Genomic DNA, 144,179 nt, shown 5'->3' on the forward strand with positions numbered 1-144,179 from the left:
CACCAGCAACATATTATCAGTAGAAAAAACCCCAACTTTTCTGTTGCTTATGTTTTTTTGGTTTTTTTTGGTTTTTTTACTAAATTCCAGTCTCATCTTTTTTTTCATAACAGTGTTCAAGAAAACAGCAGTTGTTAATCCAAAATTCTGTCAATCATTCTACCAAATGGAGCAAAACTCACAGGATACCGAGTTGCAAAGCAAAAAAATACAGAACAAAAACATAGAAAATTTACAGATACAACTCTTCAAATAAATGTTTAAAAAATCCCACATAGATTATTGTCAAACAAGTCTTGCCTATAAAATGCCTTGTGAAATGCTGAGGCAAAGGTTATTATGATTTCTGGTATAAGTTATTTACCCTTAGGGCACTGGTTTACTCCTAACTAAAAAAAAAATCTGTAGTGCTAGCTCCCTGTGTTAATATGCTAGTAAGTTATTTCTCACTGCCTTTTTTTCTTGTGTCCTTGTAGTCAATAACTTTTGTCAAAGTCTTCTGTGAGAGGAGGGCTAGAAACAACATGAACAGAACTAAATCACAGAACTAAAAATAAGCAAATATTTTTGGGCATCACCAGGAGACAAATACCTATAAAGTCAGATGTACAAACTAGTGCATTAGTGAATCATCATCTGGAGGGCAGAGTACATATTGGGCTCACTTTCAGGGGAAAGGTAGAAATTGTGTACATTGGATGCTACTGCAGTAATTTAGTCAGCAAGAGCTATCATTTAACATTAATTCTGTTTCATAAAACAGCTGGGGAGAAAAGGAAAATTATAGAGAGGAATAACAAGGACTGTAATGCATTCATTAATCACTTGTGCAAGCAACATCCTTCCCCCTCCAGCCCCACTTCCAGCCTGGTCTAGCAGACCTGCCTGACTCCCATCTGAAGGGCAGGCACCACTTTAATTTCTGTATTTGTTTTGTCACGTATTGCTGGGCTGGAAACTTTCAAATCCAGTTGCTCCTAAATTGGAGTCTCCATGGCAACATTCACAGAGGTGCACATTGGAGCCAGCTGCCAGAAGAAGACAGTTACATAACACAAACAGGAGGCTTTCTGCTTTTCAGTTTACTGACCTGAGATACACAGACAGGCAAACAGATAGAATGTAAATAACAGTGTAAAATTGCAGTAGAAAAGTCAATGATACCACAAAACTATTTAAAATCATTTCAAGAGTTGAGAAGTTAGATTTCAAAAGGTGAAAATTTAGCTTCTATAAATTACTTATATCCATCATTTGTGTTGTTTTTAGTGCTTAAAAGTAGCGACTTGCACTAAAGATAGGAATCTAAGAAGGTAAAGTAGTGGCAACATCAGCTGTATGTCAGTTTACTGCCAGCTAAATCCAATCTCTGTGTCAGTCAGGTAATGCCAGAGGTAGATCAGGACTCTTGTGTCAGCTATGCAATGCAGAACACTCATAAAGAAGAGATTTTAAAGAATGGCATGTTGGTTTTCCCAGAGTAACTGCAAGAAAATTAGTCTGAAAGGTCAGAATGGAGACTGGGTGTGGAATTGAGGAGTAAATAAATACAGAGAGACTAGAGGGACCAGCTTACTGGCCATCATATTTGGAAAGGCAATATTATGTTCGCCATTAAAGCAATAAAATTATCAGTAAGACCATTTTAGCAGCAGAAAATGCTTAAGTCTCTTGTGAAGCTTTCCTTTCATGTACTATGATACACAAGATAAAGCATTTTTTCTGGACTTAAAGCAGATATTTGTATTGCAGTCATTGGCTATTTACTTCTCCAAAAATAATTTTAATGATTTTAATGACCAAAACTGTGTATTTCCATACAGAAATATCATTCATCTTGATGTCAGCAGCATGCCATAAAAACTTAAAAAGTCCTCCAGGCCTTTTCAGGAAAGAGTGACTGAGAATGTTTAGGTAATTTCATAATTAATATAAGGACAATTTTCTTTTCCTCCTCAGAAATTACTTACAAATGCAAAAGTTTACCTAGATATTATCTAAGATTTCAGACTTTATATTCTGCTTAGCTTCATGTACATAACATGTATATTTATTTTCACACAAAACCCCAGCCTCCAGAAAAGTTCTGATAGACAGCAGTATTTTTTGAGAAAACTGCACAAGCAGTTGTCCACTTTGGTATTTTGTCATTCACATAAATGCTAGTATACAACACCTGAATCTCAACAGTGATCCATTAGATGCATTTGTGGTTTCTCCTCATGTCAAAAGTAATGAGAAAATAGTTCAAGAGAAATATCTTTAAAAAAATTGAATATTCTTCCTTTAGCTAGCCCTGTTTCCTCTGTTAATTCTCAGAAGGAATGTCTACCTCTTGGTCCAACCTCGTGTTACACAAGAGTTGAAAGCTTAATTTCAAAAATAAAGAAAAGGTGGAAAAAATGAAGAAAAGGTGGAAAACTGTCAGTTTTTTCCACCTTAGTCTCTGCAGCTAAGCTCAAACACAGAGTTTGGGTAACATCAGCCCCAACAAAGCATGGCTAGTTAGGGGTTTGCCTGGCTGATAAAGTTTACCATGGGTATCCTCCTGTCACAACCTTGGAAAAAACCTGGTCTTTTAAATTTCTTCTGACAGGTTTTCTTTGACTTCATGTCGTGTCTTGTGCAGCAACAATATTTTGTAAAAACAATGAAAATGTAAAATTCAGAATTTACACTATGGAGAGTTACAACTTTTAACTACAACCCCACAGGCATTACTACTTCCTTTTTTTTTTTTTTTTTTTTTTTAAAGTAGAAGATATACAGGGGCAATGGTTGGCACTGGGCTTCTTAATCACCTGATTATGCACCACATTAAATTGAAAAATAATTCTGAGGGAGACAATTCAGACAGAAAATAAGGAGGGAAAAATACAGTCCTGAAATTCAGTTGGAATTTCTGACTCACTAAAATTCTGAAATTCTGACATTTCAGTTATCTTCTTTTTCAAATTCAGTCAATAAATGCGGGAAGCAGATGTAGCAGAAGTGGAGAGTAATGGAGAAAACATGAATTTGGAAAATCTTCAGAAATAAATCTAACCAATTTACAAATGAAATCAACATAAATAAGCATCTATATATAAAAACAGTGTTAATTAAATTCAAATTTGAAAGTATGTAAACATGTTGCACTCAATACTCTAGAGTAAAAAATGTTCACCATTTAATCATTTTGCAAATCTAGAAAAACAGGTATCCATAAGAACAATAGCATTCTTAGTTGAAACTGAATCTAGTCAATATCAGCAATCAAAAAGAGTAGAAAATTTTAGAATTATTTTTTCTAACATCTTTATTAATAAAATATTTTCACTTACTATATTTTTACCTTACTACATTTTTTACTTGCTTTTCACTTACTACATTTTTTCAGAGTGTTTAAAGAAAATTTTTAAAATATGGATAGGATCCAGAAAGATGGTCTCCCCTTTCCCTCCTTCCCCATTTTGAAAAGCAAAATCCTCAAAAGCAATCCTAAAAAACTGATATATCCAAAGCCTTCCTGCTGTCCCTAACCAACTTTTTCATATAACTTCTTACTTTTATCAGCTAAGCTGAAAGAATCCTCTATTCCATGTTTCCTCTGGCAGCATTTAAAAGTAAAAGACCAGAGAATAACTGTAGGCACTTCTCCACTGCCTGAATAGCTTTGCAATCCTTTGAGGCATTGCTCTGGAAAGGATTTCTCATCCAAGTTAGATTTTGACATTTGCGACCCGGAGCAGCAAATCCCATGGCTGGCCAGGAAGACAAAGGTACCTGAGGTGTTTCCCAGCTGTGTGCTGCCCACCCAGGCATTTCTTTTTTCTTTTTTTTTTTTTTTTTTTTTTAAAGTAGAAGATATACAGGGGCAATGGTTGGCACTGGGCTTCTTAATCACCTGATTATGCACCACATTAAATTGAAAAATAATTCTGAGGGAGACAATTCAGACAGAAAATAAGGAGGGAAAAATACAGTCCTGAAATTCAGTTGGAATTTCTGACTCACTAAAATTCTGAAATTCTGACATTTCAGTTATCTTCTTTTTCAAATTCAGTCAATAAATGCGGGAAGCAGATGTAGCAGAAGTGGAGAGTAATGGAGAAAACATGAATTTGGAAAATCTTCAGAAATAAATCTAACCAATTTACAAATGAAATCAACATAAATAAGCATCTATATATAAAAACAGTGTTAATTAAATTCAAATTTGAAAGTATGTAAACAAGTTGCACTCAATACTCTAGAGTAAAAAATGTTCACCATTTAATCATTTTGCAAATCTAGAAAAACAGGTATCCATAAGAACAATAGCATTCTTAGTTGAAACTGAATCTAGTCAATATCAGCAATCAAAAAGAGTAGAAAATTTTAGAATTATTTTTTCTAACATCTTTATTAATAAAATATTTTCACTTACTATATTTTTACCTTACTACATTTTTTACTTGCTTTTCACTTACTACATTTTTTCAGAGTGTTTAAAGAAAATTTTTAAAATATGGATAGGATCCAGAAAGATGGTCTCCCCTTTCCCTCCTTCCCCATTTTGAAAAGCAAAATCCTCAAAAGCAATCCTAAAAAACTGATATATCCAAAGCCTTCCTGCTGTCCCTAACCAACTTTTTCATATAACTTCTTACTTTTATCAGCTAAGCTGAAAGAATCCTCTATTCCATGTTTCCTCTGGCAGCATTTAAAAGTAAAAGACCAGAGAATAACTGTAGGCACTTCTCCACTGCCTGAATAGCTTTGCAATCCTTTGAGGCATTGTTCTGGAAAGGATTTCTCATCCAAGTTAGATTTTGACATTTGCGACCCGGAGCAGCAAATCCCATGGCTGGCCAGGAAGACAAAGGTACCTGAGGTGTTTCCCAGCTGTGTGCTGCCCACAGGCTGCACGATCAGCCACAGAGCCTTGTTCTTCCCACGGGCACCACACCCCAAGCAGAGGAACAGCCTCTGTCAGCCCTGCCACGTTCTAGTGCTTTGCCCAGTCCAAGCTCCTGCACCCCAAGTGGATACTGAAGCCATAGGCAAGTCTTTTTCTTTTTCTGCAGCTATGAGATCTTTTGTTACCACAGTGAACAAGGAGCAGAGAGGAGGGCAATGGGAGACTGAGAATGGCAAGATGAAGGACTCGCACTGGTGGTGTGAACTCACACATCTCCATGTGGCTTCAGGTAAGCTGGCTAGGAGCACGAGCACGAGCTCTTACTGCTTTTGTTTAGTGCTAATTCATACAGATTCTGCTGCTAGCTTTCATCTGCAATGAATTACAGCCTCTCCTGCCTGTATCAGCTCAGCTGACCAGTACAGCAAGTATGGAGCACACAGGGAAACTATCTGCCACAGACAACCCTTCAAGGAGCATTTCATTTTCACACCTTTATACTCTCATGTTCATTCAGTTGAACCCCAGCATAACTAAAATTGCATCAAATGGCAACATTTAAGCACCTTGCTGGAACTCAGAAAGTAAATTTATGGGCTCCGTGTTAATTTGGTGAAATCACAATAAATATCTCACTCTGGGTTAAAGATACTTAGTGTGACATCTCTCAAAGTCAGAACAGGATGCAGGGCTTCAGGCTACCATTTTTGCTTTTGGCTGTTTCCCTCACTGAATTTCAGCACATTAAAAATTCTTCACCTTGCGTCAAAAGCACTTGATCTTTCTGCAGATTTTTTTTCCAAAGGCTACAGCTTGTACCTTCCTAAGCACCAACCCTCAAAAAGTCTCAAGTGAAACCTTCCTTGTGAAAGCAATTTAATTTTATCTAACACAAACCAGGAACAATTTATTATGCCTTTAGCTCCTCAGTTGCCTCCCTGCCTCTCTGACTGTCAGTGTTTAAACCAAATTTAAGATTGACATACAGAGAGCAATTTTGCCAATAGCTAGTCCCAGAATTCTGCACACCAGCATCTGTGTACCTGCATTTTTATCTTACAGGATGGATTACCAATGCTACAGAAAGTGCAGATCCTTAATGAGCATTCTTTGTCATTCTTATAAAACCTAAACCTTTTATTTCTTATTCCTGTATCTTGCATGCAGACACCATTTACCACCTTCCCCTATGACTGTGTGTAGATTTTTCCAATATAATATTTCTGTATTTAGTTTATTTGAGCAGTTCCACTTTCTTGAAGTTGCAAGTAAAAAACAAAAAGCAGCATCTTGTATGGTAAGACCCCTATTCCAGTTCTGAATTGGAATTGATCTTCCTACTTTGTCTTGTTTGTAGTGAGCAAAGCACCTCTCTCTGGAGTATCCTGCTTCCACACACTACTTTAAACACAAACCACTCTGTTCAAGTGGAATAAACATTCTAGAAATTTTGAAAAAAATTCTGTCATACAAAGAAGAGTAAACATTAAAATCTCAATGTCTTTTCATCTATATATTTATTTATGTGTTTAACTTGCATTTGCTAGTATAACCATGGAACAATAAGCATGAAAAGAACTCCAGCAAATTCCTGAAATATCCTTGGTTTTGCTCTTGACACATATCCTTTCTCCAAATCCCTCTCCTGAGAAAACTTGAAGTTAATTTGAAGCATTCTGTTTGCTTCACCTCCAAACATAGTTTACTATAAGTCTTAAAGGAAATTTCTACTTTTAGGTAAACCTTTATGGATGACCTCCAGGGAGAGAAGGGGAAACATCCATACTACGTATAAAGAAATTGGCTTAATATTTTTCTATTTATATATTTTCATGATATTGGAAATTTTCAATATGCCAAGAAAATGTTCCTCATGAAAATGTCACTAAATAGACAAGTAAAAAATACCCAAGCATAAAAAATCTCCCTTTCAAAAATAAATAATACACCTTATGTTTATCAAGGAAATTCTCTCTAGATGTATTTCATGAAAATGTATCAGAGTAAACACAAATATGAACCACATAATGTCACACTGTTGTAAAAATAAAGTCCAACAATGTTGTTGCTTGCAGTTCAAACTATGAGATCAGGCATAGGGCTGGATGATTTTTTTTTTTCCTAAGGTTTATCCAAGAGGAAAAAGGTGCAAGTTTAAATTATTTACTAGTGTCTGAACTTTTCCCCATGAACAGGAACTAAGCAAATACATACTGGAGAAACAATGCAAGGATTTGAACAGACCTCTTCTAATTATCCAGACAGAATAGTAAGTCTCTTATTCTAATATATACCATCATGTATCGTAACTGCTCTAATTAATGTAATTTAGTTGTGTAATTCCATAGGACATGGCAAAAGTGTGTATTATAAAAAATTCCTTTATCAATTCCAAAGTCAATTCTTTTGAGTATTTAGCTGGCAATGTTATAGCCAGTTTTTCAGGAAAAAAAATCACTTTCCAGCTCATATTGGTGTTCTCTTATTTTCTTGAATTGTTTCCTGAAGAAAATGGTCCCCATTATATATTCTCAGTGTAGTCTTGAAAGTATTGTACATTTGAGGAAGGGTGAGCTGAACTGGATCATTTTTGAATTGCTGTTTGGGTTTGCTTTCACATGTCAGATGCCAGAAGAGTCACAGTGTACTTTGGGTAGTGGCAAAAAAAAACCTCAATTATATCTCAATTGTATGAGATATACAATTTGATGGCTACTAATATTTGCTATACTTTGGGGCTATAACAACATTAGTATCCAGTGACTGACACAAAGTGATTGCTATTGCTATAATTTATCAAATGTCATTCAGCAGTGAGAAGCACACATACAAAAGCACACAGGGAAATCCCTTACCCAAGAGGGTCACAAGTTCAGAAAAATGCTATTCATTTTTATTACTTTCTCCTTAATTTGCTGCAAATGCAAGGTTCCATCTGCCCTGAAAACAGTAGCATGACAGTGGCAAAATTTGCACTTTGGCCTCCATCAGCATTCCCGAATTCGAAATGTTTCCAGGGTCTTCAGCAATGCTGAGCTACAGCAACTGCCCAACCACATGGGGAATTTGGCAGCCAGATATTTTTTCAGCTTGATGTAATTATTGCAAACACAAGATCTGTGATAAGGTTTTATGCAAGAGTACAAACTGGTAGCTGGGCTAACAACTTCTGTTCAGTTAATATAGAGAATGCAAGTGAAAATTTCATGTAAGGTCAAATCACTAATATTCTAAGTATCAAAAGTAACATGAATTTATGAGTAATGTTAGGAAATTCTTCCTGTGTTTATTCACTTGTTTTCGAGGTTGTGGATGTGTGAAACTGGTACTGAAATGAAATGAATCTTTGGTTATTAGGAGAAGACTTTCGTGGCAACTGCAGAAAAGTCTTAACAATATTTGCTGATTTTCTTTCTACTTTTGCTAAATGTATGCTGTTTTTGCACTGGCTCTCTGCAGTCATTCAAGAGCTACCTGCAGTATTTGAAGACTATTTTAAATTATTTCTGGGTACTACTGGAACTGTTCCTATGCAGTGGAATAAAAAGTCCAAACAGGAGCATCTTAGATGTATTCAGGCACTAAAACCCATTCCATATGATAGATGGACACCCCTCAGTACTCTGATCCAAAAAGTCTTAAGATTCCCTCCATAAGTAAATTGTTGTTGTCCAGTCTGCAAAGGTCACAAAACTGATGCTGGCAGTAGGGGTCAGGTATACTGCAGAGACAGATATTTATACCAATTAATGCCATCAAGTTCAGCAGCCACCTCTGGGATTCTGTGAATGAACAGCTATAATCAGTGTGTAAGGCAGGCATGCCCTGACTGTGAATAGAAACAGTAAGATAACTACACATTTAAGTAATGATAATCACTTTCTCAGGTGGAAGGAACAAGCACACGTAAGAGAAGCAGAGCAGATGTCTTGGGAACAAGCAGCTTGCATCTGTGTGCCTTTCATTTAATCTTTGCAAGCCTTTGATGGCCAAGTCCAACTAATGCCTTCTTAGATGTATACCTATAATTTTTATTTCATCTGACGCTTGAAATACCAGTACCTTTTTTCAGGAGTTGGACTCTGATGATCCTTTGGGATCCCTTCCAACTCAGGGTATTCTGTGATTCTATGAGATGGGCCCTTTCCAAAACAGATCTACACAGCTGTGGAAAAAAATGCCTAGCCCTCCGAACAGCTCCATATTTTTTCTCTGGAAACGTCTTTTCTTCTTAGTGTCATTATCAGGTTAATTGCACTATCCCTTTGCAGAAAGTAAGCTCATATAAAAACTTCTGGGGCAGGCCAGAGCTGACCAGTTTGTATTTTGTTTGGTTTGTTTTTAATCATTGCCCTCAGCAAACATCTAATCTCAGTTTAATGTCAAACTGGCAAGAGCTCCTCTCTTTTCTTTCTCGGCCAAAAGCAAAAGAAACTAACATATTTTGTATAAAAATCCCCATCTGACACTATATAAATTATGCATTTTTCATTATTACAGATTTTGAAAGATTAGTATAAAGAATTAGACTCTGCTCTTCTCTTACATAACTAAGCACTTGCATAAAAAAACAAACTTTTTGAAGCATTACTTAGTAAATATTTTAAATTATTTAGTATTACATATCAGTAAATTGTTCCAGCTTATAAATTAGTTAAAAAATACATGGTAAGGGAAATGACATACAACGTATGCCACTCACTCTAGAGTGTCATTTTGACTCTGAGTACATTATTGTTTGAAGATGCTGTAAAACAGTGGAAGCCATTTCATTTTGTAAAACAGTGGAAGCCATTTCATTCTACCACTGGAATTCAATCTTTAATCCACCTAATACACTTGTAACATCTTAATTTCCCTATGCTGTCTGTGGTGAAAATGTTATCTGCAATACATGCTAACATTATATTCCTCCAGGGAGCATCTTCAGACGCAAGGCTTTAAAGTTGTTTTCCGTTCTTTCCATCTTTGTCAAGAGATGGAATTTAAAAAAATCATAGTTACAAGCATTTTTAATTTTTAGAGCAAATGGCAAATAGAGACGGGCAAAGAAGATACTTAAGGGCACTGTATATGTACATAGATACACGTAGCAATGACATTTAATATGAGTGCATCAGTTTTTGGGCACAGGAAATGTACTGCCAAACAGTTCTGTGTACGAGCACAATGTCCTCCAGGCATTTCATGTGCTGTGTTTTTTCATTACACATTTCAAATACAGTGTTTTCAAACTATCAGCTAAGTACTATAGCTCCCCAGTAAGCATGACCTATGAACTTGGGAATAGTGCACTTTTGCGCATGATTTTCTTTGAAATTATTAGAAATTGAGTCAATAACCTGCAATTATTTTTTTCTTTGCAATGGATCCAAAGCAAGGGTGTGCTAATCCATTCAGTCTTTCTAGTTACTGCACAGAGCATGAAGGAAAGACCATTCGAGTCAGTCTCCAAATTTTTATCTCACCCCCTTGTATTTTCTGACTTCGGCAGCAATTCAAAGCTAACCTCTGCCCAAAGACTCAATATTTGCTTATGATCTGTATTATTGAAAAGTCTTTTTTGTTGTTGTGATGGGACACAACCCCACTTCTGACTCACATGTTTATCTCTGGCTCTCACCAACCTGTTTCTTCACTGTCACTACAAGTATCCCACTGCAGAGATCTTGTGGGCATAGTCCCTCTCTCCCTGGAAGATTTCACCTGACCAGAAGCACAGAAACTAGAAAAAAAAAAGAAGACAGATAAACATCCTTAAACTCAGGCACCTCTCCTAAAAAGAACCCCAGAGTGCATTGAGAAAACTTACAGTAACATGTGGACAAACAACTAAAACAGGTGTTCTTTCTGTAACAGCATACCTATCTACCCTGTGTGATGGATAAAAACCAGGGTACATTCTTGAAGATCCCATGGCACATCTATTTATTTTGCAGGTCTGTGAATGGACGAGAATACATTAAAATATTGAACATGATATTAAATAATATGGAAGAACTGGATGATACCTAACATGTAGTCCTGGTTTGCTCAGACCCTGGGAGCTTACAGCTCATATATCTTCTATGGAAATTCATCATTCCATAGGCTTTGCTAAGTTATCCATCCATACTTTCATGCTCAGCAGGATTGTTATATTCATTGGCTAAATCAACCTTTACCAAGAGCATTGTGCCATAGGGGAAGAAACGTGGGAAGATTGGCACTGAGGACTTGATATTCATTCCCTCCACAGGTCTTTCAGCAGTTCTGTCTTACCATAAGGTAGCTCTAGCAGGCTTCTGTGGATGGTAGACTTGAAGGGGTTAAGTGCTGCTTTTGGTTTTTCTCTTGTCCAAATGGCAAGTGTCAATGGTTTGTGCTCTTGCAAACTGCTCCATGCCATGATTCAAAATTCTAAATGTGACAACCATGAAGACTGAGATTTGATTAAAGATCTCACTAATAAAATGTAACAGTATTCTAATTTAATCCACTATTTTCCTTCATGATGTTCAGTAGATCTGTATCTTGTTGTCAACTGACAGTGTTAATTTTCAGTAGCCACGAGGGCGCAGAACCTGGAGCCATGTGGGCATATATATGTGGTTGGTAAATACCATGCACATGGCTGCCAGGAGGCAGAAGTAAGGGATTCTCACTTCCATGAAGGAAATTGTCTGTGCTTGGGAAGAAAAGGTGGCAGTGGCACATGGAGGGTCCAAGGGGCCATTTTGTTCTTTCTCCCAGGGTCTGACTGGCGCTGGGTCCAGCTGGTCACACGTCGTATTTCTTCGCATATAAATCACCCTATCTTTGTATAATTTTTTTGCTATTTATACTGTTGCTGTTACTGTTCCTTTACTTACATCATTGCTGTTTCCAGTAAATTGTTCATATCTCAACTAGGATCTGTGCATTCTGCCCCTCTCACCAGGGGTGGGCAGAGGAGGGAGCAGCTCATGGTTTTTCTGTTTCATCTGAGCATCAGTACCATTCCTAAACCATCACATTTGTAATGAGACAGGTCTTCTACCTCTTCTAACTCTATTAAAAAGAAGGGTTTTTTTTTTTTCACTTTGCATATGAAAACCAAGGCATGAAGGATATACAGACACTCATGTTAACCATGATGTTTCTAAAATATTTATCTTATTTTTAAAATTAGAAATGTCAGATAAAATCCTTCCTTAGAAAGTACCCTCCTTCATTTCACATTTTATAGTATTGCAATATTTACAAATTAATTTTAGACGTTTCTTTAAATGTTTAGTTGGTACACTTGTATCTGTCTACCTAAGCAGTGAGAGACAGAGAGAGGGGGAGGATTGAGAGACAGGGAGATAGACAGGTAAGTGGGTAGATAAAGGGACAATTCCATCTTGATTACCACTGACATAAATGTGAATCACATTTACTGAAGTCAGCATATCTTGTCTGACACCTGGGGAAATGAGAGCAGAATATTACTCTTAATATTAAAAAAAAACCAAAAAAACATTATTGGAGTTATTGCATCAATTAACACTTTCAAATATAGTATTTTTCTCCACAGACCTATGAGTTCTGCCATCCAGTGAACTGTTCAACTGCCATTTTAAACACCAGCCACTCAATAACACTTTACATTAACAGAAGTGGAGGTGATAGGATTATCATTAAAATGTGAAATTCCCAAATAATTTTGTATTTATTAACAGACTTGGAGAAAACTTTATCATACTGCTAACAGTAAGACATATATGATTAGTCACAGCCTGAGAGACATATAGATTGTTTTTGATACTGTATTTAAACAAAATTATTTAAGAAAATTTTATATATACGTGCCCAAAGTGTGCACATATGAGTGCATATCCTCTTTTTCTGGTGCAGTAGTAGCTTATGAAGACATGGATTCTGCAAACACATTTATTCTTAATTTTATTTAGAAGACCATTGATACCACAAATACCATGGATGTACAAATATGCTGGTTTTGAACATGCTTGTATTTAATCTAGTGTTATACAGACAGGAGTGACTGAAATATCACTCAGCCTATTGTACTAGCTATAATAATAATATAAATATAGCCAATAATAGTTTGTACTTCCTTATATATGTGTATGCAGATATATATATCAAGTAATAAATTAGCACCAGAAAAACTATTGTAATCAACAATCTGCAATAAATTATGATATTTTTAATACTGTGTTCATACTGGGAAAATCCAGGGCAGGACATTATTTTCTTCTAATTGCATTCCCTAAGTGCAGGAGTTGTAACAAAACAACAGATGCTAGGCATCGCTAGAGATATGAATCTTTGATTTGTTTTTATAACTGCTCTGACATTTAGGCTGTGGGTTTCAAGTGGAGATTCCAAGGCAAATGTTTTCATCATCATCTGACTCATTTTTGCCTGGAGGAAATACCAATTAAAAAAAAAGAGATAAATAAGCAGCAGCAGGAGATTATTGTTAGGCAAAATTTCCTCTGGTGGTTCTGCTGTGTTTATCATGAAATGTCTGAACACTAACTTTTACTGAGCATTACACACTTTCTTACTCTCACACACCACATCTATCTTGATTGTGTTTGTGATTGTACACAAAGGTTCAAACAGTCCTTATAAATCATTTCACTTGTGTAATATTGTCCTTATGGGGAAATTACATGTTCACTGGAAGACAGTAGCAACTAATAGAAGAAGCCAGCAAAGAAAATGTGCAAAAAAAACCTCTCCAACAAATCACAAGCAAAATGTCATTGCATTTAATTACTCTCCCCAGCAATATAAGCACATGATGGTGCCTGCATGTAGTGATGAATATAGCATGTGATTAGCACTGAATGTAAAGGCACGCACTGCCAAGGGGAAAATGCTCATCTACTATAATAAAAATCTCTACTAGATTTTGAGAGATATTGGACACCCTATGCACACAGGGCCCCAGAGTAAGTTCAGGACCAGCCTTTCCTTCCAGCTTACAATTTGATTTTTTAAAATAACCATTGGTGCTGGATCTTCAATACTCTCCTATGTCTGTGCTTTTCAGATCACTTTACCAAAGAGTACGAAGTACAAAATTTTCTTTGAAGGTATTATGAATAGATAATTATTCCATATTCAGTGGTAGACATTTATTAAATATAGTAGTGTTTTGTAAATCAGTTTTGAATTGGAAAAATATTTGTAGTGCCTCACAAATATGTAAGGTGAAAGGCATTTTCCTCTGCTTAGAAGAAGAAAGATCTGAAATGGTCTTTCTATAGAAAGTGAAGTCTGTCCCAATCTAGCCCGTTGATTGGGCCCAACAATTTTGTGTATGAGAGGGTGCTCATACATTCCTCCCTAACTGTGGCAGGAGTCTTCATATCTCTGCAATGTGAACACAATTATTTAAGAGATACAAAAATGCAGTCTTTTAGATGAAGAAACTGCTTCATTTAGTGATCTGCAGGGAGTCTTTAAGGGGAGAAGTGGATGTGATAACTACTACATCAGCTGTGTTTAAATTCTGCATTAATGTTAGTGTTTTTTCAAGTGTTACAAAAAAGAAAACACAAAAAAGGGCGAGGAGTTGAGTTTTGTGTAAAAAGTCTACAGAATAGTCGCATAAGATGAAGAATGAGAATTGCGGTTAGCTTATTACCTGTTGTTTCTGTCAATCCTTCTTCCTCAGGAAAAGGAGCTTCTCATACCCTTCCTGTGCTCCAGCGTGGGGTCCTTCCTGTGGAACACAGTTCTCCATGGACTTCTCCAGTGTGAGTCCTTCAAATGAGCTGCAGGTCTTCATGAACTGCTCCAGTGTGGGGGGGGTCAGATGTCTGGGCTCCTCTAGCCACAAACCCTCCAGGTCCTGCCAGGAGTCTGCTCCAGTGCAGGTTTCCCACAGACATCTGCCTGCTCCAATGTGAAGTCCTGCACAGGCTCCAAGTGGACCTCTGCTTCCCCCACGGACCTCCACGGGCTGCAGGGACACCGCTGCCTCACCATGGGCTGCACCGTGGGCTGCAAAGCAATCTCTGCTCCAGCACACAGAGCACCTCTTTCCACTCCTTCTACCCTTACCTTGGTGTCTGCAGAGTGGCTCCCCTCAGCCTGATTCCACTGTCCTGGCTGCAGCTGCCATTGCAGAGGGAGTTTTTCCCTCCTTATTAAATATGTTATCCCAGAGAGGCTACCACCATCACTGGTGGGCTTGGCTGTGGCCAGTGGTGAGTCCCCCTTGGAGCTGGCTGGCACTGGGTCTGCCAGACATGGGGGAAGCTTCTGGAAGGTTCTGGTGGAAGCCACCCCTGTAGCTCCCAAAGCCTCACCATGCAAACCCAATTCACATGTATGTAAAATATTAGCCAATTTTGTCTCCTGCTCGCTTCCAGAGTGAAAAGCCAATAAGTGGTTTCTACAACTTTGAGAGCCCACATTGGTAAGAACACCTTGCAGTTAAGATTGCATGTACCAAAATGCCTATTTCACATCTTTGGGAATTTGCAGCAGCGGCGGCTGACCTTAAGGTGTGTCCCGGCTAGCTGCGGCCAGCACCTCCGGCAGCACAGGGGCACTCTCCCGATCCGGGGCTCGGTCAGGGGAGCGCCTAAGGCTTTCGCCTTAAGGGGCGAGGATCCACGGCTAAGAGAGAGAGGGCTGCTAACCCACAGGAGGCAAATGAAGAGATGGACTCCAGGGGTAGTGCAGCCTGAGTTTAACACCCAGGAGAGGCTACCAGCTGGAAACAAGTCAACTGGGCTCCGACCTGGGTTTTTAAAGTGGGGCGGATACAGAGAGGAAAGGTGGTCTCCAGCGAATCACAGTAAAGGTGGGAGTGGTGGGAAGATAACAGACACTCAGGGAAAACCAATGGGGGAAGAACAGGGGCGGAGTTCTGGCCCCTGATCCAATCACTCGATGCCCAGGATGGAAGATTCTAGACAGAAGGGTTGGGGCACCGAGTGACAGACAGGGAACCAGGGAGGGACTGAGGGAATGGATACATAGGTTACTAGGGGTAACAGGGAGGAGAGAAGTGACGGACGGGGCAATCAAGGAGAGAGAGAGCCAGGGCAGAACCATTACAACAGAAAGGGGTGTAAGGAACAAACCAAATCTGCATACAGCATAACAAAACGCAATACAACAGGAATTTTGACTGTACCTTTCTGCACAGCCATGCCTTCCTTCAGTCTCCTCTCTGCGGGCTCTAAGTGGAAGCCACAGAGGTCTGTAGACTCCTTGGGCCCTTTGTCTTGTGTGAGACCTGCAAGAATAGACCTCATAGGTATTTGTTTGGAGTTTAGACTAATTTTTTTTTTTTTTGTAAATGAGGATCTTCCAAAAGCAGAGTAAAAAATTAGTTCACTATCCACACTGTTGTTGAATAAACAGAAGCTAAATAAAGCAGACTTCAAACGTTATCCCTTTCTAAAAATGAAAGACACATCTGAGTGGTTTTCTACATATAAGGTAATAGATATTTTGGCTGATTCAGACAAAAAGTACTCTAGATATTAACAGGGGAAATGAGCTTTCATGTTGGTTTGTTAATGAGTTTTGTTTTCTTCACTCTTTTAACATGTTTTGTAAAGAATTTCACAATGTAACTCAGAATAAAATTCTGCATCGCTTAGGGATATGTAGAGCTCTTACCTGAAAATGACATGGATTAACTTGCAGAATGAAATCTGGCAGTATTTCAACTCTGCTGAATAGCTTCAAGAAGGAATTCTTGTTCCTAGTGTTTAAGATCTAACTTACAGGCTGGAAATAATAACTGATTTCTAGAAGTTTTTTTGAAATTGCTTTGAAAATAAAAAAAAATTCTGACATCCATTTGAAGTTTTTGTAAAATGAGTTTGAGCTCTGGTTCTTCAGAGTTGTACAAGATCTGTTGCTAAAAAAGAAATTAAAACCCTTCAGAAGCTTGTGATTTCTCTTTAAAATTTTTTTAGTTTAGGATTAAAATACTAATAATATGCACGTGCATCCTGTTTGCTGCCCTGGAACCTTGAACTGTGAAATTACATGCTTATGCAAATTTGAAAAGTAACCATATTTACGTAGATGAGAAATGTGCCCACATAGATAAAGGAGTGGCAAATACTGACAAAAAAAATACTTACCAAAAAAAATGCAGTCAGGTCTAATACTCTTTTGGAGAACCAGCAATAATAGAGGTTTTCTTATTCAAATTCTTTGAGTTTAGTGAGGTTCTACTTATGCTCTCCAGATTGTTTGAATATAAAGCCTCTTTCCTTGTTCATTTGCTATTTCAGTGGTTTACAGTTGTGAAAAAGAGCCACAAATTTTCCAGGATAATGCATATCTGAAATAGTGTGATGACAGCAGGGCAAACTATAGTCTATTTCATTTTCCATTGTTGAGCATTTTGTGGAGTCATTTACAAAGTGAGTTCAAATAGCATATAGACATTCTAATTTGGATTTGGTAATAATTTATACCTGTTTGCATAGCTGTAAGTAACTTCACAACATGCTAGCCAGTGAAAAAGCAAACTCAGTAACTTCAATAGAGACATTCATTTCTTGCTTTTGTACGCATATCTATTTTCTGTCCTTCAAACCAGTTTTTTCTCTTAATTTTTAAGGATATATTTTTGTCGCTATTTCCCAGGAAAATAATTGGAGGGGTGCAGGAGGTCAGACAAAGTTAATTCCTTGAAATGAATGGAGATTTAGAAGTTTCCAGGCTGTTGTGAGAGACAGCTAGCAGGCATATGTCTGTTAATGTTGAAATGATAGCTGCCAAAGCAAGTGACCTTTAGAGCAGTGAGAGGGGGCAAACCAGCACAATTACATCGAGGTGGATGGATATGCACAGACCAGAGTTGATGCTGCAGACATCTTATCCTCATGCACACTTTGAATGGATTTTGTTTCAGACTAGCCCTAGTTTAGTCCCTTAGGCAGAGTGACTGCAGCAGGAGAATCTTAGATACATTCCTGGTGCATGCTTAGGTTCACCTTAAAGAAATCCAATGCCTTGAGACCACTCCAGAATACAAACCGACCATCTTTGCCTTAAGTCGGAACATTTGGGAGATTCACTGCAAAAGCATGTGCTGACCACACTGAAGAGCCAACGTAGCTACAGCTACAGTACAGCACATACCCTGCAGAGCTTTGCTGCATAAAGTCACAGCCCCACTAGTTTTCAGTATAACTGCCCCCTCCCAAGCAATGTATAAGCAAAAATGTACATTGCCCATATGAGGCTATGAGTACCAGCAACACGCTCCAGAGACCATAAATCAGTTTCATCTCTTCTGTTTGTCCTGACATAATGACTGCACCCTTCAGCCTCCTCAAATTTGTCACTTTCCAAAAAATAGAGAGAATTTTCTTGGAAACTTAGTACTCAACACTTCTGCTTCTTTTCTTTTTTTTTTTTAGGTGTAATATTTTCTGTGAGGAAAGGATTGCAGTAATGAAAGTGTCAAATGTAATTCTGCATAGCTCAGCATTAAGACATCACAAGTTGTATCCCTAGAGACTATATTAAAATTCAGATGATTAAAAAATAATTTGGGAGGGAGGAATGAGAGAGATGTCACTGATCTTATTGTAATTAATTCTGCAGGGTTCATGTTATGAACTTTCCCTTATTGATCTCAGAGCTAAAAATATAAAAATCTGGAAATCTCATGTGGTAACAGGCTTTCAAGCAGATGGATATTTTTTTTGGAAAACACCAAATACCATTATTTTGATTATTAACTTGTGAAAAATTGACATTTGTGTTGCTGGTGGCTTATAATACTAAACTGATGAATTTTTTTTAACCTAATCCTTAGAATAATAGTGAAGACACTAAACAGTTAACACTGTACTTTCACATATGGCTCTTAAACTTTCAGCTGCTTGAAGTGATGAACTGTATAAGTAAAATTTCAGGAGAAAATCAGTAACTATTTTTATTTATATGAGAAAAAATTCACTTTTGTTGTAGAGCTGATATATGGTCTTGGAAGTTGTATAAAGAGGCAAAAAGAGGGCAGTCTGTTGTGTTTAAGGGATCTGAATTATTTGAAAAGCAATGCTTGGAGCACTGTAGTTACTGTTTCATGAGTCGAAAACAGAACATGGATGTCTATTTTCAAGTATTTAATAAGAATGCACGGTAAATAATTTATCACTTTCTCTTTTCAAATCCTTTGGAACTATATTTAGTAAAAATCTTTGCAGCTTGCATAATAACATTCAAAGGCTGAGCTATGTCTTCATGTAGACATCCATATTTCTCCATCATACATGTTGGTCTATCAAGTTGTTTTCTGTCATTATCTTTGTCTATTTGATTCCAGGGTAGCATAATATCATTGAGTCAGAAGAACAGCTGATCATTCCTGCAAATGACATGCCTCAGACAACCCATGTCACGCCATGAGGACTTACCCTGGAATTCCTTGTTAGCGTCTAGACAAATCAAGAATATCAATTCCTGCACAAGACTTTTTCTGTCAGATCAATTATTACTTTATTCTATTTCCTTTGATTTCTCAGCTGCAAATGACATGCCTCAGACAACCCATGTCATGCCATGAGGACTTACCCTGGAATTCCTTGTTAGCGTCTAGACAAATCAAGAACATCAATTCCTGCACAAGACTTCTTCTGTCAGATCAATTATTATTTTATTCTATTTCCTTTGATTTTCTCAGCTGCACTGGACATATAATTCTTATGACTGGCTGACAACTGGATATCCAATGTTTTGAATATAATCTTCCCAAATCCATGGGATAATAAAAACAATAGCAACAAAAGTAAATGTAACCAGCCTATATTATTATCTTTTTTCTGTTCCCCTCCACCCCAAGAAAAAAGTTTTACAACAGCTACTCTAGATCACCCAATCTTCTTGTTTAACCCCAGCTTTCTTGTTAGCTGACAGCTAAGCCCCACACAGCTGCTCACTCACTATAGTGGTGGGATGGCAGAGAGAATCATAAGGGTGAATGTGAGAAAACTCGTGTGTTGAGTTAAAAACAGTTTAATAGGAGAAGAAAAAGCCATGCATGCAAGCATGATAAAGCAAGGAGCTCATTCACCACTTCTCTTGGGCAGGCAGCTCTAGGAAAAGCCAAACTTCACCAAATGTAACAGTGGCTTGGGTAGACAAATACCAATTCTTTGAGTGTCCTCCCATTCCTTCTTTTTTAGCCAGCTCTATGTGCTGAGAACAAGACCATAGGGTATGGAATATCCTTTGGCCAGCTGAGGTCAGCTGCCTTGCCTGTGTCCCACCACTAACTTCTTGTGCACCCTCAGTCTCCTTGTTGATGCCGTAGGGTGAGGAGCAGAGAAGGTCTTCATTCTGTGTAAGCACTTCTCAGAAGGAATTAAAAACCCCATGTGTTATTAACACTAGTTGCAGGGAAAAAAAAAAAAAAACAAACCAAACAACAACAAAAAAAAAAAAAACCAAAAAGCAAAAATACCAAACCAAATCAAACCAAAACAACACCAAAACAAACAAAACAAAACCAAAAAAAATCACAAAAAAACCCCAACAATACCACCAAAAATCCCCAAATACCATGAAGAAAGTTAACTGTGTTCCAGCCAAAACTATTACATGCAGCACAGCTTTTAGAAACCTTGCTTCCTTTTTCAATTGCAAAACAAATTTTGGGATCTTATGCTAAATCAGCCTGCATAGTTTTTTTCCATCAAACAATTGTTTATTTTAGGATGCAGAACAATGGGATCCCTTCTTCCTGAGTCATCACCAGTAATAAATTACCAGTACATTACCTTTTATCTTTAGCACACCACAGGGGGCCAGCTCTGGGCGCATGGTGTGACTCTTGGGACTGTCCTATACAGCCAGGAGTTCAATGATCCTTGTTGGTCCCTTCCAACTCAGGATATTCTATGATTCTACGATTCTACTGCCTCTCTGTCCAAGAAGTTTAACCTCTTAATAATTTCCTCCAGTTTCTTTTGAAACACCCAGAAACACTGTCAATGTTCTTCATCAAAACTAAAAATTTTAAATCTTGAGTCAAACTATATGGCTACAAGAAATTGAGAATTAAATCACAATTTTCAGTAAACTCACTGGAGCTAGCCAGGATGTAAGTACCTGGATGCATGGTATCCTGACAATATCAGTCTTATGATCCCAGAAATTAAGTAGATTAGGCACTAATTATTTGCATATATGAACACTCAGTATGACCAGTGCTAGAGGGAAGCATAATATTTATTCTTAATTTTATTATTTTGCATACAAAATAATCAACATTAGTTTATCAAACTTCAGAATTGTTTTCATGTCCTTTAGTTTTTTAAATTTTTTTTCATGTCCAGGTTAGAAGAGAGATAGAGAAAGGAAAAATTATAAACTTGCTATGGGTTAGAACTCTCTGCCACATGTTTTTGTGGTTGTTGCAGTAGACATGTAACCTTAATATAACGAGATATCAATTTAAAGAATTAACATATACATTTTCAAACCTACCTATAGAAACACAGATAAATTCTGGAAGTATTTATAGCAATATTCCTGCCCACTGTTTAAAAGAATGTCATGGTTTAAGTCCAGCTGGAAATTAAACACTACACAGCTGCACAGTCAACCCTCCTCTGCACCCCACAACCACAAGGAATGGCTGGGAGAATCCAAGTAAAGCCTGAAACCAGGACAAAGTATTACAGTCTGGTGCCCAGTGCAAATATACTCAATTGCCATGGAGAAAGATGTATGAAATAAAAGTTTAAAATATAGTCCTTTAATAAATACGGTAACAAATAAAATGCTGCAATGTTAGTAAATACCCAGAAGGTCAGCAGTGTTAAGTGCAATATATCATCTCTATGCAAAAGCTTTTAAATTCAGTACTCTCTGATTTCTGCTTTAAAGAGAGTATTTATTGCTAATCCAGTGGGAATAAGTGGCTGGTTTAAGACAAGAAGTGGGATTCATTAGTAGGTGTTCATCTCCTTTTTTCAAAATTAAATTGGACATAATGAAAATTACGTTTTTCTGTTTTTATTGTGCAACTGTTTGCTCTAATTTTTAGGGCATTTTGAGAAAACATGGTAGCAAGGAAACTCAGCAAAAACACAAAGGTGGTTTGCTGCTTTGCTCTTCTAATCCATCCATGGATGCTAACAATTAGAGCATTATGAAAGCTGTTTTTTGGTATCTCTTCTGCTATTCTGAACATAACCTACCAAATATACAATATTTTATTTATTGCATGTCATTGTGTTGATGAAAATGAGTGTATCATAATCTACTGAAATCAAAACTTCCTGAAACTTTCGTTTAATTAATAAATTAGTCTGAGATGTAAGAGTTAGAAAAATTCCTCATTACTGTATTTTTGTAATCTAAAATGTAAGACCAGCCTCTTCAATTCTGTATCTATGTGCATACTTTTTGGCTTGTATTTGAGTGGTAACAAATTCAAAGGTTGATATTGCTATTTTCACCAACTCTTTTCTCCAGCAGGACAAATAGGAGAACAAGCAGAAAATCATATACATATTTCTACTTCACATTTGTTAGCATACTAATGATGTGAAGTTGTCACAGCTACAATCATCTCAACTTGCTAATGATTTCTTGTACCTTAGCCGGGACAAAAGGGATGAGCAGACAAGCTGAAACTCCAGTTTCCAGGGAGGCCATTCTGGAAACACGTAAGAAATATTTAAGTAGGCACAACATGTCTCCAAGAACTGGAGATTTTTTTTCCTCACACAGTGACATATATAAGCTATGTTGAAAAGGAATCTGCGCCCTCCAGACTCCATTCTGAAGCTGAGGTCTTGTGAGTTAGTGTGGCTTGCCATCCAAATGGCTTGCACAGAAGAATAATGAGTTCTCTGTATTCCTGTAATGTTTCAGATGGTTATCAGTCACAGGCACTGAGCAGAAGTGTGCTCTCTGCATACTTACCTATCTGTCTAGCTCTCTGTCTAGCTATCAGTGTGTTCATTTCGCTGTTTTATTTATGGCCACAAGAAAGCATGCCTTCTTCATTTAAATTTCAGTAAGACATTCTGTGCTAAGACACACTGTGCATGAAAATAGAACCAAACTGTAGAGGGATGCTGGAAAAATATTTTATGTTACTTGAGGAAAACAGCCCATAGGATTATCTTTCCTCAACTCAAAATGTTGTACATAAGGAGTGTTTTTTAGAGTACTAGATCCTGATTTTCCTTTCCCATGTCCCATGTCATGAACATCTGTTGGTTCCTTCTAGACTACTTTACAGCTGATGTTGCAAAACATGTAGCTCTGTAATAAAAACTTCCTCAACTATCCCATACAAATGCTTTTTCCAACTTTTCTGTGCTCAAGGGAGACATAAAGAGGGGGACAGAAAATTCCCTTCAAATTATTCAGTGAATATGGAAAAAATAAATGGTGAAGGAGTGATACACTTAATTCAGTTTTAAACAGCTGCATTGGCATCAGTGATTTAGGGACCTCTGCACATCAGAACCTTTTTCTCACATAGTTCATAGAAGCAATTTTACTGTATTTACTTTTCCAAAATATAAATATTAGAATAATTAAATAGATGAAGCCTGTCTCTACTAGACCCCTCCAGAATTTTTTTTCATTTGTGATCTTGGATACTGAAAACAACTGGGGTTAAACCACAGCAGCTGGCAACTAAGGACCGAAACAGCCATTCACTTACTGCTTCCTTGTGGGATGGGGAGAGAAACCGAAAAAAATGTAAAAGTTAATGGTCTGTGATAAAAAGGGTTTATTATTTGAAATGAAGTAAAATCTCTTACTACTGCTAATAGTAATAATAAATAATAATAATTAGTAATAGTAGCAGTAATGAAAACAAAGCAATTCCTCACCACCTGCCAACTGATGTCCAGCCTCTCCCTGGGAAGTGCCAGCCAATCTCCTCAGCCAACTGATGTCCAGCCAATCTCCTCCAAATGATATACTGAGTGTGATGTTGTGCGTTATGGAGTATCCCTCTGGCCTGTTTGTGTCAGCTGCCCTGGCCATTCTACCAATGGCTTCTTCTGCACCTGTTCACTGGCAGACCATGAGAAACTCAAATATCCTTGACTTAGACTGAGCACTATTTAGCAAAAATTAAAACATCTGTTTTATCATAACTATTCTCTTATTAAATCCATAACACCACCCTGTTCTGTTTACTAATAAGAAAATAAAATCTGTGTCAGCTGAGATCAGGGCAACAATGAAAAGGCTCTGACAACAGAAAAAAATCAACAACAAAAATCAAACACAGAAAATGCCACTGATCAAAGAAAATCTTGTTGAAGAAACAGGAAAAAAGACTGTGTACTGTTAAAGTCTATTCATTCCACAGAGCAAAATTCACAAAGCAAACTCCTACTTCCTAATTACCACCACTGTGTGAGAGGAAGTATGTCCTTTTTCAGTAGATACACTATTTGAAAGATTCATTATGTCAATTGAAACAGTTCTTGATTTTGATACATTTCAAGGGTAATGGTAGATAGGATAGCATTTAAAAATGATTGTGCTTAATAAGTGTAAGAGACTCAATTTTAGTAAAATGCAGTATTAAACAGGTCAACATTTGGCATTTCGTTGGATGTGTTTGTTAAGGTTTTCTGGGAAACAAAGATTAGCTCCACAAAGAAAGAAAATAAAAAAAGAGGATCTAAAAATTGGGAGTTGCTGGAGCTCAGCTACTCATGAATAAGAGTTGCAACAGTAAAATCATAGTTAAAGTATCTGTGATTTCTCATCACAGAAAAACATTAACTTATAATAACTTTCTTTGACTCACACAGGAATTATAAAAAATATTTATTAAGGTTTATAAGGAGGAAATGCTGCACAATATCTTATCCAGCTAACATAAATCTTTCTTAGCATTTTAAAGTATAATACATTAATATAGAAAGTACTTTCCTAATTATAGTGTCACTGATGATAAGATTCAGTTTGAAAATGAGTTGTGCAAACACAGGTGTCTATTTTTAGCCCTCCCTTTATGGGTTAGGTATCCTTTGCTGCGTTCCCTGTGGTCACTGGACATCAAAGGCTTAATTTAGCTGTTTGCCTACCTGCTTTTCACCACATTTGGAGAAGTCTTGCCCTTCAGCTGGGGCTCCAGAAGGGCAGATGTCTCCCAGAGATTGTGTCCTACCTGCCAGTGCCATAGAAATGTCTCATATACCCTTTAGATAACACCAGACCTTGACTGCGTGGAGTGTAGGGAGCTATCCAGCTGAGCAACCACTTTGGAACAGGATTCAGTTTCCTAAGCATAGGAAGCACTTGAAATGCCCATAATACATCAGAAGTTCGCACAGTGATGGCATTTGTGATATATGATGCATGATCTGTAGAAAAATAATTGCATCCTGGACTAGCCATGGGAGGCCAAAGTGGACAGTGTAAGATATCTAAAATGGTATCTGAACAGCTGAGTTCTTCTCCATGTTAGGTGAATAGCTCTCCTTGCTCTCCCAAACGTTTTGCTCATATGTAATTTTTCTATCACAAGAACTTGGACTTAAATGTAGTCTTGATTGAATCCCTCCTTCAATGCTGAATCTCACTTCAAGATATACAACAAGAGTTGCTGAGTTGCTAAATCTTCAGCTTGTATTACTTTCCAAGAAGACTTTGGAAAAGCAAAAAGGAAAAAAACCAGTTTTCTAAAGCTTAAAATAAGCATAAATGATTGGAAACATCATTTTAGTGTAGAAAAGTTCGAGGAAAAACTAGGGCTATGGACTCCAAAAACAAAATTCTGAAACACTAAGTTACTTTTGCTGAGTAGTAGTCCAAAGATTATATGAAAATAATAACAATAACAATAACAATTATAATGATAATAAAATAATAATAATAAGCACCAGTAAGGGAAGCTAAACGAGACAATTTGTTAAGTAGTGAATAGGGTAAAGGCTCTAAGCAATCCAAAACATGAATATTGAAGTCAGGGAGACAGCTACAGCTAAATGGTGATTAAATAAATTGCAAAAAGTGACTAAGTATGAAGGTTGGAGAGATAGTTGTCCATATTTAGAAGAATGTAGGAAGACACATTCACTCCAACTGATGCAGATGGAATTTACCAGTTTTGGTGAAGGAGAAATTGAGGGAAAGTATGTCAAAAATGAACATATTTCAGATCCTTGAGCTCACAGTTCTTCTAAATCATAACATTAAATAAATTAACTGCACTAGCAACACCAAGAATTGTGTTATTGTTTGGCAAACATTGGAAAAATACTAAAGGGCTGAAGGACTAAAATGGAAACAAAGAATGACACAAAAAGGAGTTATCTAAGAGTGCAAAAATAATTCCTCAAGTTGTACAAATAAAGCAGTGGACAAAAAGCTACAGGAAAGTTTTATGGAAGTAAGGCCCTGTCCAATACAATAGTTTTCTTCATTTAAATGAGATTACATATTTGAATAAAGATGTGCGTGCTGACAGAGCACTTAGATTTCTCCAAGATATTTGCTAAGTACACTGTATTTTATATGAGGAATTAACTGGTAATTTAAGCCTTTTCTTGTTAATCTTGCATATTTCAAAGGCTGATTTTTTATAAAGGCAAAGGCAAGAGATTATTATAAAATGATCAAAATTACCTTGCTAAATGGTCTCAATTCACTAAAAAGTGTTTTCATACATTCAGAGGCAAGGTAATAGTTCAGACTTTCAATGATAAAAATTATATCAGCAGGAGGCAAATTCTGTCTTTGAAAATAGAGATCTGAAGAAAACTTGATATCAGCATTTATGACTAGCAGAAGAAAAATTCTGTAATGGCAAAAATATTTCTGTGATAATTCAGTATAGATGAGAAAAACAGAGAAGGCAGGTCTTCACTTTACACAGAGTTAGCAAAATATACTTGTATGCCTATTTCAAACATGGATACAAGAGAAAAAAACTCAAGGAAAGGTAACAAATGAGCCAGGAGGCAGAAGTAAGTAAATAAATAAATAACATTAAAAGAGAAGGCTGGGACATTACTTGATCTCTGTGCTTTGAAAGGCACTTAAACATGGTAGAGACACATTACTAAAAGCCTTTTCAGTCTTATTTACAAATGCATAAAATAAAAAAAAAAAATGGCTAGAGAGTGAAGTTAAATAAGTGCAGTTTTAAAAACAAGTGCAGTTTCCTGACAGTGATGGCAATTACTACGGGGATAGGGAAAGAACTATTCACCCTGAAATGATTGATTTTAAAGTGAAGTATGATATTGGTAAAAAAAGTCTGTTTTAACAGTTTTAAAAAGAAACGGTAGTGCCCCTGTGCATGTGGTTTGAGCTGGATAAACATGCAGATGGTAGCAAACCTCAAAATTTGTGAGTTTTGGAAGTATTCTGATCAGTGTTTTCCTCCTTTGTCATGGGAAGAAGAAAATTCCTTGTATTGTCATCCCTGCAATAATGAAGCTCAAGACTCCTGATCAAGGTACTCACTGCAAGTGAACCTCATCTCTCAGGATCTCAGCTGATCAGATGCAATAATTAAGTAGACTTTTTTTTTTCCCTAGACACAGCTGGTCATAAATATTGCTGTTCCTTTGGGGTTTTTATTTCTATTGAACATCAAAAATAATGTAGCCATAGCTGGTGATGGTACATGGAAGAGTGAGGCCAGGTGTGTATCTTGTCCACATTGTTGAGGGTTTAAGAGCTGTCATATTCAGGCTTGGGACATTTTCCTGCTAAGTAGGTTGACCTTTTTTTTCCCTAAATTCACCTCTTGAATAGGACATAGCTCCTCTGCCAGTATTGTCAAAGCAGCTCTTTATCATTGCATGAATTAAGACAGTGACATCTTAGTAATTCCTCTTCCCTGCCAAATCACAGTTAGGTCACCTAAGGACTGGTACTGTTTGCTGTAAGTACAGTCATTTGTTATCCATGAGGGGATCACCATGAAATTTAATATCCTATGAAAAATCAGAACAAATGATCTCATCAACATTTGTGCCCTTCTCTTTCATTAGGAAAAAAAAAAGAAAAAAGAAAAAGAAAAAGAGATGGATACATAAAAATTGAAATATTTGATATAAGAAATATTTATGCGTAGGATGATTTCTACTTTTTCACTTTGCAACAGAGCTCCAACAACTGTGATAAATACTTTCCAGTCTTAATGTTTATGGGGTTTCCTATAAATAGAAGAGATATGCAGTACCAAAACATATTTAATTCTTGCTAATATAAAAGGCATAATGAGATTTAGTGACTGGAAGATGAAGTGTGTCACTTTCCATCTTGAAATTAAGATGCAGTTCCTAGTAGTGAGGTTAATTAATCATTGAACTAACTTTCAAAGATAGGTAGCAGAGTCATCAATGTTTGCTATTGCTCAAAAATGAGATTAGATAAATTCTTATTGGCACATTTTTTGAATTAAGTCTGCTGGGGAAAGCTATGGTCATGGTTTTTCTCCTCTGTCTGTGGTATCTGTGAGGTTTTTGCCTTGCCTCATCCATTCTCCACCTTCAAAAGCAGGGGAAAGCAGAGGTGGAGAGGGTGGAAGAACTGACAGTATTGTCAGTCCTTCTGTTTGTGAAGAGACAAAGGATACATTGCAAATGTGGTCATGACTGAGTACTGATGCAATATTGAGATCCCACTGTATCAGGTGTGTTTTAGCGGTGGAGTAGGATTTTCTCCTGCTGAGCTTGGAACTTAAATAGGCAAAAACTTGGGAGGGGTTACAGATTAGTGAAGTAAATATATGACCACACCATTTTGAAGCCACTGATTGAGTCTTGACATTTCATTTAAGAATTCTGTGGTGAGGGGATTTGCTAAGGCAGGAAAAGAAAATATCAGACTTGATCACAGAAACCAAAAAGAGGATGAAGATGTGAAGAGGAAGCTAGAGTAAAATATGGAAGACTTTTAAATTAATGATTCAGAAAGGGGTTTGAGGGCAAACTTGCCAGGTGTAGTGCCACTGGTTTTATTGATTTAAACTTTTGTTTTCCTGAATTAAATATGTTCCTGTCTGAGCTCATACATGTGGTGCTGATGAGGCCTTGAAGCCCTGAAGTGGATAAAATTCTCAAGTGTGAGGAAAGGTGGATGTGATTCTCCTCAGCTCTCTGTTTACTTTCTCCAGCCACAGGACAAGCTTGAGCGTCTTTCTAATAACTGTCCTCACTTCTTTGAATTGGAAAACTTGTTAAGTTCTGCAGGCATGTAGCTTGCAACAGAAAATGAATTCACTTATTGAATACTGTGAACTGTGTTCAAGACATTTTACCTTTGTTTGCAGCAGAGTTTCTGGAAACTGTGTTGCCATGGAAATGTGATTTGCTAGTCTCTTCTAAGAATGTGTGCTTGGGGAGAGCTAGTGAGCTGTGACTTCATTTCTGACTAACAAATAGGGTTGCAAACATAGTATAGTATATATAGTATAGATTAAGGGACCAGAAAAGTCCTTAATTGCTCTTCTGAAATCAATATGACTGAGGAAAGTGAATGGAGTCACAATGGCCGGTTTCCAGACTGGAATCCTCTACATCACTTGGGAATCAGGCAGGAACTGAAAGTCCCTATACCCTTTTGAAGATGATTACTCAGACACAGGAGTAGCACAAGCTCATCATTAAGACCCTGAGCCTCTTTTCACCACTGCAACAAACAAGCAATTTAGAGGAAACCTGTGCATACACAGACAGGCACCTTCAAGCATAAACTAAACGACAAACATCGTTAGATGATGTTTCCTTTGAGAGCCCATGTGGAAGCATCCTTTGGGGGTCTGTGAAAAAGGGAAAGGTTTGATCCTGTTAGTGTTTTGAAAAGCCAGACCTCTGTTCATAAACTATGTGGGAGTATTTTAATATGGGGCATGCAGGATTCTGCCACAAATAGTCTGCCTCCTTCCATTTACCCAGTTAACAAAATGCTAAGATGCTAAGGCAAAGCTATAAAATGGATCTAAATAATGTCTGCAAACTCTTCCAAAAATACTTCAGTCTTTTGCCAGGGATGCAAACTTTCATTTTGCAGAAGAATTATTTTCATTCTTTCAGATAACTACTCAGTGGATATTGTGAAATTTATATCGCAGAACGCAATATAGTTAGTTATCAGGGCTATTGGTGCCTTTAGACAGTTGAGCTTGTACTTGGAGCTTCCTTCCTCAGCTTTTGGTTCCTCTAAAATATCTCATTTTAAATCCTTGACCTTTCCAGTTTGCAAGAATTCATCTTTTATTTAGCTTCAAATCCTTTTTGCTGCAATGTGAGCAGAACATCATGGTATGCTTCCTTACTGGGAATCTATCAGGCCCTTTCTGAAAGGCTGAATTTAAATGGTGTTACTCTTGGGGCTATCCTGAGCAGGGCAGGGAGCTGGACTCAATGGTCCTTGTGGATCCATTCCATCTCAGCACATTCTGTGATTCTGTGAAATTACTATTTTTGTCTCCTTCACAGCATTTAGGAGTTCTCTTGGCAGACATAGAATGCAGCATGATGTGAAGCCGTGTAAAATAAAAAAATCCATATGTTTTCAGTAATTATTTTGCTGAAGTTTTTCTTCTGTCTTAAATTGATTTGTACTTCTTTTACAAAATTCAATTGTTACATGATTCATTCTGGTTTATGAATACCTTCATATAATAAAAGTCTTCAAAGATACAAAATAATTTTCTTCAGTTTGCAGTACTTCTCTTTCTTTTTAACAGAAGGACTACTTCTGTTTTTCAAACACCTTTATTAATGTCATTGTCCTTATCTCAGATATATCTCTAGGTCAAAACTACAGAGTTAATCAGCTGGTGAGTAGCTGATTTAGTAATTCAGAGATATAGGTCTCATGCATGAAGAAACTGAAATGCAGTGCGCTCAGCTGCCCATATATTCTGCAGATTGTAGACCTCAAGGTACAGTTTTACTTGGAAAAGTGAGAGTAAAAATTAGGGGGCAAATCTCCATGCTGGTTGTGTTTTTCTTCGACCAGTAACTCCTGCAGGCTGTACCAGATTTCTCCCTATTTCTGATCAATAGTGCATGCACCATATGGTGCTTGCAGTGATCAGGCAAAGCCCTCTCTGTTGTGTGAGGTATGTGCATTCACAGATGCTCCTCATTTCTTCCATCTTGATTGATGGCAGAACCAAAAGTTTATCTGAATTGGGTCATGCAAATGAGCCATTAATTTAACTTTAGGCACTGAGTCTACCTACAATAAAACATTCTGCTGTGCATCAGCAGAAAAATGAAACAATGGTGTGAATTTGGTAACCATTTTTTCTCTATCTTCTCTGAGAGAAAAGTGACATCTTGAACGTGCCTTATCTAAGATACAGAACATGGATTAGAAGTAGAGTTTATTCAGGAGCATTTCTATATTCTGTACCTAGATGCATAGACAAAACTGTTACTAAAACTGTAGCAGTTGCTTGAGTGAAAGGCTGCACTAGTTCTATGCCAACTGCAGAACAACTACAAAGATTCAGAGATTCAGAAATGTCAGCTTGCCCACTGAACACTGTCAGACAAGCTCATCTGCTCAAACACAGGCAGTGCCTTACGTGCATGGTTAATTAAATCAGAACACTGACCAGTGTTGTTTATTCTTTCCAATCTGATGCTTTTCCCCCAACTTTTTCTGGGGCCAGAACATCATGTTTCATCATTTCTGCTTCTTGAGGTGTCCTGGTTTTGGTTCACCAGAGGAATTTTCCATACCATATGATATAAGGCTCAGGGAGGACCTGAGCATAAAGTACCAGGGGGAACATTGGTGGGAGGCACACTGCCAAGAGACTGACTGGGCTTTTGTACATTGCTGTTGATCGATTCCTTTCATTTGCATCACTTGCCTTTCTTGTGTTTTATTTCTCCATCTTCTTTACCTTTTAATTACAAGTTAGATTTGCTGTTGTTGTTATTGTTATATTATTTTTATTTAATTTAACATTTTAAGCTTTTTATCTCAGTCCATGAGCTTTCTCCAACTCTCTTCCCCCAACCTTCTGGGGCAAGGAGTGACTGAGCGGTACTGTGGTGCTTAGCTGCTGACAGCAGGAGGGAAAAGATGAACTTAAAGAGAGCAGGGAAGTTCTTAAAGAAAATGCTTGAAGGTGACAGTTATAGCTTCCCAAGTGGAGTAGCTGATAATACATTATTTGATTATGGACCAGAGCTAATTCTGGCACTGGTCCTAGCATTCCTATACCCAAAGCTGCCAGCTTATGCCAATACATTATTTAGCAACCATATGAAATGACAGGGATGTAAAAGAGCACACCATGTTGACTCAAAATGATTGGGAGTGTGAGAAAATTCCTCAGTCACTCCTAAGGCACTCCAAAGGCAAACAGAAAGGATGCCAGAGGAAAGATGACTTGCATTCTAGGGCTTCCCCAGCACACAAAAAGTAGATTATAGGTGACATTTCTACACTTTTCTGCAAGTCCATTTACAATAAATATTTAAAACAAGAAAAAAGTATTCAAGAAACAAACCCTGAAGGAAAGAGATGGATTCATAATTTATCATAAGACTATATCTTGCACACACAATCTGTGTGCTCTGAATGTGAATTGACAGTAGGATCTTCCCAAATACAATTCACAGTTGAAGAAGGGTGATACTGAGAAACACTTTGTGTTGAGTTTAGGAGACAAGCATGGCTTCTTTTAATGGTCAGTAAAATTCACTCTTTCTTTACTTTTTTCCTTTTTTTTTCTTCCTGGGTACAGAAAAATGGTTTCCTCTCTCTTGTCAAAGACATCAGAATGTTCTAAGACTGAGTAGCCTGTCCTATTGAAAATCAACTCAAATAAAACGCTTTGCTAGTAAGTGAATTACTTATAAAACATGTGACCAAAATAATGCTTCTTCAAATATTTGCTAATTCACAAGGTAATTTCTCTTCTATTTCCTTTCAAAGAGGATTTTTGTTTTCTTACTGAAGAGATTGTGAATAAGAATAGAATAAGACAATGAGCATTCATTCCTTTGATTACAAGAATGCATAGTGAAAAGTTTTGGAAAACCTCGGGAATTTGAACCTCCTCTACCAAGAAGCCTAGTGTGAAGAACCTCCCTCTGACCCTGTTTCTACTTCTTTGTATCTCTCTGCCTCACATTTACTGTTAAATAAAATTTGTACTATTGATTTGGCATGTGGTCTCATTTGCACCTTAATTCGGTAAGAGGTATCTCTCACTAGTAGGAACTTTACACAAGGCAGTAAGTATGAGGGCTGACTGTGAAGAAATGCAGCCTGTTCTGAAAAAATAGACTGACTGGTAGATGAAATTTTGAAAAAGAGTTTGTTCTTTCTGTATGCAGGGTAAAACAAACCTAGCTTCACATATAAAATTATAGGGTCTGTGCTGTCTGTTGCCATTGGAGTAAGCCTTTGTGTTTGTGAGAGATGAAAATATCAGCTCAGTGCTTGCTAGGAGTGGAAAAATGAATCATATATTTGACTTCATGAGGAAATGAATAAAGAAATAAAAAAGACCATCATTATGCCACTGTACAAAATCACAGTTCATGCACACTCCCAGTTAATGTTCATGGTTCTCATCTCCTCAAAAATTACACAGAACAGTTGGCAAAGGCTCACGGAAGCACCCATAATATGGAATAATTTTCTTAGAAGGACTAAGAAATTATTTTGAAGGAAAAGATAAAAATCATGCATGATGTAGAGACTGTAGGTAAGGATTTACTGCTCACCATTTCTTCTTGTACAAAAAATAGGACCACCACATGAAGTCAACAGAGTTCAGTCTCAGAATGAGCAAAAGGTGTTTCACCCTGCTTGGGGGTGGGGAGCAGGGGGCAGACCTGTGGAATGGTTAACCAGCAGAATTTTGGAGGCAAAGGGTTTGCATATGTTCAGAGTATACTGGACAAACATTTTGATGATCTCAAACATTTGAAATCCAGCACATGTTGGTAGGGAAACGTACAGCTTCAGACTCAGAAAACCCTCTGAGCTGGAAATATGCAGAAGCTAGGGGAAAGTGTCATATATATTCTTAACCTGCCATCCATTTATAGGTATGCATTCACACATGCTTCTAATATGGAGCCATAAGAGATAATTTAGAGGGGGGCAAGTTTAGACACAGCCTGAAGCTATTATCATAACAATACCACAGGCTTTTTTTTCTCAACTCAAAAGCAAGCACTGACATACTTTAGATATGGTTTAGGTACCTGTAATAGCATTTGGTAGGAAACATCAGACATCTTTGTAAGACCTCATTGTTGTACAGTTTCATGGCTTCACTTTGCTGCATGCATTTAATTACGACAGGCTGAACTCATCTCACCTATCTGCAGCAATCTGGAAGTGTTTATTCTGAACTGACACCCAGATTCTCTGGGTGAGAAAATGGGAACTCCAGAGAATGAGTCATCCTGGCCTAAAATAGATGTTGAAGAACTCATAAGAAAGTGTAAGTCTTGTTAAGTTAAAAAAAAAAAAAAAAAAAAAACAAAAAAAACAAAAATGCAAAAAAAAAAAGGCCTTAAGCAACTACATTTCTATACTACTGTAGCTAATGATAGTTTTGGTTAGAGAATTCAAAGTTAGATATACTTCCTAGAGTCATGTAAACACCACAGATCACCTGAAAGAAACAATGAAATCAAAAGATTTTCTGGCTGCCAAGAATTTGTTCATCTGGCTTGAAAAGTCTGTCTCTGTGTATGTATACCAGGCATCTAAGTGACAGCCGCAGGAAAGCTGTTCTTGGTGTCTGTAGCTAACAATAGCTAGCCAAGAGTGAATGTCTATTTCTACAAGTGTTCACAATCATGACAAAGATCTTAAAATCAAAACTAGATTTTCAATACATTTGAAAATTATATTTAAGCAAATGAACCAGATATTTCAGCATACATTTAAGTCCCAGTGAACCTGAACTGAGTAAGAAAGCAAAGTGCATTACTGACATGTCAAGACTTCAGGGATACAACACAATGTGAGAATGTAAACTCAGCATTACCACTCATTTTATTGCACACAAATAGCGTGCAATAACACTGATAGTGCACTGCGTTTGTACTGGAATGTTAATGCCACTGTAGCTAAATACTTCTTTTACTTGGAAAGAATTCTTTTCAAGAGGTTACAGTCAATTTCTGAAATTTCATCTCTGTCTACAGCCTGGCACCCAAGGATTTGGAAGAGATGACTAGTATGCAAAGATATTGCTTATTTTTTCACTTATTTCTGAGCCTTAAGTATAGCATATCCAGTTGTATATCATTAAAATTTTTCTACAAGCTTAAATATCTAAAGGATGATTCAGATATCTAAGCATTGACATAAATCATTAGATGCCTTGCAGTATCCCACTTGGATTCCAAGAACAAATTTAGAATACCAATAACTCACCGATATGCTATTGCTGTGTAGATGTCTGCTCCAACACAAAAAATCTTACACACATTTGATGCCCAGGTGATGTTCCTGGTGTTTGTTGAAAGCTATTGTTCTGGCGTGAGGTACTCACACAAAACCTTCTGTTGAGCCAGTGAACAGCAATCAGTAGGCAAGTTACTGCTGTCTTGTTTCCAGGCAGGCCATCCAGAGCCAAAAGAAAGAAGAGCTTCCCTTGGTCAAGGAGGATTGGGTTAGAGAATACACAGGCAAGCTTGATATCCAGAAGCTCAAGGGACCCTGAAAAGATGCATCCACAAATGCTGAGAGAAACTGTCAGACACCACAGATAGGCTGCTCATAGTCATCTTTGAAAGGTCATGATGATCAGGAGAGGTGCCTGAGAACTGCAAGAAAGCAAATGTCACCTCAGTCTTCATAAGGGCAAGAAGGAGGACCCAGGGAACTCCTGACCCATCACCCTCACCTCAGTCCCTGGAAATGTGATAGAGTGTCTCATGCATCTCTATTCACATGGATGACAAGAAGGTGATCAGGCATAGTCAGCATGGATTCGCTAAAGATAAGTCATGCTTGACCAACATGATTGCTTTCTACTGTGAAACAACTACCTAGATGGATGAGGGGAGGGCAGTGGATATTGTCTACCTCAGTTTCAACAGGGCTTTCAACACTGTCTCTCACAACATTACCTTAGGCAAAGTCAGGAGGTGTGGATTGGATGAGTGGACAGAGAGGTGAATTGAGAACTGGCTGGATGGCAGGTCCCAGAAGGTTGTACTCAGTGACACAGGGTCTTGTTGGAAGCCTGTCACTAGTGGAGTCCCCCAAGGTTCAATACTGAGCACAGTATTGTTTAACTTCCCCATCAAGGACTTGGATGAAGGGGCAGGTGCCTCCTCAGTGAGTTCACTGATGGCACAAAGCTGGGAGGAGCAACCAATACCCCAGAGTGCTGTGCAGCCCTTCAGAAGAGCCTCGGCAGGCTGGAGAAATAGGCAGAGAAGAACTGTCTGAAATTTAACAAGGGCAAGTGAAGGGTCCTGCAGCTGGGGAGGAATAGCCCCAGGCACCAGCACAGGCTGGTGGACAAGCTGCTGGGGAACAGCTCTGTGGAGAGGGACCTGGGGGTCCTGGTGGACAACAGGCTGTCCATGGGCCAGCAGAGTGTCCTTGTGGCCAAGAAGGCCAATGAGATTCTGGGGGACATTAGGAACTGCACTGTCAGGAAGTCAAGGGAGGTGATCCTGCCCCTCTATTCAGCCCTGTGAAGCACATCTAGAGTGCTGTGCCCAGTTCCTCAGAACAAGGGAGACATGGAGCTCCCAGAGCAAGTCAAGTGGAGGGCAACAAAGATGATTGAGGGACTGAAGCATTTTTACATGGAAAGGCTGAGGGAACTGGGTTTCTTCAGCCTTGAGAAGAGATGACTGAGAGGGGACCTCATCAATGCCTGTAAGCATCTGAAGGGAGGGTGTCAGAGCATGGATCCAGGCTTTTTTCAGTGGTGGCAAACAGTCGGACAAGACGCAATGGGCAGAAACAGATGCACAGGAAGTTCCGTCTGGATACAAGGAAGAGCTTCTTTACTGGGCAGATGACTGAGCACAGGAACAGCTATCCCAGAGATGACACTTAGTCTCGTTCATTGGAGTGATTCAAGAACTATCTGGACACAACCCTGTGCAATGTGTTCCAGGATGACCCTGAGAAGGGAGCTTGGACCAGGTGACCCACTATACTCCCTTCAAACCTGAGCCATTCTGTGATTCTCTCAGTGAAAAAAGTGAAATTTTCACAGTACCTGCCTGACTTGTCTGCAAATCAATTCAAATAAATGTGTAGAAACTAACTTGGCTTTTTCTGTGAAGAAGTAAAATTTATAGCTAATACAGAAAATTAAATTCAGTGTTCGTCCCTCAAAAGTCCAATAGGCCAAGAAAAGTCTGAAAATATAATATTTTTGCATGCCAGTATCAAGGAGCAGCATCTTGAATTTGTGGATTTCTAGCCTCTTAGTAATCAGTGCTTGCACAGATTTTTATGAAGTATTGGTACAGCTATCACAGATAACAAAACAAATCAATTGAGGATAGAAAGCAATCATCAAAACACTAATGAAAAATTCTGTAGTCTGTAGTCCTGTTTATGTAAGATTTAATTCTGAATATTTATGCGAGCAACATCAAATAAAAATTGAAAAAGAGCAAGTCCCACAGATGCAAAGCTGACTGCAAAGGCCCATAGCATCCAGTGCTGCTGAACAGATACATTCTGCTTTTAAAAAGTCAGCAACAAAACCTGACACATGGAAAATCCATGTGACTCAACATTTGCTCAGAAAAGAGAAGAACCACACATGGCAGATAGTTTCCCAGGCAACTCTGAATCTCTGGGAATATATCCTAAAGAATTATGTTTCTCAAAACCTTTTACAAGAGAAACTATTGTTATGCAACAGTAAGTTATGGAATGCTTTTCTGTTTGAACTTAATTAGATAACTACCACAGTCTTGTCCCAAATGCTCTTCAGACTATTTAAGTGGGAATTATTTCCTTATGGGTTTCACAGGTTCTTCCAACTTTTCCAATTTTTTTAGTAGATTTTTTGTTTCATTTTGTCTACTTTTGGTAGGATGAGATTGCCCTCTTCCCATTCTCTCTCCTCTATATTTTTTTCACTTCCCTAGAAAACATGTATTGTAGAAATCTCTGATGGTGATGATACTGTATGAGTCATACTTCCGTTAGAACCTGGTTTAAAAGACCTATGAGAATATTTTGTCTCATAGCTCCAGTGTGACCATGCTTTTCCCCAAGGAAAAATATTAATAAGCACTATAAAAAATAAAATCACTAAAATAAACTGTCATTGCTGCTTAAGCAGAGGGAGGAGGGTGCTCTAGCAGATGAGACTATGTGCTTTTAAAGTTTACTTTTCTAGGCAAAATTTTGCTTGAAGGCTGTTCTGCCACTGGCAAACAACAATGCCTATAAGCCAGCTCTCGTTGAAAACTTAGATGTATGTACACACACACACACACAGAGAGTACTAGTCCAATATAGTCCAAGTGCCCTGAATCTGACTTGCGACCAGAAGATCTGATCAGCGACACCCTACATATATCAGGGAACACTTATTCTAGACAATAATGTCATCAGAAATTGAATGCATGTTGTTCATCCAGGATGAGAAAATGTTTCTGGTGAAAACACTGGTGTTGTAGCTCAACACAGATGGGCAGATAAACACCACACAGTCACTTGGTCACTTCCCTCACCACCTCCACTGGGACAGGGGAAAAAAAGTGCCTTGGTGCTGTGCAAACACTGGTCAGCAAAAGCTAGATCATTAGTAGTTACACCACTGTGTTGGTCAAAAACCTAAAAACACAGAACCGTGTAAGCTGCTACGAAAAAAAAGAAAGGGACAGGGGAAAAAAAGTGCCTTGGTGCTGTGCAAACACTGGTCAGCAAAAGCTAGATCATTAGTAGTTACACCACTGTCTTGGTCAAAAAACCTAAAAACACAGCACCGTGTAAGCTGCTATGAAAAAAACAAAATAGTAGTAAAAAACAAAAAACAAAAAAAAAAAAAAAAAAAAAAAAAACAAACCCACCAAAAAACCCCAGAAAGCTAAGGCGTAGCCAGGCCCACTATAATGAATGATGAATTGATCATTCATCAGTAGAAGCCTTATCTAACAAAAAAAGAGAAACATATATCCCACTCCCAGGATATCTGCATTTGAACAGTTCAGAATTAACTGGTTTGGGGAGGTTTTAACAGGTTGGCAGGATATCTATAAGTACTTTATATGAGCTTATTTTTGCTTACAAAAGACACCCTACTGTGATGATTGCAAAGAATGTTCATGGAAAATTTGATTAAGGATACATTGATTAGGTAAAAAACTAGGTTATTTTTCCATTGCAGAAAATAGCTCTTGTTTGTGAGATTTATCCAATAAAAGGCACAGAAGTAAATAAAATAGTTACAATTTTGAGTAGTCAAAATAAATCCTTGGAAACTAGCAGTGGAACAATAATCCCTCTCATGAACTACATGTAAACATTGCTGCAATGAACTCATAATTTGAAGAATGAAAGGGAACAGCAATCATTTGTATTTTGTGAGGGATAAATTAACATTTTTATGGTGGTATATATCTTCTACACAGAATTCTCTCAAGACCACCAATGCACATTTCTTAGCTTCTTTTCTTTCTCAGTGAAATTAAAGGCTAGTTGCTTTCTTTTCCATTAAAAGCAAACAAAATCAATGAAAAAAAGCATTTATTTTCTGCTTAAATGCATTCTCATTTTACCATAGCCTATCCAGAATGAATACTGCATAAACAGCATCATGTTTGTAAAGATTGAATCATGGCTACTTTCTCACCAGTATGTCTGATCTGATATTTCTCTGAGGCAATCTCTACCTTTAAATTGAATAAGTTAATGTTTGCTGTGTCAACAAAGATATGTCTGAGGAGTAGATACTTACATGCATTTTTAAATAAAATGCATTTTTTAAAGTACATCTATAAATTATGCACATCTTTTACCTCTACATCTTTTACCTCTGTGGTTTGTTGGTTTTTTTGAGGTTTGTTTTTTGGTTTTGTTTTTGTTTTTTTTTAATTTTTCACAATATATTGGTATTATTAAAATAGCAATTCTTCCTTTCAGGTTCCTATAGTGTCATGGTGCCCAGAAATCAAATATCGAGGAAGCAAACTGATCCTAGATCTTATCTAGCACCCATCTAACCTCACAGAAAAATTAAATTTTGAATGCTGTAAAATAAATTTTAAATTATGTGAGTGACTTTATCACTCTCTACAACTTCCTGAAAGGTGGTTGTAGTCAGGTCTCCAGGCAACAACTGACAGAACCAGAGGACACAGTCTTAAGCTGTGCCAAGGGAAATATGGTTGGATGCTAGGAAAAAGTTTTTTACAGAAACAGTGATAAAGCTCTGGAATGGTCTGCCTGGGGAGGTGGTGGAGTCACCATCCCTGGGTGTGTTTAAACAGAGAATGGATGTGGTACTCAGTGCCATGGTTTAGTTCAGGTGTTGGGGTTGGACTCGATGATCCAAAAGGTCTCTTCCAACCTAGTGATTCTGTGATTCTGTGTGATTCTCTGTGCTCTAATATCCCTGCTCTTTGATGTAGCCTCATGGAACTCACACCTTTTTTTGAGCACATGTGAGTAAGTGTTCAGCTGTTCTGTATGGGCTTATCCCTAGAACCTCTACAGGTTGAAAATCCATCAGAACATTAGTTTTCTTCATGTAGATATCTTAATATTCTTCTTTGTAAATGGAGAATAACTTCTCCATTTCTGATAACACTGTCATGGTCCTTTCCAGCATCTGAATGTAATTTGGACTCACTTTACCCAAATGTCAGTAAAAACAGAGGGCACTGCACACCATTTAAGGACTTCTGATTGTGCTATTCAGTTTAAGGAAGGAGTTTCTGTTCTTTCTAATATTGTATTTTGGAGGAGTTATCTGTATAAAATAGCTTAACTTTGAAAATTTAATTTACTAAATAACTGTGTGAGATTATCCATATTCCATAAAAACAGAGATATTGCATTCAAAGAAAAAATCATGGTGGGTGGTAAGCAAGGGTTTTTTATATTTCTTATTGGACTTCTCTGTTGAGCATATAAGTCTCATAGACTTCAAATATTAAATTTGGTGAGAATACAGAACAGCATTGCAAGTTATTATGCCCTGGTTGTCTGATATGTGAAACAAACAAACAAACAAACAAATATTTCAGTTTATGTTGAAAAAAATTGTATTAATTTATTCTTTTCAGGATATAAAGTCCTTTTTGACAAGCATTATTAAATTTCAACTATCCTCAGGGATAGTGTATTTTTTGCATAGATATATGCTGTGCTTGTCTTGTGGCAAAGGAGAAATATGTTTGGTAGGTAGATCTGAGATGCAAGAATAAAAGATGATATTTCAAAAATCCACTTGTTTTAAATGTTTATCATTATTAAATAAACATAAAATTATTAATTTCAGTCATGCTTTCCTGAAATGCAAATTATCACTGAACATTAATACAAACTGAATTTGATGGCAACAGAATAATTTTAAGATTATCAAACTTTATATCAATGATAAATAGTTCTTTGAAATTGTAAGAGAATGTCAAAAGCTGTCTATTTAAGCAGTTCATTATTAGAGTCAAAAAGATGAGTAGGTGGTTCTTAAGTGTTGCTTTCCAGCCACAGTCAGATTTCAAGCCACAGTAAGATTAGGGAGCACATGTATTTTCTGTAAAATCCATATAAGATTGGCTATAATAAATAATGGGTAAGTCATAAACAAATGCATAAAATAGCTTTTCACATATTGCGTAATCTGTTTATGTGCATTTATTTTTTAATTTAGTTGAATAAACCATCTAAACATAGTTTTCTGCAATAGACTCAGGTTACATATATTTTACAGGTACAGGGCACATATGCAATCATTGGAGGAAAAACATGTTTGAGGTAATTGCCTAATAGTACAGGAGTTTGAATTTCTTGCTTAAATAGATCAGATCTCGTCAGCACTGCTTTTCTTCACAGTAATGTTTCAGTATTACTAGCTTTTGGTATAGAAACAAATACACAAGGTGTCAATAGATTTATGTACTCCTAAGTTTGTTCTTTCAACATGTTAATACAAAGAAGCTCAAACAGAATAAAAAATTATGTGCCTGATAACCTGCCTTAAGCATGACACTGCTGCCTTATATTAGGTTGCTATTTCCAGTGGCAAAACTTATGCTGAGAAAAAGTCAGTACAGCAATTGTACTGGTGAGGCCCTGGCTACACTACTTGCAGAAACTTGCACAATTTCCATCAAGTGCAGAGGTTTTTAATAATCTCTAAGACATAATGATCACACATAGTCTTTCTGAGAGAACTGTCCTTCAGGCTATTTTGTTATGAGTAGAGAATCAAGGCTGTTCCAGTCAGATGGATGGCATAATGCTCTGCACTAAGAATTGCTAAAAGATGTACGGGTAGGCTTTTCCATACAAAATACTCCTTGATCTCACATCCAAGAAAAAAAAAAATGATTCCTAGCTCAACGACGATATTTTAAAGTACTAGGCAAAACTGATCATTACAATAGAGGTTTTTCTGTGCGTAGAATAAGCACAAGGAGAAGGAAACACACAAAACCTATTATCATTTTTATCTAACAGGCACCAGTTACATTTAAGTATTTAAGCCAGCATAAAGACTTATATGTATGTCCACAGTTAATGAAGGTTACGGGCTCAGCTTTCATTACGCATAATCATTTCCCCCTGAAGAAAATATCAGCTTTGTTATTTATCACTTACTAGTTACTGGTGAAATCATACTGCACCCATACTGCATTCTTGGAGGCATTTTCTTCAACTAGCTGGCATCAGGAATGGTTTAGAAGGACCCATAATAGAGGTATCATTGGCTGCATGTAAAGGAGCACATGCTAGAAAGAATCAAATAGTTCCCACTAAAAGGGCAGATGAGTTTGGAAATGAAAGAAAAGATGTGGATCTGTTGGACCTATACAGAAAAGGGCCATGAAGATTCTCAGAGGTTCAGAGCTATCCTCCTAGAGGATAGGCTGAGGGAACTGGGGCTGTTCAGGATGGGAAGAGAAGACTTCTGCGAGACCTTAAAGTAGTTTTCAGTAGCTAAACAGGTCCTATAGAAAACAGGAGAGGGATGCTTTAGTACCTGTTGTGATACAAGGGGTAAAGGTTTTTAACTAAAGAGGTTTGATTTAGGTAAGATATAGAAATAAGTTTTTTACAGTGAGAGTAGTGAGACCAACAGGATCAGGTTGCCCGGAGAGATCGTGGAACTCTTTCCTTTCCTGGAAGTGTTCAAGGTCAAGTTAAACAGCACTGAGACACCGGATCTAGCTGAAGATTTTCCTGCTCATTTTAGGGAGATTGGAGTAGATGACCTTTAAACATCCCTTCCAATCAAAATTATTCTAGGATTCTATTATTTTTCAGCTTATATTTACTAAATGCCAAAATTAGTTAAAGAAATACTGAGACCACTCCATCTTCCACCGTAAGAGAACTTTTATTTTAAAAATATGAAAGAGCTAGTGTTGAAAGCAAATCTGTCAGGCACTTCACGCACTAATCACAAAAGACCCCCACATTTTCTAGAATTAAAAATAAAATTCCAGAAAGATACTGCTCAGAGATGAATTTGCAAAATATGCCATTTATCCTGGAAAAGTTGTCACTTGTGACACATTAGAAACACACAAAGACTGTTGTGTGTTAAGGGAATGGTCCTCTAATTAGTTTTATCATTAAAATTTATTTAAAACCATTTTGTTCTTGGTATTTGTTAATTATTCCAATGACACATTCAGATGCCTCCAGATGGCTTGGAGCAGGATAAATAGTACTGAGAATCTTCCCTAATTACATTCTACTCCGATTGCTAATACCATTCATGCAATATCCAGCTTCTCTACATTAATTTCAACATAACTGAGTAACAAAAGTCAAGAAATTCCTTTGGTGATGTTTTGGGTGTGGGAGAAGTACCTGCAACTGCAAAGATGTGCAATCTGAAAAATCAGCAATATCAAAGTCTGAATAGAGATCAAAATTTCTACTGGGAGACTTAGAAAGAGGCTTCTAATACATACAGATGGCTTGATTACTTATTTCCATTCTACCATTGAAAATTTTAAAGTGATATGATGCTATTTTTCTTTCAAAAAAATTTTCAACCAACTTGCCCAATAAGAATCGCATTGAAATGTTGAACCAGATTCAGGCCCATTAGTTTCTCAGCACTTTCACTGGATTCTATCAGGCCCATTAGTTTCTCAGCACTTACCTTAAGAAAGTTGCATCTTCATTTCAATAAAATGAAAAACACAGATGAAAAATGTGAAGATCACATGGCTGAGACACTGTATCTATCCATAAGGGAAAAAACACTACTATTTTTATGAAACTGGAACCAAGTGTATCATCAGTTTTCTATACAAACAGTATTCCCTATTTCTGTCTTTAAATCTAAAAGTATTTTGGATTAACTATGACAGTATTTTAAAAACCTCTATATAATGGGGAATCTATCAAAAATCTAAGCCTCTGTTAGGCAGACAGACTGATTTGGTCACCAATCTTTCGTATGCACACAGGTACTTTGACTAAGACAACCAACATAAGGCAGATTTGAAATGGTACACGCATTGTTAACCAAACCACCTTTCTCTCAAATCCTTTCACATCTATCACTGTGTTTGTACTCGATCCCAAGATCTTCTGTGAGACAGGAAGCTTCTCAGAATATCGAGAAATGCAGTGATTTACTCATTCTTGAAAAATGCTAGAAGAGAGGATGAGCTGCAGTTTTCTTATCTGTTTCCCAGATGCTTCAAGAAATGAGTCATCTCTAAGAGGACCTGATTCTATGTCTTGCTAAAAGAAAGAAAACAGTGACCTCAAGTATCACTGTATTTGAAAGCTTTCTGTCTGAACAATTTCAATAATCCAGCATCATTTGTTGCCTGAGCACAGAAGAGGACTTGTGAAGAGGACTACAACTTCTATAAATCCTGCTCTAAGCATCCATAAAATGATGAATTTGGGAGGAGTTTCTGAGAAGTCACAACTTGAAGAAAAAGAGGCAATATAAGGAAATACACACCAAAGAAAGCAAATATATTGTCTGATCTCATTTCCAACCTAACACTTTGTCATTAAGACCTAATATGTTATAAAGATGATAGTGTTAATATTAGGAGACTAATTCTAAACTACACAAACATTTCATGTTCTAGATGATATTTAGCTGTTTAAGGCACAGACCCATTTTTTACTTTTTTTCAAGAATTCAATAAATAAAATAAAAATACAATTCAAATCTTCTGAAAAAAAATAGAAAAATAAAGATAGAAATGGCAGCTCTCAATAATTTTTATGACCAGATGAAATAAAACACCTGATGTGGAGCAAGAAGCATATCAAATAGAGAAAAAAAAAAAGTCTTTTTTATGAAATGGGGTTTTCTTACAGCCTGTGGGGCCACAGATACTTCTTCAGAGTTTCACAACAATAGCAAAATATGTCTCAGCTAAAAAGAAAAATGAAGAAGGAAATTAATCAGTGGTGGGAAGCACAGAGCATAGTGAACATACAGCTAACACCCATCTGATTGCCTACATATTTAAGGTCATCCTGATCAGCTCTAAAACCAAAGCAGAACTACGCTATGCTCTTCTCTGTTGGGTCAGGAAGCCCTAGAGGAATCCATAGGCAAAGATTTGTCTTCTTCAAAATGTTCAGGAATTAATCTGAGACCTACAAGATACAGAGACAGGGTATTAAGTCAAAGGTGAGTCAGTGGTAGAATGTATTCTTCTAAGAAGCTGCAGGTAGTGACTCTTCACAGAAAGCCTTAGAATAAAATGACTGGACATTTCAGACTGGGTTTTGTGTTTATAATTTGACACGCGGGCTTCACACAGGATATGATGACTTTCCTATCATACAAAGAGTGGATCTTATTAAAGAAATCTTAAACTCTGATACACAGCTAATTATTCCACTATCTAAATTGGAATTTTTTAAAAACAAATGCTATCTATTTCTTTTCAGCAAGAACAACTGTGACACAAATTTCCTCAGAATTAATGGCTTATTAATCAGATGCAGCACCTGAATTCTGGAGCATTTTATATCTACTGATATAAGTTACTGACGTCCTCAGAGCAATGCTGAAAAAGTTACTCCATTCAAGTATAATCTATAATGCTGCCACCCTTTCTCCAGACATCAAGAATCACAACAAATGGAAGATTTGCTTGAGCAGTGGAAGATAAAAAATGACCCTTCATCTGTCTGAAACAAAACATTATACCTGGGAAAAAAGTCCAACAGGGTAACAGGCTGAACTAAACTTGTGGCAACCCATTCAACCTTTTCAAAAGCGAGCATCATTTCTCAGAAAGCTACTATCAACCTCTTGACTTCTAAGTATATCGAGTCCATCAAGTCTACTGCAAAGCAGAAGCACTAGAGCCAGATGAAAAACCTAGAAATTTGTAAAGAGGATAAATTACATTTTTTCAGAGGGAAAAAAAGAGTATGAAATCCATAGAAAATTACTTGGGCTTTTTTGTTGTTGTTGTTGTGGTTTTTTTTTCTTTTTTGCAGATAATTATTTTGAAAACGAAAAATGTTACATGAATCTATTTTTTTTTTTTTCTGTGAGATGTAATGACTCGGTAGTAATGGAGAATTAATGAGGTCCAGTTAAGCAGATAAACCATGCCTCAGCTTCTAACATGCTCAGTATGAACAATAATTATCAGAAAGGGCACTTAATTAATCAAAGGTAATTCTGACAATCAGTTGCTAATGTAGCTATGCAGGCCAAGGTTTGTTAACCCATCTCTCTCCCAAAAACATATTATGCCAGTAAAGGAAATCAAAGAGAACAGATGCCTTTATTTTTTTATGCCTTGTTTTTATTTCATCTGTTAAACTTGTAAATATTGCAGACTTCGAGAGCTCTACTTAAGCAGAGTTGGTGAGGAGATGACCACAAACAAAACAACACTGAGCTCAGGGTTATTTTTAAGGCAGCTTTTGGAAACCACTACCTTGCTTTTGCTGCTTTGACTTGTGTTTCCATGGAAGCAGGACTAGACATGGACACAGTCACTAGCAGATGAGGCAATTTCCACTGCCAGTTTCTAGTTCTCAGCTGTTTCCATGACAACCAGTGCTGGTGCCCTGAAAAGGAGGTGAGGTATTTAAAACACTACGGTACTTTTAATAAATATCTGCTGCTGTACACTCACAACACAGACACCTTACATCTCCAGCTACAAAAAACACTGCTCAAAGAAGCACTGAAAATACATCTTCATACCAGCTACTACTATTTCCCTGGGCAGATTTCAAGGAGAAAGAAGGTGTGGTGTCTGAGAGCTGATTCCATCATGACATCCAGGAGCCAGGGGAAGGGTTGTTCTCTTATTTCAAAAAGAAGATGGAGATAGACAATGATGCTAAATATATGTTATTGTTTCACAAGGAAACACAATATTTTTCTATATTTTGTGTCATTTTGCTATACAGAATTAACCAAAGCCCTCTTGAAAAGTTGACAGTGTGGGACTGAACAACTTAAGATAGTTCTCAGGGTGCACAGAAATTTTGGGGCAGCAACTGCCCTTTCATTGCTTAAATTTTTCACACTTTTCCAATAGCTGCATAGGTCTGTGGTCTTAGGAAGAGATAGGTGCAGTCAAGGGCCATCTTCTTCTGTCTGCACTCTTTGGAGAATGTGTACAGAGGCATCAGTTCTTCTGCCAGCAGGTACAAGTCACAAGAAACAGCTGTAAACCAATTCTTGTTCTAATCCTAGCTGCATTTTGAACCTGTTTCCCTTCAACAAAGCACTTGAGCTAGAAAGGATTAAAAAAAAAGAAGGAAAAGCCAAGTTTATTTATCTTGCTAGGAGAAACTTTAATATGATGCCTCTGGGAATAAGGGAAGATGGATTTGTATGTGTAAATTGCTATATAAAAACAATACTATATTGTGTGTAGAGGTTGTGATGTCCTGTCTCAGAAAACTGAAAACCCAAAGGGTCCATACCATTCCTGATGCAACTTACAGGAAAAGGAAAAAGAAGGGATGACATGTTGAATAAATGTCACCTGTAATACAAGCCTATAATACTTTAGAAACAACATTGTCACCACTATATATTGCATATACCAAGAGAAAATGCTAGAGGCTTTCTCTCAGTGATGAAGCACAGAATAAGTAGACAACCAATAAAAGTGGAATAAAAAGCCTTAAAGCAGGTATTAAAACCAGATTATCAAAAGGCAGCATAAAATTTGGTACCAGAATTAAGAGCAAAGCTGTGCTTGTGCTCTTCTGTCTTCCAGAGGTGCCTAATTATCATAATACAAGGATGCATAGGCTAGTGAAATTAAGTTTTTCTGTGTTCTCTACATTGTGAAAACTTCAGGTTCAGACTTCCATGATATAAATCAAATCTACCAGACTCCTACATGATGAAAGCTGATCAGATAGGTCCACAAATTAATGAACTCATGAAGTCTTTCATTCAATCTTTTATAGATATGCACAAAATATACAGTAGTTTTCATGAAACAAATTACATTTTAACAAAGGAGTTTTTGAAGATAATTGTGTGTTCAGTCAAGTTAATAAAAATACTTGCTTTGTTGGGAAAGTATAAACAGTTGGAAATACATGCATAACGTGTTATTCAAAGAAATTGACCTGTACAAAGAAAATTGAGGTTAAGGATGGACTTCCTTTATTCCTGCTTGAAAATTGCCATTAGGGCATTTATAGCTCTCTGGCTGTTGTGCCTACCACATAAGGCTGGTACTTCTGTAGTAGTAAGAAAACCTATGAAGGATTCTAAAAACCTACCAACTTAAGAACATCAAAGTATTGGGAGCATTATCAGTCTTAAGAATATATTACTCAATTTGCCCGAGAAATAAATCGTTGATTTTGTTTTTGCATGTCTGTACATGGGCCATCCTGCCCCTTGCCAGTCTCTGACACATCTTTTAGAAGGCATCATATGTTTAAATTCCTGTGCCATACAATTGAAATATTCCAACAAAATTGAATAAGGATAACAAAAAAAAACAGACATGATTTTTTTTTTTTTCCTTTGGTATTTTTAACAAAGCAGAAATAATGTTTTAAGTTTATCAGCCCAAGCTACAACAGCTTTCCATCAGAGGGAAAAATATTTTTGATAGTTAGGAAAGAATTATGCAGAAAGGAAAAGTCAGGACAAATGATTAATTTTTAGAGAATAAAAAAATCACAGGTTCAGAGCCAGGTCCTTAAATATGACCAAGACTGCAGTGGGGCCAGAATTACTTTGAACAGTGCTCTCTTCTAGTGTTTCAAACTGCACTAGCACAAAGCCTGACCATGTTTGCATTTGCCATAGAACTTGAACATGTGCAGGCGGGAAATGCATCCACAAAGAAAAGGTCAATGCCTATATCCTGGAAATAGCTCTCCTAGCCTTGCCTTAAGGCACAAGGAGGCTAAAAAAAAAGCCTTAAACTGCATGGAAGCCATTGTTGAGTACACTGAGCAAAAAAATCAAATGCTATTGGGAATCCAGTGTTATGGGGTGAAGTCAAGACTACTTAGCAATGTCATTTAGGGTTAGGGACATAGAGCATGACGTTACTACAACACAGAAGGATCTGTAGAACAGGAGGCAGAATCCATCACCATGAACAGCTTTACAGCTTTGACAGAAAGCTCCAGGAAATACAGAAATGCACTGACCAGTTTTACGAGTGCAACTAGAAGGAACAGTTCTTGCTCTAGTTTTTGCCAGGTCTCCAAACATGACAGTCAAAAAAGGTTTCCCACAAGCTAAACTGAAGATAAGCTGTGTGTGACAGTTAGCTAAATTGTTTATATGGGATCAGACAGAAATCTCAGAAGCCCGAAGTGCTGCATTTGTCACATCTGCCTAAAGAAGCAGGCCCATGGAGGGCACATGAGGATGAGTCAAGTTTGAACATAAAGTAATTCAGTACCTGCTCTGAGGCAGACAGAGGGGAGATTACACAAGAGCAAGAATTTAATATTTTACTCATGGTCTGGTGCAGAAGAGAAAAATTTGTGCTACTTACAGTAGATTATGCTCTTACACACAATTGATTACTTCTTCAACTTCTGAAAGGAACACCATGGGAGAGAAATGCAAAGTTGAAGGAATGTGGGCAAGAATTTCTCTCTGTAAAATCAGAAGAGCAAAGTGGTAACAGAGATGATGTCAACTAAGCCACAGATCAATTAAATCAAATAGGAAATTATTCTGGCCCTGTTGGATCACTTCAGAACATTTTTCTATGGGTCAGCTAACAAGAAACACATGTGCAAAAGCGCAGGAGACCTATATTTTCTTTTCCATAAGTCCCTGGCAGCCTAGAAGAGAAATGCCATCCTGAACAAGCAGGTTGTCTGTCACTGTTAATGTAGAGCTGCATGCATAAATAACATAGAGCTGCATGAATCACTGAGTAGTTACACAAGACAAAAAGAGATGGTCGCAGGTCACAAAAGATGATTGTAAGTTGCAGGTGATTGTAATTGGAAAATGGAGTCAAAATTCTGGGAAGACATACCCCTTCATGCATTTTAAGTTAATCCTGCCCAACAATATGTGAATAAGAGAGATAGAAGGCAGATGGAAAACCAGCTGATTCTCTAAATTGAAAAAGTGGAAGACATTAAATATAGGGAAAAGAAACAAAACTCAAATAAAATGTGCAGCTACATTTGGGTGTATTGGTTATCACTGCAGTTAGAGTAAATCAAAAGTATTTCAGTTCAATTCTGAGGCCAATTTGATTGAGCCACAATTAAAAGCTGTAGCAATAATAAACATTATGGTCAAACCTCTATTATGTGTTTTATTGTTATGCATAAGTGAGAATATGTTTCTTTTGACTGATATGCTGTATAAGTAAGCACTTTTTCAGGAATCAAAGGGCACCATTTTTTAACAAAACAACTGTTAGCCAAATGACTGTATAAATTTCAATATTTAATTTGTCCATTATTGTTTTAAATAGCTCTTTAAAATTCATATACTCCAATTTTTGCATTGTCTTCACTGAATTGTAAACAGAGGAACAAGGCATTAAAACTACAGCTTTTCCCAAAAGAAATGATAGAATTTTAGTTTTCTCTTTGCTATCATGATTGAAAGAAAATGAGCAGCTGTCATGATCCCAGACAAGAAGAAAAAGCATAGCCCCTTTATTCAACGAGATATGTAGAATTATATGAGTTAAAATCAACAAATTCCTTCAGAAGATCTGTGGTTTCAGTAGTTCCTTGTCATGAATCAGAAACCAAGCTGCCAATCAAGGAAAGAGATGTTTTTTGTAATACTTCAACGTTATGTCTCAATACTTCAATGTTATGCCCCATTTCAGTCTTTTAGGCTATTGGTATTTGTGGTGGTATGATGCTGAAAGGATTATTGAATATTAGTCATCCAAAGAGAGCTTTAGGCCTCTTTCCTATGCAGCAAGAGCTAGAAGTAGGAGCTGAGTCATGCAGCCATGTCTTCTTGCAAGATCACCAAGTCCTGCAATTCATGATGAGTGCCTCTAAGCCCGTGGCAAAAGAAATAAGCTCCTTTATCAGGAAAAACAGTGGATTTGAAAATTATTCTTTCCTGTCTTAATCAAAAGTAACATACTTGGTAATGCTGGGAAGTAAAATGCTTTCCTCAGAAAAGCTTCCATACTATAAAAGTCATGTCTCTGTCTCCTCACATCAAAATATCATTCTTTCTGTGGTAGTTTCAAGGCAACTTCAGACATTGCTATGCTTTATTATAGGAGGATTTCCTGTAACAATGTTTCCAGAAAAAAATTATTTTCAATGAAAAAGATGGATTCCTCAGCATCTAAATATTAAATTTCTATATTTGAAATACCTAAAATTTCAGATTATTCATAGTCAGTATTTTTACTTTCTGCTTTAGAGATTATTGTATTTTGCTTCATGTATTCCTCTAATTTTATAATTTATTTTAGAAATGTTATCTTCAAAACTTTTTTCTTTATGTTTTCAGTATTTTTATAATACTTTACTTTTATTAGTTTTCCAATTTCCTTGGAGCTTTCAATTATTTTCTTTTCAATCTTAACCATCATGAAAAACTTTTATTTTTAAAGATAAGAGCTTACAGGGAACAGAGTCAATCTTTTTCACCCATCAGTATTTTCTTCTGCCATTTCCCTGTTAGCCAGTGCAGCTTTCCAAAGAGAAATTTAAGATGGCCTGAGAAAGTACCCATACCTAAAATATTGTGAAGTGTCCTGATGCCTGTCATTATTCTTCTTTACCTTTCATTTTTTGCAGTCAGTTTTCTAAAGAGAAATTTTCCGCCATGATGAAGGACAAGCAATTAAATGTAGTTTTAGACCTCCCTCTGTTTTAAATTTGTGTTTTATGCGTGTGTAAATCAACACTACATTGCCTAAAGTTCTGAAAAATTATTCTGGGTATTTTGCAGAACAGTTCCCTTGGAGATAGCCTTTAATTCAAATGTTTAGACCTCTACAGGTGATATTTCAAGATATCCAGAATTGATATTCATTACATGCTAACTATGCAACAATATTTTTTTTCTTTACATTTTCATGGGATAAAACAAAATACTCCAATGCAAAACAGCCAGTAGTTTAAAAATAATAATATAGTGGACACAAGAGCAAATCCCAGCCATGTCCATTTTAAAAGAAAGAAATGCACACTTTTTCATAAGGCCTGTTATTTTCCAAATCCATAACTGTTTGACTGTTTTATACAATAGCCTAAATCTAATGATAGCAGTTGCAAATAAAGACGATGCATCTGTACACTGAAAATCAAGGTTCAAGACTCCTACACAGCCTAAGGGAAGACTTCAGCCAGAATGTTACTGGTAGTCAGATAAGGACCCTTTTCTCACACTGCTGGCATCTATTTTTGATTTTGCTCTATAACTCCATCCTACACTTGGGACTTCTTTTGCTACAGATTTTTTTTTTTATGTTATGCGTTTTCTTCGCTATCATATTCCTTCTGAAACAAAACATGAAAAGGAGAGAGTAGAACAGTAAAAACCAAAAGAAGCTGTTGCTTTATTACACCTAAAGCCAAATTACTCAGCATAAAGAGGTCATCTGGTTTATACTGTAATTAATCAGACTTTCATTATTTAGCAACAGAAATTCATAGCAAAATGCTTAATTTATGATATCCAGGCTATAAAACATTCACTGTTTTCATTTTATTTTATGAAAATAAAATCTATTTTGAATAACTGATTTAAATATGTAAAATGGGTATTGTTTGTATGCAACATGCCATATTAAGTCAACAAAATTAGTAAAAAATCTAATCATACAACTACAAGGAAATTATGATCCTCAACATTTTATATGCCTTTAAGCATGAGCTGAAACATCACAAGCATTTATGACCAAATTTTTTGTACACTGCATAAACCAGAAGGAACAAAAAAGAAATGGCATACAGATTAGAATAAAGATGCAATTATACAGAATATTCTTGCAATGAAAATTGATTGTTCTTCATTGACATAAGCCGCATCACTTGAAACACAGTAAGACTACTTTTGTCTTGAGAACATTTTAGAAATTTCCATGGGACTGAAAATAACTCAGACAAAGAGGTTTCTGGGTCACTGACTTCAATTCTAGTCATTGCAAGTACCTCTAGATTATAATAAGCTTTATAAAGATGAAGGTTGCATCTAAAATCTTTTACTATATCAAATCCTACTTAATTGCACCATGCCCTCCATGGTTTAATGACTTTCTTTTAATTTCCAACCTACATCTATTGAGGGAATTTATTTCTTTCTGTGTTATTGCAATTTTTATCTAAAAAGATATTCTCTCTATATGGTGCTTACCATTCTGGTGTATCTAGAAAACACCAGGAAGAGAGTCAGTACATTTTAGAATACTTAATTCTATGCCTATAAGATTTAATGCCATATACAGTAAACCAATATTAGGAGATCCTGAGTGTTTCTAAATCACTTGGTAGTAGAAAGTTATAAGTACCCTTAACTCCTATTAAAAAGAATCAGGATGAGAAAATGCCTGTCCTCCTGCATAATCAAACCCTCTGAGACTACAAAACATGGAGCTGAACTGCAATATTACATTCAGGAGAGAATTACACTGAAATGCTTCCAAGTTAATAAAATATTTCCATATGGTGTTCCAACACTACTCTATTCTCATTTGTGTAAAAAAACATTTACAGTTCTGTAGGAATCATAATTTGTCTTGAAAAATGTTTTATAATTAAATCACAGATTTTATGTTTTTTTCATGAATGTTTCCAGCTCACCACAAAACCTTCTTCTGTGGTTTCATGGTTACACACTCAAGGCACATCAGCCCTCATACAGGAACTGCATTGCACAGGTTGTAATTGCCAGTGGAAAAGTGTGGGTGCCTGATGTCCCTTCCCTACCTGCACCCTCCTGGTTCTGGCTACACTCAGTTCTTCTCTGGCCTACTGCAGCTGTAAGGAGGGACCTGTGGTGTTCATCCAATGGTCCAGTCACAAACCAAGCACAAGGCAGTCAGACTTCCAGCAGTTCAGGGAGGCTGTGGAGCAGGGCACACTGTTTTCTGATCAATATAGCAGAGAGATGCTCTGCTCTCCCAAATGTAACGCTTCCTGCCAACCTTTGCAAATGCTGTACTTTTGTAAAAACAGCAACACGTTGCAATGTGTCGACGCAGGGCATGGGTTTAGAATATATGAGAAGGAAAATTGCTTTTCCAGTAGTTAGGAAACACTCAGGAAACAGGAAATATGTCAACAATTAATGTTTTTATCCCCAAAGAAAGCATTACCCTCTTTGAAAGAAATAATGCTGCCACTGTAAAAACACTTCTTTATACGAAGTAGGCTATCTCAATGTTTTTTGTCACTGTAAATTCAGATCCAAATGAGCATCTCTTGCAATACTGTCTTTTCTACAAAGCTCATGAATCTGACATACCAGTCCCAGAGCCCTTACAGGAAACTTCCCAGTTCCAGATCCTTCTCTGGCAGCCTCCAAAGGAATCATTCAAACACTGTGCTTGCAGAAGCATCCTTTTCATACACATCAATTATATATACTGAAACAGCAGTTTGTCCCTGTGTTTTGCATATTCAGTGCAATGTAAGTAGGTATGAAATTATCAGCAAAGTATAGAGCAGTATCTTCGTAAAAATCCCTAGTTAAAAATTCTGATATGAAATTTATACTGACAGTTACCATTCTCCTAAGCATCCAAATATGTCTCTGTGTTTTCATTTTCAATATTATAAACTTTGGAGGTACTGTTTGTTCTGGTTTGTTTTTATTTTTTTCTAGAGATATTTTTTAGGGAATTATTTTGTCTTTCCTTCTACGTGGATTACAGGTACAAAAAAAAAAAAAGTTTTATTCTGCAGTGCTGTCTGCTTTTGGCTTTTGACAAATAAAGGCAAGAAATCCTTCAAAGAGTAGAGGATGCACTGGGCTACAATGCACCCTATGTCATTGCATGCAATATGCACAGCAGAGAAGCTTCCATAGGGGTGTCCATCAGTTTTGGAAATGCCACATGCTTTCTGCTGTGTATTCTAAATGTACATTATGTATGTATGTAGAATATAAATGTAGAACACAAATGCAGAATATTCAGAAACCTGATAAGTTTTCAAAAACAAATGAAAACCCAAAGAAATTCTATCAGATGGTGCCCATTAAATTAGAATCAAACCATTCATAATTCAATGAGTTCGAAGGACATACACAGGAGAGGTGTCTTGATTTTGGAGAGGACCAGAAAAGAGACAAAAGTATCTGCGTGATCAGAAGAGGATCTGCTTAAATTGTATATTCTCCTCTGGAATCAATGCTAGTTAATGGAAAGGCCAAAAAATTAAAAATAACTTGTCCACCATAATATGTTCTGGGGAGAGTTTCAGGAAAGTCTGAGGGTATGTCTCACATGCTATTCAGTCTAAGACATGTATCTCCTTGCCAGGGCATTTAACTGGGAAACAAACCCCCTGGAGAAAGATAAGGCAGACTGGAGTGACTATGCCACTTCAATTGATACTTTGAAGGCAGTGGCCTAAAAGTGCCCCTTTTAGAAGTGGCAGACAAGGCTATACCCATGGCTGGCATCAGGCCTCTCACTAACTATTTAAGAAAGAATTGAAGTTCTGTGGTCCCAGTCTTTGACAACAGCTACAATACAAACCCTATCACGTAGCAAAGCTAAATAATCTCAGAAATCAAGTCAGAAAACATTACATAACCTGAAGCATCAAAATGTTGGCATTACTGGCACAGAGCACCTAAAAGGAAATGGAGGGAGAATGTTTAAGAAATATTTATAAGTATTACAGATAGGACATTTGGTATGTGTAGTCAACCCTAGGACATTATGTAACTGTCTCTCTTTAATCTCAAATATGAGCAATAAAGAAATTCACTGTAGATTTAAATACAATAAACAATACACCACATGCATATATTCTGAAAATAACAATTTTTTTGTTGTGTTTCATCAGAAAATCTACACCTGTGCAGATCTCAAGGCCATAATGTGCCACTCTGCTTCTTGTCACACCATTTATGCAAGTGGTCTTGCAGGTTTTCTCATAGTAGATGTTCTAATCTTTAATTACCCCAGAGTATTTACATCCAATGCCAAATCTAACTTCTGTATTCATTCACTGAATCTGCCTAACTTCTGTATTTATTCACTGACTCTTATTATTGGTTTTCTTCAAGGTTGAAAAGCACCTCTCAGCTTTTTCTTATAACTGTAGGTATATATAAGTATCAGTCAAGTCATATCTCAGTTTCCTCTTTAATACATTGCTAATAGAGTGGTAATAAATTGAGTTTTGTCTTTAAGACATTGAGCTTTCTAACTTGTGAGACTTATCCTCTAGCCTCTGTTTTATTTTTGTGGCCCAACAAGACTGTTGAAAAAGATTTTAAACTGAAGCAAACCAAGAAATATCTGCTAGAAACATGTACAACTAGAGAATATTTACTTTATGAGGTCTCTCAGAGTAATTTTTCTGTTTGATATATAGTTCATTCCTTATAATGCAAGGTCTCAAATCAAAATACCATGTGATAAACAATTGAAATATGCACTATGATCCTAGCAGCCTTTATTAAGTGAAAATAACATTTTGTTTTAAAAATGGTAACAGTTTTATCTGAAAAGACCTCTTTTCCATGAAACCATGGTGATTGGCATTAGCTGTATTTTTAGCAACTATGTCTTTGGTAAGCTAAGGTGCATGGAAATAGAAGCTTAATAGAGCTGAACAGATGATTACCTCAACATCCTCCTCCTTTATACAAAAATAACCATTCTATAATGCTTCAAACACTGTAAAATTCACAGTGTTTCACAGGTCAGTTTTCCCAATATTGGAAGTGTTCAACTTCATTAGAGATGGAAAACCTGTGATAGAAATTCATAATGCCTGCACTGATGAAGGTTAAAGGTTGTCTTGCCAGGAAAGTTCCTAAAGATATGCTGTTTGAAACTGTAGTGATATGTTCAGTAATTCCAGGGGGCCATCACTCAGATCCAAGAATCTCTTTTTTTGTAAAATTTCTGTGAAATTACTGAATTTCACAGTTTCAACACTGTGTTGAAATCTCTAGCCAATGTGCAGAACAACTGATCTTGCTCCCTGGAAGAAGCTATTTTTCTTACAAGTATGTATGTTCAGCTTTCCTTACAATTCCTCTAGGAATTTTGATAGAATAGATTCTCTGGTCAAGAAATTGGACCTAGTTCCTTTTGCCTATCTGGCACTTGGAACAGGGACAGCTTCCTTCTATGTCTATGAAAAGATGCTGAAGGCAAAAGAAACAAGAAAAGTGTTTTCTTACTTCAGCACTTTGTTACAAAGTTGGAACTGTTAAAGTCAGAAAGACAGAAATTCCTTCCTTATGATTAACCAGTCTTTTTAATTAACCTGAAAGCATAAGAAAAGACTGGCTGTTTTTAAGAAGTAATTCTATTTATTTGGCTTTGGTATTAAGGCTTAAAATATTATCACTTTCCAAGCCATCAGGAACAGCTTAGTGAGGGATGTTATACGGTAACACAATAATCAAACTCGTTCTGCTCCTCTGCACTGCTGTGGTGAGACCCCACCTTGAGTACTGCGTTCATCTCTGGGGTCCCCAGCACCAGAGAGACATTGATCGGTGGGAGTGATTCCAGAGGGGGCCACCAGAATGATTAGAGGGATAGAGCACCTCTTCCATGAGGAAAGGCTGAGAGGGTTGGGGTTGTTCATCCTGAAGAAGAGAAGGCTTTGGGAATGACCTGATTGTGCACTCCAGTACCTGAAATGAAGAAAGATGGGGTGAGACTATTTACAAGGGCATGTAGTGAAAGGACAAGGGGTAATGGCTTGAGAAGGGAGAATTGAAAGAGAATAGGTTTAGATTAGAGATTAGGAAGAAATTTTTTTACTGTGAGGTTGGTGAAGCACTGGAACAGGTTGCCCAGAGAAGATGTGGATGCTCCATCCCTGGAAGCGTTCCAAGCCAGATCAGATATGGCTCTGAGCAACCTGGTCTAGTGAAAGGTGTCCCTGCCCATGGCAGAGGGATCGAAACAAATGATCTTAAAGGTTCCTTACAACTCAGGGCATTCTATATTTTTTGTATGATTAGCAGGATGAAAAAAAATTAGGAGTAGCACTTTGTTTAGGAATCTCACTAGTGCTCATACTTCAGCAGATTGGCTCCTCTGACTTGTTCACCACCCTGCGATGTTAATAGCTAAAATACCAACTGAACAGGTACCACAGGTCAGTACTTTGGATTAATCAACTCAAAGAAACCTTTGAGCCAAAAAATGTTGAAGTAAATTCTTTTTACGTTTTAAAGACTGTTCATTAAACTATTTCTTACAAAGCATTATCTCATTATTAAATACTACTAACAATATGGCAAGTGTAACAGTGTAGTGTATGACATCCATCCACCAAAGCAACTAAATTTTAACAAGTCTGTAAGGCAGAGAAGGACAAAGATGGGGGGAGGTGGGAGGACAGGATTTAATCCATCATTTACTTATGGTAAGCCATTCTGCTACTTGATTAAAAAAACATGTTAGGAAGAAATGCCAAAAAAAAAAGACATACTAATAACAGAAAAGCATGCTTATTCCCAAATAAAACAATATACTAGGAACAGTAAAGGAAAATTTGAATGCAGTATCATGAATAGATGATGAAACCTAAGATTATGTCCTTGAATATTCTTTATATTGATATTCTTCAAGTGATAACTTGCAGTGAACCATTACAGGATACACTGAATTATCATTTTTAGAAATTCTTTTTCTGAGCATCACATAAAAAGATCCTTTTCTTCTGTTACGTTTAAGTTAACTAGTGTTTAGTCTAAGGACATAAAGAAATTACAAGCCATATAGCAATGAGACTAATATCAGGCCTATGATCAGGAATCTATGTCAACAAATTTTTATTTGTGCATATTGTGACTAATAAATACATCAGTGTTGCTATTCCACAGCAACCATTTACACTAAAACAGAAAAAAGTCTCCTTCAAAGATCGATGTTGTAGAAGAATAGTATCCACATAATAAGAATAATATAAGCTAAACTAAGGTTTAACTAAGTCACAGCCCACAAGGCTTTTTAAAAATTATTATTTGGCTTTCTGGACTGCCTTGAATAGCATAACATGACAAAAAGTCTTCCTAAGACTTTCTCTGACTTTCAAGTCATGTGGTTCCTCTCAATACCACTCTATTGTCCTGCAAAACTTCTTGTAGCTCATACTTTGCACTTCTATTCTAGACCTTTAAGGTTACACCAGAACCATAAAATAACCTATCACTTAAACTGAAAAGAACCTTCAGAGATCATCTAATCCTTCTCCTTGCTCAAAACAGATGTTATTAGATGAAGTTGCTCAAGGCCATTTCTAGTATAGACTTGAATGTCTCCAAGGATGGAAATTTCATTACCTCTCTGGGCAACTTGTTCCAGTGTTTAACCACCATTAAAGCCCTGTGGCACTTTCAATTTGTTGTCCTGAAAATTTTGTTAGAACCTGTAATGACAGTAGTCTGGAAAGGCATTTAAGAAAGTTCTTTTATATGGTATTGGTTCAGGTGCTGTAACCTGAAGAGATGTAATTGTTTACTAATTGATTTTCTTAAAAGTGGAATGCCATAATGATAAATAGGTTACTTATTTAATATGAAAATCAAGTTTTTGAGACTTGGTTATGAAAAGCTGACAAGAAAGAATTTTTTTTAATGTCTGTGAAAGCAAAGTGTTATATCTGCCAAACACATTCCTCAAAGCAACCCAAGGAAAACATAGAGTTAGTTAGATTTTTACCTTGTGACGATCTTTCCTTGGTTTTATTAATATAGAACATTTTCTACCTGTTTTCTGCTGAAGTAAACCCAGATCTACTTTTACCAATTAATTGACTCAGACCTAAGAAATATGTGTGAAATGCTAACTGTTCCCCATCTATTCTTACTACAGTATGACCATTAATAGCAGAAAAAATAAGAGGAATTAGACCAAGCATGGCTTGATTAGCAGTAAATCATCTTTTCAGAGTTCAGAAAACTTTATTCATTCCCTGTATCCTCTCCTATCACTGCACTATTACTGGCTGAGTAGCACAAATATACTTAAACAGACATAAAGATGTAACATAATCAATCAAATGGAAACTTGTAAATTCATTTTATAGTGTCTGAAGCTTACTGAAGTCAGTGGGAAGGTCAGGCTTCATGTTAGCATATAGAAGAATAAATTGATTTAAATGGCGCAAGGTTAAAAATCAACATTGGATTTCACAGGCTTTACAATGGTCAAGATACTTGACAGTAATTGATCACCTTCATTAATTTTTTTTCATCTTAGCCAAGTACTTTAACTAATGTAAATCATCTTCTGTTCATTCCAAACTACTTTTCAACATCCATTTGCATTTTGGTTTTATTTTTCTTCTTCAGCTAGAATACCCTCCCGTAGAAGAAATAGATTGTTTTAAAATGTTTTTACTACCACCTTTCTTGCAATGCCACAACACATTTCCAGTTTTATTGCAATGGCAAGTAAATCTTTAAATGGAGAAATTAGTGAATGTCTTTTCTGTATAGACAAGGTTTCACTACAGGGCATTAATTTGTTTACCACAATGCCACATATTACAAGTAATATAGAAAATTATTAATACAGTCCTTTTTCAACTGCTAGAAGTAATTTTAAAATTTGATTGCATCAATAATATGATCACTATGATCTCTATATTAATGTGGATTTGCATATATATATTTCTACTTTAATGTTCTTTATTCCACTCCTATTTATCTGAAGCAGCTGAATATTTAAATTTGCTCACATGCTTTTATAGTGCCAGTTTTTGACAGACCCATATTTAAAAGCACTGAAAAAATAACCATTATTATTTTAGTCTCTTAGCACATTGATTTTCCACTCAGATAATAAGGCATAATTTAAAACCAGTATATAATACTTCTTCCATCACAGACTAAAATAGGTTTGACATTTTAAAAGGATTTATCTTTGTAGTCATGTTATGTATTATTAAATCCAAGTTGTTTTGTGCTCAAAAATCCCACTGATTTACCTCAAGCTTTTGTGTAATTCCTGGTAATTTCTCTCAGGCATGGATAACCAGTCAGAAAAATTTACCACTTACTTCAGGGCACTGCTGGTGACTCAGGAGCTCTGATTTATTCTGTACTCTCATGTTTCTCTGTTGTCACTTTTTGTTCCTCTTCTATCTTGTTTTCTTCTGACTTTAAAAAAATACCTCAGATTTACAAGGACAATGCCCATAGCAAGAAGTGAATCAGGGATCAGATTCACTGGCACCTGAGAGCATACCTGCACATTTGGACTAGGATTGATGATACTGTTAAATTTATGCCACAGTTCCAGGCTTGGAGTTGTTTTATGTCAGGTATTTTTCCAGATAATTTCTTGATGTGGCTTGAAGTTTGTTGTGGGCCAGGACACTAGGAGATCCATTCACTGGATGGCATTTTCACTTAGTTTGCTTGTTTTGGAATAGGGAAAAATAGAATACTGTCAGCTTTCCTTAATGCTGGAGAAAAGTGTTAGTAACTGTATTGAAGTGTTTGAAACTGGTATTGAATTGTTTGTAGCTGGAAAGACTTAAATCATTTCAGTTTGGTGCAATTTAAATATCTACATTGTGTACTTCTCACACCATAGTAGGAAGATGCTGAACAATCCTAAATGTCTACATCCCAAGCTTAGATAACTGCCTGATATGACAGGAAATACTTTGCTTTTTACAGTAGCTTCATACTGACTTGAGATCTGACAAGAATAAAGAAGACATGGACATGTCTTCCTCATCATAAAAATTCACTACTTTTTCCATCTCAGAAAATTGCCACTGATAGTTGAATACTTGGAAGAACCCCAGCATGGCCCCATGTGCTATCCTGGAAGGTAAAGAAATATTGGTTTGAACTCCCTCCCTGTGAGAAAGGAATTTAACACACCTCTGAAAGGGAAGCAGCATAGTCAGCTCCCTGCTCAGCCCACCATAAGAATCTCCACCCAGGAGGGCAGCTGGGACTGAAATCTCAGATTCATGCATCAGTTTTTCACAGGTGCAAGAGGTAAAGAAAATCTATTAGGCACTCTTTTCTGGCTTAGGTATTGCCACACACAGACTCTTCAGCCCTAGGAAATGAAGATTTTTAGATGGTGAATTTTCCCATTTTGCTTAGGAAAGAAAGTAAAGCAACTCGTTCTGGCTCATGAACTCTCCTCCTGGAGACCGTGCTAAAGTGCTCAAAATAATAAAGCCGAAATATTTTGTGAATGTGAGCCTAAATGCTCAGGGAGGATTGGGAATCCTGAAGTATGGAATTGCTTATGTTAGCCTATAAATTAGGCATGAAGAATGCTTGTGGCATGTGAGGTAAAAATCACAGAAAACATAATAGCACCCATAGAAAATCAGTGCATCCTGTCAGGTGGTTCATGCACCACCTGACAGGATAGAACATTTCTCACTGAACATAGAACAGTTTTCAGTGTGTGTGCATCAGCATTGAAACATGTTACAACAAATGCATCAGGTTTAAAATGGGGGTGTCAGGACAACTTGATTTAAGCACAGACTTAAATGTACTCTTAAATAAAATTGTTATGTCCTTAAAGAGTTGAAGTCTTCAGACAGCTACAAGGCTGAAAAGCAGGGGAACTGGGAATTACAAATATCAACGGCATTGAATACTGAGCTTCAGCAGCTAATGAGACTTTTGGGTGTTATCAGTTTTGCCTCTGCTCCAAGGACAAATTTTTATTTCTGACAAGTGATTCAGCAATGAGGATCTGGTCATGTACAAAAAGTACATAAAAAATTAACTTTGTTGCTGTATTTGCAATTGCTGCAATGACAGAAATGTCTATGTAATTCCGATAGATAGCTTTTAAATATTTTAATCCCTCAGCTACAAAATTCTGGTAGAATGGTTTTAGAAGATATTCTATCTATATGAAGTTATTGGGGAAAAATATTTATGTCAGTAGGATTCTTTTCCCAATTCAAACCAGTTATTGACAGAATGTTTGATAAATATCTGAATCATATAAACATTTCTTAATAGTAATAGTTATAGTGGCTGAAACATTATTTCTTCCCTGTTTACCTATACAGAAGACATTTTGTATCTATGAATAAATATTACATAGATGATAGTAGAAAAGGTGTTATAGATTTTAGTACAGAAATTCAATTTTTCAGATTTTCCTTTTCTAACTTCGTAAAATCATGAGCCTACAATATGACCAATGCATGCAAAATTACTATAATCAACCATGGAGTTGTTATGTGGATTGAGGGAAAAAAATCTAACATGAAGACACTCTGAACAGTTTTCTAAAGCAAACCACAGTGTCTTTAACCACATTTTTCGCTTGCATTATCTTTTTGAAGTTTTCCATTGAATCAGTCATGTTCTGTTATGCTGACCCCTAACATGATTGATGGAGTAACAAAATGACACAAGACATTTGCAACAGATCAGTCAGAAAATCAAATCAAATAAAATCATCAATAGCAAAATAATTCATAATTAATCCTTTGTATGGCCTGCAGATTGGAGAAAATGAATTTTTATTCTTTATAAATCTAAATTTTCAGGAGTATCTTACAAACTGATATCCAAAATGGTAAGATATTTTATAACATACTTTGCACAGGACACATCGCTTTACTAACTTTGGATGTTTCCATATGTAACAGAAAGTGCATTTTAACTCTGGTTTAAGAAAACTAATATATGCAAGCCGCATTCTGTGTGACATAAAGCAATTTTTAGGTATGTTTTTCTATGCATTTAAATCCATTTGAAGATGTGTTCTGATCTAGAACTGAATATTATAGGTATGGGTTTCTATATGCTCTTCAGACATTTAAAATTAATTTTCACTGGTTGACAAAAAGAACTTGAAAAATAAAAAATATATTTTCTTAGAAATTTTATGAATTAAATTAATTGTATCTGAAAATTAGGATAGAAAAATCAAGAAAATTTTGGTCCCCATAGGGAAGAACAGATTAGATGGCTGATTGCAAAGGTAATAAAGGAAAAATACGACTTTGACTAAAAGCCTCTTCTGTGACTATGTAAAAATTTCTGTTATAAATTAAAAAGCTCAGGTTTTGTTGCATCTTTGTAATTCTAAAATTTTACTAATGCTAGGTTCTTATTAATTACATGATCATTATTAATTATAACTATTTTTTTTACAAATATCAAAAATAATTTCAAAAATACTTATCTCAATGGTTTTGGTTTTTTCTTTTCAGATGTTTTGTGTAGGACATAAATACATGGCATATCTCATTCAGACTGAACTCTTCAGAAGCATCTAAGCACTTAAAGATATTGGACAGTCCAGGACTTACTCAAAAGCTCCTTCAGTTTGTCCAGTGGTGTCTTTCCTATGGACCAGAGTTCCTTGGCACTCTTTTGTTTTTCATCCTCTGTTCTTAGTCAAATGTAGACAAAACCACTGTGGTGCTGGGTGGTAATAATCTTATTTTTCCATAGTGGATTCCTGATAGTCTAGGTGGAATAACTATTTATTGTAGCTAAGATCAAGGCATAGAAGCAGCTTATCAGGTAGATTATGGTCGTTCCAGGTGAATTAATATCCTATTCCACTGCATCTTCTCTGTATCATGCATAACGGGCAAGAAATGTCATGCAGACAGTCTGGCACAGGCAGCTGTAACAGCAGTGGAATTCCAGAAGGCTTTCATGTCTGTCCATAGTACATTATATTACTTAAATTGTTAAAAGTTATCTTTTGTTCCCATTTTTGTTATGGAACAAAAGCAGCATGTAATCTCCCTCTTCTGTGCTATAGCAGATACGCAAAATTCACAGTCCCTCTTGTTGCTTCCCTGAAGCATTTCATCTAGCATTCCTAGGAAAAATAAGGCTGATGGAGTACACAGATACCTAGGCTACCTAATGGTGTTTCCTGGAAAAAGCCAATTATGGATTCAGTCTCTTCCTCCCCTCATAGTGAGGAATGTTTAGAATCTACTTCTCTGTCTTTTTGTGTGAGTTCTCCAACAATTAACCTTCTAGACAGAATGTGGGTATTTCCAGAGAGAACTAGGTGAACTGGAACTTAATGTAATAGAGGCATACATTATTTGCTGTAAATTCTATGTACAGTCAGTGATAGATAGAGTCATCATCTTATCTTCAACAGTTTATGAAGCAAGAGAGAAATACCTCCAGACCATGATCCATCTCAATTTATGACCCTGTCTCATGCTCCAGAAATACTTATTACACACGTGATATATTGTGCAAGAGGTAGGTAGAAACATGGAGAAATTAACATTATATACTGAGATTTGGGCAACTAAATTTAGTGGAAAAGAATTCACATCCTAAATAAGCAGATGAAGGCACTCTGGGGATACTTCAGACACAGACAACTTTAGCAGAGGAAGTATCCAGTTAAAGAGATTAATTTTTTCTCCTACAAAACCTGAGAGAAACAGAGCTTCAGCCATTATCCCAGATCACCTGGATCACTCCTGTTCCTTGTCTCATTTGTTCTTTCACCCCCACCCAGGCTGGTGCCAAGAGCTAAGCAAAATTGGAGCGGCCCTAAATTTGAGTAACTAAAGAACAGAAGATCATTTCTTAGTAACAAAAATCTCTTCCTGTTCTGCTTTTGCTGTTCACATGTGGGGACCAAAAATACTGGCCAAGAGTTCCATCACAGTGTAATTACTGAAGAAACTGATACTGTCATCTAAAACAGGCTTATGAACAACCTAAATAGCTTACTGTATTCATACCACTGGAAGATTTTATCGTGGGCATATAGGTCTGTATGCTCAGGCCTGGGAAGCTTGGCCATCCTCTTCATCGATGGGGCTGGTCAAGAGCAATTCAGCTGAAGGCAGCAAGGGAAGATGTGTATAGCTGTCATCACTGAGGAATCGTGCCTTGTGTGTTTATTCTGAAATGTCTTGCTGGGACTTGTCCATTTAACCAGGACTGCTGGTAAATGACGGAAAGTGGACTGGCAAGCCCTTTCATCAGCTCCCTCATTACTCTCATGTGCATCCCAACTGAGGTCACTTGTGAGCATGTAATTGGCATAAAAGGCCACTAACCATTTCCTCCTGCATGGTGGGGGCTTTACTCAGCTCACCATCCCAACTTCCACTGCTGTGAACTGGGTATCCTGAGGACAGCTGGTTTTGGCATTAAGGACTGAAGCAAAGGCACCTCAGCCTTGTTTTTATTCTCTGATGCTCAGCTACATTCTGCATCCACCAAAGGGTGGAGACTCTCCTTAGCCCTGCTTTTGCTGTCAATGTATTTATAGAAACTTCTCTTATTTTCTTCGAATGCAGTGGGCAAATTAAGTTCCAGTTTGAATTTGGCCATTCTAATTTTCGCCTTACATAACCTCATAAAATACCTGCATCCTCCTGAGCTGCCTTCACCCCTTCCAAGGCAAAACACTCTTTTGGTTTTTTTTTCCCTTTGGTTCCACCTGAAGCTCTCTGTTAAACCAGGCTTGTGTTACAGCACAGCAGGGTGACAGGCTTGTCCTGTATCCACAAGATTTCCTTCTTAAAGGAACCCTTCCTGGACTCATTTTTTCCAGCAAGACTTATTTCCAAAGGACTCTGTCAATCAATATATTAAACAGGTGAAATTCTGCCCACTAAGACCAAGGTGGCAGTTCTGGTGGTGCCCCTCCTTACATTGGTGAGGCTGGGAAAAGACAGGGGGAAAGGTATTGATTTTTTTACTTTGTTGGATTTTGTTGATATTTTAACTGTCAATAAATTCAATTAATTTTGACTCTCTTTCCTTTTGTCAACCCAAGAGCTTTTCCGTTATGATTTCTACCCCATCCTGAATGACTGAGTGTCTGGATGGGAGCTTCTCCCCTTAGCCAAGATCAACCCACCACAGCAATAAAAACATTCTTTGATATTGCTCATGTGTCAAGTAACTTTGAAAGTCACTGAAAATGCTACAACTTTCTTTCTAGATGTGGTCAAAGGAATTCTTCTGAAACTTGTTTTTCACATTAGGTTAAACCATCAGCACTATGAATTTCCAAGAGGATGCAATAGGTATGAGGGTGAGTGGAAAGAAGGAAACCTATAAAAAGTCTGCTAAAAAAAGCATAAGACAAGCCAAGTTATCTGTGCTGTCATGTTCTTGAAATAAAATTCCATCAGTCTAAGTTAATGGTTCTTAATAAATGTGGTTAATAGCTAAAAATGGAGTTGAGTGTTCATTTCTTCAACATTATAAGCAGTCATTGCACACAGTAATAAAAATAGAAAGAATGACTTCAGGTTTTTCTCTTTGAATTGAGTTGTCACCTATTAACGTTTAAAGCATAGTTCATTAATACACTGTCATTGATATGTGACTCCATTATCAAAGTTCTTCAAAGATGTAAAATTTCCATTGTAAGCTGCCCATCTTTCTAAAACCTAGGAAAGGAAGTCTGAATCCAGCAAATATTCAGCTTTATAATGCTGCCACATTAGTTTATTTTGGTTTATTCATGCCTCTACCATTTAACTTTCAGGTTCCTAAAGGTGTATATTGCTGCCTCTAGACTGTAATACTTGAATTAGAAAAAGAGCAACATCCATGGGTCAAATTATGTAGAGTTGGTATTTTCTTATCTGAGGTGCCTCTTGTAATTCACTTCACATTTCAACTTTTGAAGTGGAAAGAGTACAGCAAGAAAGAGGGCAATATAACTCAGAAAATATAAAGGGATAACACTGAATACATCTGACAACCTGTATAGCAACTAGCACTTCCCATGCATTGCCATCCTCTATAAACAGGCATCCCAAACGGCAAAAACTGTAAGGCATAAGATATTTTCCCTCTTGCTGAGCTGGAATAATCATGCTATTAGCTGTGGCTGCATGACAAACAGAAATGCATCAGATGGAGCAGCACAGCAACTTTAAATAAGGTAACTCTGGTAGCTGCAGTAGACTGCAGCTGCATATGAGCCAATTTTCTCTCTTGAGAACTAAGAACTAGCTTGTATTACCATAACCTGATTATTTTTTCTTTTGGCTTTTTGAGCCTTTGGATGATGCCACATATAGTAGTGAGAAGAACAAGTGCTCTCCTGCAAGTTTTGGAAAGCAGGATATTCATTTAAAACACCTGTGAAATGCATGGCACTTCAGGAAACAACTTCTCAGTAAATTGTTTAATACCAGCAGTGGTATTTCCAGCTGTATTTGGTCCAAGTGCAATAAAGATGGGAGATTTATTATCTGCCAACTTTAAAAAAAATTAAAGAATGCTTTGCTTGTGAATGTAAGTTATGATTGTTTATAACTAGTAGAAATTTTCTTTGGATGCACTCTTTAATTAAATTAATTGCACCTTAGATTCTTAGTCATACTCTACTTCTAGTCCCACAGGTTTGTGCTACATTAAATTTTGAGCTGTGCTCTTGTGTCAAAAACTCACCATTATTAATTAAAGAACTACATCATATTTTATTATTCATAGCCCCACTTACAAGGATTTACAGGATTTTTGTTTTTATCTACTAATCATCATCTTCTTCTACACATAAGAGCTTCTGCAGTTACACAGAATAGAAACCTCGTGTTAGGACATAAAAAGAAATGAAGAAAAGTCATCCCCATTGCCTAGTTCTTGAGGGGAGAAAGAACAATCTCAGAGTTATTTTTGAGTTTACTTTAAGTGACAGGACACATCAAACCTCCCAAAACAGTGGTGAGGTCCTCTGTCATGATAATGAAGACATTGCCCCCACAGGTCTGATATTAGGAGAAGCAGGTACTGTCCAGGAATAAGATATGTTCCATTTCAGACATGTTCCATGTTATCAGTATTTATATATTATACATGATATTGTGTTATATCCATTAGCTATTAGCTATTATGTTATAGAAATTAATCCATGAAAAACCAGAATATAATCTTCAAAATGCCCTAAAATGTTGAGGAACATTTTCTCTTAGAGAGTTTTTCAGTTAACTCACATAACATTTTTCAGTTTATTACTCACATAACATTTCTTGAAAATAAGCAGTATCATATGGAAATTATAAAATGTGAAGATCCAACTACTTTCTAATGCCATTCACATGTTTCAGGAATGTAAACTGTAACTAGGATGAGACACAGAGTTAGGGAGAGTTTTGTGCAAAAGTACTTCATCCAACCCACCATTTAATTAAAATGAATGTTTTGGGGTAGAAATTTCTAGGTTTCAAAAGAAGTGAGATGAGGAATTTCTTTTGAGAATTCTTTTGTTTTTCAAAACAGAAATTCTATGCAAGGTGACAAAACATTTGTGGTTTTTTTTTTAAAGAAAAAATATGACATTCAAAAGTAGTAAGAAGAATTAGTTTGTCAGTGAAGCTGTGGGAGAACAGATGGGATGGAGAGCTGGGTCTCTCATAACAGATTTTCCCATGCATGCATGAAGGGGATATAATATGAAAATGATATTATAAAATATTAAAACTACTAATAAAATTAATAAATCTACATTTTAACAATTTTTACATGAAATATAAAACTACCCATCAAGCAAATCCAGTTTGTCCTTGAGATGAAAAAAATGAGCTCCCCTATATTTTATTGCAGAAGGTGTAGGAGAAGGAATTTTAATTGTTGACAATAGGAAAGCTCTGTGAAGATGAAGAGGAGGCAACAGCAAGAAGAGATCTCTTCTTCCAATATCCAAAGGTAAGAAGAAAAAAATAAATATGTATTATATGTGGTTACTGATTTTATGTATTAAAATATCATCCAGCTGTTCCCTTTACTGCCATCTTCACATTTGGCTTTTGAATTTAGGCTGATACTCATAGTGGCAATCCCTGCTTCAGAGTACAAGCTGACATTTGCTCCTTTATTTGCATGGATATAGAGAATAATCAACTTTGTCAAAAATGGTCGTCAGAAGCACAGTGTAAGACACAATTCTAAGTTTGGGAGCATACAAAATAGAGATCAAATGGTTCTGATTTCTGTCTTTTGAATGAGCCAATGCATTAAAAATATTTCTACTTCAAAGCAAGCAGAAAGACCAAAGAATTCTAACATCCTATACAAGCCTATATTCCATGAATATTTTTAATTTTTTGAATGTATTTCTGAATATGAATTAAAGTGAAGACAATTACCTATACCTGATCAGGGTCCAAAGCTAGTCAAACAGGTGCTAACCCAGTTCTCTTCTCTTCATGTAAGCCAATTTCAGAGGTGAGGCACCCATGTTCAGCTAAGCAAAAGGAATTTGTGGGAAGTATAACTAAAACTGTGGGATGCTAGACACCCTGGAGGATTAGGATTGAGCTAGCAAACAGAGTTAGAAAAGCTTTACTGTGCTGTCTGCTTCACTTTGGGGCAGTGAACTGCAAATGAAATTCATCTTGGCTAGACAGTAGTCCTCCGCCTTGCCTGACTGCTAAGTTGTCGCTTCTTACAATGTCACCAGAGACTGCCTGAGCTGAAGCTGTTAATGATAAACAAAACAGGGTTGCTGAATGGTTTAAAAATGTACTTCTGCTTCTTGTTAGAAAATACGTGGTATATTTGTTAGAAGTGCATCATAACATTTTTGAGAAACATATGTTTGCTTGCATGAGAATGAATCACAGGGAGCCAGTATCACAAAGACTGAGATTATTTGAAAGACATTCAAGGCAGTAGTAATTTGCTGGTGACATCTTTAACAACCTCAACCATAACTACATTACAGATGAATGGAAAGTGAGCTAAAATTACGTTCCTAGCCACCATGAATTCTGATAAGTGGGACTAGTAAGAACAACTGCTTGAAAAGCCAGCAGTGAAACCCAGCAACAGTATACATATATGCATATATACATATGTACAGATATACAGATATACATATATGAGATCACCATCTCTGATAAGGATGTCTTCTAGAACTGAGGGTTCATAGTTAAACATGGAATAGGTTCATAAACCTCCACACTGGGTCCTCTAGCACTTGATAAGTACTTGTCTCTTGGAATCAAATATCAAGGTTCTGAGCATTAGCTAGGCTTTTCAGAGACAAGAGATACTGAGGAGCCTAATACAGGGGACTGCAAATTGAGTAGAAAACTGCTATGGAGAGAGGTGGACCCCAAAAACAATTTTTCCTAGACCTGCTCCAAGAGACAGCATTTCCCATCTCCAGCATCTGTATTACTGTTTTGTGCTGGGGTCAGATCTTTATCACACAGTCTGAATGAAATACTTGGATCCATTTCTGAGCTGCAGTAATGGAAATTCCCAATAATGTCATTGCCACACAGCCACATAACTGAACATTTGCTGTTCACTCTTATATGCATCTGTTAGTGAGTTTAGGCAAAGCATGGCTGCTTGAAAATGCATTCCATCATGTGCGGCTGAAACTCCAGGAAAATGAACCTAAATGAAATTTAAAAGAAAATTAGTTTGAAAATAGATGCAATCACAGCACATATGCATTAAAGACTACAAATTCCCAGCTTATCTGCTGTTTACATTCTTTTCTATACATGAATGTCAATGTTTCTACTTGAATATACTTTTCTTACTTTAAGGAATTAGAAGCATGGGTTTCAGGGGGGCTAATCAGGCATGTCAGTTCTAATTAAAACCAAAAACCATTGTAGTTTTTCTCATGTTATTGGCTAACTTGCACTCTGGCATTTCGATTTAGTTCATTCCTCTTTTCCCCAGAATCTGCTGTTATGGAGATTAAACTGTTCAAAAGTTGTGTACAGACATGGTATTTTTTTTATCTGAAGAAGAATATGGATTTGAATTTTTTCCTTCAAATATATTTAGATTTTTCCTGCTTGGAAGGTTTTGGGGTTTTTTTTAGAAGCTCCTTCAGATTGATCAACCGCACGCTATAGAGGGGAGCATTTGGAAAATGCAAATTTAGTGCAAACAGCATGGTTTTCCCTTGGAATTGAAATGTGTCACTGTATTCTGTTAGTTGAGACCAATTCACTGCACGGGCACTGAATGCATCTTGGTTGATATTTGTGACTTAAAAATTCCTAAGCTAAACTATTCCTGCATATTTGGGACCTTTCAAGACATGAAAGTAGCTCTGAGGAACAGACATAAGCCAGACGGATGAAAGCTACCCCTTGATTTTAGGTGATATATAGATATCCCTAAAATACAATTGTCCTGTGATTTAGAGCCCTACTTTGGATGAGAAAAAAATTAGATTCAGTTGTCAGTTTTGCCACAGACATCCTATATGACCTTGGACACTGCACCAGAGGCACCTAGCCAATTGGAAACACAAGACTTTGAGATTTAGCTGGCATTCAAATTGTCTGAATCTGGGCTTTAGCCTCTCTGTGCCTCAGGTCCCTGTCTGTGAAAAGAAGATAAATTGACTTCCCTGCTTCGCAGTAATATTGGAAGACAAATTCATCTGAGACTGTGAGGTACTATTGTGAAGTTTGTGTCAGTATCTTTATAAAAATGTATTTTTACTTTTTGTTACAGTCTCCAGCATACAGTAGAGAACACAAGAACTGGAATTATGATTTTGTCACTTGATATAGCAAAAACTATGAGCCATAAAGACCTATTTTCTATTTCCACTTATGGTCCAACAACCAATAGATTTTAGTTATTGATAATAACATATGTGTGTGACTTACACTGGATATGCATGCATATTTTATCTTATACAGGCATATACACTTCTATTTCTGCTGAGTTATGTGGATGTGTTGTTAATGTATGAATATTTATGACATTTGCTAATTAAAAATGTTTCTGAAATTACTCCTGACATACTTAGAGACATAAGCATATTTTTTAACTTTAGTATGATGTTAAAAATGTCATACTTAAGTTAAAAATTATGCCTATGTACATATCTCTAGTAGGTCCTAAATAGCCTGGATCCATCCCTCCTGGTGTGTGGGACCAGAGAATGAGAGACTGAGATCAGAATGAAGTTGCTTGGCATCAGCTAATCATAAGTCCTACAGAGACCTACAGCTTTAGAATACCAAATACAAAGCAAAATAGTCCTCTTAGACTTTCTTATTGTAAGAATAGACTAAATAACAAATTGAAAGTCCTCTTGCAATTCCATGTCTAGTGGAGAAAATTCTCGAATTTCAAAAATTAATTTTTTTTTTTCCTATCAGGGAATCCATCTGTTTTCTTCAGAATTTGATATGGAAACAGTGAAATTATTGAAATGTGCTTTTGAGCCAGTCTCCTATCTATATTAAATAGGTATTTTCAAGGACAAAAATAACAACAAAAACATTAAAAAAACCCACAAAGAAAAAAAAAAAAAAAAAAAAAAAAAAAAAAAAAAAAAAAAAAAAAAAAGAAAAAAGAAAGAGCAGCTCTTCAAAGTTAGAAGAATATCAGAATATCAAGCCACATAAAAATATTAATCAAGTCCCATAGAGGTACTCATATTAAGCCGAAGTTATTCAGGTAACTACAGACAGAGGTAACTACATACGTAAATACATATTTGTGTGCAGAATTATCCATATACACATATTTTGCATTTATTTAAAAATGTGTATTTTTGTTAAGATAATCCTAACTAAATGTGTTTCATGTAAAACAAGGAAAATCCAAATTCCTCTTATTAAAATTAAAATTATTGCTCTCTTTCATAGACACCTGTGGTCATTATTAAACACTCTCAATGTTAGCTAATACTTGCTGGCATTTTCTCCAACATTCACCAAGGAAAAACAGAACTATTTACTCTTCAGTTTTCTGCTGTAAAGTCTTTATTTACTTACCATTTTCTCTATTGGCATTTGAGGATGATTTTCAAATATTTCTGCCTTTACACACACAGCTCTAGGAAAAAAAAGTACTGTGCTGCATGAAATTTTCCATCCAGAGTAACATGTAGGCTCTTCCTAGTGTAGTTGATTAAGAGCCAATTAGTTGCCTGCCCGAAAATTGTGTAGATGCAGATTTACATTAATTGGTGTCATAGAGAATCCTTTAGGTTGGAAAAGATCTCTAGTCCAAGTGCTAACCAAGCACTACCAATAAGCCCACCAATAAACCATGTCCCTCAGCAGCAAGCATTATGATTATACAATAACTGAATTGTAAGCCCTTGCAGAGGGCTTTCAGCAAAGGAATATACCACAAATCACCGAATTCTGTACTGTTTTTTTTGTCTGGGATATGTTTTGGAATTGTGAGCAAACCAGTCATGGAAATGTAGAGATGTTTTCTGTGTTGCTGAACATTGCTTACACAGCATCAGAGCCTTTTTGCTTTATCAGATTTCCCTGACAGTAAGTGGACTGGGGGTGCACAGGTGGCACAAACAGGAAAGCTGAACCCAAATGCTACAAAATATGGCATTGTGCTCAGTAATAAAATATATGGGAAGAAAATGGGATTTTTGGCCTTTGTCTTCCCCAAAAACCATGGCATGTGAAGAAGCTCTGCTTTCCTGGAAATAGCTAAACTTCTGCCTGCCAACAGGAAGAAATAAACAAATTTCTTTGCTCGTGTATGTGGTTTTTGCTTTACCTATCAAACTGCCTATATTTCAACCCACAAATTTTCTCGCTTTATCCTTGCTAATCTCTCCCCCTCTGCACTGGGGGATGGAGAGAGCAGCTCTGTGGGGCTGAGTTGTCTTAGGGGTTTAAACGTTGACAACTCCAAATGGAGCTCCCTAAATTAATACTGATTGGAAATCAGTGATCTTTTGCATAGTGCTGAAACAAGATGCCAACTCCTCTATACATCAGTCTATACAAAAAATTATTGTTTGAGAATATCAGAATTCAGCTAACTTTAACAAGATACAATTCAGAATGTAGCGTGGGAAGAGAGCATATAATCTTTAAGCAATGGAAGCTACAATAATTTCTGACTTTAAAGACAATGCTAATTCTTAATTAGCTTTTTGCTCAACTGACAAAATACTAGATGTTGTTTTTTTATACTAGTTTCTAAGCTTAATGAGAAACTCTGATTAAATATTTGCTTCCTGTAATTTCTGAGTTCGTTTCAGACTTACCTTATTTCATACATTATGGTTAGCAGTTAGAATTTCCTCAAAGTGTAAAACACCATAATGAGAATTTCAGAAATGGAAATTGTTTACTGAATCCTACAGTGCACATGCAGGGAAAAATCTCCCTGAAATTATCCTTTGCTCCTTCATCATAATGCTCTTATTCTGAAAACTTCATGAATTTCAACATTTTTAGACTTATTAATTTTAGACATCTTAATTCCAATAAGGATTTTAAAAACCAACAAAACAAAAATGTCAATTAACATCATAAATAACATTAAATGTGTGTGTAAGTACATTCCAGAAAAGAAAGCGAGATGTTGTGTATTTTCAGTGTTGAGTCTCCTTTCTTTACCTTAGACGTAAGCAGCATTCCAAAAATCTTGTGTAAATCGGTAAATGATAGCACAAAATATCTGATTAATCTATGTACACACTGATTCATTTGGCTGACACTAAAACTTTCTGTTTTCTAGAGGGAAACAATCCAGGTTCATATAGGTGATTTGAAATTATAATGAACCATATCAGATTTCACTCTACTGATTACTAAATCACCACTTTGAAAACAATTAACAGATTTCAGTATGAATTAAAATTAGTCCCTTAAATGCAGTAGCTTTGCATCACTATGCATCACAGACTAATGATTTTCTACAACTGCTACAGAAATAATATAATGTAAAACTAAACCTCCCTGCTGCACTTACATAGCAAAGACACTTCTTTCTGCTTGCTTTATTTGCTTTTGGAGCACCAGGATAGCCAGCATAATATAATTTCCTGTCAAACTACACTTCATAGACTCAGATGATATTTTATAAATAGATAGAGAAGGGTAGATATCACAGAGGTAATTCCTTAATTTGCTAAATCAACTAGATGAAATCAATTTCCAGGTGTACTTAAAAACTGTGTAATTGATAGTGAGATAATTGCAATTTTCACTTTGTTTAAATGAAAGAAAACACTTTTGATTTCAGAAAATTAATTAATTTTGGCACTACACTTGAATTTACAGACACTATACAAAGCCAAGAATTTCAAACCTATCTGTATCTATATTTTTGCTGCTTTGGAAATGAATACTGGTTACATGGTTGCCAAAAATACTGTGCCTATTCATACTGTGTTGTGCAAGTTCTTTGATGTCTTCTTTGTAAGTCTACACACAGGAACATTTATTAATATCACAGTGGCTGTCAAAAAGAAATGCATGAGAATGGCTTTGTCTGAACCTAATGATACTGTTCACAAGTTCAAAGTTGGATGTGCATGCCTTCACAGGGTTGAGATCTAAAACAAATTTTCTCTGTTTAAATAGGTTGAAAAGCAGCTATACGGAGACTGTGGCATGAAAACATTTTCTTTTGTAACTTTGGCTCCTTGAAGAAAGGCAAAATAATAACTCTGGAATATTTCTTGACTTTCCTAAAAGAAAAATCCCAGAATCCTAGCTGTACCTGATACTTTGAGGAGCCAAGAAACTTAACACAGTCATGCTCAATCCAAAGAGAGTTTCACTTCATGTTTCCATGTAATATAAATTCTTACTATATATTTTTTTTTTCAAATTATGAAATTTAAAAAAAAAAACCAAACCAGTAAAACCAGGGTAGTGGGCTGTGGAGCAGCACAAAGGACTAAGTGAGATACCTTGTTATTAAAGGCACAAAAGGCTCTGTAACCTCTGTTGGGTATTTACTGCCTGCTATTGTGAAGAACTCAACTTCTGACTTCTAGGCATAACTGTAATTCTGAACTTTTAAAATTCCTGTGACTACCATGCCATTACTTGCAAAAATACTTTTGCAAGTATTGTATATGCACAAGTGTATAAATCTTCAGATATATCAGGAAGGATCTATTAAAAAAAGATGAGAGCAAGAGACCACATAGGAGTCTCAACAAAATGCATACATTGAAAAAACCCTCAAATGCAGTAGCTGTATTCTCAGATTTGAGAAGGAACTTTCCCAACATGGTTAGAGAAACAAAGTCATTCAGAAGGTCTGCCATGTAGAAAAAATAAGGCTAAAATGATTGGTTTGCTGCAAGTAGGTGATACTTTGATCCTCAAGAAATCAGAGAGCTCAGCTCAAATTCATATCTTGATCATGATTGACTTGAGGGGGATAGCAAGCCTAAGAAATACAATATGCAACTAGATTTTCATTATTTGTCCAGAATCATATGTATTTTCTTTGAAAAGGTCTCAAAAAGTATTACATTCCATGGACAAAAGACAATTTAGTGGTACTATGCATTATTATTCTTCATTGCTGACAGAAGGAAACCCATTTACAAAGCAGGTAACTAGATTGGCTTGGCAAAATTCATGGAGATAACCATGAAATGGGAGGATATGATACTCACATCAACTGGAAGAAGAGGCATGGGCTTGCTCCTCAGTAGGCAGTGTTCTTGGGAAGCTGTAAGGTCTTTTAAGCAGTACTAACCATATAAAGCAAATAATGTCACTATATTTAAATACTATTTCAAGAAAGGACTTCTTAAAATCCATGTTATCTGTTCAGGGGGTAGCTCTATTCACTCCTGGTCAGTGTCAGAAAACCTCATTCCTGAGAGATGGTAACTTTATGCCTGAAGAGTCTAGCATGTACACTGGAGGCCCTAAACAGAAAGCCCCAGAATAAAAGCTGTGGCTTTTCTGTCTTCCACCTCCTGCAGAATGGGATCAAATTGGCAAAATTATTGTCACTGCTATTCCTCATCACGCCACTTCTGGCTCTTCAGTTATCTTTTTCTCTGCAGATATAGTTAACTCAGCAACTGCTTATATGTAAAGTTTTAACAGAAATATTCTCATTATGTACCAGAAATCTTTAGGCACTTGATAAGGAATGAGTGGGAAATAGAAAACAGAAAGTTTTCCTTGGGTATGTTTTCCTGGGGTATGTTTTTCCTCATTTTTTGACATGAGCTAGAGGCTTTATTCAAAGCATCATATTTTATAGCTGTTTAATGCCTGATGGATCCTGCCTATGGGTTTGTTTAATCCCTTTTTGAGTTCATATTTTTGAGCTTCACAACATTCTCTGGCAAAAAATTTTAATGACACATCAGGTGAAAAATGCTTCATCTTATTACTGGTTTAAGCCTGATACATAATAATTTGATTTTTGAACTCACTTGCTCTTGAGCTATCAGAGTTATTAATCACCCTACCTTCTCCTTGCTATTTGTGATTCATATATTCTCCATGCACTCACTTGATTTTTTTTTCTTTAGCAGATTCAAGTACCTAATCTGCCAACCTTTCTAACCTGCCTATGTGTTTAAAACATTTAGTGCTTCCAATGAATTTTTCTGTTACTTTCAGTCTTTTAATTATTTCAGATTACTCAGTGTAATTTTGAATTAACATTTAGAAAGCTACACAGGGTGATCTATATATCTTTTTCTTGTACATAATGGCTGATGTAGAGCTCATCATGGCTCATGTACAGTTTCAGTTGGTTTACATTCATAGTTTGAGTCATTTCAGATCAAAGGAGAGCAACGAAGCTGGTGAAGGGTCTGGACCATGAGACTCACAAGGAACGTCTCGGGGAGCTGGAGTTGTTTAGCCTGGAGGAAAGCAGGTAGCATCTTATAAAATAATCTTAGACAAGTATGCATGCATTCTGTATTCCAGAATGCCAGGTGATCTCATAAAAAGGGATAAACTATGGCATTTATCTGTTTTCAAGGAAAAGTGATTTCCAAAAAAAACCTTTTGAAAAGGGATCTACGGTGAACACTTCCCAGCATGAGGACATCTCTCTACTATTGTTCAGTAGGCACATCTTAATTCAGGAGGTAAGCTGCTATCTTTTTCTATAATTGTGTGAAAAATCAGGACTGTTGTTGCAGAGCAGAAAACAAAAGCAAATGGTGCTCCAGAACTTTCACCAAAAAAGAAGTTTCCCTCATTAGTTGTACACGGCCTTAACCTAAATGTAAAATACAAGCACAGGCAGAATTTATAGAATTGTTTAGCTAACTTAGAACTCTAAATTCATATTGCTTCAAAATAATGTGAAATTGCTATAGTCACTATCTTTAAATAACAAAAAAAATAATTAAACAAAAAAAAAGTATTGATGGAAAAAATTGGCAGCAAGCTCTTTTTTTTTTTTTTTTGACTTTGCTATGTCTGATTTAGGACAATGAGCTCAGCATCAGGAAGTCATGTCAAAAGGCTTCAAATTTCAAAAAGAAATACACACTGAAGTAGACACTATGGTATGACTTGAAGAGATATGTTGGTCTGCTAGATAAAACAGAGCTCCCCTGCACACTAAAAGAAAGGACAACTACTTCAAATTTGTTCTTCCCCTTTTTTCTCTTCATAGTGTTGGTGAGGACAGAGAAGTTCAATCTTTGGAAACAAAGTGATGCTGTGTCTCAGTCATCCCCAGAAAAGCTGTGTTATAATCACGTTAAACCTTCTGCTGACTGTAACCGACACAGCTTCACTTACAAGGCACAGAATAGAATTATTCATTTAAATTATGCCTTACTTTTTTTTTGCAATCTATTTATGTTCATAAATATTACTGAACCTTGCAATGCTGCTTCTAGACATGAAAATTATGACACCAAAGTCAGCATCTTCATTTCAGTAGCAACACTCTTCACAGCAATTGTAACAGGGTTAATAATACATGATTCTGAACTATAAAAAAATCTAACAGCATAGAATCAACACTGATAATATAAATCAAATACAATTCAAACACAATTAATTAAACTGGCTTTTTTTCACAGTACACAGGTCAATTTACTTAATTTAGTTGCAAAAAATTTCAGAGAATAATTGAATTTAGATCTTTTCAAAATTAACTTATGACTAAATATGTGAAGTGGAGTAAACGAGAATGAAAGCTCTTACTGAATCCCAAAAAACAATGAAAAATTTGAATTTATTCAAATATTTGCTTATTTTTATAATAGCATGATCAGAGTTGAATGCTACAAAACTGACTCTATAGAAACAATATTCTGAATTTATGATTTTTACAGTGACTAAGTGACTTAAATATCAAATTCATAACATTTTTTGTTAATTAATCCCCTGTTAGGTCATCTCCTCCATTCAGGAATTCAGTCAGGAATTCATTCACACCAATCCAAGTGAATACTTAGTGCACTCTTTGTTTTAAGCTTTTAAAAGTCAGTCTCAGCATTTTTTTCTTACATGCTTTCACGAAAGGCCTGCAGAGCCAAGTATTTGCTTTCCATCTACACTCCACTGTCTCTTGAGCACAGCCTCAAAAGAGAAGGTGAACTATCTCTGAACTTGAACAGGTGTAGGATGGTTCCAAATGAAACAGATGAAATGAAATGAAAACTAATAATATGGTTTCAACAGAAGAAAAATTTTTTAAAAATAGCCATTTAACTGATGATGTGTTTAATAAACCATTTAGGAGATTTTTTGTGTCTATGTTACTACACATTATATTAAAATATATATATAAATATATATATATATATAATAATAGCAATAATAAAAATAAATGCTTTTTCACTAACAGCTGCAACTCAAAACCAATTATCTGCATTCTGTATGCACTACAATAACCACCAAAAGTGTGTTTTTATTCAAATCTCCCACAGAGGCCTGGGGTTTTGTTCTCCCCACCCTCTTACTTCTGCTTAGCCTTTTTATGTTTTCCCTGCAGTGTGCAGAACCAAAATCAAGAAAGGTTAATTCCTACAAAAAAGTTAAATGCTACCAATCTACTTCTGGCTGGAAAACCACTATAAGAGTTCATACACTGTGTCAGCTTACTTGGCAGAAATAATGAAAATATCTGGCACTTACTAAATGTTAAGAATAGGTCAACTTCCTTCTTAAAACAAAAAGCATTGACCCTAAAAACACTGCAAGAGCAATGGAGCTGATGGACAGCCTGGAAACATTTACATTCTTTTTATTTCCTCTCTCTCTTAAGAAACAGCAGATATAGTGCATTAAATTCATACTGCTAAATTCTTACATTTTATAGAGGATTTAGACAACAAGATTTGCTGTTTAGAGTGAGAAACTGCCTCTAGGGAGGATGATAGATCTCTCGACTACGCACAGTGACTGACTCCTGCTCACTTAGTAAGCATTACAAAGGCTTACCTTGCAAGAATCATAGCTGAGATCTTTAAAGGTAGTGTTTAAAAAGTACCTTAAAATCTACTTTTACCAGGTACACACACTAATTTCCCAAGTTGTCAATAGCAGCTAATTTTAGTAACAAAAACTGTATTTAAAAGGGGAATAAAAAGATTGTTGTTTGAAATGAAAATGTGTTCTAGATTTTTTTTCCCAATCCCATTTTCAAAGAATAAAATAAAGTTTCAATATTCACAATGAAATGTCTGTATCTTTTTTGAAAGGACAGATTTTTGTTGCACTGAAGTTGGCTGGTATTTTTTCTTAACCAAATTAGAACTCCAAATCCTGCCTCTCCCTCTCTCACCCTTCCAGTTCCATTTATTCTGCAAGAACTTTCTGCCTCATAAATATTATTTTACACGTATGCAAAATTTCCTCTTAATTCTTTTAACAAAACAAAAATCACATTCCTGAGACAAGAATAAGGCAACTTTCATTCATGTGCTAACAGGTCAAATAAGAGTCAGCACAAACCAGTAGTGAACATCAAATCTTAGATAATGACTAAATAATTAGATTAAATTAGATACCCTTGAATTTTTAGTGGTCTAAAATGATGTTCTTATGAGCAATTTTGGGCCACATTTTCTTAAAGAAATTTGCTATCAAGTGTCTAACTTGGACATACCTCAGGAAATGTATGCCTATAGTTCTTGACAAGTCTTCAGGCTTCCCTGCCCGGCTGAGAAATTTCTTTCTGTCAATGTTTAAAATACTCAAAACAATCTTTCTCTAACGGTCTTGACTTGAAGAAGACTACATGATTTTTCTTTATTAAAGATATAATGTTAACTTTTTGTATCATTTACACCCCCATTTTAAAAAGCCTTCTAATGCCTGGTCAATGCACAATAATGTTCTTGTCAATGTTACTAGATATTCAGAAATACAGATGATTCGCAGTCCTTTAGACCCCATGGCATTCTACTTTAAACAGCTGAGAGATCTGCTCACGTTGCCTTATGCAGATGTCAATGCAGTGTCTGAGCTGATGTGCACAATGTGTCCAGACCCCACCTCACCCCCATCCCAGACTCCTCCCAGGAGTCTACTCTTCTGCCCTTTCACATTCCATCTTCCCCTTCTCCTTGAAATCTTTGAATTTTATTTCCTTTCTATTCAGTGCTATCCCTCTTTGTCTTTTTATGAGGAAGATTTTTATCACCTCTAGAGAATGGACATTTCAACTTCCCATCAACACAGGAGCAAGAAAAGCATCAGCCTTCCAGCGAAACAGATCCCACCTGTCATTTGCCCTCGTGAGATTGCACCTGAAGTTGTGTGTCCAGCTCTGCTGTCCTTAGCACAAGAAAGATGAAAACCTGTTAGAGCAGGTGCAGAGGAACTCATAAAGATAATCAGAGGGCTGGGACATCTCTCCTATGAAGGCAGGCTGAGAGAGCTGGAGCTGTTCAGCCTGGACAAGAGAAGGCTTCAGAGAGACCTCATTGAGGCCTTCTAGTATCTTAAGGGGTCTTATAAAAAGAAGGGAAAGGGACATTTTATACAGGCAGGTAGTGACAGGATAAGGGGTAATGGTTTAAATCTGAAAGAGGACAGGATTAGTTTAGATATTAGGAAGAAATTCCTTATTCAGAGGGTGGTGAGGCAGGGGAACAGGTTGCCCAAAGTTACGGATGCTCAATCCCTGGAAGTGTTCAAGGCCAGGTTGGATGAGGCTTTGAGCAACCTGGTCTAGTGGCAGGTGTCCCTGCCGATGGCAGGGGGCTTGGAACCTCATGATCTTTCATGTCCCTTCCATCCCAAACCATTCTGTGATTCCCTGATTTTAAAACTCTCCATTTACATGTTTGAATTGCCCTACTGGCTTCTTTCTTCACCATTTGCCCTCCCTGGGGCTAAAAGTTTTTTTTTTCTGCTCTTTGGTTGGTTGTTACTGATATGACTCATTACTTCAAGCATCTTCAAAGCTTTTTACAGGCCTTAAATTTCAGATTTACAGTATGCATTTCATAATTCTGTGACCTGTTTTTTTAGTCTTGGCCTGAATGCAACAGTGCATATGTAGGGGACCATGATCAGGCAGAGCCTGACAGGCTGTGAAGCTCTGCACTACTGCAGCAGTCCCTTCATTTGGTTGTACATGTAGGAGTAGGATGAGGAACTCCTCATCACAAGCCAGGGTTTACTGTTACTAACCATGGTGATATAAATCAATGTGTCAGCTTATGTGTGTTGACGGCTCCTGGTGAAAACCCAGCAGCAATGCAAAGTCACAAGTACCTTAATCTTTTCATGAAGGAAGGTATGATTATAAATACACATTTTCTAATTAAAAGACAAAAAGAGAACTTTTATATAAAAACACTCAGATACAATTATACTAAATTTAAAATAAAAGTCACACCATTAACTGGCATTTATCCTAATAAAATAGTTTTGGCACAGATCAGAATTTTGATTACAGTATATCTGTTCTGTGGAGATTTAACCATTTTTTTCTGTTTTAGATGACTTTTTAAATTGTTATTTAACACAAATATTGAAAATATTTCTTTCTCTCTTGTCTGAGATTTTATCTTTCCTTTTTTTTTCCTCTTATTGCTATCTGAAACCAGCAGTGCTACACCCTTTTTATACCACACAAATTCCAGAGAGATGTTTTTCAAAATAAATGAATCAAATATAGCATGTAGATGCATCTTTGTAAAAATATGGCATCCACATTTCTTGGAAATATTACATAATCTTTCTCTTTATTTTGTTTTATTTTCTTTCTTTCTTTGGCTTTGTTGTATGTGTGTATGCCTGGCTGCACCATTATTTTTGTGGGTAGTGAACTCCAGCAGCACCCCTGAAAGAAAACTCAGAATTTTTAATGGCACTTTAAGTTAGCTTTTAGTGGAGTTGGTCTTCTGTACAGTTCTTGAAACTCACAGCTGAAAATGCATTATGAAACCCCCAATTACCCTTTCCCTCATCTATTAAAACTACTTGTGGCAGCATCAGGGTTGTGCAAAGACACTGAGATACTTGTGAAATCAAAGTCAAAATAAGCACTTGACTAAGTTTTAGAAAAAATCACCACATAGTACAGATTTTCTTGAAGACAGTACACTTGTCTTCAAATTTTTGTTTCCTTGTTTTTAATATATTGATGAAAATACATTCATGTCAGTAACATAAACATTCTAAAGTTGAGAAAAACACTAATTGAGAGATTTCAAATTGTCTGGAATAACTTCAGGTATAGGTTTGTCAACATAAGCAGTAATGTTATTTTGTACTTATATTCAGGATGCCCTTAAAATGTCCAGTCAGGATACATGAGAGACTTACTGTACTATAAATAATTTACCAGAATTCAGAATATTAGTCCTAGCAAGGAATACTACAATTTGATAAGTAGGACTCACAAATAATAATTGAGAGAGAAATGCAAATATTAATCAAATCTTATATTTTCTCATTCCTTCACCCAATATTGACTCAATAAATATCTTGGATATTCTTACTCACAAGAACTCCATTTTACTGACATGCATGTAGATTGCTTGTTGAATCCTCTACAGATAGTTAGAGACCAAGAAAGAAACTCAAAATTAATCCCATAGATACAAAGCACTCATGAGAGCCAACTACAAATAATTTAAAGTTCATCATGTAGCCATGCATTAAGCAAGTAGATTGGATAAGAAGAATACACAAAGAAATCACATATTATTGCAATATAAATGTAAGTTTCAGATTTCTTCTGCAGGAGAAAGAAAAGCAGTTTTGCCATCTCAGTCCACAGTTCTTTCTACCAGTATTTCACCAGTTTTACAGAAGTACTTGTCTGAGTCAGTTGGTTGTGGTTAAGCCTGTCATAAAACTAAATAAAATTTAAAGTTTCAGCTGCACATACTTTTGATATTTCTTGTCTGTGGTGCTTTCTTGCTGTACTATTTAAATCAGAGTGACTGATGACATGTTAGCTTGCATTGTCAGTATGTAACTTGCTGGTGTTCCTCTAAACTCCTGTACATTTCTAATGTTTTGTCAGTTACTACACTAAGAGCCACTAAGATTAACACCATACAGGAGGTTTTCATGTTGATTAGTAGTAAACTCACATTCATTTCACTTTGTCTATTGCCATTTCAATAAAAAGTACAGAATTAGTGAACTCGATTATTACAAGTTTCTTTGCTAGAGCCAGTAAAAGTTCTTCAAAGAAAATTGCTGTTCTACCAACTTCTTGTCCTTCACTGAAGTGTTCAGCAAGTATGAGGGCAATCTGCCTTGCACAACCTACCAGGGGTCTTGAGGAAAAGTAATCAGCCATGGTGTAAAAAAGGTCCTAGTATAAATAAAAGTATTCTAAGAGAGTGGAAGGAAACAGTCAGTTGTGGTGGATGGAATACTTTAGGAAGTAAAGGAAGCCAGCAGTGGGGATGGAAACGAGCACCTGCTGAGTCCTGTGCTGCTTAAAGCATCCAAAAATGGTCTGGAGAAGCAAGGAGTAAGCCTAAAGTTTGATGGTGGCACAAAATTTATTAATGTTTAAATACGTATGTAGATATATTAGTGTTATAACAACAATATGAAAATTGTAGTTGAGGCAAGAACTAATTACAGAATTGCAGAAGGTCCTTCTGAGACAAACTGTGGGATAAATATTATAGAAGAATTCTGGTTGGAAAAGACCTTTAAGATCATCAAGTCCAACCATGAACCTGGCATAACTAAACCCACAACTAAACCATGACTCTAAGGGCCACATCTCTACATCTTTTACACAACTCCAAGGTAGGAGACTCCATCACTTCCCTGGTCAGCCTATTCTAATGACTGACAGCCATTTTGTTGAAGGAATTAAGATGGCTGATGAAATCTAAAACAAGAAAAGTGTTAAAAATTAGTAAAAAATAACGCTAACCTCACACATTATGGTTTCTGAAGTCACCCTTTATGAGTAATCTTAAAGTTGTGGCAGGAGCATGGTCACACAGTAGCTAAGGGCTTGGTGGCAGTCACTGAGGAAGGAAAATATTAGGAATTAGGGAAAGAACGAAAAACAACTTTGGAAACTGAAACACTGAGATCTACTAACTGCATAAACTACCTCTGGGTATTTCTGTGTTCTTATATAAAATGTTCTGGTAGTAAATTTACAAAAGTGACCTCAAAAAGTAGTAACTATCCCATGCCATTACCCAAATACGTCTAGGTAATTTGTCCTGTCTTCAGTGGATGCCTTTATTTTCCCGTCTGCCAAGCAATGACTAAATCTCTGTATTTTTGCTGGAAAACTTCTTGCAGAGAAAAATCTGTGACGGGACTTTGTGTATATATATTAAGAGCACTATTTTTTTTCTTTATTTTTTTTTAATGCAGTTTTCTTCAATTTATACACTCCAACTAATCCTGAAAACCAGGTCTAGTAGCACATCAGAAAAAACATTTCCTTTTCCACAAAGGTCAATAAAATGTTAGCACCTGAGTATTCCCAGCAGACTGGCACCAAAATTAATTTTAATCTAGTAGAGGAGAAGCTTACCTGCTACCTATATGGTCGGCTCCCTGCCAAGTCCAAAACTAACCATGAAATATATAATCCTAAATTATGAATATATTCTTGCATCATTATGAAAAAAGAACCTGAAAGATTATGTGTCCTCCTAGTTTCAACATCAGCCATACAAACAGTACTGGTGGTGTGAAACTTTTTAATTCTATTGGGAATGCTCCAAAGAAAGAGATAGGGTCAAGAAGCTGACATCATTTTTGCGTTATCAGAAAGCAAAAGGGTTAAGACAGCCTTGAACTTTCACTAATTTTTTTGTTATTCATTGAGATATTTTTACCACAATCTGATTGTCCTTTAAAAAGTAGATTGCAGCTCTAAAATAAGTCTGAAAAATACCTTTTATTAATTCCATTTCTTTGATTAAAGCTGTCAAGAAAGGAAGGAAATGACGAAGTAGCCAAAACACTTGTATCCTAAGCTACATGATAAATTCTGCAATGAACAAACATACCATTCGTACCTCCTCCTACATTATTTAGCTAGTTTAACAAATGTAAATTAAGCACTTGAAGGCAGCAAAATTAACTGTAATAGATGAGGCTTACAAATGAGTCATTTTGTACAGCTGCCATTTGCTCAATATTATAAAAGTGCTCTTAATTTGATTTAACACATCTGTAAAGTGACTTCATTCTATAGATTTATCATCTGAATTTGCATTTTTTTTCTGCTTACAGGAGGGAAAAGAGAGCCAATTTCACTTCAAAATTCTCATTTATTAGGCTGTTATATAAATGTCTTCTATAGTGCTTTGTGATGCAAGTATCAGCAACAGCACTGAACAGGGTTCTGTGGTAATTAGGGATAAATGAATAGATATGAGTAACAAACCTCTAAGGTTTGGTTTTGTTTTGTCACTCCCTCTCCCTCCCCCAGTACATCCCTGATTACTCTTCTGTTGTTGATTTTGAAAACCTAGACAGCTACCCATGCTTGTATGATTCATAAATCTAAATAGAAAGAAATGCTATTTGATTGATTTAGCACTCCTCTATTAGTTTCAGTATAAACCCTACATCCATTTAAAAATAATACAATCATCCCTGTTAATCTCTTCTGTTGCAGTAGTTCTGTTTCTTACCTGGTATATGTAGAAGGAAATTTACTGGCTTCAATGGGGTTAATGCAGAGTATGCTTAACTCCACCGTATTCAATATTATTTAGGCTAGAGAACACCTTTCCAATCTTTAAAAATAGCTTAATTCTAGCCAATGGCATTATAAAAACAATATATAGAAAAAAAGTTGCTTTTTATATCATCCGTGAAATTTTGACCTTAATGTATCGAAGGGCAAAAGGTCTGTAAACATATTATTGATGTTACTGACAGACTGTAATGGATCACAAGGTTTTTCATAAATCTGTACGGTGTACTGCATATCTGGGGAGAGAAGAGCTTCAAAGCATATTCACACATGAATTCCTTAATTCAGCATAGTTATATTTATTTGTTTTCAGTTCCTTAAAATTCATACTGCTCTTATTAATTATTAGATTATCCTATGTGTCGCCTAACTTTTGTCACTGCAATGAGGCAGCTGATGCACGACATTGGAGGTATTTAGAACTTGTCTACATGGACAGCAAATCAAGTGCCATGTTAAAGAATATTCTGAGTAGGTCTCACAATAACCTTGCCAATAAGCTATTCATCATTCCATGGAATAATTCACTGATCATGTGGCAGGAAACAGGAGGAAGCATGGCAATAAAATCAGTGGGTATTTCACTCTTTGGAGTAAAAGATGAATGAAAGATAGACCTGAGTCTTATCTCCAGTGTAAATATAAATATTAATATATGTTGTAAGATCTAAGCTTTATTGTTGTTGTTGCTATTATTAATTAATCTATCCATTTCTATGTCAATAATTTTTAGACCAGCACCTGGTCTTTTCCTGTCCCGGATATTGGGTTCCTTTGGCCAATGGGCAGAAAATCTTCTTTCTCTCATTTACCAGAGTCCCTGCATATAAAGACAATTTTATTCTGTTTGCCTATCTCTTTCATACAAATCAGAGGAAAATTATCTTTAAATCTGTGAGAAACTTGAGACACTTAGCATCATGTAGTAAAGTTCCTCCTGCTCCTGCCACTTTTACTGTAGCAAAGGAAAGTTGGAAGTTTATCTCAGTAAACTTACAGTCACATGTTTTGGGATTATGAAGAGTTTACACAGCTTTTAATTTCAGACATTAGCTCAAATTGCAAGAATGTCTTTTAAAGACTGAGTTTAACTTAAGTGAAAAAAGGCAACATTAAAGCTGAACTGTAAAACCCAGCTAAACATTTCAAGGTCTTTTTGTTCTAGTATTTCTGAAAATCTACTGCCTATGATGGAATACATAGAAATTTGTGTCACATTCAACCCAAGATTGGCACATAATTAAAACAAAAACATGTTTAACAAAATGCTCTCGTAATATCTATGAAGGTTTTTTTCCATTTTTTGCTTGTACCATTTTACTACTAAAATATATAAAGATTAGTAAGTCCTTTTGATTTTTCCTAAAAAGTCTATGATAGGGCCATAATGCTAACTAGAACTGTTACTTTTTCTCATCTGAGAAGTGGTCCTGTTGTAAGGCACATACATAAATTTAGACAGTCATCTTTCTCAATTAATTCATTTTTTATGGAGGAAAAGCCAGATTTAAACACCAACCACTCCATTTAAACAGTGGCAAAATAGTATACAATTTTTCCTAGTGTTCTGCAGTCTATATACATTTAGAAGATATTTAGATTCTGATCTACAGTCTTCATTTACCACATTACTGCGAAATGGAAGACAAAGGTGTATCTGTTATCATCCATTGTACATGGCTATAGACAGAGACAGGAGGAAAATAGACAATAGTTGTGTATAGATACAAGGTCCTGTCACACGGAGCTTTGTGTTCATTCACTGTCAAATAAACTGTTCAAAAAAGACCTGTGGAAATGAGAAGATTTAGGTTTCCTTAATTAATTATGCATTTTTCTATGCAGTCAGTGTAATATGTAGGAACAAAGTTTCTTAATTTTCCTTGAATATTTTTTGCACATGATGAATAAGACCCTTTTAAGTCTGGAAACAGTGATAATTATATTTTGTACACTCTGTGCTGAATCTATAATTCTCATTAGACATACAAGCTCTTCCACAGTATTTCAGGTAATGAAGAATAACCAGAGCCATGCTGCATTAAGAGGCTCATTTTTCCATGAAGCAATAAACCATACAACATTTATATTAGTGGCTCTCTGGAACTGCACACAGCAGACATAATAGCAGTTACAACCATTCATCTTATGAACAACAGTGACAGGTGTTGCCCAGAGCTCTAAGTAACACAAACATCAAAAAGCACTCAGTCTCTTAAAAACTGGTTAGAAATCATACAATGGGACATATATTTGATCCTCAAATAGTCAATCATTCACATGTATTTATTCTACATGCTGAAGAATGTTATGGAGAGAGCATAAAGCGTATTTGCTTTGAAGCAGAAATTTCATATAGCTGAACAGATAATAAAAAGCAGACGAAAAAGTCTAGCAATACCAGAATGTTTGCACAAGTTAAAATCTCATTATGAATGGGAATATGGACACCTATACCAGTGAAATTAATAGATGTGGGAAGATCTAGGACAAAATCATATAGTTGGTTTGGTTTGGGTTTTTTTTCCTTTTTAGAGCATTTTCATTTTGTTACTGAGACGAACATCCAAGTTTGCTTAAATACCTATTGAATAAAATAACATTCTTCTTTTTTATCTTCTAGCCCTTATCATTTTATGAATAAAATTCTTATGAAAATTAGATTCCTTGCCTCCAAATTTGTTTACTAATGTGCAACTTTTAATTGCTGTGAAAGTTCACAGTGCTACAATATTTTCTAAGCAAGCCTTCTTTTCATTACTTGAAAAGTGGATCCTGCTCCAGCTTAGGGAATATAAAATATCTAATTGTCTTCAAAAATTCAGACACACTTCCCTTTTATGACGTTTGTTTATAGGGTTTAGGGTTATAGCTATGTATGTTTATAAGGTTTATTCACAAGCCTGAGCCCTATTGTTCTGTGCAATATATTGTAATTCACTTTTTAAAGAAGATAATATCCCTAGGAAAATTTTCTTCTTATAGCAAGTATTTAATAAAATATTTATAAAAGGCCAAAGTAATATAGCCATATCTTTCTAGATAAAATATGCAAGGTTAGAAGCCCACCCCGTCTGTGTAGTTCAATGTTCACCAATTTTGTTTCAGTACTCTTTTAGGAATTTCACAGAGAACAAAGCTTCAAATGTAAAACAAAGCTCTCAAGACTATATTGTACAGCACCCACCCAAACTTGCCACCACAACATACATACTTCATCCCTCAAGTAAGGTAGTTCACAAGGAAATCCACTTCGACTTGCAATACTTTTTTATCTAAAACTTCAGCCCAGTATTAAAGGGTGGTATCTGCACTGTGCCTGATTCCCATTTAGTATTTTTTATGCCTAGCAGGACTTTTGAGCGTGGATCAAAACTAAGGGAACTTTTCAACAGCTTGGCAGTGATAAGAAGCCTGAAAATGAATACAAATGTGATGTGCCCACTTCATGCTGTCAGAGAGATATAAAGTGGTCTCAGTATAAATAAGAAACTCTACAGAGTTTGAGCATATCAGAGGATAGTAGCTCAGACGCCAGTAGTTACGTATTTCTCTGCATATCAAAGCATTTATAAAGACGGGATCATTATAATACAAAAAACTGCAGTGTTTGAGTGAATGTATGATGAATAGAGGTATAACTACCTACAGTGAGTCTGAAGGACTAATTTTTTTCTTTTAGTACCTGCTAGATAAAGAGATAGCAATTGAATATATTTTGTAAGGGGTTTTGTCACACCAAACAATAAAAAAATTAATGAAATAGTAGACAAAATACTGTGTCCTTCATGATCTAAAAAACAAGCCATATGTTAAACAGTTTTTATTACAAAAATCTATTTATTTCTTACAAACTAGAACTTGAGTATTTATGATGCACACAACAAATCTGTCTTCGCAACATCCAAGTCCCTCAGAGACCTCATTTACAGAAAAACTACTTTAACTTCCCAGTATGCTATTTATAATCATCTCAATCACTGGTTCATTATAATCTATTTGAATGATCCTACTTTATTTTCAGATATTCTACTCTCATTAAACACACACTATCATAGAAATTACGATGACACAGTATTATCACAGAATCACAGACTGGCTGAAGTCAGGAGATCTGAGGAGTCCAGCTGGTCAAACCCCCTTGCTCAAGCACAACCACCTAGGTATGATTGCCCACATTCAGGTGGCTTTTGAAGCTCTCCAAGGGTAGAGACTCCACAACCTGCTGGGCAGTCTGTGCATGTGCTCAGTCAAGCTCAGAGTAAAAAAAGTGCTTCCTGATGTTTAATAGGAACATACTGTGTATTTGTAATTTGTGTCCATTGCCTGTTGTCCTGCCACTGGGCAACACTGAAAAGAGCTTAGCTGTGTCCTCTTTGCATCCTCCTATCAGGTTATCTATGTATAATACTAAGTTCCCCTCTGAGGCTTCTCCTCTCCGGTATCCCTCTCATCTTTCCTCAAAAGAAGGATGATGCAGCTTTTTCATGATTTTTGTGGTCTTTTGTTGGATTCTTTCTAACCCGTCCATGTCTCTCCTGTACTGGGGAGGCAAGAATTGAACACAGAATTCCAGGTGTGGCCTCACCAGTGCTCAGTAGAGGGGAAGGAAGGATCACCACTCTCAACCTGCTGACAACTCTTTTTTTAATGCAGCCCAAAATATCTTCCACCTTTTTTGTGGTAAGGGTACATTGCTGGATGGTGTGAAGCCTGCTGTCCACCAGGACCCCCAGTATATTTTCTGTGAAGCTGATTCCCATCTGTGTGACCTCTAGAATTTGTTGGTGCCTGGCATTGTTTCCTATCAGCTGCAGGACTTCACACTTCTGGTTGAAGCACAGGAGGTTCTTTTCAGCCCATTTCTCCCAGCCTGTAAGGGTCCCACTGGATGGCAGCATGACCCTCTGGCTTATCATCCTTTAATTCCAGCTCTGTGCCATCAGCAGGCCCATAATGAAGAATTTAAATAGGACTGAACCCAGCACTGACCCCTGGATACACCACAACCTGGCCTCCTGCTAGTCTTTGTGCCACCACTCTCTGGACTCAGATATTCAGGTAATTTTCAATCACCTCACTCTCCTTCTCCAGCCAATTCTTTAACAACTTGTCTGTGAGCAGCAGATTAGGTAATCAATATCCATTGCTCTCCCCTCATTTACCAGTTGAGCCATTTCATTGTAGGAGTTTATTGAATTCTAACACTCTGGTCATGGGAGTCATCCCACAACACCTTTGTGATCCCAAAAAATCCGTAGCCCTGAGACTGCAAACAGGTCTTTAACTCAGTGTGTTTATTCCCCATACTGCACGTATTAGGGTACAGGCACTTTAGAAATGCACCTCAGCACGTTGAGTCCCTGAAGAAGGTCTTGGTAATGTTTGTATAATTGCTCCATATAGGCACTTCCTTGCTCACATGTAAGCATTAGGGGTGACTCAATTTGAGAATTATTAAATTTTTACATTTCAAAAGTTATGTGATCTCCATGTAGCTTCATCTCACATTGTTTCATTCAAAATACCATAACATGCCTAATATTTTCTCTACTTATATGTAATATTAACAAATATAGTGCAAAATTGTGACATTAACATAAACTATATGTCCTTTGTTAACTTTACTAAGTTATAACTTTACTAAATTTAAAATCTACTTCCTATTTTAAATGCTCTTAAATCAGTCATAGATACTATGAAAGTTACCCAAGCTTGTCCAAACATTCTCATGCATTTCTAAACCTCCTTTTGTTTATAATACCAGTGTGAAGAAATATTGCCACAAGATAATTAAAAGCTTGTGTGTAATGTTTAGATACTACTAACTTAGGAAGCATTGAGCTAGATCATTGCTAAATCAAAGCAGATACCCAAAGCTGCTGCTAAACCATAGATGAAGGTTAAACATTTTCCTACCATCATTTTCATTTGGGCAAATTGCAGGTAGCTCCATGCTTAGTGAGAAATTAACTGTATTAATATCTTTGAAGTGTCTGTGCCATATATGCTGTGGCAGTTGGCAGATTTTCTGACTCAGACAGGAGGAGACTTATTTAGCAAACCTGTCCAATTTTCACAGCTTTCACCCTTTGGATGTTCCAGCATAGTTTTGCCAAATATTTCTGCTGTTTCTGTAGTGCTCCTTGCTTCACTAGAGCACAAAGTTATTCTCACACAAACTGCTGGATAGCAGCCCAAGGTGATGACATCCTTAGGAGAGCATGAATGTGTGCAAAGGTTGGTAAGAGCTCCCAGAGGCTGCTTGCAGCCCCATTGCATAAACACACTGTTTAGTATAATCTAGAGATTATTCGCTAGAGAAATTTCTTCATTACAGACAGTTTCCCCCACATTGCAATTCTGTATATGGGAACAAAATATTTACAGCTGAATAATCAGTATTACATGATTGATGTATGCTTTAAACTCTCTTGGCTGCCATCACCCATGTCTTTACCTCATTCTGTAATCAGTTTTTCTTTAAGTTAATAATTTTCAGTGAAAGTAGACCCACCTTTTCCTCCACATAAATTTTTAGAAGTTAACCCCACCATCATATTTGATCTCTATTCAGTGTAATTCTTCCCCCTCATGCAGTTACCTCAGGCTGACAACATCTGATGTAAAGGCAAAATTAGGAATATCTTGTTACTGGAAGCCACTATATCAGAAGGAGCTAGTTCTGCATTCAAAAGATGGATTAAGACACTACTGGTAAACTCTATCTTATGAAATCTCCCTTGAAGAATAATATAAGTTGTGGGGGGTTTTTTTCTCCATGTCTGAAGATGCTCACCAGGCCTTAGGAGGGAATTTGTGGTGCTCATACCATTTGAATCCTACCTGCTCCTTCCGGAATAACTATATTCTTGTAAGCTGGAAAGCTCCAGTGGCTTAATCAAAATCCCGTTCACCATTGTCTTCTATTTCCATTCCTCAAATCAGGAGCACTTAAACCAAAGTTAAAAGCATCAGACCAACACTGGCAAATTCTGCTTGAATTCCAGTTAAAATTTGAGTTGTTTCTGATTTTTAAAATAAATGTACTGATAAAAAATAGACATCTTCTAAACTGCTGGAAATTTCTGAGACATAATACTACATAAAAAAAGCTTGTAGACACTAGACTTTAATTTCTAAATAATTATCTTTATTATGTTCTTAATTTCTCACAACCTTCTGTCTCAGAGATGGGAGCTGCCCTTAAGTACTCATGTCTCCATTGTTTACTTCAAACTATTTTTCACTGTATAGAAGAAGAGTCACACAGAACCCTTTTTTAATAATTACTTCACATAAAATCACCAATGCTTCCAGTGCTGTATTGCAGAAACCATTCAAACTAGACAAAGAATCTGGAGAACTCTCAAAGGGGAAGGTTCAAACACATCACATTAAAAAAAAAAAAAAAAAACAGTGAAAATTTTTCACAAACTTTTTTTTTTTTTTTTTTTTTTTTTTCTGTGTAAAACACTGGTCGGCATCGGGCAATTGCAATAAAATTAGGTAAGGTGCCTCAAGACTAACCTTAATATCGAGAAGCACAGTTGTTCAATTTGCAACAAAAAATTCATATGCATCCTAAGAATTTAATCTAAGGATTGAATCAAACTTTCCTGCTTGATAGGACTGAAAATGTGTTACTGTTTGTTGAAAACTGGTGGAGTATTTAAATATAAATCTAGCTTCTAAATAGAAAGAATTAATGAAAGTTAGATTAAGAAATATTGATCAATAATTAGGCTTTCATTTGGAGACTATGCTGAGATATACCTAAACTATCTTAGTCTTTCTAGCATTTTATCTAGTCTTTGAAATTTCTCCAGCTTTCACCCTCAAATAATACAGTCTGCTACACAGACACACAGTGTTAATAATCTGTGCTTAGTCAGAATAAACAAACACCTCATGAATGTAATTCCAGTTACAATTCCTGCTAGAGAGACCCTGGTGTTTCCACAAGTCCAGGAAGAGCAATAACCTGATTGCTTCCCAGTCTTCCTCTTAGTGCTCCAACCTCACTTCCCCTCTCTGGTTGCATCCTATCAGCTCCTCAGCAGGCTGTGGGAGACATGAACTCCTGCAGAGATTACAGGCTCAGCCCAAGGTTTCTGCAGGAGGTCATACAGCCTGAATAATTTCCAGTTAGGCTGAACAGCCAGCTTGCTTCCTTCTACCTTTGTAGTATTATCTACACATACAATCCTATGCATAACAGAAAGGTGAATTTCCAGATGTCTTTACTAGTGTTACCATTTGTACCAATAGTGGATGTTTTGGAAAAAAAAAAAAAAAACTAACACATTTAGATCAGGAAACCATCTCATATAAAGAAAATTCCTTTTTTGACTGAAAAACAAGTTAAGACATACCATATGTGAGAGCAAAGAGTATGAAATATTTTAAGCTATCAGATATTGTAGTGCAGATACACTGCGTTGTCTGTGTATTTTTCACAGAAAATAAATGCAGTTTGTTTTGAAACATATAGATTTTTCTGACAAAGATCAAGAATTTTTATCGTTTTATTTAGAATATCCTCCTTGTTTGTTTTCTTTGTGTGTGCAGTTGCATCATACAGCTGTTTCATGATGCCTTGAGAAATTATTGTTCTTACCTCTGAACTGCAAAATCTGTCATAAGTGTATTTGATTCCCTTATCGAGAATGCATCACTTGAAATGACTCATCATTAGTGGGGAAATAAATTTCTAATGATAAAATTTGACTGCCATGACTAGAAAAGAAATATTCTTAGATTTTGTTGAACATATTCATATCTCTGTGGTGGATTTTACAAGATCAAAGAAGGAACAGAAAACAACAAACACAGTTGTTTACAAAATATTACAGGCACAAGACAGATATGGGCATATGTGTTAGTGCTTCAGAAGCTTGTTATGAGTTAGTTAGTTCCATACTGTGTTGCATAGAAGAGGTTTTTCATATACTGTTAAAAAGAAAAAAGAATCAATCTTTGGAGCCTGTGGTTCTGTGCATGTGATTTCAGAAACTGATTTTTTTTTCCCTAGTAACTTTCTTACTTTACATTTTTAGCAATGTTTTAAGCAAGCTTATTTAAATGGCCCATAGAATTCAGTGAATAATATCCATTCATAGTGGTTTTATGTAGGCTGATCCATTTTAAGATTTTATATTGTATATTAAAAAGAAACAAACAAAAAGGGAGAAAAAAAGGAAGTCCTTATCAAGAATAAAAAACCAAAGATCTAATCACAACAATTGTCAACACCTTCAAGGGGTCACAAACCCTCTTCACTTATTAAACCTAGTTAGGGAAGGATCTGATCATGTATGCCTCCATTTTTAGTCAAGTATTGTTTAGATTAGATTGACTCAGGTGTCAGAAGTGGAAGACAGAGAAAGCAGAGGTAGTGACTGCAACGGGCTCATAGGAGGAGAAGGATGTAGGTACAAAAACAAAGAACCTTTCTTGTTAGAGAAAAAGCCCTGGAAGGTGCTGCTGAGGCACTCTCACCTCCTGAATTTAGAAGGCAAGATGGTAACATAAACAAGCAATCTAAGAGCTAAACCAAACAGAAAAACCTGCCAACAATAACAGAGGACAAAAAATGCAACATTGCAGATAGGGGTATTTAGTGAACAAACTACAAAATACTTGATTTTACTCTACTGGGAGAAGAGAAAAAATATTCTAAAGCAAATATCCAAACATACTAAAGAGAATATGAGAGAAAAAGGCATTGCTTATCCTGAGTTTCAGATGCAGCATACCAGTTTGTTAGTTATTATTATAATGCAACGAAAACTACAAAATAACCTTGTCAACCTTGTCATTCCAATTTTTTATGCATTGGATTTCTTTTCCTGGATATGTCAGTGAATTCTTCTCTCCATAACATATTGCCATAGGCTAAAAGCACATAAAAGAGGTCTGTCAAAGACATGTCACATGTAATAACATTATACCATAAAGAACACTGTCCTTGGTTCCTTCTGGAGGTCTACATTTCAAAGGTATTGCTGCACCTGAAATACCCCATCTCACACTCAGCTGGAAGTACATGGTGTTTGTTGCCACCTTTAGACATTTAGTGAAAAACAGTGTATATAAAATGACCTTCAGAAGGTCTGGAAACATCCAAATTATGCTGGAAGAAAGGTGAAGGGCTTTTCTGGCCATCCCTGTTTGCTCAGGGATCTGTTCTTGATCTCTAGGTTTCAGAGGGGCCACTACTCCTTGGCAGTGCAGGCAGTCAATGTTGAGACCAGCCCAGTGTTGAAACTGGGAGGATGATAAGCAGCTAAAACACAGCCCAAAATATCTTTTGGAAGTGATCAGAATTTCCAGCAGTTTGGGTGGCATTGCCTCTACCTCAGTGCAGCTAGTTGCTCTTTTCCATGCTCCCCTACAGTTGTCTTTCTTCAGGTTTATTGCACATCTGACCATCTTACCTCCTCCTCCTCTGCTCTCTTCAATCCTTCTGTTTATCCTGTGTTATAAAAACTCACCAAAATTAGGCTGGTCTTTGCTGAAGAGTCATCTGCATTCTGCTTTTGGCTTAAGTACTGTTTTTCACTACATCTATTTAGCTCTAAATGTTAAAAGCTGACAAATACTGTGTGGTTTTAAAGCATCACACACAGCAATATACAAACATCTTGCTTGAACGGTAATTTCAATATGTCATACATGCATGCCAGCATAATTTGTGGAGTAAAAAGTATTTTTAACTTTATTAAAAATCTTAATTTTAAAATTTAAATAACATAAGGATGAAGACCAGTCACTAGTGGGGTTCAGCAAACCCTGTGCTCTTCAAGGTCTTTATAAACAACCTGGATAGAGGACTGGAAGGGATAATAGATCAAATGCAAAGATGATAAAAATTTGGGAGAGTTGTAGGTTCCCTTTGAAGAAAGAAAGTACCTGCAGAGAGACTTCAACAAATGAGAGGACTGACAAATTAGAATCACCAACCATATGAAGTTCAGCAAGGGAAGGTGCTGGGTTCTGTACCTGAGGTGGGGCAACGCTGGATCTACAGACAGACTGGGGAATGAGAGGTTGGAGAGCAGGGCTGTGGAAGGGGACCTGGGAGTCCTGGTGAATGGCAAGTTGAATGTGAGTCAGCAGTGTCCTGACAGCCAGGAGAGCCAACTGAGGCATCAGGCACAGCACTGCCATCCAGGCAAGGGAAAGCATTATCCCACTCTGCTCTGCAGTGGGGCAGCCTCAGCTTAGGTCCTCAGGGCAGTTTCGGGTGCCAGGGTATAAGAAAAGCATTAAACTATTAGAGAGCATCCAAAGGAGGGCAGCAAAGATGGAGAAGAACCTGAAGGGAAGCCACATGAGGAACAGCTGTGGTCACTTGGTCTATTCATGCTGTAGAAGAGGAGAGACCTCATTGCCGCTGCAACTTTCTCATGAGGTGAAAAGGAGGGGATGGCACTGATCCCTCTCTGTAGTGACCAGTGACAGGACTCAAGGGAATGGCCTGAATTTGTGTCAGGAGAGGTTTGGGTTGGATATTAAAAAAATATTTTCCTCCAGAGGGTGGTTGGGCACTGGATTCCCAGGGAAATGATCACAGCACCAAGACTGGACAGTTAAGAGGTATTTGGACAATATCCTCAGGCACTTGATGTGTCTCTTGGGGACAGTGCTGTGTAGTGCTAAGAGTTGGATTCAGTGTTTCTTGAGGGTCCCTTCCTAATCAGCTTGTGCTGTGATTCTGTGATAAAAGCTTCACCAAAACTGCCACAGACGGGAAAAAAAAAAGATCAGGAATGATAGAGGAAAAAAAGAAAATAAAATAAATATAAGATAAGAAAAGAAAATAAATCAACTATTCACAGCATCAGTGGAAGGAAGAAGTTCCAGTTCACTGGAACTTCATGTTCTTCATGCTTCAAGGGCTTTTGGAATAACAAAAAATTGTGCATCTTTCCTTTGCCAAAGCAAGTTGAAAAGACAGATGTTCTCCTAACTTAGAACCAGGGAGTCTGGCTGCCCATTCCAGTGGCATACTCTGGCCAATTAAGAGCTGACATCTTTAGAAGTGAGAAGCATTAACACAAGTATGAGTCCAATGCTGATTCTGACTGCAAATTTTGTATATTCTGAAAAGACATCCTATTTTGAGCACAAAGAACGCTTCATTGGTGACATTCTGCAGACTGCTTTTAGAATAAATCATAATTTTAAAGACTGACGTATCATTGCTTACCCTAGAGAGTAGAAGGCTAGATCCAATTCCTACTGAAATTAACGGAAAGGCTCATATTGAGGCAAACGTTTTGGGGACAGTACTAGGTCTGAAATTTTTATATTCTTTGTAATGGAAAACCAAATTCAGCAGTCGCCCTTAGCACATTCCTATTGAGCTATAATACAGGCACATTTTACCTTTTTCTGGTGCTTAACTTTAACTGTTAAATAGTTCTTATAATTTTGGCCTTGCCATTAACAGAGACATGTTCACAGACACTTTAGAAATGTTTTTTCAGCTCACTTATAATTTTTGAAAAGACAGACAGCAAAAAAGGTGCACTTCTAAGGTGCACTTCTACTAATGAGGTAGAAGAATGTTTTCTGCTTCATCTTCCCACTTGTGTACTACTTTGTTAAGCAGCAGTTAATATTTGTCTGACACTTCTAAAGTTTAAAAGGGAAGTTTCTTGCAAATGCTTCTAATAGGAATCCTTTTAGTAAATATTTTTCTGTTACAACAGTTCAGTAGCCAAATCCTAAAATTACTTTTCAATCAGCTAGTTTGAACATTGTAAGGAGTACAGCCTATTTAAACCCAGAACTGAAAAAAACCAAGCAAGACATCTCCAGAAAGCTGGATTAGACTACCATTAAACACTGCTGTCTGAAGTGTTTCATCCAAGGGTGCACGTGTATTGAAGTCACATTGGTAGACAGAGCACAGAAGAGCTCCTGTATTACTTGCAGATGTAAAGATTTATTCTCTGTATTTTTTTTTTAAACTTGATTGAGTTTCTTCTACCTCCACTGCTACACCCATCTCAATTGTTCTTATTTGTCATGGACTGAGCAGGTTAACAAGCTTGTCACTTGTACTGGCATTTAAATTGCTGTTTTCATCTCCTTCCTCCTGTTTAATTATCTTCTCTCTTTTTTTGATAGGACCTGACATTTTTCTGACTTCTCCTTCCTACCGTTTACAGAGATGTTTCCGGAATAAAAGTAAATAAATCAAAATTAATGATGGCATGAATGTGACAGCTTCCAAAATTTGCAGCTATTTTTTTCCATTTCCTCTTATTACTCTAATAACAGATAACAGTTTGACACGGAAACAATGTGCTTCAGAACAACAGTGGACTTATCTAGGGAGTCAGCATATTTGTTTTAAATCTTTTAGGCAGCAGCAGTAACCATTTCAAAGCTGTAAGCCAATGTCTGAAGCTGAAAAGAAAATTAAAGGTTGCACCTTCAGGCCTCTCTAAAGATCTATAAATCAGCTACAATTCACTTGTCTTCTTGCTAGAAACATGAGAATTGATGAGCAATAAGATAAGTGAAAACAAACTGCCACTACACTGCCTACCAGGAAAAATGCCCAGAAAATGCACTTGCACAAAATCTTTAGTTTAATTCACCTTCTACTGTGGCTTTTCTGATGAATCTGTGTTTCAGCTATTTGCACTTTCACTCACTGCAGTAATTTAAAACACAATGCCAGACATTCTGAGTGTGTCAGAAAAAACAATAACAACAACAAAAAAACCCCAAACACACAAACTACAAACCACAAAGCTAGTATTCACTTATGGGGAAACCCTCCTGATGCCCCTATTAATTTTTAGTCAGCTGCCATTCATATCAATAATGACCTAACACAGTAATCTGACCTTACTGATTTCTTTGGAGTTTTTCTGGTTTGGCTTTTTGGTTTTGTTTGCTTCGTTTTGTTTTTTCTTTTTGTTTTGTTGGGGTATTCTTGTTTTAATTCGGGTGTACTGATGTGCTACAGCACAGGGAGCAACAAGAGGCAGCTGCTTCCTCCAGGCTGGGATCTGGGACCTGAGGTCAAGCTGCACTGAGACAGCAGAGCTGACTGTGAGTGAGAGGCTCTCTCTCTAGTCCTAGATGTGGCAGAATATTGGGCCAGCATACAAACAGGGAGCCCAAGCAGGAGCAAACTGTCGAATTGCCAAACCTTGAGATCACAGAGTAAGCTGAGTTAGAAGGGACACACAAGGATCTTCAAGTCCAGCGCCTGGCCCTGCACAGGACCATCTCCAAGAATCACACTGTGTGCCTGAGAGAACTGTCCAAACACTTCTTGAACTCAGACAGGCTTGGTGCTTTGGCCACTTCCTTGGGGAGCCTGTTCCAGTGCCCAACACCCCCTGGGGCAAGAACCTTTATGTAATATCTGACCTAAACCTCCCCTGACACAAAGTGAAACCATTATCTCAGGTACCATGACTGGTCACCACAGAGAAGACATCAGTGCCTGCCTTCCTCTTTGCCTCATGTGGAAGCTGTAACTTCAGGGAGGTCTCCCCTCCATCTCCTCTTCTCCAGGCTAAACAGACCAAGTGGCCTCAGCTGCTCCTCATACAGTTTCCCCTCAAGGCCCTTCACCATTTTTATTGGTCTCCTTTGGACATTCTCTAATAGTTTAGTATCTTTCTGTGCTCAAATCAGTGATCTCTCTGTAGGCTAAGTAATGGACTGCACTTCTGAAAATTTGGAATATGTACCTTCTACCACAGTGGGTTATGATATGAGGCTATTAAGATTTTAGTCTTTTTTTGACAAGTCAAATCCTTGTCAAATGCTGACCTTTGTGAAATAACTTACACTGAAAGAAAGCCATCTTTACCAGACTTTACTTAGAGGTGTCTCTATTTTTATTACTTGGTGAACTTTTCCTGAATTATCCAAGCATTCTCAATAGCTCAATTACTAATTTTTTCAAGGTAAGTTGTAGTTTTTTCAATTCAACTGGACTGTGAATTATACGTGATTTTAATAAAAGCCTGACCTTTGTTGCTGAAACATCTAATCTTTCAAGAAGATTGAGGATTTTTTATGCAGTTGAAACACCATGGAGACAGATAAAATCAGCTGCCATTCCGTAGGCTCAATTCCTCATTTCTCCATTGTTTATTACATCCTGAGCATCCTTACAAGTCTAAGCTTACCTACAGATGTTGATGGGAGTTCATCTGTAATAAGAAGGCTTCAGGCTAGGCAGAGCTGGGGTTTTTTGTTATAGGAATCTTTCTTCATATACTACAGCAGAAATAGACCATGCCCTAGGAAAAGTTTCAAAAATAATTGAAATATGTTGCAATATGTACCCAAGGTTTCTGTTTTCTCATTTTGGATAAGAAGGCATGTGAGTTGTCTTTGATTCATTCTCATTCTTAAAATATTCACAATATTCTCCAGGTGCAGTGGGCATATTGCTGAATAAAGATGCAGACATCTTTGACATACAAGAATATATTTTCCAGCTTCCTCAAAATAAAAATGTGTGATTGGAAGGGGTATACTTAGTCCTCATATATAGTAATTTGTTTCTCCAGAATGTTGCTCTATAAAATTATTAATTTTCAAAGCCTATCTTTTAAGAAAATTTTATTGTTTGGTTCATTTTTTTCAATCTTATTGCTTTCTACTCCTTCAATAGAAGAAGGTGAAACCATATAACTGTCTTAAGAACCTGCTGTGTCTTTTTTGCTTATCTTTGTTCCTGGCTAGTTTATCTCCATTTCTATATCATTTATACTTCTCTGTTCACACTGTATGTCACTGGATTTCCATGATTACATTTTTCCTTTTCTGGTCTTCATTGTACCAGTAGTTTCAACTTTGTCACTAGTCACATTAAATTCCCTCTTTTATGTGATATTGTTACGAAGAGGCTTTCCTATGATGAGTTTTGTATCAGAAATTCTTGTTGGCACAAAAATCTTCATGCAAAAGACACCGCATTTTTATTATTACTCTATTCAAATTTCCTAGTGTTACTAATCCTTTTAAAAACTTATCCACTTTCAGTTATTCCATTTCTTAATGTCATGTGATTTATTCTGCATGACATTCTGTACAAGAATCTTTCAGCACAAAGTTTCCTTGGTTAATATAATGCATATTACTTCCTACTTCTGGTATAATTTTGCCATTCTCCCCTTATATTTTTATCTTTCTTCTTCTTCTTTGTTTTTTTGTTGGGTTTTTTTTTTTTTTTGTTTTTTTTCCCTGAAAGATTCAAAAATGCTGGCATGATGCCCTGCTGGTACATTACTGAGACTCTTGGCTTTGTTTTTTTCCCAGCTAGGAAACCCTGTCTTGTGGAACAACTTATCTGTTAAAAGTATTTCATACCCCAATAACATTAAAAGCAAAGTACACTACTAGATAGAGAATAATGGAGTCATTAAATCTGCAGGAACCTTGGCATTGTCATTGTTTTCTGTATTTAAAATTCACAGACTTTAGTCTTGATGGGTTAAAAATGGTTTTGAATTCTGGAATTTCATTGCAGCGGATGGTGTGGTAGAGCTAGGACTTACCTCTGTGCAGGCTGCAAGGTGAATGCTGTTTGCAATGCATATTTAACAAAAAGTACTGATTGGTGATTGACACATATATGACTGGAATTCTTCTGCAAACAAGCCCTATCAAGTGCTGTTTTCCCTTTATTATCACCAGAATTCCCCTATAGAATTCTGGTGATAATAAACTGACCGTGTTAGCCAAGAGGAAAAGAACCTTTATGCCATACCATTATGAAATTGCTTGTATCATAGTTTTGTGCACAGGTATCATCTCTGGCTGGCAATATTTTTATTGTCAAAATAGAGGCAGAGCTGTAAGAATTGCTCCTTGCACTGTGACCTCCTTCCCCCAGCATTAGGTGAAAACATAAACTTCAGATATATGTTGTCATTCCAACTGGGGCAACTCCTTCCAACAACAGTTCTTCCAACAGCATGTTCCACAGATGCACGTGGTACCCTTCATGTCACAAGAGGCTCGACTCGTCAAAGCAGGTGGTCAGCTGCCTGCTGACCTGGGTGAAGCTGTTTAGGGATTTATGCATCTTCATTAGCAGGAAGTTTTCAGCTGATCCCTGGATGTTGCCAACCTGCTGCCTGCACCAAGTAGTGCGGAGTTGTAGGTCAGTCCCCTCATTATCCCATACAGCTGGAATCTCTAATTCTCTACAGATATTTTCTTTCATCTGGTTCACTGTGCCCCACAGCATATTAACTAAACACCTAGTAGAGTAACCGTTACTAAAAATAAACTATTGCCACTAAATTCTGTGTAGGATTTGCAAAAATTCCTTTTACATCTTCCGAAGGGAAATTGCAGATTTATGACAGTAATTAAAATTACAAGCTTAATTTAAGCCAGCCAACTAAGGCAGTGGTTATGATAAAGAGAAAATAATTAACCTCACTATAAAATAGCTGTATAAGGTAGGTGGCATGTATATGCTGCCAGGGCTGACTGCACAGATCTCAAAGAGAGCCATGACTTAGCTTGGATACCTAATTTTTGAACAGCTAAAGCTGGGGTAAGCCCCAGCCAATATTTATGTATTTAATATTAGTACATATTAATCTCATGGTGTTCATGTGACTTTACAAGACAGAATTTATATTTCTAGGTATCCTGCTCAGTTTATATATTTCTGATGCTTAGGCAGCAGCATAGGGAGCAGATATTGCAGACTTTGTGTGTGCATTTATACAGATTGCATTTCTTACACAACTGGTATTGATCACCCATCAATTTTCTGGCACACCTTCCAATCAGATTCTTATATTAAATAAGAATAAAAAGCTGCAAGTGATTTCACAGATCAAAGAGCATTTCTTTCATATGTACACAATCCAGGTAAGAAAAATATCAAAGATACACTGTAAAAATCATAATCTATTTTCTCCCACTATCATTGTAGGAAAGCTAGCTTAGAAATTTTTTTCTTTCATAATTGGAACACCCTTCTGATTTACAGCTTAAGATCTTTTTAAATCAACAGTTCCTTCCTATCTTTATGTCGCCATTGACCTAGAGAATATTTATTCTCCTTCTTTGCCATTTATCTCTCACTCTCAGTTTTTATATAAAGAATATATATCCTTGGAGCACTGTTTTTTTATCAGCTAACAAAAACAATTTTTCTATATATATTAGTAAAAGTTTTCATACCTCTTGAACTGGACTTAGCAGATACATGGTATTTATGATGCTATTTTATCAGTACCAAACAGAGTGGCAGTAGTTTCTTTCCTCTGTCTCATAGAAAAGCTGTATACAGGTGCAATTGTATATGGCTAATATGAAATTTATAGATCTGTCTTGTAGGTTCATGGCTTTGTTGTTTATATTATACTTTTAGAAAATGATAGCTGTTCCAGATGACAAAAAGAAATTAATCAGATATTAACAAGTCATTTATTTGGACTTTTCAGGAGGTTATAATAATTGAAAGAATATAAAGGAATTATACATATATATATATACACATAATGATTTATCCTTACCATGGGGGCATATCAATAACATTCTTGTGCTTTTGGAGTATGTGTAAATGAAGTAGTAAATGTTGTTAATAGTGTTTTCATGGAAAGTTAAGGAATTTAAGCAGTATTGGGGCTGACATTAAGCTATCTGTAAGGTCAGACTGTGATAATAATACCTACAATGATCCCATTCCTGGTGGTGTTGAAGGGATGAAATGCACTACTTAACCAAAAGTCTACAGTCCACTAAACAAACACAGGCAATGTGGTGTTTATTTAGCAGAATGTACTTAACGAAGTGATAAGTGTTTAAGTGTCCTGTCTTTACACAATGTCCAACAAATAACCAGGAAGCTGGAAAGTGAAGAGAGCACATGACAACAAAAAGCCAACCACTTACAGTGAGCCATTGGTGAGCAAGGGCTCTCCACTCCCACCGCTTCTTGCTGGTATCTTTAGCCGAATTCACAGCTATAGTGCTTGGTTCTTATTTGTGTCTCCTCTGTGGATGCATGCCCTGTCTCCCAGATTTCTGTAGCTGATGGTCTCAGGGTATGTCATTTACAGCCTCATTGTTTCCACTCTCTCCCTTGCAATTTGTTTCCATGTTCTTTCTCTTACTTTCCTTTTTCCTCACACATTCCCCAAAAGTACTTTCCAGCTTTGTTGTTCTCTTCCCCTTTTCCCTTATCATGAATCCAGCTGTTTCCATTGAGAGCAACATAGTCAAGTGAAAAGATTCTGTCTCAATGGAATGTCAAAGTGTAATTCTAATCATTCACATTTTCCTTAATTTCTATTGACTATATTTCCAGTGACAAAGTTTTGCTTTAACATATTTGTATAGGTACTTCTTTCTAGCTCCTGGAGAGAATAATTTTGAAAAGCATTAAACAGCTATCTGTCTTTGTCTGGGATTTATTATTATTGTATTTAACTTCTGAATGACAGATAAGCAGGACTTGACCTTCCATATTCACAGAGATGGGGTTTTATATTACAAATGAGACTTATTTTTTCCCCTATAGTTATTTTCTACTATTTTTGTGACTTAGTCAGTAATTTCATCCCCTAAGCAGAAATGCCTGTGGGGCCATTTCACACAAAGGGATTTGGTTTGTTCTCTGAATTCACAGTGTAGCCCTGAACAGCAGGAGTTATTCATTGGGGGTCTCCCCCACCACCATGTTCCAATCATTTTATTGTTGTTGAGTTTCAAAAATAAACATGTTTTATCCCCTTGAGCAACTCACAATATGCAGCTGAATTGAATAATATATTTTCAACTTGTTATACTTGTGCCAATTTAAATTTCAAGAACAAAACTGCTGAGGAATATGCAGGGTTACATGTCTATGTATCTTTCAATAAAGTGTAATCAGATTTCTTTTGGTCCTGAATCATTGTCGAAAAAAAGATGTGTGCTTACTAGTGAGCATGCTTGCTTCAAGAATACTGCATTTCTACATGCTCAGAATAATTTTATATTCATTTTGATTAGAGCAAACTGCTTACTCTCAAGAGGCTGACAAACACTAAAGATTTCTACTTTAGTGGTTTACAATGACATCAAAGTGGCCTTATATCTTTGCAAAAATCTGTTTCCTTGGTAACGTGAAGCAAACTGTTCATTTCAGAGGTGCCTATAGAGAGAAACTGAGATTTTATTTTCATATTAAGTATCAAAACTTAATGTGGATAATGACATTGTACAACATATACTACTGAGTGTAAAAGATGTTCAATCTTCAAATAGATAATAAAAATGCTCACATTGTAATATCAATAATTTATAATTATATTTAGATAATATTATTTGTTGGAAGTCAAAGTACGATATATTTTCATGCTTTTTTTTTTAAAGGCAAACAACAAAACCAGAATAATGACTGTTGAAAAATCACACATATTAAGAAATACTTCATGGGAAAGGATTCCCCAACAAGCAAATTTTAAAGTTTGCAAGTACTGTTTAGTTAACAATGAATGATTTCTCTGTCAGGAGTATCATTCTCTGCTAAAGAAAAGCTTTATGCACACAGAATTGCAATGAAAAATAGCTCACTTCATACAATCAATAAACGATTAAAACTCCCCATCCTGGCTGCATTTATTTATTAGACTCTTTTGCTGTATCTTAACTAAGAATGTGAACAGGAAAAACATCTAAGCATGAGCTTAGCTTTGAAGTGGCAAACATTTGTATGGAAGCCATCTGAGTCTAGGAAGGATTTGAGGAACAGATGCAAAAGTTACAAATTCTCATGGACACTGTGAAGTTGTTACAGCTGAAATTATCACACCTCTACATGCAAAGGAATACTCTTTTTCTGACAAATCATCTAAACACCTGCCAGAACAACTCCACAAAACAAACAAACTGATACTCCAGTTATGATCAATAATCACTCTGCTCAGGGCTCCTTATTGATGGGAAAATAATTGTCTCCTTTTTGTCTTGATGGAAAGGGAGGGAATGTGAGGTAGAGATTGGACAGAACAACAGGAGGAGTGGTGAAATTCAACAGGACCCAGACAGAGAAACTTTACAGAGAAACAAAAGGATCTCTGTTGGGAGAAAGCAGACGTGTGCTTTTATAATCAAGGAGGCAGTATACTACAAATACAAACTTTAATTTATAGGTGCTGAATAAATCTCCTGCAAAGAATTCAACCCCTAGCATCTTCCTAGACACTACTCCCGTAAATTATTGCAAATTATGCAGGTGTAGATCTTCCAGAGAAACTGGCATTATCTGAATGAGCCCTTTTTGTAACAGCAACATATTGTCAGTCTTTTTTTTTCTGCCATTTCCTAGCAAGTCGAGCTGCGAGAACATACAGTAGTCTCATGCTTCAAATTATTTAAAGGTGCATTTAGTTTGCAGAAAATAGTGAGCTTCAAGAGTAGATTGGAAAGGCAGCCCAACAATCTGCCTAATAACCAAACAAAAGAATTGTAGCAGATCTCTGACAGGGAATCATGCTCAACACCAAAATTGCAAGAAGGTACTTGTTGTTCTAAGCAAGAACTGTGTTGAAAATACACTCATGCTCTTGGATACTTCTGGTCTGGATTCTTCTTCTGGGTCACAGGAACTGAGGGTAGTAGTATTTGCTTTTCTATACTATAGCTGAAAGATTTATAAATAAATAATCAGTGTGATCCAGTCTGGCATCATGATTATAACACAGAAGCTAATTAAGTTCCCATTCTATCATTATTACATTTGATAGGCTTTGTTAGATTATTTGTTTACTTATTTGCTTTTGTTGGAGAAATTTAATTTAGCTACAGGTTTGGCCATTAGTTGGCCAAAATTGCTATCAGACAATTTATTCCCTGTTGTTTTTAGCTTTGAACCTATAGCAGCACAGGCTGTAATTAAGCAATGCAGCTGTGAACAATCAGCACCAAAAGGTGACGGGTTATTTAACACACGGAGCATGAGCAGCATGGTGCACCAGAAAAGATGCAGCAGGAAAGATCAAACATGTTCAGGGAAGGTTTACATCACCAAAGAGTTAATGCATGTTGTCAGGAGGAATCACTGAGATGTAACCCGAGGTGCTATAGATAACATGGGCCTGAGGAGGAGTTACCTCATCTTACAGCTGGGAAAAATATTAAATGTAACAGAACGCTAGTCAAGGCAAAAAGTGGAAAAATAACAATAGTCAATCTTCACATTTTTTAAGAGCTCTTCTGATCCTTGAGACATTAATTTAAAGTGGGACTACTTTTTTTCCTTTTTTTACCATCCTCTATTTCTTACATTCAGAAGAAAACTCCAAATGACAACTTGCAAATTGTAAAACCAAGACTCCTGGAAATTTTGCCCATTCCAGAAGCTTCAGCAAGGAACAATCAACATAAGTTATTCACATGTGGTGCTAGTGCCATCAATATATTTAAATTCTTGTAAAGGAACAAGAGATGACAACAACTACTGTGATATGAACCTTGGTGCTCAGCACATGGTTTCCATGCAGTTCCTCTTGCTTTACAGTTCAAATAATTCCTTCAACAAGATTTTTATCTGGTAATGGACACATGAATGTTACTTTCCAGTAGTTTTGTACACTAGACAGGCACCAGAATTGTATAATGCATCCAAGCTATCTGGGTGTAAAAGGGGAGATTTTCACTCGGGTGATTGAGGTGAGAGGAGAGATTTTCCAGGTGAACTGAACGAAGCCAGGATGGGACACCCTACAGTGGTATGGAGCAGTTTCCTGGTAGCACTTGAGAAAAGATGCAATTTGGCAACAGACTTTATCCCCACAGAGTTAACTGCCTCCAGCAAAGACCTGGATGACCAGACATAGTTATAAAAATGAATTTGTCTTCTTCTGAACTTACAACTTTGTATATCCAGGAGCAAAGGAGTATTTCATATGGCATGACCACAAGCAACAGTGATGGCAGCGAAAAAACCACCTTTCTTAGTAAGAAAGCTAAATTTCCAGAATAGTCTTTCAAAGATGTTTTTCTTCCACATTTACCAAGTAACAGGAAGTTACAATACTTTTTTATCTCCACAAGTAAACACAGCTTTTAATGAAAAGCACATTTTCTAATGGGAAAATAACAGGAAAATGATTGGAAGATGAAGAAATCTAAAAAATAATTTGGAGATGTACAAAATTTTGCAATTGTTTAACAAATTTGATTAAAACTGGTAAGGTCACAACTTTACAAAATTAGGATTTAAAGTTAATTTCTGTAGCTCAGACAAAACTTTTAGTGTTTTTGTGTGTAAACAAGAGTTAAACACAAGGAAGTTTTAAAAAAATAATAAAATCTATGAGTAATGCGGATACATTTTTATAGATCACTGGAGGAAAAATAATTCAGTATAAAAGAGACAACAAAATTAAATTATAATGAAACGTAATAGACCACTGAAAAGACAGAACTATTTAATTGTGGAATAACAGATTGCTATTCACAAACATTCCAGAAACAGAATACTGTGTGTAAGAACCTTGACTCATACTAATACTTCTATTTTTTGTTTGGTTGGTTGGTTTGAGTTTTTTACTCTGGCAATTATAGCTGAACAAAATTCAAGACAAAGGCTTAAATTATCATTTTTACAGATTATTTCATTTTATTAAAACAGATTATATTAACTTTCATTAATTTAATTCTATTAGCAAATCAAAATTTTTTTTAGTTTTAAAATTTAATTTTTCCTGGGTTTTTTCCTGTATTATCTGTTCATTTTTTATAGAGTAGGGATATTTTTTTCTTTAATAAAAATGTTTATTTATATCTAAACATCTTATTTAGTTATTCTCACTCTTCAAGCATGTTAAGAAAGTGACCACCTGGCAGAAAACAAAGCCACAGCAAGAAGCAAAATTATTTGCTAGAAATTGAATCCATAAAATATTAATATTAATCAGACTTTTGAGCCTAAATTTTTAGTGCCATAGAGACAATTCACATTCTGCATTGCCATGCAAATTTATTTTATTCTTCTTTGGCTGTTAGTATATTAGCAATATATTTCATTTTGTTATTGAGAAATGGCGCAATACAACTCCACATAAATCTTGAGATGTATGTTATCCTTTTAGCAGTACACACAGACATCTTTGGATAATATCCTCAACAGGAAGTTTCAGGGATCTCACAGTAACCCCGGGTCAGTCTTTGTCTTATGACTGTCTGCCAAGAAGGCTATCATCCAGCTTAAGTTCCTTCCCTCAGGAAAACATTCATGATAGGAATTGTATGAAAATAAAATGCTTTTATAACTTTCTGAGTGCTGTTATGAACATACCATTGCTGCTGGACATGTTGCCTTTTTCTTTCAGTGTATAGACAAATACTCATTTGAACTTGTGCAGCATTTTTTGAAGGTGAATTCCTTGAAGGGGAAGACAGTGCATCTTCACAAGCATACAGTTCAGCAGCAGAAAAGAAAGTTGTACCACCAGCACAAATCCTTTATTCTCTGATCCTTCAGGGGGTTTTTTCTTCTTTCTTTTTCCCTTTTTTTTTTTTAAACCAAGGTTTTCTTGTTTTGATACATTTGCCTGCTTGTGCTACATTTTTGATGCTACTTTTGAGGAAGTTTTCAATCTACAGTGACATTTCCTCTCACCTTCAATAACTCTTTTCCTGCCAGTTCCCAAAACACTTGAGGAAGCTCAAACTGTAATTTCCTGTCTTATACCTGAGAGAATTCAAAATCTGGTAGAAAACAGAATACAGAATGCTCTTTTACTCTCCCTTCTCAATTCTTCTGTTCCAACTTCAATTCCTCGCTACACTGTAAGGACCATTCTCCTTGTCTGTTCCTGCCGTGTCCTACATAGCTCAAGGCTGCATCCTAAGGAAGCTGGTAGCTGCTATGTTTGTGGTCCAAAAGAACTGTTGAACAAGTAACAGTTTCACTGATTTGCAGTTTCCAACTACAAATTCAGAAAAATCCTTTGTCCTAGTCTCTGGGATTCCTCTGCTTTAAAACTTTATGTTAATAGTGGTAAAAACTGTGCCTCTCAGCTTGCACATCTCTGTGTGTGAATGCATATGCCATCCAAATACACAACAAATACACAGAGAGGCAAATGAAATACAGCAGAGTTACCGATTTCAGTTTTCAAGTATGAAGAATGTCTAGACAAAGTATATATTTGTCTTCCTTGGAGTTTCAATTTGTCTAGGCATTTAGAATTTGAGAGTATACTGGTGTAACTCAGCAATACACAATATTGCTAAAGCAATTTATGTAGAAAATTGTCTATGTGTTGAATGCATACATTGCTGCTGAGAAAGTGAAAACCAATTAGCCCTTAGATAAACAGATTATGGTTATGATGTGGGATAAAAAGCAGTCATGAAGAAAATTAAGAAGTCTCCCAGCTCCAGCAACTGTATCAAAGTTTGGTATTTTCAAGTGGAAAGAATAACCTTGGCTACACGCATTTCACAACAGAACCCTTGGACAAAGCCCTTGCTCAAAGGGAGAGGCCTTTTCCCCAAAATAGAAGGAGGTTCCTTTCCCCTAAAATAGCCCATTTCTCCAGATCTCCAGGTATCTCTTATTTAGGGTTTTTTTTCTGTAGAATTCCAGATATTCTTTTCACAAGCACAGAACTAGTCAGTGTAAGTGGAAAGAGGGAATGGCACAAAGAGATTAAAGGCTTCTTATAGTAGTTTTAGAAGAAAATTTTCCAGATTAATCACCTCAAGCCATTCTGAAAAGGCTACCTACCATAATGCCCGTTTTTTAATTAAAATTGATTGATGAGCTACATCCATTCACCCATTTAGATTTCTATGTCAAGTATTTTCATTAAAGTACAGATTACTATAGAATATAAGATTCAGCAGAAAAGACATTTCACACTGAAAGATACATCTTGAGTTATCAAAGAAGGGAATTGATCCCTTCTGAGACAAAAGGTTGCTAATTCATCAGTCACACACAGGAAATGATATCTGGCTTTTAAAAATACTGAAGCCTATGAGAATAAGAACTGACACTAATTGGGAGGAACGACAAAACGTTCTTGTGAAGAAGAAAGAAATTTAAAAGTTTCATAGAGAAAGATTAAACGTATCTGAATGGATTTCAAGAATGAGGTCTTGTTGTTGTGCAAATACAAAGGTTTTTTTTTTTTAAATTTAGGGTTGCCCTACTTCAAGTTGTTGTGCAAATACAAAGTTTTTTTTTTTTTTTTAATTTAGGGTTGCCCTACTTCAAAAAGTAGGACATTGGACACAAGAATTGGACACAATCAGAGATCTAAGGCCTGCAGAAGAAAAGAATCCTTGATGAAATGGAAGTAAAAAGAATTTTTGAAGTCACATAGATAAAGGAGTGAGAATTTTCATTCCACTTCCTCTGACTTTCATAAATGTTTGTAGCAAGTCTATCTATTCAGCTATTGCAATCTTGATATTTTTGTGACGCATATTACCTTGAAGGCAGTTTGAATTAAGAGTGATTTCAAGATAACTGAATAAGAGAAAAGCATTTCTCTCCTGGGAGTGTGATAGGTTAGCTAGCCCTAGAAATGTCTTTTAAAAATATCAGAAATAATGTATTTGCATACAGCGCCATTCTGGAGAGTGTGTTCATGCCCACAATGTCCAGGAAACATCCATGCAAAGCTGAGGCATTTTCTTTCTGTAGTGAGGTGCTGGAGTACCTGGGCAAGTTGCCAAGAGAATCTCAGTTCCATAGAGAATAATTCCTTGCACGTTAGCTCTTAATAATTGTAAAATACAGTATTCCAACACTGAACTCATTCCAACTGGTTAACTGCTCTAGATACATTGTCATTAATGGGGTTTAACCTAATTCTGGCTCTGCAAAACTGCTTTGTACAAAACAAAGATAAAAGCTAACCAAGAAAAAGACAAAAATAATACTGTATGGAAGCAAGAGCTGAAGCAAAGACTTTACAACTGACTACAGCTGTAGTGATTTTAATCTGAGAGACCCTTCATAATTTCCTGAGCAATCTATCTTTAGAAAGAAAGGGGACTTAGGTACTGAAGTTGTAACCTATTTTAATTAATGGAGTGATTCCAAACAGATATAGAATTTGGTTTCCTTGGATTTCCTCAGAGTTTCACTAATATATGATGGCCTTATAAAGCAGGCTTGAGTTTCTGGTGTTTCAGCTCCATTTAGACTTGGGTATTTGTTTTTGACTACTCTGGGTAGTGCCTCGGAGATAAATCATCTAGCATATGATTTAGCACACAACATATTTTTGGAGAAAATTAATTCCCTGGTTTCACTGAGACCCTTTTGAATATCTTCGACTTGCAGAGAGACATTCACAGTTATGTTACTTTGAATGATTGATCCCAAAGAAAGTTTGACTTTGTGAGGACATGGAGGGCTTGGACATGAATCTTAAGAAAATGTGGTTAATTGTACTGTCTGAAACATTCCTCTATAAATCACCTGACAATACAGTTCATTCTGACATTTACATTCAAACAGAGTGTTAAAGCACTTTTTAAAATTCCCATATATCATCTCAATTAAAATAAAGAGAAGAAACTCACAGACTTTAATACTTTAAAATTTTACATTTGTCCGTAAGTTTAGCTTGAGTTTTACAGGACAAATGAAATCAAGAGTCAAAAAAATGAAATTACAAGAACAGTGATGTTTTTCCCTTTTTTTTTTTTTTTATCATCCTTACTTGAACATTACTTTTCCCATTCCTGTCTTGGATCTCAGCTTAATTACTGAACAATACTTAAAGCAACTCATATATAACTTTGAGACAGCAGGACTTGTAAGAATAGAAGTAAGAACAAACTAAACTTCTATTTGTGATTATTTTGTGTGTGGGGTTTTTTTTGTTTGTTTGTTTTTTGTTTCCCAAGAAAGTTGTCAACGCTGCACTAATTTTGCTTACACTGAGTACACAGCACAATTAGGGAAAGTGCTAATTGTGCTTTAGGAATCAACAATAGTGTTTAAATAAGAGCATAAAGGTTGGGTGAATTCTTTGCCCTTTTTTCTCCTAAAATTTCATCCTTGCCATACAGTTGACATAATTAACATATTAATGACATAATTAATAGATCCACTCACCAACAAAATAAAAAACACAAATCAGAGTATTCAATGATCTGTGCCCATGACATCTAAAGGATGACTTACAAATCCAAGATAGTTTAAAGTTATGAGATAACTAATAGTCATGGGTTGTCAGATAAATTGAAACAATACCATACTTCTGTAAATAAGGAGACTCCTTCCTCAGAATACTTTCTAACACTGTAGAAAATCTCCTATATCAAACAAAAACATACCACCACTTTTTAATCTTACATGCAACAATACTTTTGTCCTTGCCTCCAATAATGTAGAAACATGAAACAGAATACAAATACTTTAGACTAACAGCAAAAAAAGTCAGCCTCCCAGAAGCAGTCCACTGACCACACTTTTCCCTTTCTCCTAGAGAAGAGACGTAAGGAAGAAATGTTGAGACAGATGTTAGTCATAGAGAAAAATACACCACTGGAAAATTTTCAGATTTGTGAAGTGATGTAAAGAGCGTATATAGAACAGTTTCTGTCTTCTGGGAAAAGCAAGTGAGCTCCAGAAAATTGCTTTGACATTTTTGCAGGTATTGCAGTGAGTCATAGTCTAGCTTCCGTAGGACATATGGCAACACTGTCCATGAATTTCATTATGTTATTGAGCCTGTTAAAAAAAAAAAAATGGCCCTGGTTCTGCCCTGATGCCAAAAGTCTGAGCAGATAGCACTGGAGAATATTTTGCTTTGCACAACTAAAATCAATTAACAAAATATACTGCTAGTGGGACTCATGGTCTTGTGCAGAGCAGTTCCTGATGTAGCAAATAAAGTATGATGATCATTGGGCCACTTTCTGTGTCAAACATAAGATCAAATAGCACTAGTAATTGATGAGCCACAATACCGTTTTTTATTTTTTAAAAAAGTATTGATGGCAATAGTGATTTATGGAGAAATCTCTTCCCTCCTCCTCCTTATTAAGAGGAGAGTTACTTTATGAACACACCATTCTCTGGCAGAAACCACCAATGGGCTTAGTTGGAAAATTTTTCTTAGTACAAAACTTTAAAAAAATGTATTTTCAATTAAGTTAGGGATCTGGAAATACCAATGAAGATACTAAAGTGAAAAGATTTTTTTCTGTTGAAACCATGCCTCTTGCATGAACAGCTAAATAGAATTTGAAGAGCTTGAGCCTGGCCTCCTCTCCTCTGAGGGAAGGGCCTTAGCCAGGAACAAGTGCCATTGGTTTATTCTTTAGTATTTCCCCTGAGCAGCATTTGTACATGGCGAGCAAGTATACAGCCTTATCTGAAGTATCACTCTTTATAGTTTAAATTAAGAAGGATCCAGACTGCTTGTGAATCACAGCCCTAGTACTGTTGTAGAGCTCAGAAAAGCCAAACCCTGTGTGTTAATGTTATCCCAGGTCTTCTTAGGCACAGGACAGAGGATTAGATTTTTTTTCTCTTTACCTTTGGAAGTACCATTATTTTAGCAGTATATTCTGAAATGGCCCTTATCCTACCAGGGGAAAAACCAAAAATTTTTAAGAAATTACTTCCCATAATTGCTGTTGTCCTAGTACATAAATATGAAAATATTTCCAGCATATTTTATTTAAGTACAGCTGAATACATAATAATATTACTCACTGTGACTTGTTGATTACTTTAAAAGTAGCAACACAGTAATTATATTAGGAGAAGGTGTGTTAAAAATAAATGGCTTGAAATTTGGCAGAATGTCATTGGTTGCAAATGAGGTGAGCAGGTTGTTCTATCCACAAATCAATGCCAAAGGAGAATTACTTTGCTTCTAGTTAATTGTCCAAGTAATGATCTGCTTAAGACAGCAAAGTACATTGTACATAAGTTAAAATTTGCTCTTGAAAACTGGATCTTCTGTTACACAATAATTTCTCTCAGTTGTCAGAAAACCTTCAAAATTACAGAACATATTTAAGTTCTGCTAGAATGGGCAGGCTATATGGCCAGCACTTTGTAATTAAATAACATTAAAAGTTTTTCCTGTTATTAGAAATTACTTTGAATATCAAGTGAGTCCAAGTAGGATTTCCTAATTTTTTAAAATTAAAGATAACTATGAAGGATGGAGGCTTTCAGGTTCTGAAAATAAGTAGCTGTAATGCCATAATCTCATAACTCTGATAATCTGATTTTGCGGAGTATGAAATTTGGGACAAGAATGCTTTCATAAAATGACAAATTACAGCTCAGAAATGAAGAGATATATTGTGGTCATAAATATATCACCTAAAACGAATTGTGAAAAAGTGGAAAAAATCAGAAGAGATTTTTTTGAGATATACAAGAGCTCTGAGATACCTGACTTACTATCTCAATATAAGGAAAAAAAAATACTTTAATCAAATTCAGCTACAGTCTTTGACAAAAAAAAAAAAAAAAATTTAAATCAGCTTTACAAGACATTTCCAATCTTGACTCCAGACCAAAGGCTGAATATGGACTGGTTTTAAGAATTACACACTGAGAGTTTTAACACAATGATGGTGCATAGTTGAAGAATTTTGCATTAGTGATATAATACTGATTTTAACCTGGCTTTCTTTAATGTCCTTAATTGTCTGGAGCATATTATTCCCAATACTGCCTTAAATGCAGTATCAGAATATTTATTTTTTTACAAAAGGGACAGAGAATTTTCTAGACATTGATTTTCCTAAAGCAAAGCTTCAGATTAAGAGTATTTTCTTTCATATTGTATGAGTTTTTACTTTTTTGGTGCTAGACATATTAGATATAATCATAAATGAGTTCATAACAACTGAATTTAACATTTGAAGGAAAATCTATTCTTCTCAGAAAATTTAATAATATTCTAGGCATTTATCTAAAGTGTGATTCAGAAGAGAGACCACATTGCAAACTCTCACCTTGGCCTTTTTCCAGCAGGAAAAAACATGTCACTTACTACTTAAAGAAATACTACTGGCCTTAGGATTGAGAGATGAAAATATCATTGATGTCAAAATGGACTAGCTCTCTGAGTGAACAGAAATATTCTCAGATACCAAAATAAACTTGATGAGGAAAAAGGTATTGAAAGGCACATCTAAGGTTTTGTGGCACGTCTGAGATGTCAAGATTGTAAGTTTAAACAAAAGCACAGAAATTAAATCTGTGTTTCATATTAAGCCTAATATCTTTGAATATATGTACTGTTTTTATCCATGCTGGTCTGAAGAACACAATATTTGGCTTTAATTTAATTTTTGCACATGAGACCCAGTGACTCAAATATGGGCAACTGGAATTCAGTTCAAATGCATTACACATCCAAATAGCAAAATTACTGGTGTTGCTCCTGCCTGGCACAAGGAATCTTTATTTACTCCAGAAAAGGACCCTCTAACATTATAGATTGAAAAATAATACAAAAGAAAAAAGAAACTTTATTTCCACAACAGTATTTTGAATGATATGTTTGTTAATTAAATTAAAGTTAAGTAGGTTCATGGTATCCCGGGGTAAGGTCACAAAGAACCCACATGAAATATAATGCTGTCAAAACAGTCATATCACATCAAACACACAAAGTAAAATTTCCCAAAATAATTATGTTTCAGTAGCAACTGCAGATTTTTCCAGGATTACAGAAATTCAGAGGAAGTTCTTCTAACTAGTTTAGCAGAAAATCAGAAGTTGTACAGTATAAAAGTCTAATTCTCATGTCAGTCACCCAAAGTTTCCCCTAATTTAATACCATGAAATGCAATTTTTGTTTAGCTCAGTTTAACCAAGATCCAAATCAAATTTTGTAGTGAGTTTAGGAAGTCACTGACTGCCCCAAGTAAAGGAAATTTCAGAAGGAAATAGGGCCAAATATGCGCAAACTCAGAAAACTCCTTAATGTGCTCTTGCATTTTCTGATCCAGAGTTTACTAAGCAGTCTGTTCCCTCCATTTTTTCCCACTCTAGCCTTCCTGAGGTGAAAGAAGAAAAGAATTAGCTGAAGGTATTAGCAGTGAAGAAAGAAGGAGCAAGAACAAAGGAGACATATTAGTCATCTGCTTCAGCAGATAATAAAAATACATTCTTCTTCTTCTGGAGCCTTCCTGGATCACTATAATAAACTAATTAATCTCAGATGGGTAAGAAAAAGCATTAAAGTGACTTTGAGCTTGGTAATAATTACCTGCTGAATGCAGTGGTCACAAATTTCTCCCATCTGCAGGGCTGTCTCCCATCTCCTCAATCCCACCAAAAGGAAATTGTGATTTATTAGTAGAAGTTGATGGGAGTAGGGCATTACTCATTGTAGGGCTTTTCGTTTTTTACTTTCCTAGATGAGAAATCAAGAAGGACTCATTGTTTGGAAAAGTAAATGTATGGACACAGGGGGGACCATCTACTGCAAATCCTGCTGAAGGAAGCATTTGTGTCTAGCCTACTGAGAAATCTAAGGAAATAGAAAAAGGGATAATGGGAGACACTGAAAGAAGGAAGATAATGAGAATGTTGTGAAAGGAGAAAATTGAGAAGCTAGACAAAATATTTTAATGTGAAAGAGAAGCAGCCTTTGAAGCTCATTAGGAGGACAGAAGTTGTTGGGGACTGCCTAGGGACAAAGAGAAGCAGAGGGCCCACCTTCTTTCATCTGGTTTTACAGGAAAGCAAGCATGATTAGTACAAGCTTACTAAAGGAAAGGAGGGATTATTTTCTTTGCAACATTAGATATATTAAAAAAAAAATCAGACTAACAGAAGGGAGGAGCACTTGTGTCTGACAGAGGTGGAATGGCTCTTACCATCATTAACCTGGTACCTATGTGAGTTTCTGCTGCCCGAATCAGCCAAAAGAGGTACAAGAAGCAACAGAGGAAGAAAGAGATGGCTCAGAGAGTTATGCCAATGGGGAAAGAGGAAAGACAAAAGTCTTGAAAACACAAACTCTTCCAAACAAATTATTTTGTCTATTGTGAGTGCTTCACCTTGTTTAAATATGAAGCTAATCATTCAGTGTTTCAACTAAAATGTTAGTGCTGCACAGCACTGTGAGAGCATTTTGATGATTAGGAAATGTGTACCTGACAGCTGTGGATAAATAGTAATTAAAAGTGAGGCAGAAGAGCACCATGCAGAGGTATTCTACTGCATTTGAAGTACACTTAGTGAATTAACAGAACAGTTATTACATATAAACTGTGCAAGAAACACAAAGGGTGGTCACATCATAAGTAGTGGTAGGGACAAAGTACAAAGGACAGGACAATATTCCTACAATGATAAACAAGGTTCAATCATGCTGAATGCAATTTTTTCAGCTACCAACAAAACTACATAAAGAATACGAAATCCTGAATAGGTACTGAAAAAAAATGTGAAAAACATATGCTTTAGACACATCCTTAAATGGTTTTAAGAGAAGAAATATAACTGGGATTACAAAGCAACAACAGCAAAGTGATTTTCACTTCTCCTTAAGTAATGAAAAGATCAACACAAGCATAATGAGTAGCAATAGGGGTTCATGCTACACAAAAACATTACTGGGAAATCACAATGGGTGCAGAAAAGTAGTCAAAGGCTAAAGAAAATGTCATCATGAGGGAGATAGAAAGAATTCAATCACTAGGGTTTATGCAAAAGAAAGTAAATGACAGTTAATGTGAGTGGCTTCACAACGTCCTACAGAGAAAATCTCTGTTAAGGCACTTGGTGAGCTATTAAACAAAGAAAGGCAAAACCCAGTGTCTGGAAGCTAAAGCCAGACAAATCCACTATGCAAACACACAGAGTTTTAATACTGATTAATGAGTGGAAAAACAATTATCAGAGGAAGTGATAGATTTCCTATTTCTGTCTTGATTGTTTCCCATTAAGTCTGGCTTTCTGGAAGTTAAAGAGCAGCCAAACCAGTTAATGGGCACAGGAAAGGGATACCTGGAGATCAGCAGCATAACAATCCCCTGATTCTTCTAGATTTAGGTATTCTAAGTCCCTGTGCATCTCAAATTGGGGAGATTAGTAGAGCACGCTTGGAAGGCACTCACTAGTTCTTTGGGGGAGGGTGATGAGGGGTTAATTTTTCCCAAAAATAGACACAAGCCTTTCTTCCATTTGTATTTCAAATGTCATCAATCTGTAATGCTCTTGTGCTTGACAAGAAGATCAGATCCACTTTGAAAATAATGACAGTTTGGGGAAAGTTATTCTGCTTAGGTAGCTTACCACTGCTTTAAATGTAGAAATCGCCATACGACTTGACAGTGATGGGAGAAGCCCATTTCTTACTGACCTGTACTTTACATTACTGCAAAAAAAAGCAAAAGGTGTCCCTACATATCTGTCTTCTAGAATTAGCTCAAACTGGAATATCCTTTAGTTTGTACAAAGGTAGGGAACAATGAATTTTAAATGTATTCTTCTGAGTAATATGCCTATCTGACATGACCCATCTTCAGATCCTTGTCCCTCAGGACATCTAGCAGACAGGCAGCTAGAGGGTAATTAAGGACAACAGTTGCTTTAATTATGAATGCCTTTACCTTTGTCCATCTTAGCAAAGCCGCTTTAATAAGATGTTTGTTAAATGTCTCTTAATGTCAAATGTCCACAGATATTTGTTGTTGCAAACTCTAATCACATAGCTGTAGCTTTTTCATACAGATGGCAGATAATAAAGATGTCTCTGTTATTTCTTTATGGTTTTTTAATTAATAATTGCCACCCAGCTTGGGCTTACTTGGGATATGATGTTCTGGGCTTGTTTCTCAAGATAAGCTTCATTTGAGAAGAAGGGATATGTAAGTAGTGGTTTTGCTACCATTTTTGTTCTTGTTGTCTCTAATTGTAACTGCTACCATTTATGTTGTCAGAAAGAGCAGAATACATTAAGGTTTCAAAAGTATTTTTTGTGCTGATTAAGCTAGTGATTGCTCACTGCAGAACTGGATGGATAGCCACTTTCAAATGAAGAAAAAAGAAACTTTCATAGCAGAATTAATGATAGAAGGCACCTGTCCTTCTAAAGGGACAGAAACATTGATTTTTAACAATGTACTTAACATAAAATGTTGAAAATTAAGCATTTTAACTGTTGCTGCATATTTTATAACTGATTTAATTGACAGTGCCATTTGAGACATGAATGACATTTTGGCTGACAAAGTTCACAATAAATTCAGCTGCTGGCAATGTAAGTCATTTATTCATCTGTGTGTTTCCAAGCAGCAAGGTTTCTGCTTTTACAGATGTGATGGGTAACTGTGCCTTCTTTTTACAGAATGATATCTATGTTTCTTTTTATCTGTTTATTTCTGACCATTACAGAAGTGCACCTGAAGGCCAGAGTGACTCAGGTTCTTGTAAATAGTTCCCTTGGAGCAGATTAGAGGGAAACAACAGTAAATAATCAGTGTTTATAAATATGTACACATGTAGGGTTAATTTTAGAACAATTTGGTAGCAATGGAAAGGAGGTACGTAGTCATTATAGTTACTATTATTTATAGTAATATAATAATATAAAAGCCTGCTTAAGAAAATGAATAAGGAAGACAAACAAACAAAAAAAAAATAGAAAGAAAAGGGTAAGAGTAGAAAGATATCACCACTCAGGGATCCAGTGACAAGACTTGATTGGTGCAATTTCCATGTCTGTTGGTCAGAAGTGGTGGTTGCAGTCTTGATCCATCAGCCGTGGGGAAGGCCTGTGAAAACAAGGCCTTTCAATGGGTTAATATATCCTCAGGCTATGTGAAAACACACTCAGGCCATGTGAAAACACACAGGTACCTCCCCTGGGGGGAAGTTTTACACTGTCTTTTGCAACACCCTGGCTGTGTGGATCATGGACAGTCCCCCAGAATTTAGTCTGAGCTCTCTTTGGGGGATCTTTGATGGTGTATGACAGATCTAAAATGTGATAGCTACAGCTGCCTTTCATAGCTGAACCAGTTATGCCCCATCAGAAGGGATGAATAATGTCAATGCTCTAATACCTTCCCCAGCTGACAGTGCGGGGCCATGGGAAGAGTTTCACAGGTGGGCCACTCGTGTGAGGGACACTGGCATGGTGAAAAGCATTATCCCACCCTGCAGGATCTGCTTCTCATGAGCCTTTTCCCTTACCTACCTCAAAACCTAGCTTCTTCTAAACAAATGTTGTTTTGCCACGGTAAATCCATAGAGCTCACACCCTCTGCACCTGGGCTATTACTGCGCTCATCCTCAGCAAAACACCTGCTGCTTTTGCAAATGGCTGATCGAGTCACTGACCATTAACATTTCAGTTCTTATAGTGCAAAAGTAATGATTGAACTTGGTATAATAGGAATAGTACATTCTTCCTAGAAGAAGTGAAGAGTAGAAACTGGAGCATCTACATTTTACAAATAATCCCAATAGTAAAGGAGAAATTTGAGTATTACCTGTCAGAGCTTCTCAACGAAAACAACATATAAAATCTCCTGCATAATCAGTGAAAAATATACCAACTTTAATTTCAAGAGATAGTTTAAAATAAGATTTAGTCTTTTTGGTGAAAATAAATCAGAGATTTGTAAATACTTGTGTTCATGGCCCACTTAGTGCATCATGATTACACCACAGTAATTTCTTCAGTCTAACTCCAAGACTGGAAAATGTCATTTTGTGATGAGGGGTCCCATGCTGAGTCCCATTTTAAATGAAGTTATCTCCTTCCTCTGAGTTTAGAGAAGCCTTGGGAAATTAACCTTGCTAGGCTAAAGCTAACCTTTGTGAGTGCAATCTACAAGTGCTTTTCTGATGTGCCCAGAAAGAGAGTGGTGCTATAAATTATTTCCCTCCTTTTCTGTGGATTAACTGTCTGTGAACATAACTGTAAGTCACCTGGGTACCTCTGAAATTTATACTCATATTTATCTTCCAAGAATCACCACTTTCTTATACTCAGGCATAAAGCCTTGACCTTGGCCAACATAGAAAAAGCAGCAGTTACTCAAAATCAATTGATAGAAATACTTAAAGTCAGAAAATCTCAGTTAGAGGAGTTTATTTTTTGAGAAAACCTTGAATATTCCTGTTGTTCTCTAGTGCTAGCCACAGAGGCAGTGATCACCAAAAGACACCTGTAATTCATGACAAGTATTTACACTCGGCAATCCTGCACTTTGTAAGATATTTTACTGGTCATCTGAATTTAATATGACATTGTACTAACAAATAAGGACTAATTGTGGATGTGAAGGTTGAAGGCAGTCTTGGTCCCAGTGACATTTGGTGTTCAGGATCGTGCATGCAAGAAGGAAGACAGTAAGTAGGACTATAACCCCAGACTTCAAGAGAGCTAACTTTGCGTTCTTGATGGTCCTACTTGGAGGAATTCCACAGGTAAGGACTCTGGAAGAGAGCTAGTTAATATTCAGGCTTTACTTCCTCCAATCTCAGTATCTGTGTATTTCTGTAAGTAAGAACTCAGGGGTCAGGAGACCTGCATAGATGAGCAAGAAGCTTCTGGCAAAACTCCAACAGAAGAAAGCGTAGAGAATGTGGAAAAAAGGACAGCCACTTTGAAAAACTATAGGCATGTTTTTAGAGTATGCAGGGATGTGACAAATAAGGCTATGATACATTTGGAATGAAAGCTGGCAAGGGACATCAAGGTCAACCAGAAGGACTTATTCAATTATATCAGTAAGAAAGGGAACACTAGAGAAAATGTCAGCCCACTGCTGAATGAGCTTGGTGTCCTGGTGATGATGGATAGAGAGAAGGCGGTTACTGAATGCCTTCCTAGTCTGAGCCTTTACCACTAAGTCTGGACCTCAAGAATCCCTGGATTGAAACCAGGAGTCTCTGGAGGAAGGAAGAGTTTCCCTTTGTAGCATAGGATAGGGCTAGAGATCAATTAGGCAAACTTGATAATGGCAAATCCATGGGCCCTGGTGGAACACATGCATGGGTGCTATTGATAAGCCACTTTCCATCATGTTTGAAAGGTCAAGTAAAGCTGCAAAGGTGCCTGAGAACTGTAGGAAAGTCAACGTCACTTCAGTCTTCAAAAGGGCAGAAAGGAGGATCCTAGAAACCACAGGACAGTGAGCCTCACCTCAATCCCTGGTGAAGGGGTGGAACAGCTGCTCATTCTGGTTAACAGGAGTAGTCAACACGGATTCAGCAAGGGGAAATATTGTTTGACCTATGCAATCTCCTGGAATGGCTGCCTGGTAGATGGGGAGAATGTTAACCTTGATTTCAACAAGGCTTTTGATGCTCTTTCCCACAACATATTCATGAGCATATTTAGGAAGTGCAGACTGAATGAGTGGACAGTGCAGTGGACTGGGAAATAGCTGAATGGCAGGTTCCAGAGGGTGCTGTTCAGCCACAGAGTTTCTAGCTGGAGGCCTGTGACTCCTGGTGTGTCTCAGGGGTCAGTACTGCCAGCTGTAGATGTGATTTTAGATTTTTAGTTCTCCATAAGTGTGAAGAATGTTTGACAAATTTGATCAGAACATTTCAAAGTTTGTGCAGGAAGTTTTATGTCTTAGATTGAAGATCACTATATCTTATTTGAATTACTATTTAACTTTAGCAATATTCATTTGCAAGAAATTATATGTATAATCAGATGGATTACCAAAACAAATAAATTCCAGTAGTCTATTTTTAATACTCTTTTAACATTGCTTTCCATGCTAAGGAAACTGAATGCAATTCTAATTCATTATATATACGACTTCTGATCAAAATAGAGAATTTTCTTTAAATTATATAACGGCTATTCAGGCTAATTTATACATGACAGATTTGTTAGATGATAACTCTAAGTGTACTAGCCTTACAAGGCTAAGATGGTGTGAAACTTTTCATGAATTCTCTAAAGAGATGAAGGAAAGAGAATGCAGAAGAAATTAAGGTGACCCATTATAGTTGTTATTGACAGGTGCTTTAATTCAAACTTATAGATCCAGGTCTGATCTTTAGAAAACTTCATAAGCTTAGAGAGATCCCCGCTGACTTCTGAATTAGAATGTGCAAGATAAAAGCAAATGCAATCTTTAAGCAGTACCATGGCAACATTATTAAAGTTATGTTAGTTAAGACTGCAACAATGTTTCTGTTTTTAAAAAACACCAAACAACTGTGCTTTCTCCTCTTTAATAAAATGAACCATTGCAGAAATATTTACTTCAAGTCTGCCTCAAAATTAGAGATTATTATCTCAAGTAATGTTCAATCACCACTGAAATAGCATAAAATCTTTGGTAACTGATACATTGTATTAAAAATTTAACACCCTAAAATAACAGATCTAAATATTTCACATACAACTGATCCACAAGCAGTACTTAAAATTCCAATAAATAATCTCATTTGGAATGTAAAGCTAATATACTTTCCACCCATTCCAGCAGCTGCTACAGAAGGATACCTTTATGTGTATATGCACACTGGGTTTCCTAGGTAAAACTTTCAGTATCATTTGCAATTTGCAGGTACTCAAAAGTACCCAGTGCAATTCTATTTCTGTATGTAGCAATGCATGACAGGTATGTTTTCTTTTTATTCTAGATTATCATAACTTTTATTTTTCACTTTGCCTAAATGTCTCCTAATATTAACATCTCTTTCTTTCCCCAGGAGATAATACCCTGAAATATAAATAAATATTTGTTAATCATGAAAGGAGAAAGAATGGAAAAGTTCTAATCAGAAGGTAATTGAGTGAAAACAAGATAGATATGTTCTCTGAATTGTCATCCTTTCAATATTACACCAACATTTTGGTGGGTGAAAAATTAATTTACATCAGGTTAGTTAGGCAGTTACTTGGGAGTAGAAATGCACACAAAACTCACAGTGAACTGGAATCACAGATATCCCCAGTGTTGTCATTTGCACAATGCTTGGATATCTTTCATCTGCCTTTTCAGATTCCTATAATGGAAAATGCAGTGGGAGAAGTGGCCATAAAGTTGCCATGTCAGCCAGAATGATTGGCACATGATGCCCCCTGCCTTTCTTCTTGCATATACTTGCTTCATCCTGGAAGGCATTCTAGGCTGCAAGAGAATCTGAAACAAGGTATTACTTGTAATCAGTCACGAATCCTTGGCAAAAAAAAAAAAAAAAAAAAATAAGAACAGTGAGTTTCTTGCTTTAACTTTTTTTTTTTTTTTTGGTGCTCTGTCTTCAGGAGGGGAGAAGCATTCATTCAGGCCTTGCATAAATACAATGTGCTTCCTATTCCCAGAAGTAATAAATGCTCATTCTGAACCAATTTATTGTAGTCAGCCTGAAATGAATAGCTTCTTCTTAATGCCAAAATCTTCATTTCTGAAATCAACTCCACATCCTAAAGAAGAGATCTTTTTGTTGCAGTGAGATGTTGATCTGCATGCTCTCATTTGAAATGACATTGTTGCTAAATGTGTCCAAATTTTCAGAATTTAGAATCACATCCAAAGATGATTTTTTTTGCTTGTTGCTTTGAGTTAATGTCCTGGTTTCACCTGGAATAAAGTTAGTTTTTGCTCTAGTAGCTGGTACAGGGCTATGTTTTGGGTTTATTATGAGATTCATGATGACACATTTATGCTTTGTTGTTGCTAAGTAGTGCATACTCTAAGTCAAGGAATTTCTGTTTCCCGTGTTCTGCCCGTGAGCAGGTGGGCAAGAAGCTGAGAGGGAACATGGACAGGACAGATGACCCAAAGTGGCCAAAGAGATATTCCATGCCAGAGAATGTCATGTTTAGTACATAAACTGTGAAGAATGGCAGGAGCTACTGATTGGTCAGTGCTTGGGGAAGGACCTGGCATCAGTCTCCAGTGCTGGGTGATTGTATGTGCATGGCTTGTGTATCTTGGACTTTATTTATCTCTTGTTGTTGTTGTTGTTGTCTCCCCTCTTATTATAATTGTTGCTGGGGTTTTTTTGTTTGTTTGTTTGTTTTGTTGTTGTTTTTTCTTTAAATTTTATCTGAATTATTAAACTGTTCTTAACCTATAATTTGTACCTTCTTTCTGATTCTACTCCCCATCCCACTCAGGAAGGAGGCTGTGGAGAGCAGCTCTGGTGCCTAGCTGGGTATTACATCATGGCAGTTAACCAGATGTGAAACACAGAAGGATTATAATGAGATTTCCATGAATGCAAGGCATCAGCAAGGATGAATTGTAGCAGGAGGAGTAAAACTCATCATTAGATAGCAAGGGTCTGTCTAATTAAAATTTGCAAAGGGAAGAATGAATCATACTCTATGTTCTGGAATGCTGTGAAGCTTTCAAGGTAAAAAAAAAAACCACACTTCTTTCAGCATGTTACCCAGGCTGGTTGTGTGACTTAGCAGGCACTCTCTGAATCAGAGAACATTCTGAAAAGAAAATTGGTCCTTTTAAGGCTCAAAGACAGCACATGGTAGAAGTGGGGAAGAAGGTATCAGGTGGATATATGAAATGGAGGTTTTGATTCTTCATTAATAATGAGTGGACAACTTCTCTCATCAATTCTTTTTCCAGTGATGTCCTAAGCTGTCTCAGAAAACAATGCCGTATTTAAGTCTTATATATTTGATTTAAACATGCTCCTCTTTACTAATAAAGCATAAAAAATTGTGTGACACTGACTCAGTTCACAGTCCTTTAATTTACCTGAAGTATTAAATTATTAATAATTGCTACTCAATTGTAATTATGAACTTTGGAAAGCTGTTGGATTAGCATTTCAAGTCTGATGACCTATTTTCCCCTCTCTTGCAGAAGTGCAAGTGTTTCTGTAGGCAGATAATGAAGTACACAGTAACCTGGCAACCTTATAGGAATACTGAGGCAGTGTTCCCAGAGCTTGGTTTTTCCTAGTCTTGGGAAGGGACCTGGGTGTCCTGGTCAATGGCAAGTTGAACACGAGCCAGTAGTGCCCTGGCAGCCATGAAGGCCAACCCTGTCCTGGGGAGAGGATTCTGCTCTGCTCTGCACTGGGGCAGCCTCCCCTTGAATATTGTGTGCAGTTGTGGTCACCAAAATATCAGAAAGGTATTAAACTATTAGAGAGCATCCTAAGGAGGAAAACAAACGTGGTGAAAGCCTTGAGTGGAAGCTGAGGTCACTTGGCCTGCTCATCCTGAGGTGAGATCTCATTGCTGTCTACAACATCCTCATGAGGGCAAAGGAGGGGCAGACACTGCTCTCTCTCTCTCTCTCTGTAGTGACCTGAAGGATTGACCTGAATTTGTGTCAGGGGAGGTTTAGGTTGGATATTAGGAAATGGTTCTTGGCCCAGGGGGGTTGGGAAGTGGAACAGGCTCCCCGGGGAAGTGGTCAAAGCACCAAGCCTGTCTGAGTGCAAGTGTTTTGACAATTCTCCCAGGCACACGGCATGATTCTAGGCAAAGTCCTGTGCAGGACCAGGAGCTGGACTCTCACGACCCTTTTGGGATCTTTCAGCTCTGGATATTCTATGATTGTAGTGTTTTTTTATCGTTTTCTAGCCCCAACTTATTGCAAAAGGATTAACATTTTGAAATGGGAAATTACTTGCTGCATCCAAGCAAAGTCCATCTGCTTAATATTTCTTATCCAACATGGTGGTCAAGAGCAGATGTCAGGGGAAAATACTAGGAACAACCAAGTGGGCAGCAATGCTTTCCCAGAACTCTTTCACAAGCTCCAATATTTTCAGCTCAGGCACTTACTGTGAAAATATATATGCTTGAATTTTATAGTCTTTTGGATTTCATTGATTTGCCTAGTATCTTTTTAACCCATTTAACAGTCACCTCATGTCATGTCATGGAGCTCTGTAGCTCACCTACCTATCATGGACAGAATCACTTCCTTTAGTTCCTTTTGCATAACACTCTCAACAGTTTCAACTGGCTCCTTGCTCTTTTACCAGAAGAAATTTTGAGCTGTATCTTTGCCATGATGTGGATGTTTTTACAGGTTGTTTTGTAGTTTCTTAGATTATTTCTTTTCTAAACAAGGGGTCCTACATTTCCAACCTATTCCTTGTAGAAAGGTATTCATTGTATTTGGTCATTCTCTGAACTTTTTCTAGCTTTATCATTGTCTTTTTGTAAAGGGAGGAGTGTGGGAGAGGCACATGTTCAGAACAATGCACATTATCAAAGATGAAGGAGCACCTTGGATTAGAAGAGTGGGATAAAATATTTTAATTAAATTAATACCAAGATTTCACTTTAGATTACTAATAGCCTTCTTACAGCCTAGTAGTTTCTAAATTTCCAGCTAATTCCCTTGCCAACAATGAAATCTAAATTATGTTTGCTTATTGCAGTAGAAGACTATGGCAATGAAGTCCTCCCACATGTTTCTGGAATCATATGTAGAGTATATAATCAATACTGCTTGGAGTTCTTAGTAACACCTCCCTTCAGTTTGTGCTACCCACTGATCAGCCAAAAAGAAGGAATAATTGTCCCAGATGTTCACAAGCTAATGCTAGGGCTGTAACTAAGCTACAACTAAAAGTGATCTGATAAGGTTAATTACACTTAAGGGAAATGATGGCTTTTCATGGGGAAAATAAAGCTCCTGCTCAGAATCTAAAGACTTTGAGATTATTTCAAGTTTATTAATTTTATCATGTCAACATGGCCCAAATTATCAGCAGCATTTTCTGCTTAATTTAACTTGCTTTTATCACTCAGTTCTATGAGTTTAAAAATTCTAAGTTCTGAACTGGCTTGTTCCTAACAATGTACTGTTTGCTTGTACTTATTTTATGCAAAAAAAAACTTTAAAAAAAAGGATTATAAATTATGTTTTCTGGGAGGCATAAGAATTCTGCCTCAAATGTTAAGTGGCTAGAAACCAGAGCTTACACACTGACTCACTGTCATTCCTAATGATGTACCATGTCTACGAATTTTTATCTTCCTCAGATCAGTCAGCAGCCACATGTGAGCTCCATGACAGCTGCCAAGCTTAAAAAAATGTTTCCTTTCTCTCAAAAATATGTTCAAAATCAAGCCAGATGAAACTGCAGCCCAAAACTACTTTTGAGCACAGCTCTTCCAGTATCCTATTAAAATGCCTGCTTTCAGTTGTTTCCCATGGTGGCTGACAGTGTCCACAGTCTGTCCTATTTGGATGAGGACAGTTCCTGGAGGTTTTGAGCGGTTATTTTCTTTTTGGTTTTTAATGTGAATGTAACAAGGCTTAGAATAACATTCAAAATTAAATTGTGCTGTGCCATATTCATTGTGCCACAGTGCTTTTTAGCTCAATTTCCCCAAGTGCAATGTAAAGATAACTTTCCCTGACTGAAAGCCCTGTGAACACGTGCAAGGATATGTGGGTCACTGTACAGCCATGTACCTGAAAATGCACTCACAGTAGCACAGAGCAGGACAAGTGGCAGCCCTTTTTAAGAACTCAGTCTTTATAATGATTTATCCCTCTAGTATAATTAAATATAATGCATTATGTTTGAATATTAACGTTACTTATAATAGTGTGACACACCAAAGGAAGACATTTGAATAAAAATAACTCCACTATTAGTTTGAACTATCATTTAAAAATACCATTGTACAGAATCATAAATCTATACAGTGGTACCTTGCTCATAATTATGTCTTTCAGCCATGTTTGTGTTGTGGACAGAAACAATTAAAACTTTACAGAAGGAAAGATGTTTTTAAAAACTTCTCTAACTCTGGCAAAAAGTTTCCATTAGGTTCAATAAGTGAAAGAATCTTCTATTCCTCTTTGCAGACTCCTATAAGTCATTGCTACTAAAACCCTGAGGTAGACTCTGACGTGTGACTGAAAAAGAAAAGGCACTGGCCAAAAGTGTATCCACGGGGAAAGCTGTGATATGTTTTGCATTCCTTTCTTTTTTTTTTTTTTCAAACAAAGGGTAATTCCATCCAACAAATTCAAGTAGCAGTAGGAAACTTTTATTCTATTTATTCTGTATATTCTGTTGCAATTTATATTGCAATCTCTTATAGGTTTTGTTAAAATTGAAAAACTAGAAAGTTGTTTTATTACAGGTTTTGTCTAAGAACAACATTATTGATCCTTACCCAAGGTGTGAATAACTGTGAAAGCTGAATTAATGTGCAATTTACCAACCTTACTTATCACAAACCAAAAATTCAGACTTCAGAGTTTGATAGTCAAATTTCAAAATGAAGTTACATTTAACAACTCTGAATGCTTCTCTCCAGAATGAAAAAACTAACTGGAATAATTATTTTCTTTAAGCATTGTCAACGCTCTCGGCAGATAAGCAAGTCTTATACCAAAGCCTGGGAACAAAATCCTATGGGTTTTTTTTTCCCAATGTCAGGTTTTCTACAGCCCAAAGTTTTGTTTTGGGTTAACTAATAGCACAAACATTTTAACTGACAATCTCTGTTAAGAGCACCATAACAATAAAATTTCCCTGTGATAATACTTTCTTGTACACTAATGTCCAGTCCTGTCTTTGTGATACCCAGGGAGTCCTGGAATCCTGCAGAGTACCAGGTTCCTTCGGGATCACCAACATCCTACCTGCCCCAGGCAGAATAGCAGTAGATCTATCAAATCACCTTAAAATAAAGTGAGCTAATAGACCTGAGAAGACATAAACACACCTCATTTATTCCAGAAGAGCCATAGTGGGAGAGAAGCTGAATGGTTGAATGTTTCAGAGACATGCATCCTGAAGGTTGCACCGTCTACCAACTTACCTTCTAGGATTTAAAGATACAGAGAAATTAAATAAAAATAAGTAGGACAAAGAAAAAGTGATAGCAGTAAAATCAGTACTGTTGCTGCATTATTGAAGTTCTTTAGTATCTTTAATATCCATTAGAGATTTACAAATTCCAGGAGATTCTACACTTTTTTCAACTCATTTGACAAAAAACACATTAACAAATGAATTTGTGTGAATTCAGATGAAAATATTTTTCCATGAAAGAGTAAAATAATGTGATATTTAATGAACTGAGCAAAAATACAGATGTCTGATGAGAAAAAGTTTATGAAGTGACCCTACTAAAATGCTTTAACTGCCCAAATGCATATCATGACAGTGTAATTGCAGCTAGTTAAATTTACTGATTCGTCCTTCAGCTGTCTAATAGAAGAGATAATGCATTGTACCAGGGGTTAATCACAGAATGGTTGAATGTGCTGTGTTGGAAGGGACCCACGAGGATCATTGAATCCAGCTCTTGGACTGCACAGGATACTCTCTGCAGGGCCTCCCTGCCTTCAAGGGAGTCAACATAACATGTACCTTTCTGTGGCATCTTTAAGCCTTAAAAATAAAGGTCAAAGTAAAAAAATTTATCTAAGTTGTTTCTGTTTTCCTGTAAGAAAGAACACAAAAAAAAAATCTCAACTGACAATAATAAAGTTATTAAAGTTTAAAACAATAACAAAAAATTTAAAAGCCCTTTTCTCAATTTTTAACTTCTTTGAGAACTAGACAAAATATTAATCAGAGAATTATAAGAAGAAAGTCCTCTGTAAAACAATGAGATACACACCTCGTAAGGAAACCAAAGCTTGAAAGTTCTGACAGCCCTAACAGTGACTTTCTCCTGGAGAAACTTGCCATTTAGGCTGGAAATAATCTTGCTGTTCCTTTTAGAGCTGCACAGTTTGTTAGCATCCTGGCAAACTTTCAGGTACCAAGACCGAGGATGGTAAGTAAGAGACAATGGGGAAAGAGGGCAGTTTTTGCATTGTATATGAGTCAAGTCAGTGCTAAGGTTTGAAATCCTGTGAGAGGAGGAGAAATCGAAGTCCTATGTTCTGCAAACCTGCAAAGCTGAAAACCTCTTTGAAACTATTTGATTCTAATTAAATACGCATATGATTAAGAGTCTTTTTCTGTGGATCAGATATAGTAAATGAGGTGAAATTTGGATGTGCCAGTTCTGAGAAGTCGGTGAAGCAATAGACCCAGTTTTTCTCTCTTACCACAGGTTAGTTTTATTCAGTACTTGCTCTTCTCTTACTAGTGTTGGTCTTAGATTATTAATTAGTTGTCTGATATTTAACACATCAGATCCCATCTAAAATTCAATTATTCTTTCTTTTTCATTAGATCAACCTCTTCAGTATTTTAATCTATTGTAACAACAAAAATTACCACTCATAATCAGAGAGGAAGGAGGCATAACTTCCATAAAATTATTAAAATTACCCACATCAAGGTATTTTTCAGATTCTTATGAAAGGGTTTTTTTATTAAATATGTAATTATTTTTTTATATATATATATAATATATATATCATGATATGTTCATCTCTACATTTATTGAATGAATGAGAAGGAAAGCAAAGTGAGGCATGAGTCTCTGAGGGAAACATTGACACATTACCAGAGCAAAGTAGGTTGCTTTAAAAACATTGCAATCTTTGTTCTTGAAAGAAGAGTCTTTAAAGACTAGCTTACATTTTCCCTGGGGCCATTTCCAAACATGGTTAACCAACAATTATCTTTTTTTTTTTTAATATTATAGGGCAACTATACTGGAATTGGGCTAAAAAATTACTATTTTTATTCTCAGATATCATTATTTCTAGGCAGCAAACAGTCCAAAATGGCTGTCTCTTCCTACCACATCCTGATAAATGAGCAAGATATTCAGCCACCAGTGATTAATTTTCTGTTGCTGCAGAGTTAGTCACGAGCAAATCAGGTCAGTATGTCAGACAGCACACTGGAGGAGACAGTATCACCTCTTCTTTATCTTTCAGTGGGAAAGAGTTTTTGATCATTCATTGCTAGCACTGACAACCACCTCTCATCTCTTCACATGTCCACCCACCTCCCCTCAAAAATACTTTTAAGTTTACAAAAGCAATTATGGAGTCAGCATGGGATTCATTTCTTCACATAAAAAGATTTAAGAAGGTGTTATACGTACTATATTGTATATTTCTGAGACAAGTGTTATACTGAAGTCTGTGTGCAGCTCAGAAAGTCTCAAAACTTTTGCATACCTAAGTAAAGATATCTTAGGGAAAAAAAGTCAAAATACCACAAACTAAAACAAACAAACAAACCACCAACCAACCACAAAAAAATCCAAAATTAATTTTGAGCGTTTGCAGCATACCAAGAGCAAAACTGTCATGACATTAATAATGTAGTGCTTAGGAATATGATTTAGTGGGGGACCTGGCAGCATGAGGTTAATGGTTGCACTAAATGATCTTAGAGGTCTTTACCAAACTTAGCAATTTTCTGATTCTACGATTGGACACTTTATTTTGCTTGACAGTTTCTGGCAAAGAGTAAGAATTGTAAAAGAAAGAAATGCAAAAGGAGGAATTTAAAGATAATGACATACCGAGACACCTGTCAGGAATCTAAAGGTTGCTGGAAGAGAAGTGAACGACTGAGACTGAGTAGGCTGGGGCACTGGGGGGAAGACATTCAAAGCAGTATTTCTCCAGCTACAGAAAAGAGTGGTGGTAAAGTGTTGACAATGTAGTCACCACAGGTTTAAGAAGGCTTGATAGCTTGGATCAAGCATAGAAATGAAAGAATGCAAAGTGAAATTCCTCATTTAACTTCTCTCTGAGACTGAAGTGAAAAATTTTTAAAAATGGTGTGTATTGATTTTAATGGTTTTAAATACTTGCTTAAACTTTTGCATACATGATCTTCACTGAGTTCCAAAATGTTTCTGGAGGAACAAAGTAATTCATTATTTCATTATTAATTCATTCAGTAATTCAGAATTAATAATTAATATTTGAAAAAGTTTTAAATTTAAAGGGAAACAAATGGGAATATAATTGCAGAGCAGTATATATTCTACACTATTCTAATAGCTAGGAACTTCAACAACCTAGCAATCGATCTGGACTAGCATTTCCCCAGGGATTACTGAAAAAAAAAAAAAAGAAATGTAATAGTATCTTTCCCAGACATCTGAGAAGATATTTAAGATTTTTAATCAAGAATACTTTCATATTCCTGAAATGGATTTTTCTTTCCACAAAGGTTGGAATCTGAAAGCTCATACAAGAGTCTTTTAAATTATGTAAAATTCCTTCAGTGATACTTAAAAAAAACTCAAAGAAACAAAACACTTTTAAAAAGATACATTAAAATGTAGTTTTGTAAAAATTTTAAAGGTCCTGGTAATAGAATAAAAGATAGCGCCAGTCCACAGCAAACAGCATTCATACACTCCTTGGACCCCTATCTGTCACAAAAAAAAATGCAATCCTGCTACAGTGGGAAAAACCTGGAACTAACATATGTGTATCTTACATGAATAGAATATCCTGAGTTGGAAGGAACTCAAAAGAATCATCACAATTCAAATCCTGGCCCTGCAAAAGACAACCCCAAGGGTCACGCCACGTACCTGGGAACATTGTCCAAATCCTTCTCAAGTCTGGTGGGCTTGGTGCTGTGACCAATTCGCTGGGGAGTCTGTCCCAGTGCTCAACTGAGAGAACTTCACCCTTTGGGTGAAGAAGCTTTTTCTTCCTATCCAACTTAAATGACCTCTGACTCAGCTTCATGTTGTTCCCTCAGATCCTGAGGGATCCTGGTCACCAGACAGAAGAAATCAGTGCCTTTGCTTCCCCTAATGAGGAAGCTGTAAAGCTAATTCTCAGTCTCCTCTTTTCCAGACTGAAAAATCCAAGTGACCTCAGCCACTCCTCATACAGCTTCCCCTTCAGACTCTTGACCATCTTTGTTGCTCTCCTATGGGTTCTCCCTAATAACATTTTGACTACTTTATACTCTGGTGCCCAAAACTGCCCCCAGCACTCGAGGTGAGGCTGCCCCAGTGCAGAGCAGAGCAGGACAATCCCCTCCCTTGCCTGGCTGGTGATGCTGTGCCTGATGCACCCCAGGACAGGGTTGGCCCTCCTGGCTGCCAGGGCACTGCTGGCTCATGTTCTGCTTGCCATCAACCAGGACCACCAGGTCCCTTCCTGAAGTGCTGCTTTCCAGCACCCCATTCCCCAGTCTGTTTGCACATCCAGGGCTGCCCCATGCCAGGTGCAGAATCTGACACTTGCCCTTGTTAAACACACTGATGAATTTCCAGCCTTCTAATTTGTCAAGATTAGAGTTTTTGCCCAGGCATCAATTAATAGGAGAATTCGATTTGTTAACATTAAGAGGAAAAAATCCTAATTTTTCATCAGTATTTCTATTTCTTAAAAGGAAAAATAAAATAAAAGCATTTGCTTCCCCATAGTTTCCTCTGCACCGTAGTTAAAATAACAAAATTGGTTTTTAATTATACCAACAATGTGAATGTATCACATTTAAATATAAAAAGCTATAAATAAGCCCAAACATCTAGTATGAGTGTTAAACACAGTGAATTTTTAATGAAGCAGCGAGAAACACACCCGCAAGGCTGAGTTCTTAGGTGACAAAGGAGAGAAGGTTCTTTGCACTAAAGGTTGTAGAAGGGCAAGTTGCCAAGCTGAAAATAGGGTAGGTTCTCTCTTTTTAACTTCACTTTTGCTGCCTTCTTGGCTTAGTTTTTGCTGCCTACTTGGACTTTTTGTTCTTACTGATGGTGGTAAATTTCACATCACCTCTCTTCTGGGAAGTGCCAGAAATGATCTCCAGGAAGATCCATAAAGTGCTCTGCAAGTAGCGGAAAGTCAAGACATAACTTTTCTCATCTGAACTTCTGTCTTCCATCAGTCATCAGTTGTACTTGCCATACCTTGCTGCGAGGCTCAGACTGCTCTTTTGGAAAGATCTCCAGGCACTTTATAAATGAAAAAAAAAATGAACTTAAGTTAATTAAATCTAAGGTCTTAATTAAAAACAGGTTCATTTCAGTAGTGTGATAGTAATGGCCCAGAAGAAGAGCATTACCAAAATTCAATACTGATTCTCAAAAGCATAGTCATATTTACAGTTCTAATCAAAAGGAAATAATAGCATTCATTTCTAAAAGGGTGAACAAATGCCTGGTAAGTACTGGTAACAGCAGTTATATTCGCTACCTCAATTATTTTTAGCTAAAATATGTCAGATTGATCACTGGCTCAAAGATATTCTACCTACTTTAATTAATACTGTGCTAGCATCTAAAAAGCCAATCCACAATTGGATTTCTGTCATATCTGGTTTCACACATACAAAAAACCCACAAAGACCAGAAAGAACTCTTGTAGGTTCTGCAGTTCTCAGGAAAATGTTTAGGCAGGGTGTACCAGTAAACAAGCTATTCCCACTTTCATTATGCCAGACTATTTTCCCCTTCTTTTATCTACAGAGTTTGGTGCAATATAAACACAGAAAAGTCACATGGTTTTGCAAAGTTACCATCTACTGTTGTTGATTAATTTTCTTCTATTCATTTTCATAATGTACTCAGCAGTTTCAAATGCACCAGAAACAGTATTTCTATTGTTTGTCTAAAGGACTCACATTACCACAAATGGTTCTAAAAGTGAAAAGATTTAACTTCGTCATTATCTTTTACAGTGCACCATAGAAAATGTCATTACCTACAAATGATAGCCATTCAAAGTTTACACACTGTTGGACCCTTAAGACAAGGCAGCTTCATTATGCACATGGTGTGCAACCATCTCTGGAACCAGTATGAAACAGTGGCTTCTGTGCCATAAGTAATACCTTCTGCCTCAGCTGCTGTCCTTAGACAGTGATGTTTAAAAATTGACCAGCACTGCTAGACCCCAGCACCCACTATATATATGTATATGTATATATACTATACATATATACTATACATATATACTATAAATGTATAGTATACATATATAGAGGTATACTACTGTAGATATGTGTATACACACACACACATATATGTGTGTGTGTGTGCATCTGTGCATATGTATGTATATGTAAATATTTACAGATTTGCATTCTTTCCATTATATGGAACTCTGAGCAAGCAGGAACCAGATCAATAGACGATACAACCTGTGGTGCCAGATGGATGACATTCAAATAAATGTGCATTGAAATAGCTGTAGACTTTTCCATAAACTAAATAGTATAATTTTTTTAATATTGGTAATGTTGACAATACAAACATCTACATACTTTTTTTTTTTTTCCCAGCCATAAACTAGCAATGTACAGAGAACTAGAATAAAAGGAGGAAAAATATGGCAAATTCATGGAAGGATGCTTAGAAGGATCAGATGAACATGTCTTCTCCAGAATTAAAAATATATTAAGTTCTATACGTAAAAAAGCCATGTTCTAACATACAAATATACATATATTATATAAATTTGTAAGTATATGTATATATTCATATAGAAATACAAGAGACTAGCACTTACTGTTTTCATCTGCTATAAATATACTACCTTTAAACACACAAATTGAGTTGTCAGGCCTGCCTTCATATTCAGAGATGTACAAATACTAATTTTGAATTCAAAGCTAATAAACTATTTGCAAAGGCTTAATCTATAAACAATATATGACATCTTTAAATACTTCCCAATATCAGCTCATAGTTTTTACAAATAACTTATATTAATATTATTAATTTCCACTACTTTCTGGAAAGGCATCCCCTTGTTTTTCCTACATATCAAGATGAATTAAAAATAGAGTTAAATTCCACTTTAAACTGAGTGTGGAAAAGCAACAACCAAATAAAAGAAAACTGATCATTATGATGGCACAGATAAAATAGTAATAATAATAGTAATAATAAAAATCCTGCTACTCACCACATTGGAGTCAGGACTGATCTCCTTCTCCACCTTGAATAGTACATCATCTGTATCATGTTCAACATCTTCTCGAGGTGCATTTGAGTTGGCAATTGTATTACAGATACCACATTCAATCTTTTCTGGTTCCCTGAACTTAACAGTCCTCGTTTGCCCATGAGCAGGTTTGGTGTCAAAAAGCACAATGCAGAACAAAGCAATCAGGCCACAAATGATGATCATTCCAGGCAACGAGGCAACCAGGGAAAGAAGGCAATTGCTCATGATTCTAAGTGCCCTGATGTAGTACCAGCAAAGCAAACCCCTTCAGAGAGTGCTGTGTATCCATGCCGGCATTCCTGTGATCTGCTCTTGAGCCACAGGCAGCAGTCTCTGCTGGAGCGTGCAGTAAGTTCTACTGTGTCACAATTGGTGACACGGGGCAGCAAACAAACCTTGCATGTTGACTCTGTCCTTGGCTAGTTCCAGCTCTTACACATCATAGAATCATAGAACCAGAGATTCACAGTCTAGAGCTGGAAGTTACCCTAAATGTATTCTAGTTCCAACCACTCTATTGTGGCTAAACAGTCCCAGCTCTCTCAGCCTCTCCTCAAGGGAGAGGTGTTCCAGTCCCTAATGATATCATCATACTCCAAAGTTATGGTAAACCTCACAATTTCCACATCTCCCAGAGGATACCAGCCGGCTTAGCCAGCTTGCTGGAATTTAATGTAAACTGGAAATACACCAAATTTAGCTTTCTTTTGAAGAAACACCTAGTTCATCAAAACAACATTATGCCTTATTTTTAGTATACTTAGTAGTCTTGTTTCTAATACAGTCATTGAAAACAATAGAATGTATACTAATGTTGCCAATTAAATGGTAACATTGAACCAAGAATCCATATAAATATTAATGAAGCTTTGATTTGTTATTTGTTGAGAATGTTTTGCTAAGTTTTCAAAAAGAAAACCCTATCAGTTTTGTAGATACAACACCATATACCTTTTGTCTTGTGCTTGAAAACATAATTCTTTAACATATCTTTTACTGAGTCTACTTGCCAAGACAGCCTCTGTGAAAAAATGAAGTTTGAAACAGTTTTCAACAAAAGTTATGTATAACATTTTTCATACTCTGGGTATGAAATGTACTCTTGGTTTAGGCAGTTTTGTTTGTTTGCTTTTAATTGCCAGCTGATCTTTCTGGGTACAGACAAGGCCTCTGGAGGCATCACAGTGAATGGGACTGGCTCTGACTCAAGCATGCTGAGCCCAAGGTTTGTATTCAGCTTGGGAAGATGTTGCTTTTTCCAAGAAATCAGAAGACTTTCTTTTTCAGAGCTTCTTTTAGTCATAATCTCACATCTAAAAATCAGCTTTTGGCATTTGCCTGTGGCTGTAGAAGGCATGCTACTTTGCCTAGAGTGAAGTAAAAAGTTCAAGACACAAGCTTTTGGGGGCTTTCTAGTAGGAGGAGAAAGGAGAAAAAATCAGCCTTTAAAACATGTATGTCTTGTCTGTAGAAGACCTTTAACAGTTTCATGACATCCTAAGAGTCCAGATGATCCAGCATACTGTTTTGTTTAGGGTACAGAAATTTGGCAGAAAATAAACCATCTTACTTTCCAGCCAGTCCTCAGAGATCTGAGGGGCTGGGTGCAGCTAGGCTTAATTTCTGATTAGAAAAATTCAGCCCCACCACTTTTGCTCACATTCAATAGGATCTCAGATGCACAAATAGTGTGGGTTACTCTGTAAGTCTGGTGTCATTCAGAAATAGCACAGTTCTCTATTTCAACACTTAAAATATGAGTTCAATAGGAAACACAGATCACAAATCGTGTGGTTTACTGGAGCAACAGACTATAGATTTCTTTGACTGCCACTGAAAATTTCATTAAATCTTTAAAATATAAGGATAGATTTCAAAGCACTTTATTTTTATCTTTGGAAGATGCACGATAAATTAACCTTTTATAGAGAAAAACTGAACCTTTAATTTTATGGGGTTTTTCCTTGCCTTCTCATAAAATTATGAAAGTATTAGCAGATTTTTTTTTTCTGGTAAATTAACACCCACATGTCCCAGTTTTACAGAGCATTATTAACAAGGCCTAGTCAGCACACACTAAAAGATGAAACAATATGCATCTGTATTAGCATTTTAGAGAATTTGAGGACAGCACTTTAGAATTGAACCTTGTGCTTACTACCACCTACTGCACCTTAGTGAGCATTGTGGAGAGGCATGAAGTGGCTTCAGTGCTCTTCTTTTATATAAAACCAAACTGGAAAATAAAGTCCAGGAGCATATGAGACAAGAGCTATTTTGTATCACCTCCAAGATGATTAGAATATGGCAGACAGGTCCTCAGGGACAAATGCTTCTCAGATCACTTCTATTAACCTAAACTACTTGTTAATGCAGACACAGCCTTACAAAACCTATCTCTTCCCCTGCATCCATTATTTTATCTCCAGTGAGATCTTTTAACCCCAGAATTTCCTTGAACTGAGCTGGCAGCTGTTCTGCCAGACATGAAAAACTACAGCTGCTAATAAAGCCAAGTAAAAATATTTCTGCTACTATGGTACCTTGTAAAAACCTGTAGACAAAAATATCACTGCAATGGAATCTTGGCTATCTGGGGTTTGAAACCATTTGGGTTTTTTATTAATTACAAATTTAGGCAAAGATGCATCGAAAATCTTTCCAAGCTCAATTCCAATCATCTGTTCTTAGGTACAAAGCTATTCTCTTCTGCTGTAGTGTTTCATTTCACTTTTTCAGCTTAAAGGGGTAAATAGGGTATATCAACCTTCAGCAGGGTTCATACAGCAAAAATAAAATAGAAAAAAAAATCTTAAAGGGAAAAACACTAATGCATTTTGTTTCAACTCATGAGGGAAAACAATTTTATCATTTTCTTTCCTGTATGGCTTATTGATATAAATATGTATATAGACACATTTACTTTAAAAAATCAAATTCTCTGCATATTTAATTTTTGTAGTGTTTTAGACAATACATAATGCATAGTCTGATGAAATTCAAGTACTGCATCTATCATGATGAAATTAATTATTGCAATCAGAT

Source organism: Pyrgilauda ruficollis, unplaced genomic scaffold (assembly GCF_017590135.1).
Source record: "Pyrgilauda ruficollis isolate IOZ18807 unplaced genomic scaffold, ASM1759013v1 scaffold1, whole genome shotgun sequence".
NCBI classification, from domain to species: Eukaryota; Metazoa; Chordata; class Aves; order Passeriformes; family Passeridae; genus Pyrgilauda; species Pyrgilauda ruficollis.